Source organism: Mugil cephalus, chromosome 5 (genome assembly GCF_022458985.1).
Source record: "Mugil cephalus isolate CIBA_MC_2020 chromosome 5, CIBA_Mcephalus_1.1, whole genome shotgun sequence".
Lineage (NCBI taxonomy): Eukaryota > Metazoa > Chordata > Actinopteri > Mugiliformes > Mugilidae > Mugil > Mugil cephalus.
In genome coordinates, this window is record NC_061774.1 from 26,377,964 (window position 1) to 26,499,859 (window position 121,896).

The 121,896-nt window shown below is 44.1% G+C and overlaps 1 protein-coding gene and 1 long non-coding RNA gene across 2 annotated transcripts; one reads left to right on the top strand and one right to left on the bottom strand.

Moving 5' to 3' along the window:
• The first annotated feature begins 29,546 nt into the window (after positions 1-29,546).
• Positions 29,547-119,299, top strand: ppargc1b (peroxisome proliferator-activated receptor gamma, coactivator 1 beta). Its single transcript, XM_047585753.1, has 12 exons — positions 29,547-29,665; positions 90,128-90,313; positions 95,157-95,360; positions 102,987-103,103; positions 105,314-106,385; positions 106,678-106,723; positions 108,660-108,724; positions 109,450-110,137; positions 111,111-111,168; positions 111,482-111,600; positions 112,416-112,543; positions 113,083-119,299. The coding sequence occupies exons 1-12, from the start codon at positions 29,585-29,587 to the stop codon at positions 113,172-113,174; spliced, it is 2,856 nt and encodes a 951-aa protein (XP_047441709.1). The 5' UTR covers positions 29,547-29,584; the 3' UTR covers positions 113,175-119,299.
• On the bottom strand, positions 31,138-75,771 carry LOC125008482. Its single transcript, XR_007112895.1, has 2 exons — positions 75,577-75,771; positions 31,138-34,633 (listed from the first exon to the last, which is right to left on the bottom strand). It is a non-coding gene; the product is annotated as an uncharacterized LOC125008482 (long non-coding RNA).
• Positions 119,300-121,896: the final 2,597 nt, after the last annotated feature.

Consider the following 121,896-nt stretch of genomic DNA (forward strand, 5'->3'; position numbering starts at 1 on the left):
GATAAAACTTATTATTTTGTCATTTTATTAGTTAGTTTTGTATGAAAAATATGCTGTCATCGTATTTTTTGTGTTAGCTGGAACGCTAAAAATTATAAATAAAAAAAAAAATTCTATCTCTTCCAAACATATTGTGAAAAATAAATCAAACTTATTGTCTAACCAGAAACTGATTTCGTACCCGAGCACATCTGGTACCTACACCGGCTTTTTTGGATGTTTTTTTTCTTTGTTCCAGGTTCATACGCTAACGCAGCGGTTGTGTAGCACACAAACACGTGTTGTCCAGTTAAAGTCCTGTTAAATCGTACACATGCTGGAGAAATTTGATTTCCAATCACATTATCTTGGTGTCTGAGTCGGATAAGGAGAATTCAGATTTTAGATTAATGTTGGATTAAGGCAATAATTCGTTCTTCTCACATGCATGTAAATGTTCTGTGTGTTCCTACATTACATCGTATGACTGAAGTATCGAAAGTATCGATATTTTGATTTGAGATTTTAGAGCATGAAGACCTGGTATCAGAAGTATCGACTACTTTGAGAGAGGATGTAAAACATGTTCATTAATCCACAACTTAGATTTACATTTTTTATTTTTTTTATTTTCTGTTTTGTTGCAGTGGCTGCGTTTCCTATAAGCAAATGTGCCTCATTAGAGATAAAGCAGAGAGAGAGACGGCGGCGGCGGCGGTGAAAGGCGAGAGATCAAACACCCGTGGAGGAGAAAGGAGGAGGAAAAAGTGAGGAGTCAAAAGAAGGGCGGTGAAGGAGGGGAGCGGCGGAGGAGATAAGAGACAGAACAGAAAAGAGGGAGACTACAAAGGGGGGAGGAAGAAAGAGGCTGGGAGAGTGTGACAGAGAGCGGGAGGGAGAGAGAGAGGGATGAGGATGAAAAAGGGAAAATGGAGCAGAGCGTGGAAAAAGAAAGGAGCGAGGAAAGGGAAAAGGCCAGAGCGTGAACAGAGTTAGAGAGAGAGACCGAGTCATGTGATGGAGCAGCACGTGTCGGCCGGCGGTGTCTCCCTCCTTCCCCCCTTCCTCCCCCTTCCTCCCTCTTCCTCCTTCCACTCGGATACAAGAGGTCCTCTCAGCCAATCACAGCGCAGCCGATCTTACTCTCTCTCCTCTCTCTTTCTGTGCCAGACTTTCGCTGACACACTCTCTCTCTCTCTATCCTCCTCATCCAGCCCCTTTTCACCAACATCGGAATCAGAGTAAACTTTATTTAACTCCTACTTTCTGTCATTACCCTTTAAGGTGATGCTTCCAACTTTTCACGTTCCTTGTCCAACAAATAACGTCTACAGATCCTGCTCATCATTTTATCAGCAGTTTTCCCCAAATTCGGTCAGACGTATTATTTTATCTGTAGCGTAGCGACACAGCAACAGTCTGCACACTGGTTGATTGCAGGTTAAAGAGCTCTGCAGACTGTGTCCCTTGATTTAAAGTCTGTCATTTGCAATTTAAAACCAGTAAAGACACTTAAATGTTTTAAATGGATTTGTTCACAACTAAAACTCCTCCTGTGGGTGAAGTCATACAGTAGCTGGGACACAGAATAACAACATATTAACCCTTTAAGACGTAAACATCCACCTGTGCAAAGCTTGCAGCATATGAATTACCGTAACTCATCCATGCACAAAATTCAAAGGGTGCGTCCTCTGGAAAAAGAGCGACGTAAGACCGGGGAGCCCCAGGAAGAGAGAGTCGTCTGGAGGAATTTGTTGGTAAAAATGAAATTAGTTTCACCCTTGAGATGTACTGAAGGTCTTCCAGACAAAAGCACAACTTCCCAGTGTTCAGCCACACTTTGAATTTTGTGAGTTACGGTAATTCAAATACCGTGTACTTTAGGTTTTAAAGGGTTAAATAAAAATACCCCATTTCTGTACAGCTAATGTGATATGTAATCAATCATTTGAAAAGCATAAATAGAGTGACGATTGCATTTTTTATGTCTGTGTCTTCATCTTTGGTGTAATCAACGGAATATTTTTGTGTTTCAGACTTGACGTTTATTCCTCTGCAGGACATAGACGCCTACGCTGGTGTGAGACACTTAAATTTCAGTCTGGTTCACTAAAAAACACCACCCAAACACTAGTCGGCGCTGTACTGGGTCATTTTGTGTTTCCACTTCCTGTTTCACTTTCAACAGTGACTAAGGATGTGCATCGATAAGATTTTACTGATACTGATGCCATTATCGATTCTGCTCATCGATCTGATTCCTTATCAATTCGTCCTGTGAATTTTTGGTTTAGAAAAAGTTGACGTTTGTGGCTTAGAATTTTTCTTGAGTTTCTAATCAAGATGTAAGAGATCGTGCAACTAAACAAATAGGAAATTTGTCAGTGGATCCTCAGTAGCTCTGCTCTGCTGATACTTAGCGATAGCTGCACTCGTTGACCAGAGATTGTCGAACACATCTCACTCTCTGCATTTAATGTCGTGCGTCATCAACAAATGCTTCATCATGTTGGTGGTGTTGTTGCCCTGGCTTGAAATTACGGTGCAGCATTAGTTGCATCTCACAGTTCCTTCGGGTGGAGTGAAGCCACACTTTGTTCCAGCTGGAGCTGGTTCTCGATGCCCATCCTTAACAATGGCGACTGAAACTTTCACCAAAATTTCCTTCATTGTCCTACAAATGTTTGTATCTCTGAACTTCCTCAATAAAAATGTGTTTAATCTTTATTGATCTAATATAATCAAGTCAAAAATTGTCGACCAGTCACAGCTTTTATGTGTAGTTACATTTCAGGCTACAGCGTTAGGGTCTGCGTAGGGTCTGGGCTGTTGCCGTAGCTACGATGTTCAATTGATGCAGAAGCATAAATCGCCTATTAGTTGGACAGTTTACCACCAGATCCTGGAAACCGGCCCAAAGGCCCTAACATTCCTAACAACATTTTTAATTTGGGAATCACTCAGATCGGAATTTGTTATGCCTGGCAAAGCTCTGCGAGGCCACTCGAGCCCGTTTTGGTGGGTCGCACTCGGAGTTCAATCAGTTTACAACTAAATAGCTGGCACCGGTGGGACGAGCTGTTTAGTGTCGGAGTCTGTTGTGAGATGTTAATGACAAACGAAATAACTTTAAAAGACAAACAGTTAACAAGCGTTTAAGGCACGTGCCACTCAGTCCACGTCGTGTCATCAGTGGCTCGGCTGCACGAACACGTATCGGTTGAAACACGTAATTAAATCCAAATGGCGTTTTACCAGATTCATAACGAGAACAGAGTCTTCCTGCACCAGGCTTTTCCATAGGTCAAGTGATTAATCATAAAATTAAACATAAAGCACAGTTTCTTGAATTCGGACTGATTCTAATATAAATATTCTGAATTTGAATTTAATTTCAAACTTTATCATGCTCTAGAGCAGGGGTGTCAAACTCTTGTTAGTTCAGGGGTCACCTACAGAACAATATGATCTCAGGGGGGCCAGACCTTCAAATAATGACAACTTCAAACGTTTCCCTTTGTTTTAGCACAAAGAAGTAGACCATGAAAGTGTTTACATTTAATGAACTGCACTATTACAAAATCTTTTCTGATCAACCATGTTTCTTAAGAAAAAGAAGTGTAATTTCTGTATGTCTCAATGTTGTGTTATGTCCACAGCTCTCACTAAAATTGTGTGAAACGTAGGAAAAGTAGTTACTTTTATTGGAAAATATGCAGTTAATGTCTTCAATGTAATTTTTGCACTTTGCAAATTCATCACGTGGGCCAGATTGGACCCTCTGGCGGGCCACATGTTTGACACCTGTGGTGTAGAGCGTCAGCGGGGGGCTGGAGCCTGTAACAGCCATGACTGAGGCGAGAGGAGGGGGTAAACCCTCGACAGGTCACCAGTCCATCACCCACATAAGACGCCACCAATTAACCTAACGTGGACGTCTTAGGGCTGTGGGAGGAAGCAGGAGAGCTGTGCATTAGAGGCCTCAGCCAGCTGACCCGCTTAGTGCAAACCACTGCACCAGCGTCCAGCCAGGATCAACATCAACGACTGATATTTAAACCAGATAAACTAAATACTTCACAGACTCTGTTAATGTATATACAGTTAGTAATGCAGGGTTCTGCAATACAAATGATGCCTGAGTGTGTGGGGGTGTGAAGAACGCTGGAGGGATTATTGAGAGGATAAAGGAATAAGTTTTAGTTTGTGTACTTCGGGCTGACTCATAGGGCAGAAAAACAAATCAGACAACTAATGAGAATAAAAACCCACGCGACTTTATCACTAAACTAATTTAACTCGAGCGAAGTTCGCCGTGCGTGTTTTTTTGCAGCTGCCCCTCCCTTCTTTGGAAGCGTACGAGATGGTTCGGGTATTAATGTAAACATTCACTCACTTCCTGCCATCTCTCTATCCTCAGTCGCCCTTTAAACGCACACACACTTTTCTGTCTGTCTGTTTCCATCTGTCTGACGTTCAGCGCGTGGAGGGAGTTTAGACAAGGAGCTGGAGCAGCATCGCACACACGCACACACACACACACACACCAGGATGACTGGGTTAAATGCAATGCGGCTAATCCTCCGTGTCAGTGTGCGCCAGATGGAAGGAGGGAGCGATGGTGCCACAGCCAAACAAACGCAGGTATTTCTCATGGATGATCCTGGAAGCGTCAGATCCTCGGCACGAGTCTGAATATGAGTCTGTCTGCAGGAACATTTGTTTACGTTGGAGTCATCGAGCGGCCTGATCGATGCACACACACACATACGATTGATTCACTGCACATGGTGTCATGTGAACTTACACAACATTACGAGTGTGGGGGGGATCTGTGTGTGTGCGTGTGCAGGCTGACAGATGTGACTCTGCAGTCTAATCATGATGTTGAACGTAAACACTCTAATCCTCATCAGAGACCACGAGTCCTGCAGAGGGTTGAGCGACTTCTTATTTTCGTTTGTTCGTTTTAGTCAAATCCAAATTCACAAAACCTTATTCCACTTTTATTCACCAAAGACATCTTAAAAATACATTATGCACCGGTTCAGGCATAACATTATGACCACCTGCTTTACGTTTGTTGCCTCCGAAACATTTTGTGACTCATAAGCAGCTTTGTTAAATTTGCAAATTTCAAAAAGAGCAAGAACAAGCACTCACTCCTATAGATGAATTTAGGAGACTAATATGTACCAACAAATGTTTGCACTTTTAATTTAATTTATTTCAGATTTGATCGAGAAGTCTTGGTCTGATTCCATTGATTGAGAATAGTTGTTAAATAAAATAAAATAAAATAAAAAGCGCATGCTAGCCGCATGTAGTGGTGTAATTATGCGTCAGCTGTGAAGACGTCATGTTTACAGGCCTGTCAACGGCGCCGCCTGATTTACGCCACCGGGCTCAGAGTTAATCCATCTGCATAAAAACTGGAGCTGCAGGTCTGCAAACGGAGCCAAGGGTCACAATCTCCCTGCTGACACCTTCATGTATTTGCTCGTGTGTTTATTCCTCTGTCATTTGCAGCCGTGGAGCAATAACTGGAATCTGAACCCAGCGATCAATATTTTACTAATCGTGAACTGAAAGAGAGGAAATAATGAGTCTCCAACAAGAGACACATTTAACTTTAAGTTACCTTCACATTCGTTAATATGTGAATTGTAAATTAATGATGGTTTTATAACCGTGCACCCTGATATAAGCTCTTTGTTCTGGCTCTTTGTACATCTGGCTGTAACTTGCCCATCTGTTATTTGTGGATAATTTGCTGTTTACCAACCTACACGTACTTTACACATCTGTGACTCTGGCGGCGACGGCTTCTCTTAAAAATCCTCCGTCTCTGTGGAAGAATCTGTTTGTGTTTAGTCCGTGGTTCACTTCTAATTTATGAACAAATGTCCTGTGGTTGCCACTGTGCTTGAGAAAATAAAGAAAACGATGCACAATTGACCGTCAAGGCTGAAGGAAAAGAAATGTAATCCGTGCTTATATCAGCCGTAACATTATGACCACTGACGGGAGAAGAAAATAACATCTTGTGACAATTCAGTGTTCAGCTGGGAAACCTTTAGACCTGGCATTCATTGGTGTGGATGTTAGTTAGACATCATGACACCTCCATCCCATAGCAATGATCTGCAGAGGCCCCTCCCCTTAATCCATTGGACCTAAAGCCCCTCCCACTAACAACAGGACACCCTCAGAAGGTCCAGGTCCATTCTCTGATGAGTTACAACTGTTTTGGAGGCATAATGTTATGCCTGATCAGTGTAAGTCAGAAATTTTATCCCGACCATCTCATCTCTGCACTGACACTGGTGGACGAGGCTGCGAAAGCTTAAGACGCATAATTGGACGTCTGGTTTCCTCACAGAGATAATAAGGGTTCAGATTCTACTTTAGAAACATGTTCGTGACGAGACCAAGTCCCAGGTTAGACTTCAGTCTCCTGAATAACGGCTCTAAGGTGGGAGACATCGTCCTCATTTCTACAGCTCTGCTTTGAGTCCTGAACAAGCTGCCGAACTCAAGGTGAATCTGCACTAAATAGCAGCTCTTCTGATCTCCTCATTCAGATCCAACCCCCGGCATGTCGACTTATATTTAATGAACAGAAGTGACGCGTGTTTTTCTGCCATGAACATTAGAGAAAAAATGGAACCATCCGTCTCTGCAGACTAGTGCAAGAACAAAAAGAAGACATTAGTTGAGCTGATGTGCAAACGTGCTGCAAAACCAGTGCATCAAGTGAGATTATTGGATGAGAAAACGAGCGGATAAACAAAAATAGACGCAAGACTCAAAGTTAATCCCTCCACAGACAAAACGAGACTCGTCACTTAAACGGCTCATGCTATATTTAATGTAAATAAAGCTGTAAAGAGATGAAAAAGCATAAGCTGAGGACTGCTTCAAGGTTCTGGATCAAGTCTGGTTTTCTTTAAATCTCTCTCCGGGGCGGATTCAGATTCTCATGAACAGTTGACGCGGGAAAGAAGATTGAGAATATGGATTAACGTGAATGTTCTGGATATATATATATATATTTCATCTCGTTGACCTTTGTTTTCAGTAGGCAAGCGTCCAACGGTACGACCGACACATCTGGTCTAACGGGACAAACTTTGTCTATGAGCCACGAGGACCACGAGTGAAGGCTCGGGTTCAAATGGAACCAGTGGTCTGGATGACCAAGTGGAAAGACACACAAGCATTCCTGAGCCATGAGTCCTCTGGTTCCTCAAATCCCCGATGGAGGAAAGAATGTGCGTCAGTGAAAAGAAGAAGAGGTGCAGCGTTGTGAACACAGACACGATGTTTGGAGACGACCTACACGGTGTGGGCGGAGCCAAAGTCGGCGGCGTTGCCTGAAACCTTCTCCCTGATGCATCGTACGCTTATGTTTACTTGCTTCTCAATCAATACAACTGGAATCCCGTTTCCTGGCCATGTGATAGTCGACCAGGACGTCTGGTCTCTTCACTAAACGTCCAACAAGTCACATCCCTCGTACGTCTATTAATCAACAGTTCATTTCATGCAGGTTCCTTTATTTATGCAGAACTTTTCCAACATAGAAGCAACTCAATGAGCTTTTACATAATTTTGACCTTTGCAAACAAAAGATACGAGCCACATGAAGATCTGTGAAGATTCTGTTGGGTTGAAGGAGACCTTACATACATGCAGCACGATCAGCCACAACATTATGACCAACATTATGAACTGAATTCAGAAATAAATAAGTGACCATTTTGTGACAATTTAATATTCTGCTGGGAAACTTTCAGCCGTGGTATTTATCACACGTTCATACATTCATTACATCACATACATTCCAAGTGTATTTTATGCAGATATAGTGTATTTATCTGATATAATGCATGAAGTTATTAAAGTATTGGAACCAAATGGACAAATATCGGTAGATCTCTACTCACGCCTCTGGATTTATCTAGACATTTATCAAGTGGTCAATTTTAAGTTTAAATTATGTTCTAAGTCAAGTTCATAAGGTTTTTGTGTAGTTTTGGTTTTATTATCTTGTTTTCTTTTGTTCCTGAGCTGCATTGTTCCAAATGGGTCGTCCCATTGACAAATAAATCAGTTCAGAAGATGCTGTTTAAAATGGACCGAGGGCAAATATTTCTGCATTTTCACATTAAATTAGAAAGAATGAGCAAATAAAAAGAAAGAAAGAAAGAAAGAAAGAAAGAAAGAAAGAAAGAAAGAAAGAAAGAAAGAAAGAAAGAAAGAAAGAGGACAAAAGCAGACGGTCAGGTTGTGGGAATCACTCTTTCAGTTCCCTGGTCACAGACGAACACATTGTTCATGTGTGTCGGTGCATGACGAGTTCACTCCGAGGTCTGTTCACTTGAACTTGAATGACAGAGCACTCGTCTAAACAAGATGTGCAGAATCAGTGCGCCGAAGCTTTTTATTCATCGTGAAAGGACAATCTCTGGCTCTTATAAGGTCACCAGTGAGTATTTAGCTTCGATATTGCTGCAGACATACGGCTCAGGAGCCTTGGATCTGAATCCTTTAATCTAAATCCCCGGTTTGACTGTACGTTTGTTATTGACGTCAATATTTCAATCTCAACCATCGATGTAATATTAGCTTTGAGCTCTTCGATGCAAACACGTTGGACTTTAGGAAACAGCACTTCTCCTTCCTCCGGCTTGTGTTATTGATTCTTGTGCGACAGACGACTGGGAACGAACGGATGAAACGGTGCAAAAAGAGTCGGTTTGTTAAGGAAACCGCAAAGAAACCGAAACAGCTCTGCAGCTTCTAGTCACTTCTCCTCGAACTGAAAAAGGCCTCAGAGAGACGGAGTGAAATTGAGGACATTTGTAGATGTTTGCCTGCGAGAAAAGGAGGAAAATAAAGAAAATGTGGGTGACGTTAATGACGACGGCAGAGACAGAAGATGACAAATGACGGAGTTAGGGAGCTGAGGAAGAAATGTTCCCGTGGAGGGAGAGGGATGATAACGGAGGGTGAGACACATCCAGCAACAGAAAGGGTGAAGAGAAAGGTGGAAGTCAGAAAGGAGAAGCTGGAGGAGAAGAGGGTGTTCGAACTGAGAGGGAGGAGAGGAGTTTATAATGAGGACAGAGGAGGAGGAGGAGGAGGAGATTTGAAGTTAAGAGGAAGAGATGGAGAAAGGAGAAGAAAAGGGGGAGGAGGAGGAGGAACGAAGAAGTAGATGGAGGAGATGGAGGTTGATGGAGGAGGTGGTGAGACAGAGGGGAGGAGAGGAGCTGCTGAAATCGAAGAAGAGGAAGAGTCCGGATTGATTTTTCCTGTCGTCTCCTCATCAGTCTCCACCTCCCGAACACACACAGGTTCACGCTGTATTTCTGAGGACACACATTGATTCGAAGAACTCTGAACATTTCAACCACAGGACGCCGACAACCTTCTTCACTTCTAAAACCTTAACCGTCCCAAAACCAAACCTGAGTGTTAAAGAGCAGCTGCAAACACAAACCAGGCTGCTTTTAACCCCAGAACTCTACTGTTATAAACAGTAACTTCACCACCAACGCCCACAATATAAAATACTTCTCATCATAATATACTGAGACACAACAATACACGGTAAACTGAAGTACTTTTTGTTACTAGAAAACGCCTCATAAACAATAACATGTATTTCAGGGGTTCACGTAAAAAAAGGTAAAAAAGGCTCTAAAATCTGCAAATCTTTAAGAAATAGCTAAATAAAATCTATGTGAAACCGATCAGATCTGATTTCTTTTGATTGTACTTGTGGTTTGTGTGAACCTACTCTCTTTAAATGTCATATTTCATTCGCTCCTCTGTTCTGTTCTGTTGTGTTATTGTTTCTACTGGAGTGATTAATGGTGACAAACATGCACATAATCATTTAAAAGTTTCTGCATGCAGGGCTGTAATGAATGTATGTGATGGAAATTTGCCTTTTTCAAAGAAAAAAATACAATTTTAAAAGATAAATAAATAATTTAAAAGAAATGGATTCAGTCCACCTGTTCCTGGGACATGTGACTCTTGTCCTGCATCACTAACAACTGTGGGGGAGATTTTTGAGAGGGTGAAAATGACATGAGGTGTCTATAAAAATGAATTCCCTCGGGTAATTAGCACTAAATGATATTTATTCACGAGCATCCACTAAATAAGGCCATGCACATTCCTAGCCAACTAAAAACAGAATGAACAGACACTCTCACATTCTTTCTTTCCTTCAGCATTCACTTATTTTCATAATTCTTCTAAATATTGTGTATAAAGTGTGTTTTCCTGTTTCTATAGCATGTGTGTGGTGTTCTAGCTATCTAGCTAACTAGCTAGCCAGCTAGCTCTAGTATCAAACAATAAATGTAGATAGCTAGCAGTTGGTAAAGTAAATGTTTCACTCACTTGTTGCCGTGCCAGATTAACCACGCCTGTGACGGGATGGTAGATACACATGGTGTGTTGCCATAAAAATAACGTTCCAAGTTATTACGATTGTCTGACTTAACACGCAAATGTTGCCCACTGGGACACACAAGTGCACTTCTAGGCATGCATAAGATTAAAAAAGAAACGACTTCCTTCCTTCCTTCCTTCTTTAAATGTCTCTTTAAACTTGAAAGTGCATAAACACCAAACTGATGCAAAATCTTTGGTTGATTAGATTATTTTAAATTTTCCCCACAAATTGAAATTTCTTTAAATTGACATTAACACGAATTGTCCTGCAACAAATGCATTGCGTCTTGTGTATTTACAGTATTTTAATTCACAGTAATTGTTCACATTTTGCAGTACTACTACAATAGTACAACAGTTTAGTGTATTCTTTAAACTTCGCAGTACTTTCTGCAAACTTCATCAACTCAACGCCAGCGCTGAGACGACGGCACAATGCGCTATAGGAAATTGAATTATATTTGATTCAGTGTTGAGTTTCTGTTTGAGCATGCAAACACTAACCACCGAGTATTTTATGCACTCCTAAAATAACTTCTAGCCTAACTAGATAACACTGTTATGACTCAGCTCGATGGCTGCAATATAAAGCGGAGGCGAACGCCAGAGCTGCTGAAAAGAAACACAAAGAGGAATGAGGCCCGGCGAGCTCCTGCAGCCGAGGAGCGTCTCCTCCTCCTCCTCCTCCTCCTCCTCCTCTTTTTTTATCCTCCTCAGGTGTGGCTGTAATTAAGACCCAGACAGAGACACTTGTCCCGCCAGCGTCAGACCGAATACTTTCACATCTCAGTGAATTATGGATTCGTTTCGACTAAGTTTTCTCATGAGGAAACAATATTTGCACACTGAAGTCAGAAGGTTAGCTTGGAAATCACTGCGTTGGCTAGTTAACGAGTCTGGACCCCGACTGATAAAAATACTCTGCGTTACATTAGAGTTTGAAATACAAACAGAAAGGTGCAGTGCATCGTCTGGTCAGCTGCATTAATGATGTCTGGCAATCCTGCATGATTAATGTGTAAGGTCAAAATACACTGCAAAATGTTCCTGTGAAAATTACCCAGAATGCAACGCAAGCTGCAGTATTTCATTGACCGAAATACTGTTTCGTAAGACGCTTAAAAGAGAACACTACAATAACAAACATTCAAAACTCTCAGTTAAAATGAAAACACTATAAATATGCAACAAATAATCCAATAAAATGACCATAAATACTAAAAGTAAATATAAATCTAGAAATATAAATTGATGTCCGCATATCTAGAAGTTTCCCTGAGAGGGATGAGAGGAGTCCTGGGTGATGCATTTCTCTCTACGTCTGCATCTTTTAGATGCAGACGTCTTTATTATTATTATTATTTATTATTAGTATTTTATATTGTAGATAGATTTCCATCAGTGGCGACAGCTGCTAATAATCCTCTGTGCTGTTTTGATCATCTGCTCAGTGTTTATATAGAGACTTTTTCACCTGTCGCTGCTCAAAGCGCTTCACACACACTAGTGTCGAGCACTGGACTCTGATCTATGAGACTCTTCCTGGATATTTATATTGTTTCCTTCAGAGAATTAAAAGCCATCATCATTTTTGCACCGAGCTGTTCCTCGAGTTCAGACTGAAGAAAAGCTTTTAGTTTTTACTCCCTCTGCTTGGAATACGTTTCAATCTGAACTGAAAACGTCCGAACTTTCTCTCTGTTCTAAAAGACCAGAAACAACAGGAATCTTTTCTCACTCCTGCATTTTACCTCCTGAACAGTTTGCATTTCTGTTTTAATGTTTATTTCATGTTTGTTGTTATCTGTGTGTTATCTGTTGCCCCTCTTGGCCATGTCAGCCTTGTGAATGAGGTCTTGATCTCAATGGGTCTTTTTTTTTATCTGGTTAAATAAAAGTAAAATAAAAATAAAAATAAAACAAAGCATTGGAAGCAGCTTCGGTTTCTGCGTCTTGCTCGAGGACACTTCTGCATCTGGTCCATGGATCAAATCGCTAACGCTGTGGTTTGTGGACAATCAGGTCAACCAGCAAAGCCACAGCCGCTCAGGAGAAGTTTTTACAGTACTGCGCCGATCAGCCACAACATTAAAACCACCACTAGGAGAAGTACATGACAATGTATCTGGTGACTATTCAGTTTCTGCTGCAGATTCATTAATGTGGATGTTACTTAGACATGTAGCAACCACATCTCTGATGAGCCACAACTCACTCAGGGAGACCGACACAGTATTAGGACAATCACATCCTTAAAAATAAATGATAGGGTCAAGACTCCGTTTGGACCAAATCATTTAATTTCACTATTATCAGTCGTGGAAGTGAAGGCAACGTTCATGCTCCTCCATGAACCTCTGAGCTTTGCAACAACAACAACAACAACAACAACAACCGAAAAACAAAAACATGTCAAATGAAAACGGGAAAAAAAAAACTATAAAGGCAGGAAAAAGCAAACTTCGCACACGGTTCGGTCGCTGCAACAACTGTGTGTGAGTTTTCATTGATCTCTGGCTTTGACACGGCCCCGGGGGGTTGAATCGATGAACACATGACCCGTCTATGAAATAGGTCACGGTGCTGATTGATAACTACAAACAAGACACGACTTCCTACAATAAAACATCGATAGAGGATGTTGTGAGGCTCCGAACGCTGGAATGTCTCTGGTCACGTTTGTGAGATGTTACACGACGCGGGACGCGATCACGGCCTTTAATGAACGTTTGATTGATAATACTTCTGATCGATATCCCACTGGTTGTTTATAGAGGGAGGTAAACCCGCTGCCTGCACTGGGAAGCCGTGCCGTTCTTTGCAAAGTGCTCCTGTTGGTTATTTTTCTCATCTTTTACAGATACGAGATGAGTTTGAAGACATCAGCATTCTAGCTTGGAGTGAGCTTCCTCCGGTTTCGCAGGCGTTGACGGATCGCTGGACTCACGAACTGCAGCTGCGCTGGGAATAGAACGTTGTTTTTGGTGTAAATTCGATTCCATCATTATCACTGATGTTTAGTGCAAAAGCAACGAGATCCACTGGGAACGCGGAGAAGAAATGTGGTATGAAAGAGAAGGGAACATGAACGAAACGTTTAACGAGATGAGGAGGAAAGAGTTCGGGCCCTGCACGTAAATTATGTTTTATCTGAAGCTGCAAAAAAAGTCTTATTATGTGCTGTGTGTCCCCATTAAAATATGAATCAGTGTTTTCATTAACTACATTTCTAAAAAACGGAGGATGAGGATTCGACTGCACAGTGTTTCATTCCTGATGCACTAACATCTTTAAGGCCCGTGTGGAAAAAAGGGCTCATGCTCTTTGGCCATGAAGGATGCGTCTTAATAAAAAACGGCAGCTGTTCATGCAACACGTGCACATGGAAGAACGTGCGATGGAAACATCGGAGTCGTCGGACACAGGTTTCCTAAAGAGCAGCTCAGTGTCGTGTTTTGCATCTCGGCTGCATCTGAGAGGAAACAGGCGGCGGGCGAGCAGACACCTGTCGCACAAAGCCACCACGCCCTCACGCATAACTTCAGGCACTGACAGGGCTCTCAGGTCTCACGCATTTCAATACGTTCATCACATGCTGCCGCGCCACACATGACATTTCAAACATATGACAAACATAGACTTTGAGAGAGATTAGTGATCTATGAATAGATGAGGCGAACGAAGGCTGCTCTGCTTCCGTCAGCAGCCAATCAGAAAACGGTATTTGTCACCGCCAGGTGAAACAGGAGCGTCTTCACCACGCCTGCAAATGCACATGATGATTAGTTATAGTTGCTTATTACAGGAACTACGCAGGATATTTGCTTGAAATAATCTCACTCTTAAACTTGAGTGTCGTGAGCGTTGATATAGTTTAAACCTGAGATTTATGCAGAGCTGTAAACATGTTTATTTCTGCTGTAAAGATCTTTGGGGAGTGACTCACGTTTGGAACCAGCCTCAAGTGGCAGTTTGAGGAACTGCACTTTTTGGTGAACTCATTTCCGAGCCACGAAGGTTGTTTCTCGGGTAGGAAATCATTTAAGGTTGACATTATTAGGCCTGCAATAATAAATAAATAAATAAATAAATAAAAAGGGTTGCACATCATTACTGTTCCTGCTACCAGGACCCCACTGTATCATGACTGCAATTGTTACGCTTCTGGAAAACGTGGAGGAATAACCACAGAAGTGTTTTCATAATGTTGTTTCCTCGTTTAGAGCATTTCCTAGAATTGATTGTTTTTACAAAACTTATAAAACACATATGAAACAGGTTAACTGTGGTACGGTGCAAACCTTCTACTTGCAAAGAGTCACAATAAGCAGAATATAACTACAGCTCATGGCAAAAACAAAAGAAAAAATAGAACAATGCATCAATGTGACTCTGCCAAACAAACATAAAGTGTTGGCAAACCGTGCAGCGCGTTATAAGTCTTCACTTAAAGCCGTTCTGTAAAACCTTTGTTATACGTCCTTATAAAGTTACTGCAGTCAATGTGTAATGTGAACTATCAACACGTTACCTGGAAAACGCGGCGGAAGAATCACAGTCATCAAGTGATTGCACATCATTTCCTCAGTTACTAGAATGAGGAAAACAGCTCCAGCTAAGCTACAATAAAGGGAACAGTAATAAAGTAACAGATCAAGACTTTCTCAGTGATAAGATTTTAAACTTTTACTGTTGTTTTAACAGATCAGTGACGCCTTTAAATCCTTTTTAAACATATGCTTTATGTTTGTTTTTCTCTATTAACTCGTCACATATATTTTTAACTGAAGACACACACTCGTCTTTTAACCGCAGTCAAACAGACACTCAACAATTACAGTTTAAACAGTTTTTAGCACCGAATTCATTATTATTCTCTGTGATTCTCCGTTGCTGTTTTACTGTTAACTGAGAAAAGTCGTCCACAATTGGATTTTAAATTGTCAAAACTGGCTGACAGGATTTTTTTTTATTATAATCACACTCACTCTGACAGAAACTTTCCCTGATTTGTTCTGTAGTCACTTCTTCAGTGACGCTCGGCGCTGATGCATTCGCAGCATGTCGTCTTCCCCGCGATAAATAAGCCTCGGACGGGATGATTTCCCCCTTTTAATAAATGGATGCAACTGTCTTTCTCCCTTTAAGCTAATGACTTAGCACAAGGCTGCACGTCACACTGTTCATGTGTGATACCCTTGAAGCATGTGCAGTTACTGGTATTTACTGTTAAGTCAGCAGATATAAGTAAATGTCCCGGGGCTCGGTGAGCGTGTGTGGGTGTATTTATTCTCAGTTCCACATGTGAGGTGTTTTAATCTTTTACGTATGACTTTACGGAGCCTTGGGCGAAGAAGTGCGCTCATCCTCAGCCCGGGAATCACCTTTCATCAACCAATCAGAAAGAAGAGGAAGCATCACCCGCAGCCTCTTCCTCGCTGTGATTTAAGCTTCGGACACGACAGTTTCTCCAACGACGAGCACGTGGCCCGAAAAGGATGTTTTTTTTTATGAGCGAGAGCGGCCACATGCGTGAAGAGCTCGGGGCGGTGAGCGGCGGAGGTGAATTATGAACCGAAGGGACATAAACAAGGCGAGACAGCGAGCGAGTGGGAGTGGGTGGTGAGGATGGGACTGAAGGTCAGAGTGGTGTTTCTCTTTTTCGATGCTGCAGAGAGACGTCGTGAGCTGGGAAATATGAGCTCGTTTTAGTTTGCGATTTGCCACCGTTTGCTACTTTTCTTTCACTCACGCTGTGATGTTTTCCCCCCAGTCGTCTGGATTGTTAGCTCGGTGCAGCCGGACCCAGTTCTTATCAGAGTATGAGGCTGATAACACAACGTTCAGATGTGAATATGAGGCGTGTTTCAACCAACGCAGGAGAAATAATACCTCCTCTAACTAATCAGATCATTGTACGAAGCCAAACTCAACGGTTTTACTGACCAGACAGATCTTTGCAGGAGCATAATCAGTTCCCAACAGAGATATTTCAGATCAATGCACGTGAATCCCACCGTACTTTGATTTTATCCTGTTTGATGGGACATTTCTGTCTTTGAGTGATTCAAGACATTTTAAATCTGGTGCTACACAAAAACCTAATAATGCATCAAAGTCAGTATTTAGTCTATTATTGGTCGTATCCAAGACTGATAAAAAAAATCAAATCCTCAAACCACCCAACAAGTTTTATACAGATGATTAGTGTTTTTTTACAAATAACAACAGTGACATCAAGTAAACTGGCATTTAAATGTTTAAATGATTGAATGTTTTATGCAGAAAAAGGCAGCGTATATTGCTTATATGTGGAGTAATATAAAAACGTGGTATCTAGGGTCCGTCTACCAGAGGCCGGGGAGTTTAAGGCTCTGCTGCTTCACTGGTTCAGTATCTAAACTGTTCCTACACTGCAAAAAAGGCATTTCAAAAATGCAAAAAATCCTGGTATCAAAGAAATAGATAATATATTCTGTTCAGGGACAAGAATTTGTGCTTATTCAAGAATTTTTGTCAAGCAAAAATAGCTTAACCCATTGGCAGATCTGTTTTTCTTAATACAAGATGATTTGATTGAGAATCAGAATATTTGGCTTCTTTGTGGTGATGCTGTTTTTGCAGTGTAAGTCTGCCATGGTTCTCCTGCATCCTCAACCTCAGCCTTTTGAGCGATAGATGGATTGGATCATTATCTCCCTGTAGGACGAAGCCCTGACCAACTATACCAGACGATACTGATGCTGTTCTAAAACTTTTGACCAGTAGTTCATGTATTGATCATATAACAAAGGACAAACCAATACATGCATCTTATAGTAGCCACATACGTATTCAGCAGTGCTGCTAATCCAATCTAATCTATAATCAGAATGGAGGAAATGTCACATCAAATTGTTTGAGACCAAAACCCATACATTAATTCCTACATTGGTTCTATATAATGATGGACGAGCCCCCGTTACGTCATAAATTCCTGAAAAGTGGTTGGAGCTGAGGTGAGTGGGTGATATATATGGTGACATTTGGTCCTTAATGACTTTTTATTAGGAAAAAATCCAAAAAGTGTGAGACTTTCTTACAAAAATTGCACCACATGCACAAACGCAGCCAAAATAATGAGGAAGAATGTGTCCAAATTAGAGTCAGGATTAGAAAACCTTTACTTGTCCCACAATCGGGAAACTGCATAAATACAAAAGGGGAGAAAAATAACCATAAGGAGTGTAGATAAATAAATAAAAGTCTTCTGACTGTGATTTGCAGGCAGAAAATGTGGAAGTAGAAGCATAAAAATAAGCCAAACAGAAACATGGTGACTCAGACTGAACCAGCTTCTGATCAGTGCAGCTGAAACCGAGGAGGAGCTGGTGGATTTCAGAAGAGGGAAGAAACTGATATAGAGAAAATGAGCTCTGCAGGAAATAAAAGGGGCAACAATTCCAATCACTACTTTATCATGAGCTAAAAACAGACCAAACGTTAAGGTTTTTTATATGGATTCACCTCCGTACTCCACTTCTGTGCATCAGCAGCAGCAGCAGTCAGAAGAAACGTAAACCCTAATTGAGCCATAACTGATTCAGTGGCCGAGGATTCCCTGTATCCGTGGCCGGCCGCCTTAACACACCGTGTTATCGTGTTCTACATCTTCTTAGCACAGCATCCTTGCAATTCAATTACCTCTGAAAATTGCCTCTTTCCTGGCTGTGTGCAGCTCTCTGACGTCGGCCGTGTCCACTCGTGCGCCCCACGTATCTGCAGCAGCTACTGGAGGCAGCAGCTCTCACTCGTGTGCTGCAAATATTTACTAGTGGCAGCAGCTAAATGGGATTTTTTTTTTTGTATGAGAGACGACGGGTTATTTACACACACTGGAATTAGATTTCGACGTGTTTACACTATTGACCAAATAACTTTTGCATAAAAATTCACTGATGTCATAGTTTAATCTGCACATAAACAGTACAAAGGTGGGTTTTCATAGGTTTTTAACAGTAGGTCCGTGGATGTACTGCAGCAAATTTCCTCAAATACACATTAAAATGAATCCAACATATTTTGTAAAGGGATAAATGGAGGCAGAAGACGTTTGACCTGTCAATCCAAGCCTCCTGTACTCAGTAGGCCCCGCCCCTATCGCGGCTGAGCCAATCGCAAGGCCGCACATCAAAGTCTATTAAGTCCCCAGGTAAAATCCCAGAGACATGCAGTAATGTTAGCAGCAGAGAAGCTAACAGTGTAGCTCGCTCCCATCAGCCAACTACTGAGGCCAAAATGGATCGTTTAGAACAAAAAATACAAATATAAAAAACTAATCTGCGTATTATTTGAATAGCTTAATATTGAAAGCAGAATAATAATGATATTGTATATTTATAAACAGCACCAGGCCGAGTTTAACATAGAACACATACAGTAAGTAGGGGGTCCCTACTCAGTATTTCCACTCCAACTTAATTAATCAATGACCCAAAACCCAAAATGTCAAATCAAAGAAGCTGTTTCAGTTTTGTCTAAATTATACTACAAACTGCATCTAGACATCAGCTTCAGACAAACACATCAGACAAAGATCTGCAGAACCAACCAAGTTGTTTTCGTGGGTCATCTGAGAGTTGACAGATGCTTGAATTTTTCTATTATTTGAATATTTATTGGAATAATTGATCCAGTGTTGTTCCAACATGGCCTCAAACAAACAGTTTTGTGCTCATAAGTTTGCAGAAAGACAAACCAGGAAACAATGAAATCGAAAGTGGAGCTGAAGTGTTGTCGCTGGTATCTGCTGCTGCCCTGTTCTTTATGGACCCGTGTTGTAAATGTGCAAATAGGAACAGTATAACCCGCTCCCACATAACTCTGTCAGGTGCACACTACTAGGTTACATAATTATAATTCAGCTTTATCGCTCCGGGTTCGCACTGACGCCTCACAGCGGGAAAGGTTCTGGGTTTGAATCCATTGGCCAACTGTGGCGTTTCTGGGCGGAGTCTGCAGGTTCTTCCTGTGTCTGCATGGGTTCCCTTCCTTCCACCGTCCAAAGACATTAGCTCGTTAGGTTCATTGGTGATTCTAAATTGGCCGTAGGCGTGAGTGTGAATGGTGGACACCACCTCTCGCCCAATCACAGCTGTGATGGGGTTCAAACCCCCCCCCCCACGACCCTCCAGAGGACAAGCGGTTACAGCGAATGAACGAACGAATGAATATCGGTCCCTGGGTGACTGACGTTCACACTCTAAACGAACCAGGCTGAGATCAGCCTCTGTAACTACAGCTTGGTCCACTGGTTCCACTGATTGCTGAGTTCACACCAGCACCAAATAAACCGACCTGAGGTTATAAACTCTCCCGGTTTCAGACCAACGTCCTGTGTGTGGAAGCATTAATTCTGTCCATGGGATCAGACACTTTAAACCAACTAAACCCTGAGTTCTCCTTGAAGACGTCGCATCCAAATAGCTTCGTCATTGCCTTTGATTTTGCACATGTCCCCCTTTAATATGAGTCCTCACATATAACACATCAGGCTTAAAGCTGATTGTTGATCCATGTTGGCGCTGTTATCACCGTCCCTTCACTGCACCGAGTTGAACACAAACAGTGTGAAGTTGGGTCCAACTCTTAAAAACTAATTAGCGACCAGAGTTGTAGCGTTGTTGTAACTGAAAACCTAATGGAAGACAGCTGGTCCACACAGAACCGGCGCATCCTGCAGCACGTTCTGGGTTTGACGCCTTCTTCACAGCAGGTGTTTGGTCCTGGCTCGTCATCCATCAGTATCAGTAACCGCGGAGCCTCCTTCTCAGTTTATAATCAACCGTGACTGTGAAAGGGGGCGCGAACACAGACGAGGGGGGACGACGAACGCTCCGACATAAAAGCCGAAACATTAAGGGAGTTTTCAGTTCGCTGACACTTTATGATGGGTCACGACGTTAGCACATACCCTGATATAATCTACCTACAGCGTCTGTTCACATGCAGGCCTTTCATAAGCGTCTTACGCTGTGATGTAACACTCGACTTGGAACCGGGAGTCTGGCTTTGACTCCAGATCATCTCATAAATTACAACATAAATCATATCAAGGATAAACAAGAGGCCACATGAGAAGGCTGCAGGCTGCTGCCAGCAGGCAACGCTAAAGGCTCCTCCTCATATGCCGCAAATTATATCTGTGTCTGAAGGTAAAACTAAAATATATATATGTATGTATATGCATGAGCATATGGAGACGGACGTTACACTATAAACAGAGCCTGGTTTCAGTGTTTTGTCCACAAACACAAAAGGAGAAATTTATTTCCGGCCGTTTAACGTGCAGTAAATCCAACAAACCATAAGTTGCTCCTGCATGTGAAGCAAGTGTTCAGGATGTTTCCTGAAGTTTTCAGCGCGCGATAGTTTAATAACGTTTGCTTTCGACGATTCTTGCATTTGAATATATAGTAGTACTTTATTATTTTATCCTTAAAAGAGAAACACATTAGACCGTAACCTTTAGGCATTTTGAATCATTATGATATTTTTTTTCTCCCCTACATTTAAATGAATGAATGAGAAGTTTATTATTTTTCGAATATGTACATAAGAAAAATAAACGCTCATCAAGAAATAATAGGAAATGCAAACATATCAAAATTTAAATGGGACTATTATACGAGCACTCATGGTTGTAGCAAATAAAAAGGAAAACGCAAAAAATAAATATTCTAAGAAGTTGTAATGTTATTAACATACTCGAAATGGAGCGGGTGGAAGTAGAACGGCACTGGTACCTCGATCAGCCACAACATTAAGACCACTGACAGGAGAATCGACCCTGTAGCAATGATGATGACAACAACCATCCCCAGCAGGATGCAGCCCGACACAAGCACACACACAAAAAAAAACATGAAGAACAGCACAAGGTGTTGACCTGGCCTCCAAATTCACTAGATCCCAAACCGATCAAGTATCAGTGGGACGAACCACAGAGCCCCCCCCGCCCAGACACACATCTGTTTCCACATATCACATGACGCCATCGAAGGCTCACGTCCATTATCTGGGTCACAACCACAAGGGAGACCTACACAATGTTAGGAAGGTGGTCATAATGTTACGGCTGATCGGTGTATAAGATAAATGCTCATTCGTTAATAGTGTTTTATAAGTAAAGCAACTGTAGATTGGGTTAATGTGCACCACATCACAGCTCAGCCTGACTATATTTCAGATTTTAAATATATATGAAATAATATGAATATGAATATGAATAATAAGCAACTTAATATTGTTTAAATCCTCGAGAGAAAGTCAAAGTGCACGTGGTTGCATTTAAAACCGCAGGGTCACAGTAAAGTAACGCCTCGCTGCTTTCAAGACGTATGCGGCATAGATGTATTTATATGCACCAGAATCTGAGTGGACACTCACATGATCTGTCAACCCCCCTGTGTTAAGTAGTGCTAAGGTCAAGGACGGCCTGGCAGCACAGCAACAGAGGGAACAATCCCACCGGTGAGTAAGCCAGCGACCGAACAAGCTCAGAACACACTCCACAATATGATTAATTAATACCTATATCCCCCGGATTCACTCCACGCACTGATTTTTATCTTTTATTCCTTCGGCTCTTCGCTAGATTGGCCAACCGGCTAATGAAATTCCCTGGTCACATGTCACCGATCCCAGCTGCCTTAAATTAAACACTGCCATAAATCAGGAGGCTCTGCAGCCGGTAGTGCCCCTCTTCTTAAAGAATGAGCAAACGGCTTCATCGGTTTAAAACGTGGGCACAAAAATCACAAGGATCCGATTCATCTGAACGGAAGCGACACAAAAAGAGCCGCAGCTTCGCTTCCTATAGCTCGACTACACGGCTAAAGTCGCAAAGGTTTTCTTTACTATCAGTAATTTACAGGTTTTTACTGTGATTCATTAGCTCTTTATGGCAATATTTAAAACTGTAATTGTTACTCTGATGCACACAACACATATTTTATTGGCCTCTATCGCAGCTGAATGTCCCGCTCCACTGGCTCCCGGGGCGACGATGTTTATTGCACCTGGCAAGGCGGCTATTTGGCTACTGCTCTGTCGGCCTATTTTAAGTTTACAGCTATTTGAAATTCTTCATCTACTGTAGCCTATTGCTGAAGTGACAGAGTGGCAATGAGACAATGAAAAAAAAAAAAAAAAAAAAAGGTGAAATACATTGATCAGCCATAACATTATGACCACCAAAAGAGTTGTGACTCTCCAGAGAATGGAGAACGAACCTTCTGAGGGCGTCTGGCAAAACAATATGGTGACCACTGTTTGACCAATGTTAAACCACTGTCAGTGGTCATAATGTTATGGCTGATCAGTGTGCATCCCCCCCATTCAAAGTAAGTATTAATTAACTCGTCATTCAGAACACTTTTTGATATGATCACCTAGCGAGCAACTCGCTCTTCATCCATGTGGAGCTGACAGTTGGTTGCTAGGGGAGTTTTTAGGCTCTGGTTGCCTAGGTAACCCTCTTGTATATTTCCCATCCCAAGTATTTCCAAATGAAACAAGCAGAATATTAAAAATTTTGGTGGTAGGAACCAAAGTCGTGGATGGTGTTTCCTTGGCGAGGTCTGTCGTTGGCCTCAAAAATTTGCAATTAGTTCAACTTGTGACCGACCAACTTTGATTCCCAGAAAAGTTTCCTATCGTCTGTGAGTTTCCCTCACGTTTCATGGTCTCGTGTTGTAACACATGGTACGTTTCCATTGACCTCCGAGGGTGGAAGTCGGCTCTGGGAATCACGTCACACCTGAGTTACCTGCGTTCCAGTTACAGAAGTCTCAAAAAACAAGATGAAAGCGCCTTGTCTGAATATAACTTGGTGGAAACTTGGTGCAGTTTTTGGAGTTTTGAGGAAATTAAATTTTTTTTGAATCAACTCGTGAGTTTTTTTTTACTGGAATTATTTACAGTGATGAAATCTACAAGACCACACAAGGCAGAAATTTATAAAAATATTCCAGTTTTAATAATTCAATTTAAAAGTAGAAATAAATACATTACTAACCACAGTTTGTTTTGCACTGTTTTGGTTTTACCAGGCTGTTGTTTTTAGTCGTGTAGTTCCCATATAACACATGAAAAACTTAAATTACACTGTTAATAACATTTCAACGTATGTTTGTGGTAAAATAGTGTCTCTACGACTAATTTAATGCAACAAAAATGAATCAGAAGAGCTAATAAACAGAATATTACACACGAGGGAGACATCTTGGTAACTCAGCTCAGGGATATATGAGTAAAAAGTCCGACTTTGGGGAAAGTTCCAGTTGAAATTCTGACTTCCAAGAAAATGAATTTACATCATACTGGGAAATATTTGGACATGCAATAACATTTGACCTTTGACCTCTGTCCTTATTGTTGCATGACTCGTGTAGAAACGACTAAAAGTTGGAATTTATGACAAGAAAGTTTTGTTTCGGTTTCCTTTTGATTACAGCCCTGACTAATCCCTCACCTCAGTCATGGTTCACAACAGCACTAAGCTCTCTCTTCTAAACCTTACAGAGAAAAGAGAAACCCAACTTCCAATTTTAGCTTTATTTTCATCTCGTCTGCCTTAAACATGGATGGATTGAAGGAACCCTGCTGAGCATGACCACTAGTTGTGCTGTAGACCAGTGTCTCTCTAGTTTGCATTGAGTTAAAATAAATATACATAAATAAAAATAAAAGTGGCTTCAAAAGAAAAATATGGAAGCTCCTTGTTTCCCGTTTGCAGCGAGGAAAGTGAATCCATCTGTCTGCAGTGAGAACACTTTGTCAGCCGGTGTGACCTCCTGGCTGACTGACTGTATAGCTGACAGCCTGGCTGACTGACTGGCGAGCTGCCAGTCCAGATTAGAACGTACCATCGTGTTACCCTGTCCTAGATGGTTATATTTGGAACATCCTTCTTACATGGCTGGATTCTTCTCAGCCGCTCACTCACTCACTCACTCACTCACTCACTGACTGTCTGACTGTCTGAATGTCTGGACGTAAGATCCTGAAGTGAATCAAGAAAGTGGAAACATCCTTTTTATTTTTCCTGCCAGTCAATACAGAATCAGCTAAAATGATTTGGTAATGAATGACGATAAAAAGAAAAATCATTTTAACTGATTTCATAATGAGTCTTTGCACGTCCAGATAATCACATAATGACATGTTTACTGCACACATGGCTCTTTTGGCTGGTGGACGGGCCTAAGGATGGCAGTGTTGGTTCGCCATGTCTACAATTACTGGTCAGCCCGACATGAAAATGTCCATCTGAGGTCAACCTTCCCGTGGAGCTATTTCTGCTGATTAAACGTGGAATATTACTCCGACGTCCACTTCCGTGAAGTATAGGACTTTTCCCGTGAGACCACCTGACGCATACCAGCCCCGCTTAGCGACAGCCTGACCTTATGGATCGAGGCCCTTGTTTATGGGCCGCGCCCCGAGGACTAAACATTATTGAAATGTCAGCCCCGAAACGGTCCGGAGGCTGTTAAGACACACACATCCTCTCGGTTTACAGTGAAGAGACGCTTCGGATTGTTTTTTTTTGGGGTGTTTGTTTGTGGTGGTCCACTGCAGCTCACCGTGATATATACCGAGGCATTAACGCCGCCCGGGCGCCTGCAGCTCACAGCCTGTTTGTCATCTTGAGAGGAGCTTTCTTCCCCCGGTAAAGGGACATTTGTAGTGTGAGCCTCCTCGTTGCATTTCCTCGACAGCTTTGGTGTTTCTCCCTTTTTTTGTCTGTTAGTCTTTATTGCTTGCACAGATAGACGGCTAAATATAAAAAGAAGTTGTTTATGGAAGGATTCCTCTAAGGAGCTAGTAGCATAGCTTAGTTTAGAGGGTATATTTTGGTTTTCTTCTGTTAGGACGTTTTAAAAGGTTGTATTGTGGTATTCTACATCATTTTGCCTTCATCAATAGCCAGTCGTGATGCGTGACCTCTGACCTCCTAACTCTAGGTTAGGAGGTCAGAGCCGCCGCGCTGCTGTTGGTTTAGAAGTTGAAGGTGATGCTACGTTTGACCTCGCAGTATTTCTGGATCACAGGGTTTGGCCCGGGGCCTAGAATGTAATTATAAAATGCGGTAATGTAAGAAGAGGACATCAGTGGAACGCGTTGGAAAAGTTCGTTGGCATTTCTGCAATGTTGGCTCCTTCTTCTGAGGTCACCACCGACCAAACGCCTGAGCAGAAGTAGGCCCCCGCCGGTAAATTATGGTAATTGCTATTTTTAGCGGCTGTCACGACCCGTCTACGATGTAACTTAGACCGCGAGGGGGGGGAAAACGACGGTGTTACATTTGCGAGACAGTGGATTAAGTGGCGGGCGGATGCAGGCGGCAACACCGGAGTCACTCACGGTCCAGGGCCTCGGAAGTTCACTGTGGGTTATTGTGATTTGTTTTGCACTATCCACAACTAAAGCCGAGCAAAGGAGAGGAAAAAATCTTTACAGGATCTGTGCAAAATAACGTTTTAACGGTTTAATCCATATCGAATTAAATGATACGAGCTCTGCTTGATGATTGGTTGAATAGACAGTATTCATCACTGATCCACAACTTATTTTGGCTAAGACCAACTAAACTAATAATAGCATCAATACATTTTGATGCTTTGACTTTGATTGCCCCGAGCTCCACAGCTGAAAAGTGATGCCACAAACTGCAGTTCCTGATACGACCACTTGAGGCCTGGATCAGAAAAAAACAAGTCAACAACCACAGAGCTCCATGTCAAGTTATCCAACTTCATCATCCACGTTGATTATTGTTGTTCTTGTTTATGACTTGCGGTTGCTCAACAACTTAAAGATGATTCAGGTCATGTGCTGCCATACGCTGTAGCTGCAGTGCATTCTGGTCTATTTCCTGCTCCTGTGGTTGTAAAACATGATCTGTGGGCCTCCTCTAAGGTGGGTTTTAAACATGTCTTAGACTGATACAGCAAACCAGCGACGTTCAGACCACAACATCTCTCTGCAGAAAAACTGTCACCAGTACATCAGTGCATTACAACAGCTACAAGAGCATGTATCACTGATCAGCCACAACATTAAAACCACTGACAGGAGAACTAAATGACATTTGAAAACCATCTTGTGATAATTCAGGGTTCTGCTGGGAAACGTTTGGCCCTGGTGTTCATATGTGTGGCTGTTACAAAATCTCCTCAAAAGGCAGATATATAACATGTAAATGCACATACATTTCCTGTTTTCTTTTTTTTTTTTTTTTCTGTGTGTCTGGTTTTCTTGTGAAGACTTCCTCTTTTATTTTTACTCATAATTATGCAAAACACGCACACGTCAGCGGCTCATTTCTACTCGTCTCTTATACTTCTCCTCTCGAGTTTAACCCGACTTCAAAATGATGATTCTAGTCATTCACAACTTTGTATTTTTTCACCTTCATCTTGTCTCCAGTTAAGAAACATGATCAGACAATCTGTCGCAGGCTCCACAAAACTTAATCCACATTTATCTGTGTTATATTATAAGGTACAACAACAAATCAGCACAAAAAAAGGTCAATAATCGATTATTGCACAGGGAAATGAAATGAACACACAGCTTAAGATAAGTACTTACAGATCAATGTGAGCCAGATGCCACTCTCCAGACTTCCAGCAGACAGCTTTGAGACTGATTGCATTGTGTTTCTATGCTAAACAAATTTGTCTGCTCTGCAGCTTTTGACTAAAACAGGCCCTGATAAAGTGTTCTGATCTGTTAGATCTGTTTTATTATCTGCCCGTGCGACGCTATTGTCTCACACGGAATGAGTGGCTACAAAAGAAAACTACAAAAATAGGAAAGTGGAAAGTGCCTCAGGTAGCCCCCCCTTTTTTTTCTCCTGACCAACAACTAAATTTCACACACAGATAGAGAAGAAACCCGCTGTGCTGTGGCGCTAACATCTCGCTCTCTGCCCCCCAGCAGTTATCTTAATGCTTCAATTTCCATTCTGCTCTGTATCTGGAGCAGCTGTAGTTGTGGAAGCTCAACACTTAACGCCGTAAAAATCCTAAAGACGACGTTACGATAAAGTTTCAGATTGCATCATGTCCTGATTTTGGAGCGTGATGTAATGTAGCGCACAAAGTTTTCCAGAGTTCATTTTAACTCGATGTCACATTCAGGCATCATCGCCCGTTTTAAAAAGCGGTGACTGATGCCGACCTGAAGTTGGAGGCCTCGGGGATCTCATTCAGCGTTCGTGCTCTCGCTGACTGGATGACTCACTCGCATGACACTTATCAAACCTGTTAACTGTGTCTTGGCGAAAGTAATTTGCCGAGCAGCTCTGGTTTGAGCTGAGGCCTGTGCAGCTATGAAAAAATCTGAAAATCTTTATCAAATTATGACATGACTGCAAAAGAATGAGGCCCGTGTCTGACCCGCTCTGCTCAGACGCTTGTCACTAAAATGTGCTGCAGCCAAACGAAAGCACCAATTATCCTCCATGTGTTCGGTACTAGAATTCTGAATTACATGTTATTTGGTTTGAGGCTGATAGTTATAACACGGCTGTCGTAACACGACCATAACAGGAGTCCTCTGTACCGGCCTCACGGGAGCTGAAGTTTAGCAAAGCAGCGCTGAGCCCCAGGTGTGTTCTTTCATTAAGTCATAAATCAGTTTGATTGAAAGCAGATACAGAAATCATTTAGATAAAATGTTTCTGAGCGCGTTTGCTCCACGTGGGGTAAAAACCAGGAGGGTCAGAAACATGGAGGCAGAAAAAAACTACAACAGAAGATGAACCAAGCTGGAATCCACGTGGACGACAACGCTGGAGACATCTTGGTTCATCTTCTTCTGAGGAATCAATTCGGCGTCGTCAATAAGGTTGGTGAAAAAAATAAATCTTCTTCTTCTTCTATTTCCAGCAGATTCAGGGCTCCACAGCAGCATGTAAACACTTTATCTGCTGGTTTCTGTCTCTCGAGTGTTTGAAAAGATGAACGGATCCAGAATCCATCTTAGTTCATCTTCTTCTACTGAATGAATTCAGTGTGGTCAATAAAGAAGGTCTACTTCTTCTTCTTCTTCTTCTTCTTTTCCATTTCCAGCAGATTTGATGCACCTTCGGCAGCAGAGACACTTTGCCACTAAAGGTGTCTGGATGGTTTAGGGTATGTAAACACATCTGATCAGATCATTATATTTGTATCGGGGGCTGAGAATTAAGGTGTTAGTCCAAAACGTAGCCGGTGTAAAAACTAGAGGCGTGAAAACATTTCACTGGACTCTCAGACCGGCCTGCAGCCGCTGATCCAATCCACCGTCTGCGACTTCACCGGCGTCCGCTGACGCCGTCGACTCGTCTGACCCGGTGACTGACAGGAGTTGATTCTGCAGTTGCCTGGCAACGGCAACAAGAACGCTGCCACTTACTGTATTTCTCAAAACAAAAAGCATGAGCTGTGCAACTGGAGAGTTTCCATGTCTCTGAAAAAGGCTTGTCCGCTGCGATCAGGGCTTTTTTTTTTTTTTTCCTGAATAAAAACAGCCTCCAGAACCAGAGAAACTGTTTTACATTGTGTTAGCTTGTATGTGTTGGGCTTTGATAATAGGAACAAATGAAGATTTTATTTTAAATGCTACATGTAGAGTTAATCTCTTATAGATAAAAGAAACTAAACTCTGGAAATATATTTAAATTTTCTGGAAAGCTACTAAAATAACTGGCTGTGATTTATCGTCATTAAAATGTTAAATGGTTCCAAGTACACGTGGATATAAATAAATTAAAAAAAAATCATGCATCACCTGCTTGGCATATAATATCTGAAAGGTTATGATGACAGACACACACTAGGAAATTAGCTCTTGCATTGATGGTAACGTAATGCTCCTTTTACAGTGGGGGCTCCAGTGCATTGACCCCGGTGGCCCCCCGCGGACCACGCATGTGTCTAGTGTGTTACTGTGTCGCCGTGTGTGTGTGTGTGTGTGTGTGTGTGTCTGTGTGTGAGTAAACAGATGCGCCCCCTACAGGCAGCGTCCTCCCACTGCTCCGCCTCCGCCTCCTATACTCCGCTCTCTGGCTGCGCGGCTCCTCATTCACTAGAAGATGGCGGACTGCGCTCCACTATTAGATGAGGAACTCTCGTCCTTTGTCTTCAATTACCTGACAGAAAACTCCGGCAGCCAGGTAAGACCTCGGCCTCCGCGGACGCGCAGGACCTCGCGCTCTGCAGACCGGGGCGCCTTTCCGCACGTCGCCGGCCGTGACGCGCGCTGCGCCCCGGTTGATGCGAAGCCGCTTCGCCCGGCTTCTCAGCAGCATCTCCCCGGCGCGGTGCGAAGCCGGCGTCTCGGTCCGCATGCATGCATGCGTTGAGTCTCTCTGTGTGTGTGTGTGTGTTGCGCCTGAACCAGGTCTTGACGTCTGGGTTTTCACATGCGTTTCTCCGGAGGAAATGTCATCGGCTATCGGGAATTTTTTTTTTTTTATCACGAAAACCAATAAGTGTTTCTGCGCTGGCGGTGGAAGCGGAGGAGAGCGGCGGTGTGCCGCGGCTCGGGGAGGATTATTTGGTATGCAAGAGGGGCGCTCTGCAAACTTTTGACGCATTCTTGGAAGGGAAGTTTTTATTTCAGTGCCGGGGAGTTGGACACGTGGTGCGCCGTGAACGCATGGACTGAGGACTATCATGATATTACGACATTATGACACGAAATTACCTGACTACAGGAGCGGCTGGTTACATATATATATATATATATTTAAAAAAACGTGCTGCAGATGAAGTACTTGTGTGTCTCTTCGTGGCTGCTTTACGCATGTGCTTGGACGTTTTATTTTACGCATATATAAACATATATATACACGTTTCTCGCTCCGGATCGAAGCAAATCTTTAATAAAGCGTCCCCCCCTTTTTTTCGTGACAGCACTGCAATACATCAGTGCTGTGTAATGTCTTTTATCCACTCCGTTGTAAGCTGCTTGCCGGAGCAGCACCGCGGGCTTAGCCGGGGAATCTCTGGATCTCTGTGCTGGATTTCTGCAGGACGCTTCGAAGTTTTAGCAGCTCCCACCGATAGTCAAAATCAATTTATTAAGGGGAGACGTTGAGAACAATTGAGACGGCGATTATGAAAAATCGCGAGGAAAAAGTTGATGCGTTTCATTTATTTATTTATCTTTTTTGGTTTTCGTAACCGTTTGCGTAAGTGTCTGGCGACGGTTACAAAACCTCTCGTGGGCTGGCGGTGACAGCCTGGTAATACACGGTGTTGATGTTGAGGAAGGGGGGGTGGAGTGGATCGGAGGTGAGGGGGGGCTCGCAGGTTGTTGGAAGACCCCCCCCCACTCCCCCCACACGCGCATATACACACACTGGATCCTCAGGGAAGCGCCAAGACACCAAATCCCGTTCGGAAATCTTCGAATTTAAGGAATTCCTGCCCCACTGACCAAGACGCATCAGCCCAAAGATTGAATTCTCAATTTAAACCAATGGACATGATGTTTTATTGAATTCGGCATAAATTCAACACACCTATTAGTATGATATACAAACTTTTCTAACTGAATCCCTAAAGGAATAACCCACCAAAGCATCAGTCGCAGGTCGGTCGGTCGGGAGGGATGTTTACCACTTAAAGAAGTTGAGATGTGGTTTACAAAAAAAAAAAAAAAAAAAAAAGAGGAGTGACGCATTCAGCATGAAAACTATACTGAATGTTTCAGGATGAGGCTTTCATAAGGACAGGCTCCTGGTTTGTATAACGTGGCATGCGTGTGGCTGCACAAATACAAGGGAAGTAGAAATTAGCAGATTTCCCAACGGGATTTAGTGGTGGATAAAAAAATAAAAAAATAAATAAATAAATAAATTGCAAATTCTCAATCTCCCTGCTGTGTCTGCGGAGGCTAAGGATCATCAGCGTTCACCTCCAGCTCCACGGCTCGGTCTGTGTCGGTGGCACCGCCGCCTTCACTGCACCATGATTGTGATTGTTATTGCTGTGATTGCACGGTCATCAGAGGATGTGGCTGTTTGTGGAGGTGCTGTTGATGGTGGATGTGTGTGTGTGTGTGTGTGTTTGGTGGAGGGGGGGGGGCTGCTATCTGTCACAGCTGATTGGCGGCTTAAGCAGGTTAATTCAGTGTGTGGTGGGATCCAGGGAGTCTGAGGGCTATTTATAAGCTGCAGCAGAGGCATGCGAACGCACACAGTAGCTACACACTGTACACACATGCAGAACAGAGATGAACTGCATCATGTGACGCACCCCCCCCCCTCCCCTTCCCTTCCTTACCCAACAGAAAGATTTGATGAGGAAATAAACGTCGTCCTTATGTGATAATAAATTGCAGAAGATCTTAGGGAATGACGGCATGTGAGTCATTGCACAACCACAACACACGCTTTCACTCGACCTGCAGCCTCATTTGCATGCCTGTTGAGCCTCTTAAGGTGTCTCCGTGATGCATTGCATGACCGTGTTGTCACGGCGTTCAAACAGACATGTAATATTCCCACGGGGGGAGCCACTTATGCGCACACGTGGCTTCGGGCGGCCCCGCAAACGCCTCGCGACGTCGACGCGAAACGCCTCGAAACAAGGCGTCGAGGACGTTTTTTCCGAGACGGTGCCATAAAACGAGGGGTAATCACACCATGTGGCGTCGGCAGAGAGGTGGATGTGGAGACTCTGCATGCTCTCGTATGTTAAATAAAATAAAATAAACCGCAGCCTCTCTCCTCTGAGGCCCGACTGCTGCAAAGTCCTTGAGAAACACAGAACGGGGAAAGATAAAGTGCAACTTGAATGAGGAAAAAGGGAAAGAAAAAAAAGATTATATGTCTTTTAAATTCTTTCTACCTGTGTAGTCTGATAAGGTTATCTATTCTACAAACGTTAATATGTTAATATTTACTCAGGGTTATAAGGTGTGTGTGTGTGTGTGTGTGTGTGAGGCCCCTGCCGGCTGGTTATTGTAATACTACGCTATCCTCGTGACTGGAGTTACAGAACAGGGCCCTGCTGCAGTCATGTGAGTTGTAGTGGAGGGAGGGAGGGATGGAGGGGATGGAGGGAGGCGTTAACTGTGACGTAGGCTGGAGGGATGGCAGCCTTTCCTCCTCCCTCCTCCTCCCCCCCGACATGTGACTGCTTCTCTCTTTCTCACACGGGCTCTGCTGCTGCTGCCGCCGCTCACTCTCACACATGCACACAGTGCACAAGCTTCGCCGTATTTTCTCTCGCTTCCCTTTCCTGTCTCTTTCAAACACGTTTCTCGATCCGCCCGTCGTCTGTCTCATCTGCCTTTTATCACGTACTTAAGTGGTTTTTAACGGCCCCGGGGTTGGAATCTGTTGCAGCTACTCTTACGGCCGGCGTTGCTTCTTTTTTTTATTCTCGCTTCCCTGCGATTAGATCGAAATCCACGACACGAGACCATCGGTGTTTCGTTACTGTTTGAGGCTGTGTTACAAAATGCACCAGTCATTTTAAACATGTTCCCTCCCTTAAGCAGTGGCTCTAATGACCGTGTCAGCTCACATGTGGACTGAGCCGCCGGCTGGCGTTGGAAAAGTCCGATTCTCCGACCGTTGACCACGGGCTCACGTGATGCCAGTCTGTGCACTGTACTTTCAAAAGTCAAATAAGCAGTTTTTTCACGTCACCCACATGTCTGGCTTCGCAGCAGAGCGTGTGCACGCAGCTCCTTATATACTACTATCAAAACCAGATACGTGAAATTTAAGGAACAGCGTCGGGTTTCAGAACCCTGCAGAAAAACTGGCCTTCTCTACAGCCGCCGCTTTTTGTTGAGTTGTGGCTTTGGCTGCTTTGATGGCGCTGGCAGCGTGGACCTGAATTCAACCATACTTATGTTGCATCTAAAAAACCAACTGGATGAACAACAGTGCAGCTCTGGCCTCTCATTTCATGTAGCGCGGTTTACTTTTAGTCCTGACCATCTTGCATGTCGTTTTACGGTGCAGATAAAATGCGTGAAATTTACGCAGAATTCCAGGATATCACGTACAAACTCTGACAGTAGCACCATCCCGGAGTGGTTGACCTCCAGAATGGAAAACCTAAATCTCATATTGTGTCTTTTAAAAGTAACAGGAAGTTGTATCCCCTGGCTTTACGAGTGGACTTGTTAAAAAGTTGTATTAGATTGCCACTGGTCACTCCAAGTCCTTCACGCTGGTAATCATTGACCGGCTGCAGAGGGCCAGTCTGGGTCCTGTCAGGAGATTGACTCAGGGAAGATCAGGCCGACTTAACGTCAGTCGCCACATCCTGCTGTAACAGGACTCAACCAGCCACGGGGCAAATGCTAGTAAAATATTAGCTGTGGCTCATCTGGGCCCGCTCTGCTGCTCAGCTCAGCGTGGCTCTTAGGCAACTACAAAGAAAAAGTCACATGGAAATCTGAAACACACGTGTGGGGTTTGCAGTGAGAAATGGTGGAATGAAACACAGGAACATCAGAGAACAGCGAGGCAGAAATCTGTCGTTCACACAACGTGTCGCGCTTTGAGGTTTATTTAAAAACTTCTGGTTTGGAGGTCAAGCTTGTCGAGTAAATATAGTTGAACCAGTTTCTTGACAGGGGTCGTAAAAAGTTATTGCAGTGCACCGAGTTATTCTTCGCTGCTGTTCACTGTGAAAAATTTGGCGGTATCCAAAAAAAAGCAGCAAACGGCGGATGAACTGTCGGATGCTGGGGAACTTAACACCTTTTGTGAAGGTTTTTGTGAAGAACACTTTGTTCCCAGTGAGTTACTGCGTTCACGTCTGACTCCTCCGAGCCCCCGGGCAGCGTGTTACCGCCACACTAATCGAGATAAATCTCAGGACTTTAAGTGTTTAATATTTTGATTGCATCTCAGAAACAACGCCCACATCTAATAATAATAATAATGGAAAACTTAATAAAGATTAATCCGTGAGTGTGGCTGCTCTGTTGTGGCACCACGGAGCCTCCTCATACCTTCAGTCAGCGCTTCAGTCAGGGTGTGAATGTGTGGAGGAGTTACGTACCAGACAGTCGGCGCTCATCCCCGGCTATCGGTTCATCCTCTCCAGTTTCGGATCGGAAGTCACGCAGTCCCTCGCTTATCAGCTGGATTTGGCAAGATGGTTCAATTCTGCAGGGGGAAAAATAAATAAAAAATGCACTTTAAAGGATTTTTTTATTTTTTTTTATGCCATGAATTCTAAAAAAATATTTCTACTCTCGAGCAAACTGTGGTTACAGCAGCCAAAGCTACGTGTGAAAATCTGACTGGTGGAGGTTGAAGGTGATAGTATGATATGAATCATCTTCCCCCAACAAACAAGCCAAAAACAGTACATGAAGCACAAGGTGTTGTTTACCTGGCCTCCAAATTCACTACATCCCAAACTAATCTAACCAAGTGTCTCCTGAGAAGATCCATGTCCATTCTCTGATGAAGTTTTTTTTAGACGTTTAGACGTCAGGGACTTTAGGCTCATCGCTTCCTCGGAGTAGGCGAATAAATCGGATTTAAACCGGACGGTGACAGGGGAAGAGTGAAGGGTCCAGACAGCCAGGTAGGCAGATCGGTGTATAAATAACAAGGCTTTGAAGTTCCGCCCAGGAGTGATGGATACAGGTGTTATTGGCAGAGACCGGGATTTACACTGAGCCAGGGACAAACAGAAAAGACTCTCTTTGCCTACGTCTCATCTATCACCTTCTCTTTTCGCAGATTTAAGCTTTTTTTTTTTTTTTTTTTTATTCTTTCTCGCCTTCTTTTATAGGTTTTTGTTTACCGTTCTGTGCTTTTATCCCCCCCCCCCCCCACAATCCTCCGCCTGTATCCGTCACGCTCTTTCTTTTCTGCCCGTCTGAGTCGTGATGTGCAGTGCTGCAGTGCAATGTGTTTCGGCTTGCAGCCCTGCAGTGACTCACCTGTCCCTTCTGTCACTGTGTACTGGACACACACACACACACACACACACACACACACTTACTGGTGAGCTCTGTAAACAATGTCCTAAAATGCAAATATGAACTTTTCGTTTACATATTGGGAGAAAGACAGTTGACTTTATATTTCTTACTCGGCGAGTATCAACCTATAGACTGAACCAGGGCAAAGGTCAGAGTGTCAATAGAAAGAACAAAGTGTTCCCCCCAGAGCGTAATCCCAGCGAGTGAGACGGGAGGGACTGTTTTTTGGACTTATACCGACTACATTGTCGCTACGTTAGCGACACGTCTGCGTCAGATTTACAGCATCCATATTGCATCATTGCATTTTCTTTGTTTGTGAAGACGAACGGCGAAGCGTTAAATCGATGAAACGGACACGGGCTTCGCTCCGTTGCCGCCCCCGGGATTGACTCGCCACCGGCTAATGTTTCCCATCCCGGTGCCGTGGGAGAGGAGCCTGACGGTTACTGTGGTGCTGCACCGAGGTGCCAAGTGGCGCCGCGAGCGTCCTCCACTATGAATGTGTGGCTTCATCGTCCTCATCGCGCTTGTGTGCGTCAGCGTCGGGCTTGGGAATATGGCTGCTTCCTCCCAAATCCCTCCGAGGTTCATCAGGCATCCGGCTTAGATACTGACCCCCCCTTCCCCTCCCCCGTGAGGACTCTGAGAGTGTGTGTGCGTCTGTGAGCGAGGCTCATAAACCGCATGTGTGCATCCATGTTTCTGTGTGTGTCTGCCGTTAGCAGAGGCAGGTGAGGGGGTCTCTCAATAATTAATTATGTGGTGATTCGTCAGCTGTTCGCTCGGGGCCTGCTTGGCATCAACAGTCGTGCTCACGTTAGGGCGGCAGGACTCGGGATTAAATGAGGATTTTCTTGAACAAATTTCTGATTACGTTTCACCTTCCTTTAACAAAAGTCCATATAATTAATGGTAGTGCGCCATGATATCTATCAATTAGTGGTAGTCGATGCCTCACTGGGCCTGATCCTCAAGGGTTTTCCTTCCACTCTTGTTCTGGTGACTTTGGTCTGTAAAAGTTCTTGGGACAACTCGGATTATATTTCTACAGATGTTGGATGTTTCTTTATTTGTCTCGTTCTTATTCCTTGATTCTGACTCATGTCTCCTCCAAATCCAATCCCAATCCCGTAGAATCAAACTGGGATTTACGTGGCCCCTGAACGAAAATGACTTTTTTTTTTGCATGTGCATGACTTGTTTTAGTTTCTGTCCACTTCGTTCGCGTACTTTTTTTTTTTTTTTAATAATAATACAGCTTTATAATCCGTTTACGGATCCCAGTAGGTTTGCAAACCCGTAATTTGCTGCAGCAGATCTTCCTCTCTAATCAATCAATAGATGCTCCGATTGATTTCATTGAGATTTCATGGACATTTAATGGCGATTCATTTCGCGGTTTCACAATTACACACGGGAGAGATCCTGCTAAAGATATCCAGATTCATTAAGCGCTTTGCTCGCAGTTACGGAGCATTGCCACCGTGCGCCCATCCATCATGGTAATTTGTTCTTTTTCCTATTTCATGTGGCGTTATATATTTCCTATCTCTGCTGTTCAGAGCCCGCAAAGGTTCTGGGCAGAGCTCACCTTTGGCCTGGTTTTAATACGGGGGATAAACAGGGCTAGCGAAGGCTTCGCTGACCCGCATGGTTCGGGGCCCGGCCGCAGGCACTTCTTCATTAGATCGGCTTCCACCTGCAACACTGTGTCAGGCTACACCTGAGCCTGGTTTCTGCTTCTCTTTGGCCTATTTCATACAGCTTCTTCCCGGTCACACTATGTAATAAGAGTAATTTGGACTAATTATGATGCTTTAGTAGCACTAACCCTAACCCCACCTCTCGCAAAGAAACTCGCTGCTTTTGGCATCCTGGTATCGTGCATGTACTCTGCACATTTTTTTTTTAAACTGTTCTTCTTCCCTTGAGGTGAAACAGCACAGCAGCACTCATCCGTACCGAGCATCCAGCACGCACACCCCCTTTATAGCTTGTATTATAGCGAGAGGTACAAAGATACAGATACGGTTGGAGGAAGAAGAGGAGGAGATAAGGAAGGGGAATAAAATCCCAACAGCACGGAGACACTAGCGAGGAACGAGTCTCATTAGGTATTCATCCGCTGCCTTTTTTGCTGTCTTAATTTATATGAAAATCTATTCGGTTTGTCGCCGCGTTCCAGGTCGTCGCCGCCGCTCTCGCCGTGACTCAAGCCAGAGTGGGATGTGAAGATGTAAATTTCTCCTCCGTCTCATCCCTCTCCCCCTCCAGGCTGTGGTTTTAATACAGATTATGTACTTTATAGTCAGTGCTGTGATTCACCGTTATCGCCCTTTCATCGTCCCCCTTGTATTTTTTTCCCCCCTATCTTTACGGCGCATTCGGACCAGGATTTATCATTGTGGTTATTTATTGGTAAATCATCATTTACATACCACTTAACCTTTGGGGGCCCCGCTGTCAGCGACCGGGTTCACATCATCTTGATAAATGACTCTGCTGCTGTTTTGTTTTCAGAAATGCTCAGTTAAGGTAAAAAAGCTCATTGATTGGTCAGATAAGGACATTTTTAAGTGAAGATCTGTGCCATCAAATCTTCCATGGCTCCGGGTTATTTTAAATTTAGTTTTTTTGCCAGTGTGAAGTCTGCGTTGGACTTTTAGACAGAAAATGACATTTAGTAGACCCACGTTTGGTCGATTAACCAAGAAAATTATCATTGAATTACTCGACTTCCAAAAAAAAAAAAAGTGTTAATTGCGAAGCCTAATCTAGGAGAACATGCACTGAGACCGGCTCTGGTTCATTTGTGTGAATGTATCTTGCGGGAAAAAGCTCATGGGATCCTGAAACAAAGGCTCGTTTAAACAGGGACAACGTGGTTTCAGGTAATGTTACATTAGCATCAGAGAGCTGGTTAAGGTCTGGGCTTCACGATACGATACGTATCACGATACGATACGTATCACGATACTTGAGTCACGATACGATACGTATCACGATACGATACGCATCACGATACTTGAGTCAAGATACGATACATTATTGCGGTATTTTGCAATATTTTACATAGTTCACTGAGCAATTTTAAATGCAGCTTAAAATAAACTTGTCATTGGACAAATTAAGTCAAAAAACAACTAGAAAAAGTGTTGGTGGAGGCGCAGAAGTCAAAATTGACAAGAGAAATATCACGATATGTTGCCGTATGGATGTTTTTTCCCACCTCTAGTGCTTAAGAAAGACTTGGACCAACTGGGTCTTTACACAGTACATATATGTGTGATCCGTAAATGTGTTAATTTGGCCGTTCCCATGACTTTAACACCTTGTGTTTGCCCTGTTATCATCATTATTATCCCATGAATCGATCCAGTGTAAATACAGCCAATCAGGTGTCAGTCAGTGTGTTTCTTCTTCGGTGGGTTGTGTTAAATATATTCACTGCATGTACGGTGTCATGCAGGAGAAGCATGCTTACATCCCTCATCTAAATTCCTCCTCACATCTCTGGCTTCCTGCCCCCCCACCCCCCCCACCCTCTGCCATGTATGTTGACACATATGTGCAGATGTGTGCACACGAAACGCCACGCGTCCTTAGCTAACCTTTATTGGCCATTTGTATTCATCACAGGAGCCCTGCTGCTGTATTGATAGTGTCAACAAGAGGCTATTTGTCATTCTTGGTGCATGCACACCCGTGGTCGCCCGGTATCTTCGTACAACACCTGAGGGGGAGAGAGGGGGAGAGAGGGGGAGAGAGGGGGAGAGAGGGGGAGAGAGGGGGAGAGGGGGGGAGAGGGGGGGAGAGGGGGGGAGAGGGGGAATCCAGTCTCACCCGGAGGCTCAGGGGTTCGTTGCAGGTGGAGGCCCCGGCGGTGGCCGAGCGTAGCTGGTTGTCCTATTTCTTTAAAACCCTCTCCTCTGTTACGTGATTTATCGCGGAGGTGTGGAGGTGGGGGGGGGGTTTCAGCCATCAGGGAAATGTCTTATTTTAAAGCAGAAATGGAAAAGCGAGGTCTAAATCTGGGGAGATGAGAGGCAGACGAGATGAAAGGGATCCCGGTAATCACGGCGCAGAGAGGCTGATGTTAGTCATATCTCCGTGATCGGTACAAGAAGTGGCATTTGAAGTATTAAAGCGATAGTAAAATTGGATTGATTTGGGGGGAATGTGAGGTGTCGCGCCGTGCATAACAATGCCGGTTTGCAGCTGAGCGAAAGTTCATCAACTCTCGCCGACATTTGACTACCGACCGAAAAAGTGTGTTTGCTGAACATTTGTAATCCCTTTAAAGTTAGCTCCATATTCAGGTGTGAATGAAGTTTCAAAGAGGATCCATAACTGTAAAAAAAAAAAAAAAAAAGTAGGGCTTGTTAACTCTCTGCTACGCGATTGAAAAATGGGACTTTGACAGTTTCTGCCGTTGTTAAACTTGAGACTTTGATTTGGAGCGGCACCGTAATAAAACAGGGAAGACGTACGAGGGTCGGAGGCGTAAATGCTGCTGCGATATTGGTTTGGACTCCGTCGCTGCCCAAACAGCGCAGGTCTTCCTGTCTCTCTCCTTGACATCGGGCCAATGTTTTGGCTCGGGTGGGTGCCCCCCCACCCCCATACGATTTAACCGTCAGACAGATCGAGTTGTAAAGATGTCTGGGTCGTAGATGGGCAACTACCCAACTGTACAAACACATCCTCGCTCCTCTCCACAGTGACACTATAGCCTGCTCCACCGAGGAGGCGACACGGACATAAATACCAATATCCTGGTAGTTTGCCAACCGGAATATATAGACACACATATAGACCAGGGTCTTCCCTTCCAATAAGCCACCGGTCCGGGGGGGATTATTACATGTGATTATGACCGCTGCTCAACAAACATGGTCCTGTGGATTCTTGACAGGGTTATAAGCAGTTTGTGAACCCACTCATCTCAGGATTTAAGCCGGAGTTTCTGGCCTTTTCATGACCTGGTGAACTAAGTTTCACTAGAATGGTGATGGAGTCGATCCAAATCAGTTATTCAATGGTAGAAAACATCTACAACTGCTTTGTCCGACAGATGCAACGTGTTCCTCTTTTTGCTTTGCGTACACACTGTTTAATTGCATGATGGGCTGGTGTTACACGGACTATAAAGATAAACCAGAAATCCACCGACATCTCGTCCAATCTGTTGGTGAGATTATGGCTGAAGAACCGACGAACACTGGAGGTTGTAGTGTTACATATATACAGACGCCCTGATCCAATTATTTTTGAGTCCCGATTTGCTCCTAAATGAACAAAATCTCCTCCTCTGTAGATTCCTAAAGTCTTTCCTTCCTAAAGTCTTCTCCCAGAACCTACTCCAGAAATGTTCTGGTGCCATAAACTCCACAAGCGTCTACAGAATATTTTCTATTTATATTTTTCTCCAGGAAACTTTTCTACCACCTCACCAAACATCCACATTGAGCAGTTTACCAACCAGATAACCAGATTATTTGGTTTCTCATCTAGCAGCTTTGACACCAGCCAACAATCGCTATAACAGAAGAAGTCGTCTTTTCTTTTCCGCCGTCTTTATAACTGTATAAGTAGAAGAAGACGACGTTTTAGTGCTGCCAGGACGTGATTTCGGGTTCTCTAGAGATAGTTGTTGTGTACTCGCTGCTTGTACTAATTGTGTAACTGACATCAGCAGCAGAGTCGTAGTAAATAATAGTCTTCATGCGAGTCTTTGTTGGTTTTTAACAGTTGGACACACACACTGTTGACAGTCTCAACAGAACGACAGTTGGTTTATCGCTACAGTAACCTACACTGAGCTGATGGGGGGGGGGGGGTGAATGAGGGAGGGAGGGGGAGGAAAAGGGGGGAGATACACTTCATGTGTGTGAGACAGAGAGAGAGAGTTGAGTCTTGAAGGGCACTGGTGCAAATGAGAGAAAAGGTTAAAGGAAATTTCCATGGCATGTTGTAAGTGTGCACGGGGAGGACAAGAGGGCACCACACACACACACACACACACACACACACACACACACACACACACACACACATAAGCCAGCATGGCATATAACTGTGGCAACCAGGTGCCAGGGGAAAGGCAAGCACAGGCTGGTGCGAACATGCATGTCACACACCAACGTTTTGTCGAGCTGCAGTTATCTAGAAGCGCAGCCCTGCACGTCCGGCAAAAAACGTTATTTGATACGGTTCAGTGCGGCAACACACACACACACACACACACACACACACACACTTCCATTACTCCACTTTAAAAGCCATTTGTCGTTATTTTTAGCCGTTGTTGCCTCCTCAGATGAAAGGCACATTACCGTTGCGTGCGTGCGTGCGTTCGCGCCGCTGCCAGCGTTGTGCGTTATAAATAACTTTTTTTTTTTTTTTTTTTTTTTGACGTGGCCCTTGTTGCATCACTCGCGTCGGAAACTCGCGCGAGACCTCGGCCCCCGAATCGTAATTAGCGGTGAGGAAAAAAAAAAAAATCCACGCGTTGGGCCAAGATATCGCAGGCTTCACTCAGTCGCAACGAGAACTGTCGCCCACAGATTGTGTCTCCGGCCAACACACGTTATCAATTACAAGCCTCGGAGAAACTTAGTAACTGCGCACTAATGCACTAACTCATCAGAACTTAATAAATTGCCTCTCCGTCGGGGCTCGGGAATGTAATAAACCCCCGATATTGTGATATATTCTCCTGATAATGTGACGTAATTGCACGATAACTGGGAATGATAAACACGTTGGGGTGGAGCCGGCGCACGGTGACGGGCTCAGGAGGCTCAACCGGAGCTCAGCCATGGAAAGTTTAGAGGTGTGTGTCCTGTGTGTGTGTGTGTGAGTCATGCATGTTGGTCGAAACAGGCAAACAGGCTTCTACCTGCATGTAGCACAGGTAGGGAGTCCACTGGGACAGACAGGCGAAACACAATGGTGCAGGGAAACGCACAAACACACACTTAAGCCTCGTGCCGTGTGCGGCGTGTGAGAACATGTCATCGGTTCATAAAAGGCATCCTGCCCGGTAGCTTTCCACTGCCTCCTTCTCCTTCGTCTTCTTCTTCTTCCTCCCGTCTTTTGGCCCGTTCTTCTTCCTCCATGTTATATCTGACCAGGATTTTCTCTCCGTCTGTCTCTGTCTCTCTGCCGTTCGCTCATTGACCTACTTCCCAAAGGCTGCTCAGGCTTGCGTGACCACAGAGCTCAGCGCTGCGGCGGTGGCATGACACACGCTGCACATGCACGCAGTGATGCTTACACATCCATAATTCCTGCTGCTGCACATGCGTCAAAATCACGTCAGCACCATCATTATTTAATGAGCTAGTATTTTGCATTGAAATATACACAGATTTTCCAGTTTATTATGTATCTAAGTATCTAATATAACAGTTTAATCTGCATGAAATCTCTTGTGTTGCACTGACACGTTTCTATTATTTTGGCAACCTCATTTTTAAATAATTAAATCCTTCTAAATGATATCGTGCAGTTGAATCACCACCGTTCTGATGGCGCACCAGGTGTCCCTAATGAAGTGGCCAGTGTCCCTCACTGTCACTAAATATGAATGAACGCCGGACGACTCGGCCCAAACTGCAGCTCACCGGGAATAAAAGCTGATTTAATCCCCCCCCATGTCTTTCACTCCACTGTCTGGTGTTGGTGATTTATAGTTGCAGATAGATAGTCACAGCTACTGGTGTTATTAGCAAATTGGCAGGAAGACAGGTGCATGAATCACACGTGATGCTGTTGTGAGGCTGAGTCAGCTTCATGTGAGGTTATTTGCTTTTTCCCCTGATTAGTTTAGAGAAGTTTTTTTCTTGGTTTTCTGAAGAGCCCGTTATTCTGTCAAAAGCCACCTGGCATGTGTTGACGCCTCGGAGACACATTCCAGTAACACGCGTTCACTTCGCCATTAATTGCCTCAATCACAAAATTGAGACCCGTCCGTGGGGGGTGGCGGCGGGGGGGTGAGGGGGGGTTCAGGTTAACGAGGAAATGATTTCTAATCAGCTCTGACTCGTTGTTAGCGGGCGCACGTTGCCGCGTAGCCGCTGAATATCCGATCCCCCGTCAGCGGATTAGAAATGAGTGGCGTCTTGTTGATTGCACTCGGAAAATATTGACACACCCAATGTCGGAGTGCGTCGCTCCTTTCTTTCTCCTCACCGCAGCTTCGGCGTCCCCCGCCCCCCTCCGCTAGCTAAGGCAGGGGCGCTGTTGACACAAGGAATCTCGCTGGTGTGATGCAACACGTGTAATAAGCTAAATTCCTCCTGGGTGAGTGTGTGTTTGTTTAATGTGATCATGCATCTGCAGGCATGTCGTACATGCGTGTGAGAGCAGCTTCGGTTTTTATGTGTTTTTGAATGTGGGGAAGCGTTTGGGCGTGTGCATGTACGACGTGCACCTCCTCCTCCTCCTCCTCCTCCTCCTCCTCCGCTCGGCGCTAAGCGCTAATGGAGCATTGACAGTTAAAGTGTTGAGCGTCTGGACGGCGTTTTTTTATCAGACTGGATCAGCTGCTGCTGCTTTTATCGTCATCATCTCCGTTAAAGTCTTTCTCCTTTTTTTCTTTGTTTTTATGAGATGACTCTACGCGTTAAAGCCCCGGCTCGGCTCAGGTGTTTCAAATACAACCTTTGTTCCTGCACTAAAATAAGTGGAAGCATTTGATTTCTCCCCAGATTTCTATTCTCTCTTTTTTTCGTTGGAGCAAGACTGGATGTCATTTCGAATATTTTTGATTCACTGGGCTCGAAAAGAAGAACGAAAGTTTTTGAATGAATTTCCCGCAGGCATGAATCCGTTCGCCGTGTTTAACTAATAAAGATGCTTCTCGGAGGCATCAGTTTTGTCTCTGGGCTTTAATAAAGTATCGATTTGAGTTGAGACGAATCTATAAATGGTCAGCGCCACCTTTTGCTTCTCGACTGCAACACAAATTAAAAGTGTTTCATTTCCCCGTTTGTGAATACACAACCCACCCGAACCGAAACCCACGCCTCGACTTTTTTTTCCTCCCAAACTTGGGAAGTCTTTCTTTCTTCCGTCGGCGCCACCCACGCTTCCGGATCCGACTACAATCACTCGGCAGCCAGTAAGAAACGTCTGGCGCACACCAGTGATTAAGCCATCCATCAAACTCTGAGGAAAGCGAGGTGTCGGGTGATGAGAAAATCAGCGATAGAATATTTGTCAGAACAAGATTTGTAAATGCGAGCGGTTCCCTTTCTTTCTTTTTCTTTTTTTGCAAGTCACCGTGAAAACCTGCACGAACTGAACGCTGCGCCGTCTGCCAGCCACCGCAGGACAGCTGTGAACGCCTTTCAAGCCCCGGAGCTTCTTTTTTGTTTTCAGTCTGTCTCCTTCCACACACCTTTCTTTCCTGTTATTGCGAACCTTTCATCCTCTCCCAATGCTTCACGCTTTCCTCTCTGCTCAGCCGTGTTTTTTTTTTTTTTTTTTTGACCTCATTCCATCTTTACGCTTTTCATTTACTCCCCCCTCTCTTCTTCCTCTCCTGATTTCTCTGACGCCTGCCTTCTCTTTTCTAATGCTCCTCTTTACCTCCACTCAAATATCCCTCCATTGCCGCCATTTGTCAAATCAAATGTGAGCTTTAGTTTGACGGCTCTCGAGAAAAAAAAAACACTCGGCGGACGCACGAGGAGCTAAAGGCGGCGGCGACCGACGGCGGCCGGAGAGCCCATTGACACAAGAGAGGAAGGCAGCGAGTCTGGGAGGCTTCATGGTCTGATAGCTTATCGATTCCTCTGCAGGTGACTGCGAGAGGAAGGTGGTTCGGGAGACGGGGGAGGGGGGGGAGACAAAAGAGACGGACAGGTGAAAGAGGTAGCAAAGAGCGTCGTGATTTAGGCAGAGGACGCAACAACCTACTTCTGCCACAAGACACATTATTGAGAAAGAGAAATGGCGCTGACCTTTAGTCGGCCTGCTATCAGCTGCGTGTGGTCTGTTTGGAAATTGCCTTTCTAGGAACTGAGGACCGGCCGGCGGGGGGGGGGGGGGGGGGGGGGGGGGGACTCACTGTGTCAGATGAAAATCAAGAAACGGCCTCGAAAAGTCAGCGCGTTTTTTTTTTGTCACGAGTCGTGGTCACGTTTGTTTGACTCTGCGGCTTCAGAATGAAAAGGAAGGCAGGTGGACGTGGAGGTGTGAAAATGAGGGCGCACCGATCAGCCACAACATTATGACCACCGACAGGAGAAGTGAGTAACATTTATACCATCCGGTGACAATTCAGTCTTCTGCTGGGAAGATTTTGGGACCTGGTTTTAATTCATTCATGTGGATGATGCTCAGACATGTAGCCCCCATCTAGACCAGACCAGACACCCCCACCCCATAGTAATGACACTCCTTGATGGCAGCAACCATCCCCATTGGGATGCAGCCTGACACAGACACAAAAACACTTCAGGAACAACTAAAAAAAAAACGACACAAGGTGTTGACTTGGCCTCCAAACTCACTAGATCCCAACCTGATCAAGTATCTGTAGTCGGGGTGGTGAAAATATCAATATGGTCACTTTTTCTTCTGATAAAATACAGATTTTAAATGTCTTAATATCGATTTTAAAAGAAAAAGTCATGTTTTGGGCCGATCAGGAATGATTCCCGCACCTCCACCTCCACCACTTCCCCATAAATTAATTGGAAATGGATCATTTGGATTAATTTCTCTATTCAGAATATTACAAAACAACACAGTAGTCGCAGCTTGTTCCTCTTTATTGCACTTTTTTGGGGATTTGCACTCCTGTTTAGCCGACAAGTGTTTTGTTGTGCAGAGTTAAAGGTTGTGTAACTCCAGTTAGTCCACGAATGAAAAACCGAGCTAATCTGTAAGCCTTAGAAAAGCAGCGTTTCGGGTGGTGGTGGTGGTGGAGTAACCGTTTATGGCCGTGATTTCTGGTGTAGTTTTAACTGGGCTAATCAGTGGAGCCCCGGGACGCCCCTTATGTCCAATCTGAAAGGAAGCAGAGCGAAGAGGGAAGTCATGTCCTGCATAGCAACGCGCGTTTGCCTCGTGACATTGTCGCTCTCCAGCTGATCACAGGTAGGAAGGTAGGCAGGTGTTTGGGTTTGTTGTATCTGATCACGAGTTTTCACAGACTGAACGGTTCATCCCGCTTAGTCCACTTGTAATGGGACTAAAGAGGAGTCCTGTAAATCCTCGGTTGGTCCTCCATTGAAGTTCGGGGCACATGAATGAGCCTCGGTTGGTAACCCTGACTCACGCTGGTTGGAAGGCCCTGTTCGGCCCTGTTCGGCCCAGTTTGGCTCCGAGTCAGAACAATGGGAAACGCTGTTTTATACTCAGGTCAGAGTCGGGCCTGCCTCCCCTCTTTTGTGGCTTTTATGTGTGTTTGGGTGGTGTTACTGCCACATTGTGTAATAATGTAGTGGACCGCCTACTAGGACGACTGAATGATGTGTGTGTGTGTGCGTATATGTGTGTGTGCGCTCTGGTCCCATTAGAATGACAACCTGGGCCCGGTTCATTAGTCCCGTTGCCAGCAGCTGAATGAGGAGCCGAACACCTCGGAAACCAGGCAGAGAAAAAGCTTTCTGGACCTTTCTGTGTCTTTTTCGTCACGGCCACCAGCGCACCAGAGCACACCGCTAATACAGATTCTTAGCCGTCCTGATAAACCCACACTTTATTGTCTGCAGGGGTATGTGCTCACCTACCGACCCACCCACCACAGGTGCTCTTCAGATTCTGTTTTTAGCGCTTTCTGCCACCTGGTTGCAGTCGTTTTAGCATGCAGAGGTGTACAACAACAGAACACAGAGCTCCGAGGTGATGTAATACCTCTCAGGCAGCCATATTGGAGGCTGCCAGTTCTTAAACACAGGCGGGGGGATTGTGTCTGAACTTGTGCATCTCAATTTGAGCAGGAGTGAATTTGGGTTGGGAAATAATGAAGGACCGAGAAGAGGGTTTTTACTATTTAACCGTAGTCGCGTTTTCTAGCTTTCGGTTACAACATATCTGAACCTCTGCTGGGGGAAAAGTGAAGGTTGCGAGATATTTCACCAGCAGATGAAATGATGTTTGATTTGCTCACAGATTCCAAACATATAAAACACGTGGCAGCGGGTCTCCAAGTAGACGTTGCTTCATTTTAGGATGAAGAGGAAAATGTAGAGGCGGTTGTTTCTACACGGGGCAAAAAATGTGGTGAGAGGTTGCCACTGGTAACGAGGGGTAGCGCTAAAATGCAGCAGCAGACCGACCTTGACTGTAATATTAATGGGTGTCATGAGTATATTCTGCCAGAATTACATTTATTTAATCTCACATATTGCTGCTCCATTTGAGAATAATAAGCATCCTATGGAGATTCTGTAATTTGCTGCTAATATACCCCTGTTTTATTAGCGTTGTACGCTCGCTGGCCGCTTCATTAGGTACACTAGTGAAAGTAAAATGCATCGTAATGCAGCAGCGTTGCGCTAAATCCTCATTCATGATTGTTCAGTTGAAGTTATAACAGTAAAACAGCCTAAACAACTGGACTTGGACGGTTTCTTTAAGACGTTTTATCCAAGAACCGTCTTCAGTACTAAAAACAGATGGGGAGTTGGGGTTTAAATTGAATAATCTGTAGGTGTTGTGCACCTGAAACTCACTTGAGTACGAGTTAGGATCTAGTCATGTGAGAAAAACGTCCTCGAGAAACATCTACGAGTCCAGTTTCCCTTGTTTCAGCGTATTTTTGGGTAAAAAAAACACCCTGCAAACCAAAAAGCAAACCATTAGAAATGATTTCTGCTGAATACCAGAACCTCAACGGGAATGCATGCACCAGTGTGCACCGGTGTCCCTAATAAAGTGGCCGGGGGGCAGTGCACATCTGGCTGCAGCGTCGTAGCAACACTGTGATACTTGGTTTACTGTACGGGGGCTGTGTAGTAATCGCGGCGTCCGTGATTGACTGACTGGGCGCAAATCTGTCTCCTTTCCTCTCGTATGGAAATAAATGTCAAGCCTGCGGAGATGACTAACGCTTGCATAAGAACGTCCTACACACACACACACACACACAAACAAACACACAAACACACACACACTCGACGGCTCGTCAAACACCCACAAATTTGCAAATTTGCAGAGTGACAGGGAGAGCGTCCATAATTTGTCCACTTTTGTCAAAGTGTGTGTATCCTCAAGTGGGAGAGATTTAGAAGTGTGTTTGTGTTTGTGTGTGTGTATTAGTGTGTGTGTGTGAGAGAAACTGTACTTTATCTGTTGCTCACACACTCTGAATACAGGACGAACCCACACAAACACACTGCAACGGTGCATGAGTGTGTGTGCGCTGCAGATGGTGAAAATGAGGGCAGTATAGTAGTAGAACGAGGTGGCGGCGTGAAGGTCGCCCCGCCACTATAAACACGGCCTCGCACACACACACACGCACACACACACACACACACACACACACACCCACACACACACACAGACACACACACGCACAGACACACACCGACATACAAGGCCTCACATCAGCTACCTGTCCAACGCTGTGTGTTATTTACTGCGACATTTCCCGAGCTAACAGGCTACCTGCACTACCTACGTGTGTGTGTGTGTGTGTGTGTGTGTGTGTGTGTGTGCGAATGTGTGCGAATGTGTGAAGGCCAGTTCCAGTCTGCCAGGTGACAGATTTGCCGCAGACATGTCGACAGAGAGGACATTTACCGAGGCAGCTGCTACCTGAGAGGAAAAGTCTTTCCTTTTCTTTCCTTTTAAAGCCTCTTATTTTGAAATTGTACGATCAAATATTGTTTTTTAACGATTAATGAAAGATTGATTTAATGGATGAACGTTTCCGTTACCTTATAGATAGAAAACTGTTGCGGTTTGCAAATCAAACAGGTGACGCTGTGTGTTTAATATCCACCGTCGTGGACGGATGCTAGCGCACGTGTCTCCGCGTCCTCGTATATATTTGTGAGGCGGTGACTAAAGTGTGTGTTTTCGCAGCTACACGACGAGCAGATTGTTCACTCGATCATCGGATGAGCAGAGGAACGAGGTCTGATACTTGATCACGGCAGCAACTGATACGACAATTAGTGCCTCACGTATGGTTGTGTGTACATGTTAACATGCACCGTACACATGTGTGTTTCCATTATCATGTGACGTTATTTATTAGGAAATGTTTTGTAGTTTAGTAGTTAACGAAAAGATTAATCAACATTAGTGAACTCGGTAATGAATCGATAGATTAATCAGAAAAATAATGGAAATTAATCATTTTAAAACAATCATCTGTTGCAGCATTATTGATGAGGAGGAAGAGGAAGGAGGTCGACACTTGATCACTGCAGCAACTGATACAACAATTAGTTATGTTAACACGCAACGTACATGTGTGTGTTTCCGTGCCTCTGTCATGATATTTGCTACCACGTGTATCCATATGTCGTGCAGATCTTTCTTATCTTATTTATGAAGTGCATTCAAAAAATAATCGATACATTTGTCGATTAATCGACTTATCGGAAAAGAAAGTTGCGATTAATCGCTTGAAATAAAAGAATCATGTGTTGCTGCATTATTGATAAGTAAGAACTCTTTCAATGCATTTCCAAGATTTGCTGTTTTATTTCATCGCAAATCAAAAAAATTATGATCTTTGCACATTTTAGTTGCACAAATCTGCAAATCTGAACCATGTCTTTGTCTGTTCCTGGTCCTTATTCGTGACATTTTTTCGTGCAAACACTACAAAACACGAGTAGTGAAAACAACTGCAGGCTTTTTATGAGTTTCGAGTTAGCGTTGAGGACACTAGATAAAATAAAAGGAGCTCATTCAGTCACGTATTGTTTTTTTGGATTCTCGTTTGTGACGAGGCGTCGCGCGCGCCCCCATCAAAGAACGATCACGTAGCGTTAAAAGGATTAAATCTATTTACAGGTTTCACAGACACTTTTTATTTTGAGGAGCTGGCGGAGAAAAAGTGACATCAACACATGCATAACACAGATGAGTGTGTGTGTGTGTGGACAAATCAAGGCATAATAAAGGCAAAATAAAAGAGGACAAGGTGTCTGCGCGTGTGTGTGTGTGTGTTTTTGTGTGTTTTTGCAGACCACGCTGAACATAATGGCAAAATACTGATGTGTGTGTGTGTGTGTGAAAAAAGAGATGCAGGGAGGATGCAGATCTTTTGATGGGACAGCTGGGAAGTTCAAAGGCTGCGTAGCGGCTTCATGTCTGATGCTGAACACACACACACACACACACACACTGCTTTTTGTGCTCGGTGCAGCTGCAGTGACACACACACACACACCCTCCCACTTTGTTTCGTCAGCCTCCCAGAAGCAGGTTCACTTTCCACAGAGCTGCATTTAAAGATAAACCAGCAGAGGGTCAAAAGTTACAGTGCAAAGTCTGTGTCTTTGGTTCTGCGTCTTTCTTTTTCTACCTAATATGGCTCGGCCGCTCGCATGAGTCTCTCCGTCACGTGCGTCGTCCAGCGGCGAGGAAAGACACACACACACACACACACACACACACACACACAGACACACACACACACACACAGACACACACACTCGCTCTGTTCGGCTCCTCACACGCTGTGATTCCCGTTTGCTCCGGGGGGATTTTTTGCCGCTTTTTTGTTTTTTAAAAGTATTTGTTTGCAGCGTGTTAGCGGCGCTCGTGTGTGTAAAGATAACCGTGCTCTCCGGCAGCTTTTTGCGGCGCCGAAATCCATCAAATCCTCTCGGACTCTCGTGTTGATTCATCGATATTGCTGTTGACTCTCCGCTCTCCCTCCCTCCCTCCTCGAGGTTTCCCTCTTTCTTCCCCTTTTGTCTTTCCCTTCGTCTTATCTCCACCTGTCGACCTCTCTTTGTATTTCTTTCTCCTTCCTCTTCACTCACTTTCCCCCTTTTTCATTTCTCGCCGTTCTTCCTCCTCATTTTGTCTTCTACGTTTCCTCTTACTCTCCTCTCGTCTCACATCAGCATGTTTTTCCTGCATCTGTAGCTTGTTTTTTTCGCAGACACGGTACCATTTTTTAATCTTTCCTGACTCACTCTGCGTTTAGTTTTTTTGTTTGCACGTGTTCGCCTGTAATGTGCAAACGGTTTCATACTTTTAACCACCCAGTGCCGTATTTTTGGCTAAAAGTACCAGAGAAGCTTCACTTAATCACAGATTTTTGCTAATCTGTTTGGTTAAAAACTCATTTATTTGCATGTTCTGTGCAGAATCAGGAAACATTTCATAGTAAAACACAATGCGGGAGTTTTTACTACCTCATATTTGACCTGCAGGAGCTCATCTTTCCACGTTGAGATTCATTACAACTTATTTTTTTCTTGGGAAGAAAAGCATAATTTCTGTTCCGCTTCTTCAGACTTGTCACAAATTCAATTATTTTTTTTCCCCCCTTACGCTATATTTGGGAATTAAAAGTTTCCCCGAATTGATTTAGTGTTGCATGTTTTTTTTTTTTTAAATCCGTCTACACATAAAAGGATGTTTTATTTCTTTAATTTCCTCCATTACCGATTGCATTAAATTTCACATTAGCGTCTAATGAAGAAGAAGTAACTCATTTGAGATCAGAAAAACATGTCCTGCTGCTGAAATATCCCCAGGTTCTTTCATCGCTCGGTGTAATTTTAGAGGTTGAAACGTAGCGAAGGGTTTGACTGGAGCTTTTTCCGGAGCGTTGCGACTGGTTGTGCTGGACTAATTCTGTGTGTGTTAAGCCACTAAGCCCTGGTTATCTCCTCACATTTGGCTAAGCAGCCTAGTCTGCTAACGTCTGGACCTCTGCAGGCTGGACGTAGAAACACGGCTTGTCCCTTCATTCCTTCCTTCCTTCCCTCGTTATTGTAGCCGTAATACTTCTTATGCTATGCTAAGCTCAAACCATTTACATTTTATTCTATCTGATTAGATTTTATCTGAAACTGGAAAAGAAATAGGTTTAAAAGACTTCATGCTTGGACGCGACGTATAGGGTAGAGAAAAGTAAAGTTAAAATATATATATATAGAAAGGACGGAGGTGGATGGAGGATGTAGTGAGGGATGATGAAGCAGCCTCTCCGGTTTTAATTGAAAACTGAGAGAGTGTATAAAAAAAAAAAAAAAAAAAGACACAGAGAGAAAATGGCAAGTTTAACAAGAACTCCCCGTCTTTGTAATGAAACAACCCAAAATGTCAGCGAATTAGGGGAGAACGTTAAGGACACGGGAGCATGAGCTCGTCCTCTAATCGTGTCTCTGCCGAACATAACTTCCTTCTAAAATACTGCACATTCGTTTCATTTTATGCAACCGTGGACATGTCTCTGGTCCATACAGAGACAGAGACAGACAAACCACTCACACCTACAGCCAGTTTAGAACCAATGAAGTCTGCAACATGCACATGCAAACTCCAACCCAAGGTTTCGACTGATGGATTTGAACCGTCATCGGTCCTTCTCGTGAAAGTTCTGCCTCTGAGGCATCGTTGCTAACCACCATACGACTGTGCCGCCCGATGCTGCACGTGAAAAGGATGTAGTTTATTATTGCGTGTCTGTGTGTGTGTGTAGGGTGTCGGCGGTGATGCGGCATCCCTCACTCCTGCTCAAGGACGGAGCCGCTGATTGCACCGGTCACCCTCCAACGCCGCTGCTGCGCGTGGAGGCGGAGGCCGAGCACGTATGAGTGATCGCGCGTCCGCCGGACGGTGACGCCGCGAGTTTGTTATCCGCTGTCATGTCGGGATGAGGCCGCGCATGCGCCGAGCGTCCTTGTGCATGTGTTTCGTGCACGGAGGAGCGGTGACAGAGCAGCAGCCCAGCTGTGAGAGGCGACTGAAGTGTGCGGTGTTTTGCAGATAATACGCGAGCAGATTGCTCACTTGATCACCGGAGTGGAGGGAGGGAGGACGTCTTGATGCTCGATCACAGCGGCAACCGATACGACGATTACTGCCACACATATGGCTCTGTGTGTGTGTGCGCGTGCTGACGTGCACGTGGATGTTTCCGTCAAGTGTTGAGTTTGGTGTCGAGGGTTAGAAGTCTGCATCAAGGGAAAGAAGTATTTGTTTTGAGGGGTTTAAATTGCTTTTCTTTTGGGTTTATAAATGACAAAACATCTGTCTGACTCGGTCTATGTGATGTGATGTTATTTATTAGGAGACGTTTTGTATTTTAGCAGTTAACTAAAAGATTAATCGATAGATTAATCGATTAATCGGAAATAAGGTTTAGATTAATCTTTTGGAAAAAAAAGTTGCTGCATTATTGATAAGGAAAATTGACAAGAATCAAGCGTTAATCAAAATTAGTGCACTCAAAAAAATGAATTGATACATTAATTAATCGATTAATTTGAAAAATAATCGAAATTAATCGTCTAAAAATACGAAATGTTGCAGGATTATTGATGAGTAAGAAAAAGTAATGTGTAAATCTAGAAATCTGAAGTTATAATTGGCTGTTTTTGCTTATTTTACACATTTTATCGTGCAAACACTGTAAACGTTAGGCATTCATTAGGAAAAGTTCTGCGTTTTAGTGGTTAACAAAAAGATTAATCGAAAATATTCAATAGATTAATTTAAAAAATAATCGATTGATTTGTTGCAGCCGCATCGATTGGTGATAAACGCTTCACGTAGGTGTGTCCGTGCTCCCGTCACGCATTCGCGACCATATGAAGCCTCGCGTCGAGCTTCCTGCAGCCTGAGCATGTGCTCTTTACAGCTAGCGCTAACATTAGCCTGCGTCATGTGACCCTGTGACCTCCACACATCCTGGTGTCCTCATTACATCAGTCACTATATTGGGGGCGGGAGCGGGACCGGCAGTTGTTCTGGGAACAGCTGATAGTTATAGATTTTTATTTGGACGCGGTTCCTTTTTTGTTTTAAGGCCACTACTTTGTATGTAAGCAACATTTTAACCCTTAACCCTTTTTATTTGAGAGATTTCCGAAGGCTTCGAGTAAATTTATTTCTCCAGTTTTTCGGAGGCATGGATTTGTCACTTGAAATCTGTGTGGTCGTGGCCTCATTCAGTCAGACGAGCAGCTGGGTTCGTGCTGGTTTGAAAGTACCATCCTGTTGTCTACCACCTTCTTGTTATTTTCAGCACAGCTTATTTTCTTATTTTTCGTCGGCTCCGTACATAATATTTAAGAAGCGTCAGGCTTTGCAGAGTCATCCTTACCGTGAATTGTCGAGATTAAAATGACTCTTGTGTTACCCTGCTGATTTCTCAGCCGGAGCTTTTTACAACAAACCTTCTGTCACTTTTCGTTTGTACTCTTTCCCCCCTTTTTTTTTTTTTGTTCTGACTTTGTTGTTTGCTGCTTGTCTCCTGGTGGAAAATAAATAAACAAGTAAATAATCTTAATCTCAGCAGGGAGACCTTTTTTGAGAATTAAACCAAGAACAACGTGTTGGTTTTGCCCCTGATAAACACCTTTTAGCGGTTAGTTCTGCCGGATGTTCTGCTGAAATATCCGTCCCAGACATGTGCGTCCGGGCGGAGACGCCGCCTCGTTAAAGTGGCCGTGGACCTCGTTAAAGTGGCCGTGGACCTCGTATCGCGTGGTCTGACTGACGTGCCGTTTAGCCGGGCGCTTACTGACCAACTGCTTCACGCCCGAAGAACCGCATGATCGCCAACCGAGTGTTCTCGTGGACCCCACAGCTGTCGTATACGCTCCGCTTTCGTCAACTAGTCTGCATGGAGGACACGTTACAACAGGACAGAGGTCAACGCTGTGTACATGTTTGCGTGATCCAGCTTTTCCGTTTACAACACGTGCATCTGGGTCAGCAGTTAAAATGTTCCCTAAGCAGACGTGTTTATTCCTAGTTATGCTTTTTTTTTATTTTTCCCATTCTCTGCATTTCTGTGTGAGTTTCGTGACTTCCCCGTGCGCCCTTTCTTTTCGAATCTGTTTCGGATCTTCAGTGCGTTTGTGCGTTTGTTTTACTGTCCACCTGGACGGTCCCATCGGTGATGGATGGACCTTCGCTGCAGAGCACGTGGGTTTGCATCCGCCGTCACACGAACACACACACACACACACACACACACACACAAACTAGCGGTCTATTCATAGCTGCGTGTGTAAGTAAGTGCGCGTATCGGAGAGTTATTTTAGCCTCTTTCTGTTTTTGGCGTGGGAGTACTCGTGTGCGTAGATGATGCGCCTAAAAAAAGCCGTCGTTCACTTGCAGGTCTCACCAGAGAGAAAGTGTGTGTGTGTGTGTGTGTGTGTGTGTGTGTTAAGGGGTAAAGTGCTCGCGTGTTGAAACTTGAGCAAAGGTGCTTGAAGGAAAAATAAAAAGCGGGCAAACTGTTCCCTCCGTCGTTTGTCTTTTACTCAACTTGAACCCGACGCAGCCCCCGTTACCTTTACACCCAAAGTCTACATTGAGCAACCTCATGGTGAGGAGAGGCCCCGCGTCTCCGCTTGGCCAATCTACAACTCCTGACTTGTTCCCGAGCCAGAAAAAAAAAGAAAGGGGGTTTAAAGTTGAGTGTTTTTGCGCACGTCTTAAATGTTTTTTGTTGATTTCAGAATTGCAGCTCATTCCCGCTGCAGAGGAGCAGCGTCATTAAATCCGCCTCGGCTGAAATGGGATGTTAAAGGAGGATGTTGTCGTCGTTTTAGAGCAGCGGCGTCGTCTCATTCTCTCCGCATCTCGTTCTAACGTTTAGCCGAGAACATTACGCGGCGCGTTCCACATCTAAATGGATTTAATTTTGATTCTAGGTGAGACCTGAGGTGCAACAACCAGGCATCCATCACGTCTAGTGACGGGGGTTTGTGCGCTGACAGCACAGTCGATTTATCAGCTCAAGACGCGTATTAGAGAATGATATCAAATTTGTAATGAGCGTCGCTCTTTGTACGTGATGAAACGTTTTCCTACTGTGATGCTAAACTGTCGTCAAAGATGCAGATTTTTGTCGTTTTCGGTTTGAAAGACGCATCTTTTGCTGCATTTGCAATCCAGATTTAGGTTTGTACTGTCAGCCCACATTAGCGGTGTCACAGCACCGCACCGGGGCCGCTGCTGCAGGATAACCCTCCCGTCTATCTGGGCCAAGCGCAGCTCTCCGAGCCCTGGGGAAGAGAGACACTTTCTCAGCCACCGGGCCTCGGTTAAAAAAAAAAAAAATAGAGGCCGTAATGCACTTGGCTTAGATCTGAAATGACTGCATGTTTAGAAACGGAGCCCGCGTCACCGCCTCACCTCTGTCTAAGACGATCAGGTGCTTACTTCTGACGAGCCGATATAATCCGCCTGATGATTTCACACGTGGAGAAATAAATCAGGACGAGAGCAGCAGCGACGCATCCCCCAAAACTAGACCAAACGCGTGGTTTTGATTTTAGATCGTGCATGACCACGTATCCAGATAAAAACACGCCAACTATTAAAGTTCGTTCCCCCTTTTTTTTTTTTACTAATAACTATGAGATAAACAATCTATTCGTCTCTCGCTGAGGCGCTCTGTGGCTACAAATTAGAAAACAGTTTTGATTTGCTCCTCGGTTTTTTTAATTTATGACTTCCTCCTGTGGGCAGAGAGGAGAAAAGGGACCACACCTGACTCAGAATTTAATTAAGATGAATTTTATTAATCTGCTCGTGGATCGGTTGCCTCGTACGAACCGGCGCTTTGTGAACGACGGCCAATAAGGTGGAAAAACACACCTTGTTTTTTTTAATCTTTGCCCAAAAAAAACAAAAAAAAAACAGAATGATCTTAATCAATAGCATTGATTTCACGGTTTGGCCTTCAGAACCCGTGCTGGTGTGGATTACAAGCCGCCTCTGTGTAGATGTCAGGCCTATAAATAAAAGAAGCACGGAGGCGAGGTTACAAAGCTTCAAACTGAATCCGGTAATTCCCCGACATGTTCGGCCGTTCCTTCATTCTGCTGCATTATTTTTTACAGGAACAGGTACTGCAGGCAGCGCCGCAGAGAGCAGAGCAGAGAGAGAGGGGTAGGCAGGATCTGTACTATATTTATAGCCCTGCTGTTTCCATGCTAAGCTCTCACATGTTGTACTGCATAGCGGCATATGCTGCATCCCCCCCGCCACCACCGCGCCGTCCTTCAGCCGAGGAGCCCGGCGACCTTCGCGGCTGCTGCATGTCGGCGTGGACGTGGACGGCGGCGGCGGGAGAGGAGGAGGAGGAGGAGGCGAGAAAAGAGGGGATTGGTTAAAGGGGGGGAGGTAAAAGGAGCAGAGGGGGGAAAGAAACTTGACGGGAAGAAGAGGAGCAGAGAGAAACAATGATGATGGAGGAGAGATGAGGAGTTGGTTGAGAGGATGAGAAAGTTGAGGGATGGAGGGAGGGGGGAGGAAGATGGGAGGATGAGAGGAGGAGTGGGGCCAGAGGGAAGTGGACTCTTGACGCGGCGCTCGGTGCTTTTTACTTCTTTTTTTCCCTTCGGTGCTCGTGAAGGTTTGCCTCAGTGCGTTTGAATGCAAACCCAAGCTCGCTTTTTGTCAAGCAGCTGGCCTCAGAAACACTTTCTCCCTCCGTCTCCCCCCCTCTTTGTTTGTCCCTTTCACATGTTCAGTCCCCATGTGTGCGCCCACATGGGAGCGCGATCATGTGTGTGTGTTTGTGTGTTTGTGTGTGTGTGCGCGGTGGGTCACTCGAGGACGACGAGTCCTGCCAGCGTCTTCTTCGCGCTCGTCTTCTTCTTCTTCTTCTTCTCCTTTTCTGGCTGCGGCAGCAGAGACGATTCACAGATTTGAATGAGAGGGGAGATAATTAATAGTGTTTATGCATGTGTGTGCGTGTGTGTGTGTGTGTGTGTTTGTGTGTTCGTGTGTAGCGCTGACCGTCTCCAAGGAGATGCAGGAGGCGAGAGAAGCAGCCAGCATGAGTGTAGTAAACCCAAGAAATGTCACTGTATCTGTGTGTGTGTGTGTGTGTGTGATGAGGGGAGGAGGAGGTGGTGGTGTTAAAATCAACCCCTCACCTGCTTGTTTGTTGCCTAGCAACCCTGTGCAGGCGTCCAGCATGGAGAGATGCTTGGTCACAGGTATCCCAGGTGTGTTTTGGCCAAGACGAGCCAAACTGTGCGAACGGGAGGAATGTGTTGAATTGTTTCGTTTCATATTTCTGATCCATCCATCCTCTCTTCATTGGTTCCCTCCCTCCTCATGTCTCTTACTGAGGCTCTTTATTTCTTGCAGCTTTTATCCGTTTGAATTCAGTTTGCACTCTTGTTTCCTTCCTTCTGAAACAGTCTCTGGATCAGGGTCTTTTTGCCCCCGACTGGATATCGATCTTTTAATGTGCAATCTTAAATGCACTGAAGTTCCTCCCCCTGTAGCCTCCCAAAGTCTTTTCCTCGTCCTCTCCCAGCGTCGCCTGGATTGAGTCCAATAAATCTTTCAGTCTAAGTTAATGTAGTGTGGAGAGGGCAGCTCGTACCTCGTGTTCTCTACTTCAGAAATGTTCTGGTTCTCCAACGCTGCCGTAAACTCCCTAACCCTCTGGAAGACTCGTCTCCTTGGCACCGTCTCTGGCACCGGGAAACTTTTCTCTTCTTTTAAACGCAGCGTTCACTGATTGTTGTCGTTGTTGTTGTTGTTGTTGTTTGGGTGGATTCCATGGATTCACTTCGTTTTGTAGGTGTTGAATAAAGTTGGTAGTATTGGATGATCACCAAACACCCACATTGCCCAGTTGACAGAAGTTCTGTCCGATATTCCAGATTAAAGTTTTTCCACATGTTTAGCCACTAAAAACAGAAGAAGAAGACGTTTTTGTGTCTGCAGACCTAAAACAAAGAGCTGATCTTGTTGCGTGATCATGGTTGACGGCTGCATTGAGCAGTTGCGACTCCCTGTCACACCGTTTGAGAATTTAACGCATGGTCGGCTCATTCCAGGGTATTAGGACCATTTAAAATACAATTACATTGTTAATTTTTTTTTGTCCTGATCCTCTGCGTTACCGTTTCATCCCCTCTGCCGCTGTAACGCTGTGAATCTCCCCACCGCAGGATCAGTGGAGGATTATCTGATCTTATCTCGAAACTGTGCAGACTTTATCAGCACAAAAGGATTCTGTGAATCGATCAAACGTTCTGGACAAAGCTGACTTTGTAACCAGGCTAATAAGACGTTTTCACAATCAAAAAGGTGACTTTTCATTTCACCACAAGTTTGGTCGACTTTAATAGACTTTATTTATCCCAGTGGGATAATTGGGGATTTTAATGGATGTTTGCAGGGTGAAAGTTTGTTGGGTTTGTAAGATCTGAAGAGTTTGAGGTCTAGGGTTGTAAAATGTAAAAAGAGCCTGGTTAAACACTGGATTATTGTGTTTGTGAAGGTTCCCAGTCAGTCAGGTCATAGTATATCTCAAACAAGGGCTTAATATGCAAACACAGATCTGTTGTAATCCCCTACAAAGGTTTCACCATTAATGCAAACCCCAACTCTCCACCAAGAACTGAAGATTAGGATGAAACATTGTTAGTTTCAGGTTGTTGTTTTTTTTTGACATGCATGATTATCTGATTTTCTGTCAATGGCACCAATAGGTAATTTGAGCTGCAGAATAAGAAGCTGATGAGATTTGACCAGACTCTCCCTCTATCACATGTCAGCGCTGACCTGCTGGGTGTGAATGCTTACTTTCTCTGACACGATCTCATGTTGATGCAGTGAAAACAGATTTGGAAGATAGTTGCTCTGGCTTTAAAGAAATCCAGCACAGTTTAGCTTTACACAAGCAGCCGTACCATTACTTTTCTTTTCCCACTCGGATGATTTCTCGTGATTAGCCAAACAAGGACATTAAAGGATGTAAAAGTACAATAGCATAAATTTGCTCTGCCGCTTTACCAGTTAATGGATTGTTTCCTGCTTCCCGATAATGAAGGCAGATTAGCAATCAGACAATTGACATTTCTGCTTTAGCTGTCAGAAATGCCATAATTAACAGTGTGTACAGGGTGAGTGTGTATGTGTGTGCATGGCGGGAGTTTGTGTTGGCGTCCGGCCACTGGTGGGAATTACAGGTTATTTGTCAGAATGAAGCTGTTAGTTCAGTAGAGGAGTGTGTGAAGCGGCTCAGTCGGAGTTAGACTTTTGGTTTTTTAATTATGTCTATAGAGTGTGTGTGTGTTGCATAATAATGATGCACATTTTAACATTTATTTTAGTTACTGCAGGTCTTTACTTGGACGCAGAAATGTAACATATGTATAATTATAGTTGGTAGATAGTTGGGTAGCCTTTCAACCAATCAGAGCCACTTTGTTATCAACCAGTTCAACTCCAGCAACTGGGACATCGCCTCATGAACCCATTGTCTGGAGTTGCCAAAAAGTGGGTGGCAGTAATGTTTATCCATCATTTAAAAGAGGAAATGTGAAGAGCTGCTATTAGCTGGGAGGCTAAGAAGCTAGAAAGAGCTGCAGACCGTATTGAACTGGCTTCATATTTGCTTTAGTTTGCTCATTTTTGTCGAGCCAATCAGAGCAATGACAAACTCTTTCTCGTGCGAGTTAAATACGTTAAATTTTGGCCAACTAGCGCCAGTGGTGCTGCAGATGCTACGGTGGACACCGGGTAAACAGCCTCATGGTCTTAAGCTCCAGCGTGAGGTTGACAGATTTTAAATCTTAAAACCACCCGGACGCCCGGGTTTGAACCTCTTGTCCCTGAGATGAAGTTACACCGTCGGGCGTCAGTATCGCCAACCTTGGAGCGACGTGGTTGATTATCTGTCAGTGTCGTTAAACGGTGCGTAGGCCTAATTCACACAGTCACCCGTGCACGGCCTCGTGCCAGTTCATATAATCCGTGAAGAGTTACTAACTGTCTCTCAGCCCCTCCCCCCCCACACACACACACTCATACACTCATACACCCCCAAAAAGCTTTTTTCGCCTCTTTTTCCGAGGTCTGCCTAAAGCTGCAAATCTCCCACCTCACCCAAACAATGTCAACGTCTCGCTTTAATCCCTCCGTATTGACTGGTAGGAGCGTTCTCGCGTATCCAGGAAAAAACATGGTGCAGTGCGTAGAGGTGACTCCGGAGCAGCAGGTTTGCTCATTACAACCCTCTTTAGCATTGATTCGTTTCTAGTTTTTTCCTTCCTTGTAATTTGGAATAACCCAAATTTGCAGCTATTTTTTGAATAACTCTTCCACATTTCTATGTTTGCTCTTAAACTGAGGGGCATCGAGACCGTTACATCACAGGTTCGATCTCCTTTATGTCCATGACTGAGGTGCAAACACTTAAACACTGCAGTGCATGGCTGCCCACTGCTTCTCGGTTTATTCACTCGGATGAGTTAAATGCAGAAATGTAATTGCTTGTGTGCACGTGCATATATGCATGGGAAATACTACTGATTCGATTTTTATTTAACATCATTCCTAGCGAGGAGACTTATGGACGCGGCTCTACTCTACTGGACCTGTTTATAAGTAAAGCCCTTAGAAGGCGCGCGGCCAAAATCAGGCTAAAGATTAGTCCTGTTTAGGCCGGGGTAGTGCCCTTCAAGCTGAAACCATGGCTGGTAAGTAAGCCTTGTTTAGCCTTGTGGACACAACCAGTCTGCAGATTATACAGTACGCGCTGGATAATGGGTCCGTTAAAAAAAACAAAGACAAATAAGAACAAAAAAAAAAAACGCACCACGTGACCCTCTTCATCTTCAGCTGGGACTTCGAGTCGACCAGTCGCTGCGCGCGAACCGAGAGCAACGTTGCGGAGGAGATGTCGGAAAAAAAAGTTGCTGGTGTGCGGTTGCCTTGTGAGCAGATGGCTCGGCCGTCTGTCTCCATATTAGCAAGATACTGATGAGATGAGTCAGTTACACACACACACACACACACACACACACACACACACACACACACACACACACACTTCCCCCCCTGTCGTGTCTATGGGTGTGTGTATTCTCCCAAGTTCATGTATGAGCTGTGTGTTAGAGTGAAGTCTCCTTGTGTTGTGAGGATGTGTCTACCTGTGTGTGTGTGTGTGTGTGTGTGTGTGTTGCAGTCTCCTCTGTTGTGCTTCCTCTGAGACAGCAGGGAACATCGCTGACTCACACGATCCACCGTGACACACACAAACACACACACACACACATGTGTATGTGGCTGTTTTTAAAAGACCTTCCTCAGCTCTCTAACCCATGACCCTTATAAAAATCCTTTATCAGGTATTTTTCTATAATATATCGTCAATATTTCACAACGATACAACCGGTGTTTGATTCTGATGATGATGATATTATGATGTAGAGAGTTTGCCGTGAGTGGACAGAGCACATCCTTCCTCCTTAAGGTTCAGTTCCCGTCCTTTAATCTTTAAAATAACCTGATAGTAACCGGCCAAAATAAAATGTCCCGACTCTGATGGTTTCAGACTGGTCCTCAGAAAGACAGCTGTACAGGAACACACACACACACACACACACACACACACACACACACACACACATGCAGTAATAAGAACGGCAGAAACAAGAAAGGTGCTGGGTTTTTGCAATAACTTTCTCTGATAGAAAATCTAAACTGTCTCTGATTGAAAGCTGTGTTTTTTTTGTTGAACACCGGGTCCAAAAAAAACAATCAAACTCTCAGGAGAAAAACATCAGTGTGTGTGTGTGTTATATATATATATATATATATATGCACTGAGGGGACCAGCATTACTAAAAAAAAACAGGCACACACATTTATTGGCGAGTCGGGACTGTATTCAATCCACGGGGCCTCTGATGGACAGACCTCTGCTTTCAGAAGACGTGTGATACAAAATAAAAACCGTGATGGATGAAAAAAGAAAAGAAAGAAAGAAAGAAAGAAAGAAAGAAAGAAGGATTTTAAGCCACGACAGTTGAATCGTAAATTCAACGCACAGTGGAAGGAGCGATGGGCGTTTGATTTGAACTCCGGGGACGATCGTGGGTTTCGTGGATGAGACTTAAGACAATTTGGTTTGTTTCCCATTAGTCATTCTCTATTTGTGCGACGTTTAAGAGGAAGTTTTGCCGACGCTGCTGGAAAAGATTGGAAGTTAAGTAACTTTTGTAACTATTATTAATCTTCTGATCATCCTTTCTGAAGACTCTTAAAGAGTTAAGGCTGTTTCCTCAGAAACGAACGCACCTTTCTTCCTGTTTTCTGCTATGAGGTAAAAGAACAAACACACCGTGAAAGACTCACGGTATTTTGTAGCCAAGACTCTGTCGTCTGCATTTACTTGAACGATATTCTTCAAACGGAGTAAAATCCTTCTGATCAGAGGCGCAAAGTACTAAGAAAATAGAAGTAAAGATTCAACAGAAGAAGATGTTTCCATGTTTTCAGCTTTGCTTCCTGCATGGATTCAGCCTTTGCTCATCTTTCTATCACTTTAGATCAAATGTTTACGTGGTTATTAAACAGATTATCAAAGGTTCCCACCACTTTTCTCTATCTGATTGAAAACTCACGTGGATACATTTGGCGTTTCATTGTTACAACAGTACACAAAGCATGAAAATAACTAAAGACAACTTGTGAAGATGCTCTGTATTAATGTAGATGTTGCCTTAAAAAGATCACAGAACCAGACTAATAGCTCCTCTGTAGCATCCTCAGCTAAACCCCCCCTCCCTTCAGTCAGTCTGACAGTGCACAAAGTTGTCGTGCTTAGGCAGCTTCCCCTGGAAGTAAATCTGAAAGATGTAAGTGTAGCAGAGCCAGAGGTGAGGTGTGTATTCGCTGCAGACTGCCTGTGATGCTTTATGGTCCCGCTGGTTGTATTAGGGGGTCTAGACTCCACTCGTTGTGTCCCATTAAAATACTATCAGTGTTCCTTCCACCGCTGTATATTTACTGCAAAACTGATTATACAGCTCTATACGGCTGCCAGGAATTTGAAAACAGGGTTATTGTTAGTGTGTGTGTTAGTGTGTGTGTGTGTATAAGAGGAATAAGCTGTCAAAATGAACAGGGCTACTTTTAAGGCCATTAACATCAGTGGAAATAAGCAGAACACACACACACACACACACAGAAACACACAGTGCTGAGTCGCTACAGTGGGAATTTGAGATGTGTGTTTGGGGCAGTGGGGCTGATAAGCCTTTTTATTGCCTATTTATTAGAACTTTATACAACGCCAGAGAGACGTGGAGATGGTTTGGGGCTGGGGAGGAGATGATCGCTTTGATGAGCCTGATTCCTGCAAGCGAAGCACCAAACAATGAGCATCATCCTCGCAGCATTTTAAAAGATTAGCCGATCATTCTGGGTTTTTTATAAATGCGCAGTTTAACCTCATTATCAGCTCCCGGCTCGACGGTGTGGGGGAAACCTTTTTTTTTTTTTTTTTTTGATTTGTGGACTTTTAATTAAAAGCAAATGAACGGCTTTTAATGGTTTTTCACACTTTTAAGTTCTCACATTTAAAAAAAAAAAGCCACCGGGATCAACTCGGCACAAACTTATCTTAAGATGACGCTCGCATTGGAGAAAGGACGGGGGATGAGAAGTGGCTTTTTAACATCCAGACGATGACACTGCAGCTTCTAAACTGATCTACTTTTAGGTCATTTCTTCGTTTAATGGGACTGTTCATCGTTGCACATGCACCTGATGCCTGAACTCTTGATTATCAAAGATTCCCGAGCATGTTTGGCTGCAGAGGAGGCGCGATGGTGAACGGGGCTTCGCTTCCCGGGGACACATGAGGATGTGAGAACGCCCCCTTTGATGTTTCTTTAGCTGGCGGTCGGACACTCGATCACAGCCGGGGGTCGGCTCTGATCGCAGTTATTCTCAGGTCGGGTGGTGCTCACAGGAGCGCCAGGGGTACGGGGGCCGAATTCAAGGACAGGTGTGGTTCAGATGACCAGGCTGCCTGTCGGAGGAGACGTCTCAGAACTAGAAAATGTGTCCGGAAACATCCTTCCAGACACAGAGCTTCGTGAATCGCATAAACGGTGCAGAGTAAATCCCAGGATGCTTTTGTTTAGCTAAAAGCTGTTGGATTATGATGTTAACCGTAAGCAGATTCTGGTTGTACGATGTCTCTAAATGTGCAGGATCAGCTGCTTCGTCTTCGGCTGCCGTCGCGGTTGCGTGACATCTGTGCTAGTTTTAGCCGTAAAACCGTCTCTTCTGGGAAAAGCGGTGTGTGTGTGTGGATGCATCTCCTGGAATTACATGTGTGCAGATGTATGCATGCGTTCACGCTGGAGTTTTAGTGTCATAAAACGTATCTGTCTTTTTGGAAGTGTGTGTTTTGTGTTTAGCTGTAAGCTCTTTTTTTTTTTTTTTCGGTTTTGCTGCGGGGCACGTCAGCTGTCGGTGACGAACCCGTGACCTTTCTGCTGTTGAACAGACAAAACTGTAGCGTCAGAATTAATGGGAGTCAATGGAAGACGAGCAGCGCAAAGCCTGAGGCCTAGAGTATTTGTGTGTGTGTATTTGTGGAAATGTGTGTGTACTCTGCAGTATTTGTCGTAGACGTCGGGGCCAAATGTTTGCAGAATACGAACGTCGTGGAGTTAAAACCTGTTAAGACTCGAGAGACTTTGCGGAGGAACACGGAGCTGAGGCTGCAGGATGTTCCTCGCCGGATCTCTAACAACGAGTACGTCTGCGAGCACGTGGATGTGGGTCACCATGGCGACGCTTACTCGCGTTCAGGGAGCGCCCCACAGTCGATGCATGTGTGTGTGTGTGTTTTCTTAGCCTGCGCGTTGCTTAACCACTCAGCTTAGTTTGTGTGTGTGCGCAAGTCATTTGTTCGATTTGTTCACACCATTTCAGCTACTTGAAGAGGTATTTTTAACTTTGCATGAGTTTACATGAGCAGTCACACTGTGGTTTACACTCTTATTCAGGACCTACATGATGCATTCACTGACCCTAACCTCCTCTGTAACCTTTACCCTGAATCCACGTTTTAACTGCAGTAGTTGTGGGACCCAGAAATGTTTACCAGCGTCGTCTTCGTCTCAATGCACGGCCCCATCACACACACACACACACAGCGTGGTGTTGTTTTGTGCGTAGTGGGGCCCCTCTGCAGAATACCACGTTGTGGGGCCATGTTGTCCTTGGTTTTTAGGGTAAAGGACCTTTCAGTCAGGTTAGACTTAGGCAGCTCGGCTGAGATGCTAAAGGGTAAGCAGCCAGGGAATGCACGCCCGTGGAAAGTCCTTTTCAAAGATAGAAACACGACTTGGTGTGTATGTGCGTGCGTGTGCGTGTTCGCGGGCTATGCAGAGAGACCTGTGTGTATTATTGAAACCAAATATTGTGCGTCTGTTGGAAACGTGTGCCTGCGCAGCCCCGGGAACAGCTGTTTCTCACCGTGTCACCACGACCACTGCAACACACTTACAGACCCCGGCCGTCCCGTGGAAAGGTCAGAGCTCCACCCCCTCCGGGCCGCTCTAGAGTTACAAAACAAACCCACCCCCCCTTCGGCCCACCCTCCAGACTCCCGACATTTCTCACTGCCCCGAGGAGGAGGAGGTGGAGGTGTTCGTTAGGGTGCAGTGTCACCCCCAAAAACTTGACACGCTCCATCCGTCAGGCTGCTTCTTTAGAAGGTATTATGACAGCGGATTAAAGGAGTGTGAAAAAGCTGTAATGATCTTTAGTTTTTAGGAAGGAAGCGTCGGCCGAAGATGTTTAGATGAGATTCAAAAGTCTCTCGTTGCATTAGAGCATTTCCCCCCGAGGAGGGACGAGAAGAAGAAGGGGGGAGACGACGGGGAGAGAAAGAGGTGACGACTACGGCTGCAGAAATAACTTCCATATTTAGACTCGGAGGAAGAGCGACGGTCACGAGAGAGAGCAGATCATGTGAGAGACAGATTAAGAAAAAGAGCATCGTTGGCTATAAGGCTCTTATGCAGTTTAGTGCCGGTGCAAAGCGTTGACCGTCTTCTTTCACAGCTTTAGAGTAAAAAAAAAAAAAAAGAAGCAGCTTGTTCCGAATACTAAGCATTAACGCATTAAGGGGCCTGCGATGGAGTGGAAGAAAATTAATTGAAAGGCAATGAAGAAAAGACTCCGTTCTCTAACCCTTCCTCTCTTTGTCTTTGTCTCTCCTCTGCTTCTCTCGTATTGATGTTTGTAAAAGAAAACCTGTCAGATAACCGGCCTCTATGTTTAGAGCTGAGATATATAGACACTCCTCTCCAACCTCTCTCTCTCTCTCATTAGCTGCAAACAGACCTTTCAACCGCGTGTCATGATCTTCATTCAGACGAGTTCAAAAGATCCCGAGAAACCAGTCGATAGGAGGAAGCTGGTGCATCAATGTTGACCCGTTTTTGTAAAGTCGGGTTACGGCAAATTTTTTGCCTTCGGTTCTTTGGTTCATAAACTCACTGGTCTGTTTCTCTGGCATCGGGAATCGCATCATTTTAAGTAAAGATGCCAGTTTCTCGGACCTTTAAGTGAAAAACACTCTTATAAAAATGGCTGTTAGGGATGTGATGAAGAGTTTTGGATCTATGAAAAATCTCAGCAGCTGCAACTTGAGAGGAGAGTTAAAGGATTTATTATTAGTGTGAAGGGAAACACTAGTTACTTGGCGTATTCCCCTTTTTTTTTTGTTTTTGGTCGCAAATCAAGTTAGTACTCAATAACGATCTCCTACTTCCACTTCCACGTGCACCGTTTACAAATCGCTCTCTGTCTGACTTCATTTACCACAGTTACGAACACACAAGTTTAGTCACGTGACGTCGAGGAAACAGAATGTACGTGCTCAGCGTTTTTTGACGACATCACAGTCGGTTCCTTGTCTTTTTTTTGTCTATGTCCAGGCCTCGACTTTGACCCGTAATCAGATGCGTGAGTCATATAGCGACTGAATATTAAAGGCGGCTCATGTCGACCATTTTTTTTAGACCGTAGTTGATGAAGGAGATTTTTTTTCGTGCCTTCCAGGCAGCCATTAGAATAAAAAGCCAACACGCAGAGACTTAAAAGTTAATCCATCACACCCAGCAACGCGTCCTCTGTTGTTTTTGTCAAAGATCGTTCAGGTGCTTTTCAAGAAAGTCGGCTTCGCGTGACTTATTTTCGGCCAAGTCTGTTCTTTTCTTTTCTTTCCTTCCCTCCGATGCAGCGCTTCAGTGTTTTCCTCCACTGTCAGTCGCTCTCCTTGCACCATTAAGGAGTCGTGACTGGATGGATGGAGGGATGGATGGAGGGATGGAGAGGGAGGGGTCGGGGAGAAAGAAAGAGAGAGATGCTCGGCTTCACGTTCCTGCTCTGCAGCGCAGGGTAGTAAAAAAAAAAAAAAAAAAAAACTGGAGAGGAGGAATAAAGGGAGGATGAGAGAAAGTGGAGGGAGGCTAGAGAGCACAGGGAGGAAGGAGTGACGGGGGAGGAGTTGGGAGGATGGGAGGAGGGTAAGTTTGCAGACATGGCGAGCGCTGCATGAGAATGAGAGAAAACACACACACACACACACACACACACACACACACACACACACACACACACACACACACACACGGCCGTGATGCATCTGCTAGATGAGCCATTAGATCAGGTGACCGAGGTCTGGTCCGTTACCTTTACTTCTCCTCTTCCCTCCTCCCCCTCCTGCTTCCTCTAATTTTATTACCTTCCTCCACGGCTTCACTCTCTTTTTCTTTATTTCTGCTCTTTTCTCTCCTTTTTTTTTTTTTTGTCGCGCTCTTTGTCGTCCCTTCATTCTTCTTCGTCCCTTTGCCTTCGTTCGGTAATGAAACCGGTCACAGTTCGCACTAATAGAGTGACTGCGATAGAGAAAGCCCATAAATCAGCCTTTCTCTCTCTATCTATGTGTGTGTGTGTGTGTGTGTGTGTGTGTGTGTGTGGCCATTTACATTCATCAGTGTGATAAAAGTGGTCATTCTGCCCGGATACAGTACCTGGATCACACACACACCGTGCAGAGACCGCGACCCAAGGACGAAAAAAAAACTAAGTTTAAACCCGCACGTTTGTCTCGACCTCACGACGAAGCTGTGTGTGTGTGTGTGTGTGTGTGTTTAAGAACAGGTGTGTGTTATCCAAGCTGCTGTAACATTAGACACCTACTGTCATTGTCCCTGTGTAAAGGATACCAAAGTGCTGACTGACCCCCCCCACCCCCCTCCTCTCCTTTATAGACTGCATGTGCATGTCCAGGGTATATTTCTGACGTCCTGGGAAAATGCATCTGCTGAGCACTGTGTGTCCCGTGCAGGTGTGTGCACGTCCTATCTTTTTTGCTTGTGTGCACGACAGCTGCCAGCCCGGTTTAGTGTCGGGGGCTAACTGTTGCTTTCTTTATGCACGCGTTCTTATTTTTTTATCATTTTATGCATCAGTAAAGCATTTGATAATAAGGACACGTGTCATTCACATGTTCCCAGGGACCGAGGTGACGTCTGCATGTGGCCCCAACTTATTCAAGGAAACAGGAATGAGTTTGGATTGTAGCTGATAATTGACGGGATCGATTACTTTAAAAGAAAAAGATGTTGCAGAGGCTTATGGGAAACGCAGTTTTAATTTCATCGGCCGTTTGCGTGCGATAAGACTTTCCAATCATCTCCGCGGTCTCTTTTGATTACGCCCGTTTACACAAAGGTGTCATAATTAATTTGGCTCCGATAAACCGACGGGAGATGCTGCGCGTTGCTAATAACGCCTCTAACCTCAACCCGCACGCCCCCCCCCCCCCCCCCCCTAAAAAAAATAACCTCCAATCCCACGGCTCGCACCCCGAGTTGTTCTTATCTGAGCGTTTCTTAGAAATCTCACGACCTTGAGTGTCGGTGTTTTGTGTGTTTGTGTGCGTGTTGAGGGGAGCGATAAGCTTTTTCTATTAGTCACAGCCAGCCAGGCCCACCTTACTGTAGGGGAACACGTTCTGTTAGAACTGTAGCATTTACTCACTGGATCACTAACGGTGTCGACTTGTGTGGCCGGTGTGTGTTCCTTTCATTTTTGTGTGTGTGTGTGTGCAGACTTTGTAAGTGCTCCTCAGCTACTGGAAAAGGTTTTAATTCTGTGTGTCTACACATTACCGCTCTGTAATGAGAAGGTTTTCTTTTTGCCCGGTGACCAATCTTCATGATGCAGCTTCACACAATCAGTCGCCATTTGTCTCACACACACACACACACACACACACACACACACACACACACACACACACACACACACACACACACACACACACACACAGACGCGCAGGTTTGTTTATGTTTTTGTCGGGGAGCAAACAGGATGTGATTAGGCATGTAATTAGCTGCGAGCGCTCAGGTTTTCATCAGGTTTATGCTTCTGTTCAGGCTGTTAGTGAGATGCTTCAGCCCGATGGCAGAGAGAGAAGAGCACGCATGCAATGCAACGATGATCATGTGCAGGTTTGCATCCAGTCTGATCCATTTTGACCTTACTAGGGACCGTCTGGATGGAAGATTATTCAGGCCGAGGGCTGATTGATTAACAGATTGACAAGTGGGTGAAAAGTCTGGAAAAGTAGTTTTTATTTTCATTTCAATGAAAGAAGACGCTGTGCAGAAGGAGAAAACCCCCTTTCAGCTGGAAAGAACCTTAAGCTCATAAGAGTCGAGGCGTCTGCTTGAGGCCGGAGAAAACAGAAAGAGTATAGGAGGAACCAGATGATGCATCCATCCCATTAAGGCGTATGTGCATCATCAAGGCCTGATAGAAACGCAAGTACAAGATGCAGCTGGTGCATGTTGCATAAAAGGTTGATAATGAATAAAAAAAGACTGGCTTTTAGTGAGCGCTCATAAAGCTGCTGTTATACGGATAAACAAGTATGGAGGGGGAGGGGGGGGCATTAAACTGTCTGATGGGACACGTTCTATTACAGGTGAGTTAGCTGCTAGCGCTATAATGATTATGAATTCAGAGAGGAAGCATAACTATAAGCAAAGTTCTTCTTTTTTTTGTTTTTTTGTAGCCCGAGTGGAACATTTTCTGCTTTTGAACTCCTCAACTCTTTTTATAGTGTCTCTTTTAATCTAGTACAATAACTAGTGTTTGGCACGATTTCAATAGCAGCCTGATGAATGATGCTCGAGCTGCCGTATATACAGCAAAGTAGTGTTTTCATACATACTCATACCTAGAGGAAAGCAGATAGTCTTAAGTTTTGAACAGATTTAATTCATTCAGCACCCACTAAGTACATAGTTTTGATCTGGGGCACCACTTTAGTCTCGTTAAGGAGAAGAAGGAAGGTGAAAGGATTCCCCCGCCAACCCTTCATCTTCCTCCGCTTCCTCTGCAGAAGCTCCACCTTTCTTCAGGTCATTCGTTTGCTCTTTAGGAAAACGACGATTTAAGCAGCGCCGCTCGTATTTTACGATGTTTCTTCGGGATTTTTAGTCCACGGTGAGTAGCTTAAGTTCGAGGGGGGGGGTTGCGCACAATTGGGTCGTTCCACACACAGAGACATTATCTAATATGACTCTTGGTAATTGATTAAGGGCCACTGCTGCTAGTGACTCAGTGGTATCATATTACGAGGCCGCAGGATCGTATTTCCCTCCCGATGTCCTTGCTTCGTGCCGGCCTCCTCCTCCTCCTCCTCCTCCTCCTGCAGCTCTGCTCCCCTGATGCTCTATAGAGCCTCAGCTGTCCTTTAGTCAGAATCTGCGTTCTGCAGCATCCTTTTTATTTTGCAGACAGCGTTGTCGGAAAGCAGGAAGGACGGCGAAACCGCAGCAGACATCACGGCTAGTCAACGGAGTCAGGGTGGCGGAGGAGACGTGGGATGAGAATCCAAAAGCAGGCTGCGTTCGGGCCGGAGGTTTCTCTCCGAGTGTGTTTATAGAAAAGTACAAAATTCGATTTTTATTTGCAATTTAATTAAGTTTACATTGAACCGCTGCAATACTTTTAATCAGTGCGCCGTTCCCGCTGATTAAAAGAAACTAAAAGATATTGTCAGATTAAAAAAAATAAAGCTTTTTTTTTTTTTTTTTAATTAGATCTGATTGGCTGAGGTGAGGGTCAGAATTTGCCTGACGGCGCTGAGTTTAAATGAAAGTGAAGTAATCTGATTGGCCGGCCTGTCCCCGGCTGAATTGAGGTCAGGTGAACCGACGGGTTCGGAGTTTCAAATTGAACGCGGCATGACGCCATCGCCCGGGTTCGGCGAGTTGTAATCGGGGTCAGGGGAAGGTGCCAGGACGGGCTGAGTCGTTTTTACGTGCAGGAAACGGCCGGAATAGTTTTTACTGGAATAATATTTTTGGTGTAAACAGCTTTTGCTTATAGAATTTTGCACATTTTCTTTCGTGCACCATGTTTTTCAAGGTGCTTGGCTGGTGTTTGAGTGTCTTAGACTGACTCAACTAATTTGAGACCAGGACAATGAGCGTCTGTTGTTCTTCGTGTCCCTGGACACAGGTTTAGCCCTTTAGCGCTACTACGTGATGGATAAGAGTCCAAACATCTGTAGTGGCCTAAGGGTTTCTCAGGGCTGTAGGTGTGCGTGTCAACATGATACTCCTGTGACTCCTGAGTTGCTACGAAATTAGCATCCTCCTGCACTTCACACCCACGCGAGCACACATTCGTACCATCATTAACCCCCCCTGCTAACCTCCGACCTGACCTCCGTGATAAGGTTCGCTCTGATTTTCTCGAATCCTGTTAAGAGCTTTACAAACTCTACGTGGCTGAAAAGATAGATTACCATCCAGGAGGAGGGAGCGGAGGGATTGATGGGCTAGGGAATGATTGAGGTGGAGGCGAGGGGTTTTTTAGCCATTATGGATTATTGGAGAGCGATCACTTACAGATTACTGGAAGGTGCAATTAGCCAATATTTAGTGTCGAGTGACGTGAAATCCATTTTCATGGAAAGACCAAAAAAAAAAATGAAGAGAATCTGGGATTTTGTCCAAGGGAAGGGAATAATTTGCAGTAGGTAATGAATGTCATGCCTCCAGATCGTTTCGGAAGCATGTGACGGGAGGAATAGAAGGAGAAAGATGGAGGACGGAGGGAGGAAAATGAAGAGCGAGATGTTGTGCAGGTTGATGGGTATTCCTATTCGTTCGCCGCCTAATGAGTTCCTTAGTGTGAGCGATTGGGAGGTTTGACCTTGATGCCTCGTGCGCCTGAAACAAGCGGAGATGCTGTTCGTATGTGGGACTCGCATGCATCAGCGCTGCATTAACACAAAGACAAGATGGAGCGCGGTCTTTACGGCATTAATTCTAACATGAGAAAGGAGGCAGTTAATGACGGACGTCAGCGGTGACAATAAAGATGAATGGAATGCAGCAAAGCAGGAAGGCAGACAGGTAAATGTGCAGCGCTATCAAACTGTAGATAAAAGTATAGAGGTGAGGTAGAACTGAGGGATAAAAGAGACTCAAATAATAGAAGGAATAAAAAAAGATGTGGATAAAATGGTTGAAAGGAAGAGTTGCAGGGACGTGGAGCTCAAAGTGAAACATCAGTTGAGTGTGTGCAGTTTTGGACAGTCAGCCAATGCAGCGTGCTAGTTAGCTGGGAACAGCTCCACAGCTAATTGCTAACGAAGCTATCGAGGATGCCATCAGATACACCGATCTCAGCGTGATGGATTTAGTCCCGAGGCTGTAAGAGGAAAAGGCTCCATTTTCAGGCCCTGAACAAGAGGTGCTTCCATTTTTGCTTTCGGTCGATTTGTCAGCAACAATAAAATAAAAGAAACTGGTTTTTAAGGATGACAAAACCCATTCTGTTTAGTTGTAGCTGGAAATAGATCATTGGTGGGTTGTAGTGTTGATTCACACACACTTTGTGAATCTCATGGGATTCATGAAGATACTGACTGACTGTCGCCATCTTGGTACCAACTCCTCCTACCTCCAGGTGAATTAAAATATTGGCGAAGAAGGTAAAGTGTGAGTGGGATCCATGCATTGGTCGGGTATGAAGCAATTAGTTATCGAGACAGAAACCATGTTTGCACCAGGCTGTAAACATGTTCATGTCTGTAGATGTGGACACTTTAAGATCGGTTGGTTTGACAGTTATTAATGGTTTCAAAATACCAAGTATGCATTCCTGTGGATAAGCTTTTCCATTTCCACCTTAAAGTGAAACTGCTTAAAGGAATTAGAGTCATTTTGCCCACTTTCCAGCTTTGAGACCTTGTTTTAACTCTGTCCACAAATAGATGTGCAGACGGGTTTATGTGCGATAATGTAACGCACGCCAGACACAGGATGTCTAATAAAAGCACGTCTACGACAATGCTGCGTGAAAACACCGACCGTTGAAGATTCCCTCAAAGAGGCGTCTAATGTATTGATGGATACAACGCAGGGGTTCGGTGCTCGGGCGAAGGCCGAGGTTGAGTGCCGCGGAATTAGATACCGGGACGACTGGACACCTGAGACTGGAACGTCGTAGACGCCGAGGGTTAAAAAACCTGTCCGGTGGCAATTTAATCAGCTGAGGTCTCTCACAGGGAATTTGGAAAGTGCTTAAAGAGATTGCGGGACCACATGTTGGGGGAGTGATGTGGGAAAGGACACAGAGGACACGGCGACGGAGGATGGATGCTCATACTAACTCTCAAATAATTTCTCTGAATCACAAGTTGATTGAACGTTCCTATCATCGGTCGGCATCTACAGGACATAAAATTGTTTTCTAATTATAGATTAGGATAATTAATCCTCTAATATGAATAAACTATAATCACAGTCCCCCTTCAGCCTCTTACCTTGTTTATTACGTTTTTCACTTTTACGTTTGACCCTCTCCTAGAGCTCCACCTGGAAGTGAAACCAACTCAATCCTCTTAAACTCTCTTCTTTTTTCCTTTTCCATTCAACACCCATTTATTCTATTTTATCTCTTTCTATTCCACTCATGCCGAAGCTTCGCCCTGAATCAGCGTAGCTGGCAGAGGCCTCCGCGCCGTCTTAGCTTCCACCGACGCTCTTTATTTCTGAGCTCTGAATCGGCTTTTCCCCCGACTCTCCGATCCCATTACCCCGCACGCCCAGTTACCTGCAGAGTCGAGACGGCAGCAGCTCCCGGCTCCCGTCCGCCTTGTTTTCCGTCCCTCAGTCATCGTTCTTCACGTAGCCGGCACCTCAGACTTTTCTCTCCGGGTCTTTTTTTTTGGGTTGTGGATGTCCACGGCTTTGACCTCGATGCTGCTGTCGGCGCAGGTTTGCATCTCGAAAAGGAAACTGTGTTACCGGTCCCACTAGAATAAGCAGAATAAGCAGAATTTTAAAAAATATTTTAATGTACTTGGGGGCATTGCCAACACTGTACATGTGTGTTATTTTCATTGACATCTTGAAGCCAAAGATACATGCCAAGCTCTGCAGTTTTTACTGTCAACGATGCATTGAGCAATAAAATAGTTTGTGGTAACCCTTAGTCACCCATGACTTATTGCACAAGTCAACGATGTGGCTATCATCTATGTTGAGTTTAGTACAGTGAGTTAAAAGAGAAAATCTGGACGTTTCTTCAGGAATAACAAATCTCCAGATCTGTGAACTACTTGAAAAAGGGGAATAAACCAAGCAAGTGAAAAATATGTATTTAGTATTAAACTTGTGGCATTCAGTTTCATTTATTACGACCATTTTTTTTGCATATAAGAACTTTCTCAGTATCTTTCTACGTCTGCCCTTCATCCAGCTCGGCATCTGCCACCCTCCCTCCCTCCTTCCCTCCCCACTCGGGTTTCACAGAACCTCGCTCGCTCCTGATTGGCTGTGGCTTTATCCGTCAGCTCGTGGAACAGGCCCGATTTAGCCTTGACTGCTAATCTGACGACAATTAAGCGGGGGCGCTTAGTGACGAGGTGAGGACGGCGTGGAGTGGGCGCCGTCCCGGGGGGGAGGGGAGTCAGGAAGCGAGGTTACTGCTGCGTTGTGTATCCGACAGAAGGAATCGATCGGGCGGGGGCAGAGGTAGACGTAATTCACTCCGAGGCCCTGGCTGCATTCAGCGGACGGGACGACTGATAACATGAGCAAATGTTCTTTGCCTGCAAACAGCAGAGTCGGTTTAATCAGTCCGCTCAATCAACTAAAGACTGTTTGGCTTAATGTGCGTATTTCTATCCCTCCCATCATTAGCCTCTTACATTCAGGGGGAAAAAAAGGCTGAAGGGTTCACCTGGGCTTCCAGATTTAGCCTCCGGCGCCTCCAGCGCTTCTACCTAATCGAGGGATGGATGGAGGGATGGCGAGGGTGGAGGCGGGGGTGGAGGCAGATTAGGTTGCAGAGTTACAGAGGTTGGCTGGAGGTGAGATCAGTGTAACGGATCTCCCAGCAGGAAGAGCGAGGCGTAGACAGGCTGGATCCCATGCCGCCAGTAACCCGAAGAAAGCTCCAATTAAGAACGGAAAAGTGGCGCTGTGGATAACTCCTTTTAATTTGACGCCATCGCTGCGAATTTTATGTGAATGTAATTTGGTGATATCGCTGTATCACTTGTAATCTGAGGAGCTTTTACTTGTCTGGCGCGAAAAAGCAAAACAAAAGAAGACACTGTTCTGTCTGATGATATGTCCTGTTATAAAAATCACTCCCAAGTTAATCTTAAAGTTGAACAAAAGTAAAATTCTGTCACTGAAGTTGTGGTTAACCTGGATCTTCTCCTTTTGGGTCCAAAACTTTCCTATTACCCAACCTTGTTGTTGTTCAAGCCCTTTGAGCGTTTCACCTTTTTAAAGGCGCCGCCATCAGATTGTCCCACAGGAACAAGGGTGAGAAAATGAGTATTTGATTGAACTCTTGAGTGTTTTTGAGTGGGAGACTGGAAGCGGCATCGGCGGCACTCAATAACACTTGTTGTATTGACTGAATGGCCAGAAATCATTTGGATTGCGAGAGCATCCGTGTGTGTCCGGCAGAGATATGAAGGAAGTGAAAGAAACATGTTTCTTAGACGGAGAGAGAGGAACCGAGTCTTTTGATTGTGTGTGAGAAAATAAAAAAATGGATGATGAAGGAAACCGCACGGAGTCAAAATGTGAGAGGCTGAGGTTGAATACTTCCCTGCATCTTAACGCCACAGATCTGTCTCATTTCATTACTGGAACCCTCCAGCTGGCCACTTTCCCAAATTTCAAGTAACTGACAGTAATGAAAGAGGTCAGAGGTCTCAGTGCACCAGAGACGACACAAAATGTGAATCAATTTGGAAAGAAATACTTAATGAATATCACAAATGCTGAACCGGGTTTTTTTTTTCTTTGTAATCCTTTACATAAATCTAGCTGTTATAAAAGTGGACAAACACTCCTTCCAGCTCTTCTGCACAGTAGACTTGGATTTGAAACCCATAAGTGGGCTCGAAATTTCCACTGGAGACCAGTGAGATGATAATTGTCACCAAGTCAACAGTCTAAAATCATCTCTCTTGGCAGGACGTGTTCATTCTGGTAGCTCTGGTGTAGTGCAGCCTAAGAGCCAGACCAACGTCCCCGGTCTACGAATCTTTTGGTGCTGGAAACTTGGTCTGGTTTGTCTCCATTGGGCGGTAGAGAAGCAGTGACGTGACCGTCTGTGCAGCGTGGAATTCAATTTGTTTTCTACCGTTGGGGAAACAAGGCGTTTAGTCCACTGTTGCATTTGGTGTAAAAAAGATACTGACAGTGGAATAACTTAAAAGCAACGTTAACAGTGTTGGAGGACAGAGGTCCAGACGTACGGAGGTGACCAGGAAACCAAACTTCGAATTCCACTCCATTTGAATTGCGTTTGTACAACCATCCAGAGGCGTCTGAAGCCCTAAGGTGCCGGCTACAGTTAATTAAGTCAACTCCTCCTCTGTCCATCACCACACCACATAAATCTTGCCCAAAAAGATTTCATTGGCCCAGCAGATCTTTGCAGGAGCATAATTAGTTCCCAACGGAGCGACTCCTCAAGAAGAAATTTGTAGGTCGGGACGTTCCTCGGGCTTCTCTGCTGCCTCAGCAGAGGCCACAGTGCGTATTGTAATCAATCTTTTATGGCGGGACCCGCGCACGACGACGCACACAAATATATCAAAACATGCAAACATACAGTCGCACGCTTGCAAAAGCTATAACGATTCGAAAAGGCACAAAAAGCTTTAAGAACAGTGCTAACACACGACGACACACACTGACCCTGTGACTTACTAACTGACTGACTGGCCGCTCGCCCGCAGGTGATTCACCGAATTACAGGAAATTACCTGAAATAAACTTAAAAAAAGAAAATTAAGTGGAAGGTTTGTTTAGGGTTTAGTTAATTTAACATGGCCGTCTTTCTCTTCAAACCGTTCAAACTCATTCAAACATCCCGTCTTACTACTGAGGCATGTAATAAGGGACACTGGCTGCCAATTTAGCCTTTCATCCATTCATTGCAGCTGGTTTACGCATGTGTGTGTGTGTGTGTGTGTGTGGCTCACGTAAATCACTTTATCTGTCATGTGGTAGCAACTTTGCAAGAGGTCAAGGCCACGCACCCGGCCGTGTGCTGCCACCAGAGCTCGCCTGATTACACTTGATTGATTCCACAATAATCCCCATTCACTTGCATCATCAAGCTTTAAAGTGTGTGTGTGTGGTGGGGGAGGTGGGGGAGGTGGGGAGGGGGAGGTCATCTGCGTCTGGCAGCTCCTCAAGTCAGCGACGGCCTGTGGAAGAACTGGTCATGAGACCAGAGCCGGGAGCTAAATATAGAGGCACTCGGGGATCGTTGTCTGCATGTGCGCGTCCGAATGAACCTCTGAACTTTGCAGAGACTCCTGGACGATAATCTGGATAGTGTCACATTCTTTCCGTTTATTATTTTTATTTTTTTTTTCCCCCTCCCTCTCATTCATCTTTTATTCCCACTGATAAAAAGGAGGAAGTCTCTCCTTCCCTTCTCGGCCTCGTTCTTCCTGCGAGCCTCAAACGGACGGACCGACCGATGGCCTGGTTCGTCAGAAACAACGTTTCATTTAAAAGAATCTTTTCTTTTTTACTTTTATGTCTGGAGTGGATTATAATAAGACAAAGTACACCTGACACATCTTAATCAGACACAAAACACTCAAGGAGGCTGGTGCGCTTTAAATTTGATCACTGCAGCGGCATTTCAGCCCTAATATCAATGCGCTTGTTGCAGGATGTGCACGGTTAAATCTCTGGAGGAACTAGACGATGCATTAGCTTCTCAAGTTCCGATTTTCTCCATTATAAGTATTATAATTTTTTTTTTTTGGAGAAGTTCAAACTCAGAGTAAGGAAACACTCTTTGCACTGGGCTGCTTCTGCATTGAATACATGTTGAATTTGTGAATGTAAAGTAAAAATCGCTGCTGGAGGGAAATAAATAAATAAATAAATGATGTTGGCACTCACTCAAGCTTCTCTGGATAAATAAAGATTAAACGGCACGAGATAATGATTCCCATTGATCTGCATCCTAATTTAGCTTCCGTCTTTACCCTTGTGAGTTTCCCATTGTCTGACTTTGCGCCTCGATAATCAAACGGCACATAATTGGCTTTTTGTGGCCCTTATTAAAGTGGAGTGGTGGAGGGCGGTGGCGGATCCAGGCGGGGGCACCTTTTTTTTTTTTGTTTGCCCGTAATTAAGTGCATCCCTTCGGTCGTTGGAGGCCGCGTGGAGGAGAAAATGAGCGGGCACGTTTAAATTGCACATCTTTCCCTTCTCATTACCTGGCGGCAAATTGCTCGCGAGTTGCACGCGACTCATTTGTGTCACAGTTGAAGCTCTGTCGGCCCCCGAAGAAAGAAAGAGGCCATTCAGGACGTCAGAAAAGTACATTTACAGGGTCCTGACGTGATGCATGGAGCATAAAAGAAATCAGATTTAAGGAGTTAAAGGTGGAATGTTTGAACATGTTTGAGTTTTTATTAATCAGTGCACAGAATGAGATTCTTTTCCAAGGTTTTTCTGTAGATATCTGTGGAAAGTAATTAGTGCTTAAGATGTCGACCAAATCGAGATCGAGGCTCTTCGGTTTTCCCTCTTAATGTAAAGTCTATTAATCCAGTCTCAATTTCTCAGCGCATGATGTTCAGAGGCTCGTTTGTGAAGGTCGTGAGGCTATAAGTTTGATCCTTAGTATCTGAGGTGTCATTTTTCTTTTTAAAAAAGCGTTTCCCGTCAAAGTGACCTACAATAAAGTGGGAGTTCAGGGAGCGGCACGTTTAGTCGGAGTCCCCGGCCCCGTGTCTGCCGCCCTATGTCTTCCCATGTCACTTCAATGTGCGAAGCTGGATGATGATTGCGACTCTCCATCCGGCCGCTCTCATCACCATTTTTCAGCTATATGAGCCACGGCCTGTCACTTAACCTTCACGCGTGCCCCCTCCCCATTTACCGCATTATGGCGGAGACGTTTTCAGGAATGGGAGGTGTAAATTCTTGCAGATTAAGTATAAAAAAAAGAAATAAAATCTAAGACAAACCCTTCGTTTCATCAGTTCCCTTCAGCCAGATGTTCATTCAGAGTTTGGGAAATATTCTGAAATTGCATTTACGACTATTTATTCAAGCATGTACCAATCACAGTGTAGATAATACTGTTAGTTTTTTCATCATCGTGCCCAAACATTTCATTCGTGTCTTGTCACTACTCATGGATGGAAAAAGAGACAAACTTCTTGTATTGAATCCAAGTGCAGGATAAGTTCAGTCGTTCTGCAATAAGTGACTTGTGCAACATCTCTCACTGTACTCGCAGTCTCAAATTTGGTAACCCAAAACCTCTTTATCTATTCTGAGCCGGTGCTGCCGAAAGCCCATCAGGGGGTCAAAGCAAATTATTCATGTGACCCACCAGCAGATGCACTGACTAACCGGAGAAAATTATCCTCCGCATCCAGAGGGGAAAGCGGCTGCGTGCTCTTTCTTTTTCCGCCGCCCTCCCGCGATCTGTAGCCCGGAGTCGGGAGAGAGCTTGACCTTGTACGGTGCTGGTGCCTGTGTCTCATCGAGTGTTTGCGCCTAAAGGGAGCTTAGGACCGTCCAGAACGCCAGCGAGAGGACCCACCGGCACATGACTGGGCTTGTGACTGACCTTACGTAACGTCACAAAAAAAAAAAGGGCCTTGCTGTCTGTCCGGCTGCCAGGAAAGCAGCAGCCGGGGCTTTGATTTCCTCATCTGTGGATCGATAAAGTGCCACATTATGATCAGAACGGTTGGATTTTTTTACCATGGGATTTTTGTTGTTCTAATTCAACCATAATTTAAATGTGTTTCTTGCACATATTTAGTTTTTTGTCAGATGGCTCCACCAAACATAGGTGTTAAATCTTTAGAAAGAGTTATTTGCAGTTTGTGAAATATGTTAGTTTCCTGCAGGCTATAAAGGTCAAGGTTAGCTTACAGCATGGGTTTGGGGCTAGCGTGCTAAGCTAACTAGCTTGCATGAATGTGGTGTGTTTTTTCAGCTTCTAAATTTTCTTTCTTAACTCAGCTAACGAGATAATTTCAGGCTCCCAGGTGAAAAACCCGTCTAACTATAAATGCAAAGAAGACGTGAGGCTTTAAGTCGTCAAACCCAGGAGATAACCCTCGAAGAATGCGCTCCGCGTGAGTTTAAAGATAGAAGTGAAGGATGCAGGCTAGCGCATCCACACGCTAGAGCATCGCCGCTCCCAGAGTCGCTCGCTGGCCCTTTCCACTCGCTCATTTTTAGCCCAGATAGCTCTCTCCCACGTGCAGGCGCGCTATAAATAGCGCAGGTTTAATGCGCGATTGTCCCGGCAGGGCCTTTTTTTTTTTTTTTTTTTTTTATGACTGAACGGGCCACTAGCTTTTCACTGTTGTTACTAAGGCCGAGATTAACCACAAATGGAAGTCACCATGCTTGATTTATTTATTTATTTTTTTTACACCTCCCTCCACACTATTGCGAAAAGCCTTTTGTGTTGGATATTACACAGGTTCATAGATTTCAGAAGGTCAGGACAAGGTTCTGGATTTCAAATTTCTCTGCCATCCACCTCTGCCCCACGGTAGATTTTTTTTCATTTTCTTTTTCATTTCCATTAATTCTGTTTCAGGATGTGTTTAGGAACCGTTTCATGCATTTAGAAGTAGCTCATACTTTCTGTTTTCCTCTGCCTATAATTCCCTTTAAACTCGGAATGAACTTCTTGCTGTTTCCTCTGAAGTCGGCCCCTTCAATAACTTCAAAGGTGTCTGTACTCCATATTAATTTCATGGCCATTTCCTTAATCTGCCCATTCTAATGTCCTATTTAAGCCATAATAGATTTAGACAGAGACACAGTGTTGTTTTCATTCCAGAGATGCCATTGTGTTTCGCCGCTGCCAAAGAGAAGGAAGAATAGACTTTCCACTCCTCTTTGTTTTCCTTTCAGCAAGTATAATGCACTTATTTATTTTTTTCCCCCCAGAGAAGGATGACTGAGCACTGTGGCGTTATTCAGCATAAAAAGCTCTGATTTATATTCATATATATTCATATCCTAGACTTTTTGGGTTTCAGAGACTTTTTATTTTTATTTTATTTTATTTTTTTTTGCTTAAGGCCACCTCAGTAGGAAGTCAGAGGAAGTTTCTTTTTTAGCTCAGTGCTCTCGGATTATTATTTTTTTATGCCTATATGCAAATGTAGGTGCAGTGTAGATTTGCTGCTCTCACCTCTGGGCTGTTTCAGTGTCTAACAGGGATAATCGTGTTATGAACTGTGTTCATGCAAAGCGTTGCTTCACAGAAAGATGACTGTGTTGGTCTTTGTTTTGTGCATGTAAAGGACGACTGTAGACTATGTAGCTTGCAAAGAGTCTTCTGAAGAACTCAGTCTTGAGTGCGTGTGGATGTGGGACTTTACATGTGGACTACATCATTGCAGGTGCTGTTATACCCGAACCCTACTGCCCATAGTAGACATTTACACAAATGCACAGCAGAAAATTTGATGAGTCATGATCGTGACTTCCTGTTGGATTGTTTGCATGTGAATTCATGCCATACATGGTGAATGTTGGGAAACGTGCAGCGTTCATTGGGTTAAAGTTTTTTAAACACTGATGGAAAGAACATTGCTGCTCTTAAGTTGACTATTTCCAACTATACTGTTCTTCAAAAGATTTATTTTGCAGGTTAAAATTTTATCAACACAAAATGTGAGCTCCCTCCACAACATTGCTTACAAGTTTAAGCATTAATATGAATGACCCAAAGTCTTGAGGGGTTTTCTGCATACTTTAATTTTGTTGGTATACTTCAGTACGTTCACTTAAAACAAAAACTAAACCACTGAAATGTTTAATGGCTTGTAACAGAATCCATTTACACTGTTGCCTTGATATATTGTTGAAGGATTTGAGCTAAAAGTTGTGTAGCGAGCTAATGTAGCAAATGTAAATGCATAACGTTAAAAAATGAGATATCAACGTTTTCCTCATGCATGTAATTAAACTCTTAAAGAAACCTCGATACAACACGTCAAACCTCTCGACTCTTTACGAAGTGTTCAGCGCCACAAGAGGGCGCCATTCATGTGTAGTTTACGCGAGAACACGTTAAACACGAGGGCACTCGAAGGCAGCAGCGATCGGAAAATGGTGCATTTGAAGTCACTCAAGGCCTTAAATTGTTTTCCGAATAAGCTTGTGGATTTAATAAAGAACAGTCGGCTTGACTTCAGTTACAATTGATTTCGCCAGTGAGCCATGGAAACGGGGGAACTGAGAATCTAAAAGAAAACACATTAAAAGAGACACAGAAATCACTTCACAGTATAAAAAAAACAGCTTTTACTGCTTTTTCAATAAGTGAATAAACGCAAACGACTCAGAGTGGAGATTTGGATTAACAGACCGTGAGCTTTTGGAAAACATTTTAAAGCGACTAAGCAGGCTTCTGTGGACAGTTTATAAAGTTTTTTTTTTCTAAGAGCCTGGCATTGAGATTGCATCTGCGTCTATGTTGATCTATTTAAAAAAAAGGACGTCGGAGGAGGTCAGAGGTCGCGTCGCTCACACGTAGCGGCATTAACCGGTGAAACTGAAACGGTCTCTGAGTCATGTTGCGAAGCCGCCTGGGGCTCATCACTGTTCCTTCGTTTGCCGAACGCGTGACGCCTTCTTCTTCTTCTTCTTCTTCTGCTGCTGCAGCAGCAACGGGGGTGTTGAGATGCGCGTCACGTGTGCAGTGTCATCACCGGTCGTCTTACTGCGCGGTTTTATGTATTCGCTTTACGTTCTCTGGTCCGTCTTGCAGCCGTGCATGTGTTTGTGTGTGACGGAGAACAGGACCCACCAGCAGAGCCTCATATAAGGCAAAGGAACCGCTGCTTCGGGATGTCACGTGACATATGTGGTGTTATCCTCCGCCTGTTTTCTAATGCAACATGTACGTCCGTCCGTGCGTTCGCGAGCGTGCACGCGCCTCATGCCCAAGGATGTTCCTATTGATTGACGGCGGAGAGAAGGAGGGAACGACGGTGGAGGGAGAAAGAGGGCGAGAGTGGAAACAAAGAAATCAATCTGCCTGTCCTCTGAGTTTATAAGGAGAGGAAAGAGAGAGAGAGAGAGAGGGATGGAAGGATGGAAGGAGGAGGGGAAAATGAAGAGACCACGGTGAGAAACGAGTGAGAGAGGGGGGTGGAAGGGAAAGAAAGAAATAACAAAACTGAAGGGCACAGGAGAAGCGAAGGGAAGAGGGGAGGCTGCAGGAGATGAGAGGCTGGATGGATAAAATATAGAAAAGCAGGGGGAGAAAAAAAAAAAGAAGTAGAGAAGAAAGATGAGGGACGTATTAAGTTACCGAGGGCGAAAAGCTGGAAGCCGTGGTGGAGGAAAGGGAAGAAGGATGAGATTTTAGGGGGGGAGAGGAGCAGGAGGAGGACAACATGCGGCAGGAAAGGAAAGGACAGGTGAAGGAAACAGAAGACGGTTCCAGGGAGGGGAAAGTGAAGGAGGGAGGGAAGGAAGGAAGGAAGGGAGAGTGAGATGAAAGAGAGCGATGAGCCGAGCAGCAAACGAGTGGTGGTGGAGGGGGGGATGAGTCAGACCCACGTGAGGAGGATACGAGCTGCATGCTAACTAACACACACATATATAGAGGGAGGTGAAAACACACACCTGCATCAGCAACTACAGAGAGAGAAAGCAATGGGAGGGTCTTATAGAGGGCATCCTCTCCTCTTTCGCCCCCCCCCCCCTCCTCCTCCCCTCCTCTCCTGCTTCTCTAGCAAGTCACGACTGCCCCCCCCCTCCTCTCCACCCCCCCCCTTTCCTTCACTCTTCTGACCTACATCACTCTTTTTTTCCTGCCTATTTTTCCACACTTTACAGCCTTCATCCTTATCCCTTCTTCTCTTTATGTCTCCATCCATCTATCATCCATCCTCTTTTTTTTTTTTTTTCCCTCCACTCCTCTCGGCTGATTGGCTCTTTGATCGCGTCCTCGGTGGTTCGCTGTGTCTGTTAATTATCAAACCATAAATGATATCAGTGCGTGCTACCCATCCATTCCTTGACCTAAATAAACATTCCTCACACAAACCAGATAAACGCACATGAAAACACACACACACACACACACTTTAAGTCGACGCGGGGAGTTGTACTCGCAGTTGTATGAGGCTGTAGATCAAAGCGCTACTAGCAGCAATAAGAAATACATCATAATATCGCAGTGATTAAAAAACTACAGCTGCGTGTTTTGTTTTTTTTTTCTCTGTATAAAAGGAAGTAGAACGTGTGGTTGTGCAGAGCAGCTCCACACACATAACTAGTATTTATGAAGTATTGTAGGACTGTGCATGAAGTAAATAGCCCGTGCATTCAGAATTATCACGGATTTCAATTATGTTGCAATAAGAGAAAATGACAAATTGCTCTCTCACATCAGTTAAAAAAAAAAGTTTAGCATGAAGTCAAACACACAGCGAACCCAAAATAATGAGAAGATAACTGCAGGAAGGGGAAAAAGAGATTGATGATTATGCATCGCTTTGTAGAAGCGGAGGTAATTAATTATTGCAGCCTATTGTTAATTCATCATGAATGTCTACTGCTTGTTGATTACCGGTAGTTTTTGGGTAACATAAACACTGTTAATTGCTTGTAAGAGAAGTGTTTGGGATGATTACTCATCATATACAAGGAGGGAAGAAGATAGAGCACCACAATCACAGTTTCAAGATTAAAAATATGCCTGGTAACCGTTAACCCGTTCATTATAAGACACCGGACAAGTGTTTTACTTTAGTGAATATCAGGATTAATGAATTTAACACATATGGTTTCATGGTACCTAAAAAAGCCTGAGACTTGACCTGACAATGTTGCCTTGATCTTCTCTGATTGGCTGAATTGCACAGGGGCACAATTTAAAATGTGCTGAAGTTACCATATATGGTTCTTCGCCCCATAAAGGGTCTTTTAAGTGAAAGAACTCTTCAAAGAGATCATACAATTACAGCTCAAAGCTAAATTTGAGCCTGGTTAGCTTTTAGAAGCAGCTAACCAGGCTCAAACTACATGCTACTAATGGCTAACTAGGTTCAAACTAGCTGCTACTCATTGCTGACAGCTAGCTAGGCTTAAAGTACCCGCTAGTAATGGCTAACTAGGATCAAACTAGTTGTTACTACTCAGATTGTCTTCAACTAACAGCGTAAAGCTAGTTGGGCTACAAAAAGGTAAAAGCTAGCTAAACTACCTGCTGTTCACAGCCAGCTAGGCTCAGACTCCCTTATAGTGTACTTATACTTACCACTGACAGCTAGCTAGACTCAAACATCCCTCTTACTACCAGCTAAAAGCAAGTTAGGTTCAAAGTAGCTGTTACAATCGCTGGCTAGGATTAAACGTCCTGCTACTAATGGCCAACAGTCAGCTAAGGTCAGACTCACGGTTAGCTAGGCTCAGACTACCTGCCACTTTTAAACCATCTGCTGCGAAAGGTTAGCTTGGCTCAAAGCTAGTTGTTTGGTGTTAGCTGCTGATACAGGTCTTTCTCTTGGACGGCTGTGACTCAACTTTACATAAATAGAACTGAAATTGAAAATATTGGTCATGTTAACATGACGAGACTTAAAATATCACAAAAGACTGTCATGACTGACTGAACGTTAAAAATAAAGTGCAGTCATTTCATTTAGGCTTTGAGCTTCAGACCAGCCATGCGAACTGCTAGCAGGCGCAGCAGATCTGTCAGTTGAAAAGTCATGAAAATGAAATATGGTGGTTAGTCAGTGAAGGTAAACCGTCTCCTTTAATTAATAATGTAATACCACAGTTGGTTAGTTAATGTATTATTCATGAAACAGCTTGTTAATTTGTTATGTTCTTTTAAACTGAGGGACTTTGGCATTTATTTAATCAGCTCACTGTGAAAGTGTTGCCCCTCAACAACCTTCGTCGGTTGCAAACATGTGACTTTACAGAAACTTTATCTCAGTTCTTCATCTATTCTCCCTGCACAACAAGTGGCTTCTTGTCTGGACAGAATGGCGCAAAGGATTCAGTGACAAAGTTGAAAAGAAATGCAGCCTTTTCAGTCCGTTTGAAACGGGACTCTGAGGAAAGCTGATAGTAACTGTAAACCACCTGTTTGATTCAGTTTGAAGACGGTTTAACTGGTCGGTCCTGTCTGTTTACCAAGTCAGAAGAATAGATTGGGAAGTGTCTATATGTGGGTGTTAAACTGAATACGAGAAACACTAGTCATACTGAAATATGACACTCAACTCTAAACAAACAAGTACACATGTGCTGACACATTCATCATCTCCAAGTACACTAAACTTAAATTTCGCCGAATGCACCCTCCTCCTTTCACCTCCTCACACTCTTTCCTTCTTCCTCCAAAGTTTCCTCCTTCGTTCTCCTCCCCAGGAGACCACAGTCATTTCCCTTCACAGTGAGTCACGTACACACTCGCAAACTTCCTGCTCTTCCTCTTTTGCAGTTCTCACAGTGACGTGGCTCTGCGTTTTCTTTGTGTACCTCAGACATGTGTTGTGACTGCAGGCCACATGGCAACTGTACTTCTAGCTGGAACATGGTGTTAAAACGTCTTGAGGCTATTATAGGAATTTGCATGCAAGTTTCCACGTGTCCTTGAGAGGATTTTAGGCATCCCGTGGAAGTTTAATAGATTCTTATCAAGGCATGGGGTGTCTTGGGGGTATCTAAAGGAGGCTCATGTGTTAATTGAGATGTGATATAAGTGTCTTGGGGAGTCACGAGGGGGGCTTCCGTTATTTGGGGGTCCTTAACAGATATTTTAGAGCAGAGACGAGTCGTTTTTGAGGAGGCTATAAGAAAAATCGCCAGGTGTTGAAGAGGTTTCAGTTTCAGAAGTTTCATCAGTGTTTGTAAAGAAGTTATGAGAAAACTCTTGTCTGTTTTAGTCATCTGAAGAGGTTTAAGGGTTCCTGAGTTCTCTCTTTAGGGGTTTACAAGCTCTGGAAGTTCTTAAAAAGAGATCATGAGGTGACTTTCAGAGATCAAAATTGTGCCCAATGAGTTCTTGATCGTACATAGTGTTCATAAAGAGGTCTTAAGAATCTTTCTCTGGCTTTACAAGGTTTTGGAAGCTATGGTAGCTCTTGTAACGTATTGTAGATGTTATTGAGAAGAGTTGAATGTTCTCTTTGATGTTAAAAGCATCACTGGAAGGGTTTCAGGAGCTCTCGATGTTCTCGGAAAGGTCACAGAAGTTCATGAGATGTTTGATGACCTTTAGAGAGCCAAAGCTAGTCCAAGGTTTAAATAAGTTTAGAGTCCACAAATTGAAAAAGTGAAGCTTATTTCATGGATTAATGTCCCCCCTGCCAACGAAGGGGATCAAATCACCTGAATACCTCTTGGGTCACAGTTCACTTTGTTGTGAGCCACTGGGAAATGTGCAGGATAAACACACTTCCACAGTGACTGCTGGTCTGTGTGACACATTTCCAGTCTAATGCCGCATTGTGACTGGGCAGATGCCTCTATTGGTTTCTGTATTGCACCTCCTCTAACATGGAAGTCTCATTATCTGTAATGAGTAGCTGTTGAGAGATGAAGGGCTGGTGATGAGAGCTCCTTGTGACTCTGACAGTGAACAGTGTAATAATACGCAGTATATGCCAAATGACACAGGCTTTTATCCAAAGTACCTCAAAGTGCTTCAACTGCGTACATATTGTGGAACGGGTGGGCTATTGGGAACTAAACCCCTAATTTTAACAATGGTGCCGCTGATGAACTTCACAAAAAAATGCCAACCTTGGCAGTTTTAACAAGGGAACAGAATTATTTCCCATGTTCGCTGGCTTGTATTTCGTAGAGGAAAAAGCAGCGATTCCTTTGTCTTTGCATAAAAGAGCAAAGTGGCAGACACCAGGGATGCATTCAGATTTGTTCGTTTCTCACTGAGGATCTATCCAGCTGTGATCAGCACCTCCGGCATTTCTTTTTTTTTTTTTTTTTTTTTTTTTTTGGGCTCACATTTTACAACGTGACTGATGCACTTTTTTGGTATCTCAAAAGAGCAAACCGCTTGGGAATTTTGCTTTTATCTCCATGTTTAACTAACCTGACCTTTCCTTGTCTTTTTCCATCTTCAGTATGGGGAGGAGGAGGTGTGTTCGGACCGCTTGGACACTGACTTCCCGGACATCGACCTCTCCCAGCTGGACGGCAGCGACTTCGACAGCGTCAACTGCCTCAGCGAGCTGCAGTGGTGCAACGATCATCCGGCGGATGTGTCGCCGGCCTCCATCCACTATAGCACAGCAGATGAGCTCTTCGAGGTGAGGCTTCATCGCCAACACACAGCTCAGTTACACCCACAAACCGCATCATCAAGATGCATCAAAATGGACCCCAGGAAGACATAGCTCGTCACTTAGCAGCTAATGGTAGCAGCTAATGGGGATCCTTTTAAAACAATAAACAATGCATCAGAAATTTTATCTTTTTGTTCAAAATACCTGTCCTTCTTTTCATGGTCCAGCTAAAGTACAGTAAGGTGTACACAGCCATGCAGTTGTACTCAGCATTTCTGTTCCTCAACTTGGGTCAAGGTTGTGATTGAGCTCAAGAGGACTTGTTTCGCATTTTCTAATAAAACGTTCTTAGTAGAAATGCCCTCTTGGTGGACCTTGAACATTCTGCAAGAGGTGCAGATATGAAGAAGTAGATGTCAGGGCAGAACCTTAGAAATCCTTCGTGGAACAGTTACTGCCTTTGTCCAAAAATCAATGAACAAAGAGGCCATGCTCCTTGCTTTGACTCTTTTTTTGACTACTTTAGATATTTTTGGCAATACAGGAGAACACAAGGTGCCGGGGCAATGTCACGCTGTACAACTCCTTGTTTCATGTACAAACATGTTTGTGTGATTGGTTGAAATCTTTTTCTTTTTACTTTTTTTTTTTATACTATTTTTAATCACTGTCTTGTGTCTGATTTGCACGGTCTTGGTAAAGAAAAAAAAAGAAAACACTCCTACAGTGTTTTATCACGGGGTATTAACGTGGATTTAAAGTCTATACCGAAGCCAAAGGAGGGCTTATTTTTTGGGCACGGCTGCTATTGTGTGTAGTAAATTGGTAAGAGTGTATTATTTTGATTTCATCTTTTGTAGAAGTTGTCTGTGCGTGGCTGTGATCTTACACAGAACTTGGCTGTGAAAGACCTCCTCACAACAGCCAAAGCTTCCTTTGCAGTTGACATGTGCTAAAGCCCAACTCTTCACCCGATCCTTGCGCTGAAATTTGGGCATGCGGCGTATATCAGAGCGCACTGCCAAGAAACAAACCTCAGATACGCTGTGTGTAACACGATCATAGAAGCAGTCCTTCCTTTTAGGCCCAGTGCATCCAGGGGGCACAAACAAAAGCTTCACGACTCCTGTATCCAGTGCCCTTCCTGGATGAATTCAGGGAATACCCTTCTTACTTTTCCTATATCTGAAAGTCATCCCTAGATCATTGATTGTCTATAGGTTTCCATCCGCACTGAGGTCTTGTGGTCCCATTACAGAGGCTAAATTGAGTGCATCTCGAGAACGAAAAGACAACAGGGAGATAAAGTAGCATTCGGGTCCATATCATTGGCTATGTAATGCAACTCTGCCTGTGGAAATTGCTCTGATACTGTGACTTGCCGCAGAGTATTGGTTAAAGAGACATGCAGAGCATGATGGGAATGCAGGTGAAGTAAACACCGACTGTCTCTGTCTGCACTCTCTGCGTCTCTCGGTTTTTATCTGTGCTTCGATTCCCATTAGCCGACTTAAGTGACTGTCTTCCTGCTGCTGACACGAAACAAAACTTTATGACGCAGTTAGCGTCTCAGGGCCGACTCTGAGAACTACATTAACAGTTGTAAATATATTTGTATTGATGACATAATGTTTGTAAGAAGAACCGGATGTTTCATTACCAAGACCTGCTACTGACGAGATATATACTTGAAACCCTTTATCTAATTTCCTACTGTAACTATTTGACCTTATTGCTGCTTTCTTTGCTGAATCTTTGTGTAGATGTTCTTGATCTGGCTTTTTTCTTCTTTTATTTTCACCTTTTATCTTTTGCTCATCTCTCATTTTTACATGTTCTGACGTGGTTTCTTTTGTTCTTGAACTATGTCCTCTTCTTGAACTCTTTCTTTTGTTCCTCGTCCTCAAAACCTCTTTAATCCATCATTTATGCTGTAGATGGTATGCATGTTTTCTTTTTTTTCATAAGGTAGAGCTCATACAGAGAAAAACATCTTTTGCTCAGCACCTCTGCCGCCTAAGGACCCCATTCTTCCCCTCTGCTATGTTACATTTTAGCCGATATTGTATTGATCAGACTAATTCAGCAGTGCCGGCGGTCAGACAGCGTTTGATCCTGCACGGGTAATGAATAGAGTGATGAGCAGATGGACGAAAGCCCCCCGTAAGTCTGTCTCTCTGTCCGTCAATACAACACTTATTTACGCTGGAGTATCGGAATCTAATCCCATGTTGGAGGGTATTGATTGTGTTTGTGTGGTAGGACTTCGCCGTACGCTGCAGAGAGCGTTGAAAAGGAGAAAGGAATCAAATGAGAAAGTTTAATTCTACGTGATTATAGTTACCCCTTCGTGGCCTAAGTCACTGTGACGTCATGGCGTTAGCTGGAGGCAAAACAGAGGGAAGCTTGAGGCGAACACTGTCACCGTCAACCATGAAAATGTCGCCTTGTTGACGACTTCATATCAGATTAGTTTTAAATGTAATGCATCATCAGTTTCAGACTAAATTGTAACTGAAATTACGTAAATTAAGTTAATCATTATTTGGAGGATTCTTGCTACAGGTTAATGCTAATGCTAACCACTAGCTAACTCAACATTAGTTGTGTGTTTCAGGGGTGTCTAAGCTGAAGTTGCATTTGCTACGTTACTCTCCACAGTGGTTCCACTTAATTCTGGTAATATCTTTGTTGGAGAGGTTTCACTTGATAAAGACAGACCAGACTTTGTCCCCCGTGTGTCCTCCTTTGGTCAAATCGTCCATCCAGTGAGTGAGAGTGTAGGGTTTAGTGAATATAAGTCAACTTTTTAAAATAACACTCAGGGTCTCAGAGAGTGAGTATATTAGTATATTCTGTAAAATATCTGTTTTCCTCGTCCATTTGTGCCAAAACAGTCAATTAAAAATATGCTAACCAGTGTTTGCGATGTTTTGCCTCCGGTTAAGCCCCGCCCCTCAAAAAATGTGACATTGTTTCCAAACTGTGACGGGGGTTCTATATTAATAGATTGAAGAAATGTCAACTAAACAAAATTTCTTACAAATTATTTAAAACTCTACTTTGCAGCATCTGGTGAAGAGAAAGCGCAGCCGCGAGCTTCGAAAGACAGAGAATAAATTTAATAATAAATCGTTTGGCAGCCGGGGACAGATAGGGCTGCGTGATAAAAGAGAGAGACAGATGAATGGAGCTCAGTGGCTTCCCGTAGGCCAGGCCTGCTATCACCTCTCCACCAGACTCTTGCTCTCAGCAAGATGGCAGCTCCGTAACAGTAAACAAACCCAAAAAAAGGGCTGAAGTTACAGATGAACGAACCATTTGTAGGGAAAAAACCGAACCGGTTGTCAACCGAGTCACATTAATCATAATGAAGACAATGCAAGCTGGTCAGTTTCTAATAAAAGTCCTGCTTCAGCAAAAACTGTGGGTTTTTTTAATGAGGTTAAAGGTGACGTCATGTTGTGTTTAAAATAAAATCCAACAAAGGATGAGCAAGAAGGGACTTAAGATAGCGGCCGATCGGGGTGTCAATGGAGGAGGATGAAAGAGGAGAGGGGGATGGATTTAAGGACTGATTCAGCAGTGACACAGAGCTGAGCTTCTGTCTGCAGAGGACAATAATATCCAGGCGTAAATGCAGTTTACATACTGTTTATAAATCAGGCCAAGGATAGTGGTTTTTTCCAACTGTCTTTGTGACTCATGACTGAAATAATGACTGTATATCATGTGTGACTGCTGGATGGAATCCGATATGAGAGCACTGACAAAAAAAAAAAAGCCATATTCTCTATGTTTAGAAAGTTAGGGTTACAGCTTCTTCTTCTACTAATTTGTACAAAAAAACTAACCTTGTTTCATATTAAGTTTAAGACTTAAGCCTAAAAGTAAAGGCTACCGAACATGCCTGAGATTTCTTGGAGTCGTTTCACCACTCAACCAAGTGGTTTCTTCAGTTCTAAGTGGCTGGAGGGTGAGATTAGGACTTGTACAGCTCGGGTAGGCTCCGGCACTCCAGAGGACGAGTGGTTACAGAACATGAATGAATGAATGAATGTTTCACCAACCTTTTCCTGCCTTTCCCCCATAAGATATACACTTTATTTCAATCATTTCAGTGGTTAACAGTTGGAAAAACCACAATCCTTGCACTGATTTATATACAGTGTATAAACGACATTTGCGCCTGGAAATTATCGTCCTCTGCAGACAGAAGCAAAGCTCCGTGTCACTGCTTCAGAAAATCTCACAGATTTAAGTGGTGAAATGTTGGGATGTTCACCGAATGGTCTCCTGCTTTTAAGGCACGGTTAATGATTGTGTTCTCAAGTAAAACTTGAGAAAATTTTATCTCTTAAGACTAAAATGTTGCTGCAGAGAATTCTGACAAAATGGACTAATAATTGACCCAGAACCAACATTTAAAGAAAGATTGACCATAGTCCAGATATTTGGAGGAGTTTGTTTACCAGATATCATCACCGTATTTTGGGAAATGTAGGAAGTCGCTGTTGTTTCTAGCTGTTTGGACTGGTCACACCTGAACGCACATCCTCCCATTATGTAGTAATCAGCTTCCTAATGGGTATACCAGCGTTCATATCTCAATACCGTCCCCTTAGAGGCGTTCTGGATGTTGCACGTGGGTTTTCCCTGCCTTCGCATCTGGCCAGTCGCCGCATGAAGTACCTCTGCTTGTCAGATTTATAGATATTAAGATCTTCCTGGATGCAAAACCTCCCACCAAGATGCTGGAAAGGTGCAGGTGGAAGGGTTTCAGATGCTGTTTGACGGTTTAAAGGATGCCTATGTGTCGCTTGTGTTTCTAATTCTAAAAACTCTTTGTGTTTTGGGCTCCCCCCAGATAGAAGAGGAGAACGCGGCTCTGCTCGCCGCTCTGACCGACAGCCTCGATGGCATGGTGGACTCCGAGGTGGGCGGGCTCTCCGTTTTCCCCGCCCTGGGGGAGGAGGAGCCCAGCCAAGAAGAGGAAGAGGAGGACGGCCTCCCCATCAGCGCTGAAGACTTCAGCCAGTCGCTGGGGGCCGAGACAGAGGACCCATCTCTAGTAAGGACTCCTTATTTACCTGTGCTGCTGGACATTTGTGATTGAGATAACATTAAGTGGCGGGATGCTCACTCCTCCATCACATATCACAACACTTACCTCTTTAAAGAAAGAGGTCGACACATTCACCTCACGTACTCTCACGTTGCTTTTCTTTCGTCAGAATCAAAAAGCCTTTCGCAGCTCAAAAAACTGTCGCCTTTTCAAGGGGGATCCTTTAATGCGCGCTTCAAACGCCGTCCACCCCTCCTCACCCCTCCTCACCCCTGTGACGCCGCGCCTCTCCTTTCCCATGCTCTCCCCCCCCTCCCTCTTTCTCCGCGGTGTCTTAATCTGCGTCTTCTAACCTTGACGTCGCCCTCGTTGGCCCGTGAGGTTCAAAGTCTGCCTTCGACTGCGGGAAAGTAGAGCGCCGAGGCACAAAGTAACCTTTCATCCACTTCCATGTCGATAGGGTGTGTGTGTGTGTGTGTGTTTCTAAGGACCACATGTCATTACAAGGATAGAAAAAGAAAAAGTTTGTAAATCTTCAAAGATGATGGTAACTAGGATGGTGTTTCGTTGTTTTTTTTTTGGTTTTGCAGGAATTAGAAGATGATTAAAAGTTTCCTCATTCTACTTTTATATATTTGTGTATTTAAGGATCTAGTAATCCAAACGTGTGTGGTCTTCCAAGTAAAGACACGTGTTTGCTGGTTTTTCGCCCCCCACCCCCTTTTTCACGCAGTGCTGCTGGATGCCTCTCTCTCTGTGGGCCCCTCCATCGTTCCCCCTTCTAGGAACAAACCTTGTTTTTCTGTCCTCACTCCCCCCACCTTCCTCCGTTTATAACCTCCTTCCTGCACCTGAACCCCCCCCCCCCCCATCTCAAAAAAACAACATTAAACCTCCATCACCAACAAATTGTCATATCCCTTCACACTGAAAATCGTGCCCCACTTTCCCCTCCACTGCTGTCACAGGAATGCAGCCCTTGCACCGGAGCTCAGGAGCTTAATTGAAGCAGGAAGCTATTTCACCGCAATAAACGACTTATGATTACCGCTGTAATGTAGCCTTATTGCACTTGTCGAGATAAATCTGGCCCACTTCCTTAATTTGACTAAAAAATCCTAAAAAACACTGGAGCCGCTGCTCTTTTCTCCGGCGGCGGCCCTACAAAGATGCTTTTGTTTGCGGGTCGTGACTCGTGCCAGATAGCCGAGTACCTACAGCGTAAACACTCGCCGCTCTGCCGTCTCTTTCGCAATCACAGAGCTGTGGAACAAGCCGCCGTCCGTCCGTCCGTTGAGATTCGCTAAGCTTTACAATAAGGCTGGACGCTTAGCAACAACTTGAGGCAGCGGCACTCACACACACAGTTAATAAACTTTTTAGACGACTACAATATGTTCTGACAATGAAAAAGATATGAAGAACTGGAGGCATATGTGCTGGAGTTTGGGGAGGATCTGCATGTTTCATGCCTCTAATCCCAAATGTAACAGATTTATATGGCGTCGGCAACAAGTCAAATCCTCTCTAGACGCTTCACAGAACCCAGAGGCCTGAAATCTCTTTTACCAGGAAGAAACCTTGATCAGAACCCAGCTCCTACATTTATATAGGAGCCATGATCCATGGGTAGAGATGGGATGAAGATATGGCTGATCTATGTTAAAACTAATACTTAAATGGTTGTACAGACTGCTCAGAAGGTTATTTATAGGAATAAACATGAGCTCAGGGGCTTAGAACTGAAGTACTTTTATTCTACATGTCAACACTTTTTTTAAATTTCTTCTAATTGATTGTTTTGGATCAGTAAAGATGGAACACATCGAGGTAAAGGTTAACCGAGGAGGTTCAGAGATACAAACATTTGTAACGACTCGTCTTCGGCCAAATTCCCGTCGCCATTGTTGAATGTGAAGCAGGAAGTGGAAAGAAAAATGAAACCAACCAGTGCCGACTGGTGTTTGTTAGACACTGAGCCAGAACGATGAGCACACAAGTATAAATGAGTCGCATCTGCGCAGGCTGCTAGAGTGCTGTTAGTTTATTTAAAGGTAAAACTGCATTAGAAGCTGGAATATACAAGGTCTGTGGTAATGTTTTACTGTAGCAGATGGTCCTGAGCAACGTCAAATCAGGCAAATCAGAATACCATCATTTTAATTTTGATTTTGAGTCGATCTGTCGTTGCCTCTGATTGGTTTTAAGACCATCCAGTTGCATGCAGAGGTTTTTTTTTTAATCTTATTGGTTGAAACGTGCCCTATAATAAAATACAAATTCAGAAAGTTAATTCAATTGAGAGTGACTACGCCAGGATACAAACTGATACCATTTGTGAGTATTAAGGGTCCAGCTGTGTTTTTCATGTTCAATATTCACTAAGAGAACTTTCATGAAGACAGAGATCATCTCGTGGCTGTTTGGGTTTAACCTTAATCAGCTTTATGCAGCTGTGTTTACTACGAACAAACAGGACAAACGGTGAAAATGCACAACTAATGCAACTTCCTTTGCTGCCTCTATTTTGTCTTCCAGGTATATATCTGACTGACCTTGGTTCCGATTAAATCGGACCCACTTTTAGCTTTGTTTTCTCTGACTACAATGGTTTTAATGAACCCAAGACTTTTTACTGTAAGACTGCTCCGCCACAGTTATTGGACTGGCACCAGAGAGACAAAATGACCAGCAGACCGAGCATTCCTTCCAAATTGGTGGAAATGATAATGACTTCAACGACCTTAGATGGTTTAATACGGCTATCAGGGCAGTTTGGAAGTCAAGGAAGCTAAAAAAAAAAATATTCCATGCCCCGCAGCAACTAAGCATCAGCGTTGTGTGGTTTCCAGTGCCGTTGGCGTAGTAACGCCACACAAGACGCCGTGAAATACCATGAAGGTATTGTTTAGTCCAAAACAACAGGTTGGCGATAATGCGAGGTCACAACGCTTCACGCCAGCGTCACTCGCTGTTGTGGTGCCAAACACTGTGGCCCACCTCACATGACTGCCCTGCCCTTGTTTATCCTTGAAGACGCCTTCAGGTCGAAACGACGGCACAGAACAGGCCGGTTAATCAGTCACGTCTCACTTTCCACTTCAACACGAGCAAAAAAAAAAAAAAAAAAAAAAAAATACGACTCTGAGGGTCAAAGAAGAAGCTGGAGGTCAGCTGGAAATTCACGGTGACTTTTATTGCAAATCGTGCACTTTCTGCACAGTGATTTTAATTCCTTGTGAAGGGATTAAAAAATGTGCAGGAAGCCGGCGTGAATAAGAAGCGGTCTGACACTTTAAATAGCAGATTGGGGAGTAATGGTGTGGAGTCCGCAGACAGATGGGTGCTGCATTTCCTTTAAACGTCACAGCGCAAATTGCTCCTCGAGCTGGATCACGTTTTTTTTTTTTTAATGGCAGAGCTCTGTTTCAGGCACGAAATTTTAAAAAGTTGTCTTTTCCATGTTCATGCATACAAAAGAAATTTAATAACCATCATTTTTCCAGCCTTTTTTATTAATGCAGACACATCACTCTTTAAACGTTTCCCTCCATGAGTTACTTTGTGCCACAGCTAAGCTAAAAAAAAAAGTCCCAGACCCTCTCAGCACTGGCCAGATAACGCACTTTTCCAAAAACATTCTGTGCACACAAATCACCCTTTTTCCTGTCAACCCACCATCAAGTCATTTCCCCTGGGCATCATTTTGGTAGCACCTGCAGGCAGCAAGTCTGGAACTAGCAAGTGGAGGCTGCTTAAGGCAGTTTTGTGCATCTGAACCGGGATGCAGTCGGTAATATTGCTGAACTGTACTGGGAAGAAGACTTGTTTTAAATAGCTCTGCATGCAGCTGACGGTGGAGATGTAATTAAAATGTTTTGTAACGTTGCTGTTTCCATTTCATGATACAGTAACAGCTTAATATATTGCTCCATTAGGACCATTTTTTAGCAGATTTCCTGCGTTCACACTAAAGCCTACTCAGTATAAATAGCCTACAAAAGTACTTATATATATATATTTAATTGATACAAGAAAGAAACCAAGAAAAAATGAATCTTAGGTGGAAGATTGTGTGGAAAGTCAAAATAATTCTGTTTCAGTCATAAAACTGACTCATTTTTAAGTTTTATGCTCATATTCCCGGATTTTTTTTTTTTTTTTTTTAAACTAAATGATTCACTTGTCTGCAGTGTCCTTTAAATCCAGGCCCCGCTGAGAGAAAGCAGAATATTTCACTTTGCCGTCGTTTTTTTTTTTAAATCATATCATCCGGCGTCCTGGCTCTGTTTCCATTCCGTACACTATCGGTGGCAAAAATAGCAACCTGACATTCACGTCCACTCACACAGAAAAGCCTCGGTGTAATAACGTTATGCTCTTTACTCGACTGAAGCTGCCAGATGTGTGTGTGTGTGTGTGTGTGTGTGTGTGTGTGTGTGTGTGTGTGTCCATTATTTCCATCAGTTGAGTGGTTTAGTGTTGCATGACTGCTGTCACTCATGTGCTCAGGCCTGAGTGTGGTGGTGCCCTCTACTGGTGAGAGGTGACACTGCAGGTTACTTGCTCCGTCTCTCATTCTTGTTACAGTTTCATTAGATTAGATGTGCTCATTTTATTAGGAGCTCATCAAAAGCACAGTTTAAATTCAGAAATCCAGATGTTTATGATGCATGAGCACAGGTAGAGGATCTATACGTATATACTTAATGTCGGAAACGTGAATCCAGTTAGGTTATTAAATATATCTGTTACGCGGCTAAAAATACATCTGAATGCATTTCTTCCAAAATAAACTCTATATTTGAATTTGTGATGATGCTGGTAGAAAGCGTTGTCCAAAACATTGCTCTGAAATCTGTCAGAGGTGTGAAGGGCATGACTGGAACGAAAATAAGGACTGTGGAGAGCTCAAAACAGTGAGTTATGTGGGTGATCGGGTCAGGAAACAGTCGGTGGGCAGGCAGAATTTGCATCTTGAAATAAAATAACGCAAAATAAACATCAAATAAATAACGAAAAAAGACAATAGGATTAGTGAAGTTAAAAAAAATAAATAAATAAATGGAAAATGTCAAATTATAATATTTCTCTGGCTTGAAAAACATTTTGTGAATTTACGAAAACATCAAACGATCCACTCGTTTATTTCCTGCTACCTATATTTAACCCCAGACTAGACCGAGGCACTTACATCGGTCACACGCTGTAATTACGACTAATGAAAAATCTGGCAAAAGATAAAAACAGTTAAAAAGCAGTTATTATGAAGCTAAACCATTTTTTCTCTCCTAAAGCAGCTTTCACATCTACATGTAAGCCAGGAAGAACAGTCGTCTTTAATGCCGACGGTTTTATGAGCTGACGTAGGAAACGGAGGCTTAAACATCCAATGCCATTGTGACATAGAGGATTTCCCCTTTATCTCTTCCTGTGCACATGCACTAGATATCGGAGATGCACTTAAACGGACTGAAAACAGTTGCACCTCCGTGCATCAGGTTTCAAACACGTATATAAAACACTGTGCTGGCCTGTGTTCCTCTTCCTGATTTGCACTAGTCCTTCGTGCCTGTGTGCGTCCCCACTGCAGAACAAGGCCTCCATTGATGGAGCCGGTGCAGCGCTGGAAGGCGTCCAGAGCAGAGTAGAGCGTAGTAGAGTGAGGAAGAGTAGATCGTTTGAGGGGGGCCCGGACGCCGACGGAGGGTTTTCAGTGTTGCGCACAGACACAAACCTTCAGTCTCCTCTTCACTATCATCAGAAACCATCAATGGGCCTCTCAGCGGAGCATCATCACACACAGTCTCTGAGCCAAGTTGGCTCGGCCACACAGGGCCGCGGTGGCCCCATTAGCCGCCGATCGGCCTGTCCTGTCGTTTGACCCAGATAGTATTCTCTGGTTACCGCCAGCTCTGTTGGGTGGTAATGTTGGACACGCTGAGCCGTTGCAGCGTTGTGGGGGCGATAACACATAGTTGACCTCCAGATTAGTGATAAACAATCAGCTGTTTTTTTTTTTTTGTTTTTTTTTTCCCCGCACGGGTTCCTCCCACTTTAAAGCCTCATTAATTTGATTTATAGTGATTCTTCCTGCTTATTTTCTCATGAAGCTGCACAATATGAAAAACGTAAAAGCCTATGAAATGGTTTAAAGTGCCCTTCTCAGATATACATCCATCAGCCATAACATTATGACCTGATATTGTGTAGCGTCCCTCTTGTTGTGACTCCTAAAGAGTTTTGTGTGTGTGTGTCTATGTCCTGTTGGGGATGAGGTGTCTGATGTGAATTCATAATGTTGTGGCTGATCAGTGTATGCAGCTCCTCATATAAACTCGAGGTGTGTCAGCAGGTCTATTGTGTATTTATGTGGATAAAATAAAGTTAAATTGGATTTAACTGTGTTTAATAGTTACGTGGCCACTGAGCTTGCATGCTAACGTGTGTTAGCCTTCTGTTTTCAGTTTGGTGGGTGTTAGCTGTTCAGGCAGTGTGGTAAACTTAAACCTAAGGTCTAGGAAAGACTACACTACCCACAAACCACTGCTGTTTTTCCTGCACAAATCCAAGATGTAGCATGTTGGGGCTTCGGTTTCCAGGCATTAAATTAAACTTGCAGCAGCCAAATCACATTTACATGTAACTTTGTTCATCCTCAGAAGGGATTATTTACAGTCAGGCGATCACATCCACTGCCTCCCAGGAGATCAGGACCTCCAATATGGCCGCCAGAGGGTGTAGCGTGTCGTAAACGAGGTGAATCCCCTATATGCCGGGGACCTTTCCGATCCTCGCTCCCGTCACATCTGTATTTTCCACGTCGTCTTCTGCAGCAAATGCTGCGCAGCTTAGAGGGGGATTTTCTCCCTAAGCTGATTTATATCAGCTGATAGCCCTGTCATGAAGCTAGGCACCGGGATGAATGGATGAATAGACAGATGAAAAATAAAAAGCAATGAAAGGATAATATGAGAACGAGGAGCCGCCGTGTTAATATCCATGTGGAAGGTAACACCCAGGGGAGCGTTCAGGGGAGGGTTGCTTTGTTTTGTGATTTCCGCTCTGACTTCCTGTTTGATCTATGGAACAAGAGGATGGACGGAGTTGATGTGAAAGTATAGAAGATGGAGTGTGAAAGGTCACAAGGATGGAAGGGTGATAATAAACATTTATGGATGGAAAGAAGGCTGAAATATGGCGCGGGGACGAGAGGGTGGGATGGAGAGAAGAGATGTTGCAAAAACCAAACAAGAAATTACAAAGATGGATGGAGACATGTGACCTGCACGGGGGTGGTAGTGGTGGTGACAGGAGAAGTCTGTAGATGGTGGAGGAGGAGGAGGCGCAGTCATGTTCTCTTATTACGGCGGGAAAATGGCCAAAGCTCTTTAATGGGAAACGTGAATGTGCCATGTAGCTGTCAGCTTTCCTGACATGATAAATGTACAGTATCACGACCTCTTCTGCACATTATTCCCTTGTACAAACATCCGTCTACAGGACATTAACATAGCTCCCATCTACAGCCGCTGCCTTCACGTCAAGAGAATAAAATCAGTGAAATAAATTTGTACGAGTCTGAACTTTGCAAACCGTTTGCTTCATTCATCTCTTTTTCTTCACCTGCAGCTGAAGAAGTTGCTGCTGACTCCCCCCAACGTGCCCACGGGCATCGACATGCACAAGGACGGCCATCGCTACAGCAGCAGAAGTCTGAACCTACGGCCAGTCAGACCTCTCGCCAAGGTGAGCCGCCAATTACAGAACGAGAATCGGTGACGGGACAATGTGATTTCAGCCATTTGATTGCTCTCTGTTTATTTGCCCCTGCAGCAGAATTACAGACTGTGCGTTAGGCCAAGTCTCTTTTTCTGTGACACACACCTCTGTATTCACCGGTAACCGCTTCGTTCCCTGTGTCTCCTGAAAGCTGGCGAGATAACAAAATTGGATTTTTCCAATCACTTCCTTTCAGGGGGGTGAGTTAAGGTAGAAGTAATTCACTGTTGTCTGCAGGGCCTGCAGTCTGCATCTCTGCCACTGATGCTGAAGTCTTTTAAACCTAGATTTGCATGATAGGATGTGTCATATACACCAAATACATACTGCTTTTTAATTTTAAAACCAAATAGTTGACGCAAATAAGGATCGTTTTATTTCCACCACAAGTCTGCTATCACATGCATCTGTCTTTGGACAGAAACAAGTGAGCACAAGACACTTTAAATGTTACTTGAACTAAAGGGGTTTCACTGGGAAATTAGTAAAGAATTAATGTGCTGTTCTTGGTTCACCGTTTTTGTACATTAGTCCAGACTTGACAAGCCCAACACTCTAGAGTCGGTTGCTTTCATGTTAACGTGGTTTCCATTCCTAGAACGAAGGGAAATGAAGGGATATTGCAATCTACAACCCCAGTACTGCATGCAACTAAACCCTGGACAGCTGCCGTTGGAACCAACACTGTAAATGAGCAAAGCCAGTGTGAATGCCCGAGTCCTGTGGTATTCACAACCTGGTGACTGGTACATTTTCAAAGAGGTTTGAGAAGGAGTCGGATGGTAATTTAATAAGTTCTAATTTAGGCGTGCAACCTTTCTCTTCTTAATTTTATCATCTCTTGGTTAGGTCTGCGTATTTTCTGCGTTGCTCATTATAGTGGTGTTCCCACTACTTAGGGATGAATCAGCCACTTTAACACCAAGCATTTAGTGTGCACAGCTTTCCACGTCGTAACCACAAGCTCGCAACTTCCAATTTGATGGCAGCGAAAACTTCTATTGTCACATGTCAACATGCCAACGTCTTCAACATCTTCAGAGATCTAGTGCATCAACCTGCTCTAAACAGCATCAGACTGTCTTTCAAAGCATCAACTCCCGTGCAATTGCACCTACAGATGAATTTTCCACTAAAAAGAAAGAATGATAAAAAATAAAGAGCTGTCAAAGGCTTCAGTACAAGACCAGTTCACCAGTACAACAGCTGAACCCAGCAGCAACAACATCAACACTCTCGCCTGTGCCCCCGGCAGCAGTCCATCTCCTTTTTATTTTCCAACCGATGGATATTTCATGTTAGAATAAAACCTCTTTGAGCCTTCGAGCTCGCAGAGACCTTCAGCTGCTGCTCGTGACAGATGTGCTGTCGACGAAGAGAGGACATTTACAATGGCCGCCGCTGTATGACTTAGCAGTAATTGGATAGCTGCTAGCATTGTGCTTCGAGTGGACGTTGATTGCACCACTGGTCATTTTTCTTGTACAAGCATGAAGCCCCGGTTGAGCCTTCACACGGAACTTCAGCTCATCCTCAAGCGGGGAGGATGCAGAAATACCCACAGGAAGCTGCGTGGGGATGAGCCGGGACTGCATTCAACACACACCCTCCCAACGTCGCCGTCGCTGGCAGTGTTAGTGTGTGTGTGTTTGAGAGCTTTGGTTTCAGAGTAGCGTGGCTTTACTGTGGCAGATGGCGGGAGTATTGACTGACAGGGCAAGAGGGCAACAGTGAATCATAGTCTCTCTGTATGAGTAATATGGAATCAGCCATTTCGTTGCAGCTGCACAGTGAATCATCCCTCACGAATTTGGAAGCAGAATTTACGGCCGTGTGCTCCGCGGTCCCGTATACGGGGGCAGGAAATTGAAGATACGCCCTTTGCGCTCATGGGTGTGTTTTTGTTGCCTGGTGGTTCATCCGTCTTTTCCAGGGAACTACGGACAGCTTAATGAAATATTTTCAGCGCAATAAAAAGAGAAATGGTGATTTAAGCGTCAGGTTTCAGGGTCGGTTCCTTTAGAATCAAAGACCGCAGGCTCGTCTGTGAGCTCGGCGTTTTTTTATTGACGTCCACTGACAGAATGACGATGCAGGAGTAACTTGTAGTTACTAGTCTGTGAATTTAAACCAGTCCCCATGTCCTGGTATTCACGTTTGATTGTCTCCTCCCTCAGAGTGACCTCCCTCAGGAGCGGAAGCCCCGAGCGGTGCGTCCGGCGGGCCGTTTGTGCACCGAGCTGCATCGCCACCTCACCACCGCCCAGGACGTGGAGGAGACCCCGGCTCCCGACACGGAGGAGGACGAAGAGGAGGAAGAGGACGAGGACAGCGAGTCGGAGGAGGACGAAGAGGATGACGGCGAGGAGGAGGAGGAGGAGGAGGAGGAGTCTTCCAGCAGCAGCGAGGTGGAGGGTGCAGCAGCTGTGTCTGTTGTGCCCGTCGAGCCGCCCAAACCTCAGTTCAGCTCGGAGAAGGAACTGCACTCGGTGGTGGAGCTGATCACGTACATGCACACCTACTGCCTGCCCACGCGCAAGCAGCAGGGCTGGGAGCGCAAGGACCGCGACTTCCAGAGGCCCCGGGTCAGACCCGAGGCCTCCCGGCCTGCCACCACAAACTCTCACAGCAGAGTTGTCCTGGTGACCACTCCTGGGACTAGTGGGGGCTTGACTGGACCAGGCAGCAGCGCCCCTAAGAGGCTCCCCTTTGCAAGGCGGAGGGAGATGAAGGCCAACTCCCTCCTCCGCGAGCTCCTGCAGCAGAGCAGCTCCTTCGATGTGAGCAAGCCTTACAGACTGCACAGCCCACCCTACTCCCACTGTCAAAGCCCCAGCAGAGGAGGAGGAGTTCACGCTCCTTCTGCTCCCGCTAAATCATCCCCGGTCCAATCCCCCAGCACTACCAACGCTAAACCAGAGCTTCGTAAAGACTCCCCTGAGAGGAGAAGTGACTCCTCCGAGCCACCTCAGAGCCTGGAGGAGACCACGGAGAACGGCGGCTCTTTTTCAGTCCGGCGCTCAAGGCGACTGGCCTCCTTCCCCAGCCGCTTCGCCAAGAGGCTGCGGCCTACGCGGCCGAGGGAAGGCGAGGGCAGGGACAAGGAGGAGAAGGAGGAGGGACGGGCAGCGGTCAAACTCCTGCCCACCCAGGCAGGAGCAGGAACCACGACCGAGATGCAGCCGGAACAACTAACATCTAGCAACGGCAGCTCCGCTTCAACTGAGCCGACCAAACCCTGCTGCCACGGTGGGACAAACAGGAAACACAAATATTAACACTTGCAATCAATATGTTACGTAATAGACCCACATAGAATGGTTTTGTCATGAATTAAGCTAACACCCTACATGTGAGTGTGACTCTTAAGTGCGAGTGCACTTACTAAGATCACAGGATGTGGGAAAAAATATCAAAATTTAGACGTGTTCGGTGGCGGCGTGAATTTAGCCGTGTGAACATGCTAGCATGGCCCTCACTGCTGAGGAGAGTGGTGACATCTTCTGAGTGTAATGTAAATGGCTGTTTGTTCTGATTGCAGAGAAGCGAGCCTGCCTCTGTCTGCCTCTCAACCCAAAGTCCACAGGGTGAGTACGTCTGGCCAAAGTACCTGCGCTGGTTTCGTCACGCGGTTGTGGCTCAGTAAAAATTAATTTTTCATGCTGCAGTAGCAGCGCAAGTAAGAAGCATTTGCTCATGAATTCCAGGTGTTCAGAAGACAGCGATGCATTTAGGAAAGAAAATATCTGCGAGTTTCTAACCAGCTGCTGAACTGAAAATACACCAAGTGAATTATTTCTTCTGAAAATGCAGCAGTTGACTTTAAAGCCAACTGCTTCTTAAAACTTCGTTAAATAGCACATAATGGTCATTAACATCCATTTTTATCTTGTAGCTTTCTTGATTCTTTACATCAGTGTGTTGTTTTGATGCAGAGGGTGCAATGTTTCACGACTGAGCTCCTCGTGCAGGTAGAGCGTCCTCCCTTAATGCCTGATGTATATTCAGGGGAGGCCTCCTGTTCCACGCCACTGCAGAGACGCGTTCTAGATTACGCCGGTTGCTTATTTATGAGTGCGGAGCGAGATTCCATTAAGGAGCAGGGGGATTGTTTTCCAGCCGTACTAATCCACTCCCCGTAAACATGCAAATTACTGCGTTAATCACCTTTGCTGTAAATTGTGGGGAAAAAAAAAAAAAATCTTTAGTCGTTAATTGATCTGATCCTGTATTTGTTTTATTGCCTCGGTTATATAATGTAATGCCTCATAATCTGACATAATTATTGTTAGATTTTTTAGGAGATGGGAAGTTAAAACCAGTAGAGTGACACTTAAACACCAAAGTCAAACATAACACGTTTACGTTTGGGCTTCCAGGAGTCAGCTAATGAGTTATTAGGGAGGAAGAATCGTCCATAAAACTATTTTTAATGTATAGCAGCGTGCGTGCTTTGCAGGCATGTACGACCTCATAAAACATTACTGTATAGAGGGTATGGTTGACGTCACTGCTGCCTGAGGTCACGCACACCGAGTGGCAAAAACATGTATCAGTTAATACAGTGAAACCGAAAAATGTGGATTATCAGATCAAATTAAGGACAATTGGACTCGACAATGATCCATACGAACTAGTATGGATTTAGAAAAGTGGATTAGCCCCAGTTTCAGTTAGTTTTAGCTCATTTCAGTTATGATAAATGTAGATAAATAAAAGATGCTAATTCTAAGAGGTTTACTGAGAAGTAATACGTGCATACCCTCTAAACTTGTAACAAAATGAACCACGTCCAAATTGAGCTTTTTTCTTTCTTTCTTTCTTTCTTTTTTTTTTAATTCCGGGATCCCTAATGAATCTGGGAGCCCTGGGTGGCTTCGCGCAGATTTTAATCTGTGCCAGACAGAGTGCCCACACTGCTCTTACTTTTCCAAATTAACCTCCCCACCCATCCCTAGCCCCAAACCCTGGAACTTCTCCAGCTCCGTCCAGTCACAACAGCCAAATTGGTCTTCCTGTACGAACCCCTGGCGCCCGTCCACCGCCTAAACAAATCTAAAGCGCTCACCCCCCTAAAAAGAAAAAAAGTATTTTGTGTGAAGGGTTTTTGCTTTTTTAGATTTTATTCTCCTGTCCTCTGCGGAGGGAAAGTAATATCCCGCCTGAAGCCAATCCACTAGGCACAGCTCCTGCCTTTCATGGCAACTGGAGAAACAGAAACAGACAGCCAGAAATAGCAGAGGAAGAATAGAGGCAGAGGACGGCGCAGTACATATGGCTGTTGTGATAAGAAACGAGGAGCGCTGAGAAATGCCAGTAGCATTTACACAGAGAAACATAATTCAGATTCAGCCGACGTCAGCTGAAACCTTTTTTATTTTAGGGGGTGAGGAGAAAAAAATTGGGAGCCTTTTAAGGCTGTTATTGGATTCATGTTGTCTGAAACCTGTAATATATTCCAACATGACACAGCGGTATTTAATTTGTCTCTTCCTCTGCTTTGATTTGCCTCTTCGCCACCAGAGAGTCCCAGTACAGCACCAAGCCTTTTGAGCAGACGCTCAGCGTGGACCTGTGTGGAACGGCAGGTAAACACATCTCAAGTTGTTTGTTTCGGAGGTATATTGATGTCAACTGCTCTTACAGCTCTGAAGATAAACCATCAGGGACAAAGATAGTGGGACCAAATCTTTTGAATGTTTGAATTGGATGGAACGAGGAAGGATTGCTTCTAGCGCTGCAGATGCTGAACGCTTCTTAAGGGAATCGTTTTAAGAAGTATACGCTTAATCTTACAGAGAGTTAGATGAGAATCTCAATGTGGCTCAGAGCTTGAAGATTATATTTAAAGCTGGAGCCAGCTGTGAGTTAGCTTAGCACAAAGAAGGGTGGGAAGGGAGGAAGCCTTCGGCATCACTTGTCTGGGAAGGTTCTCAGTCATTCAGGTCATGATGTATCCAAAAGAAGCGTTAAAGAACTGGACTTGCAGAGCGTGTTGAAGATGTTTTGCTTGTGTGGCTGCTAAACCAAAAACTCAACCTGGGAGAGTCAGGAGGGATCCACCTACACCTGAAGGGTAAAAGGTGTCTCCTTTTTAGCCAGAGATGCAACAACAAATGTCAAATTGGAAAATGAGGTGGACTGAGACGTACACTGATCAGCCACAACATTAAAACCACTGGCAGGAGAAGGAAATAACATTTAAACCATCTTCAGACAATTCAGTGTCTGACTGACAGTGTAAAGGTCATGTTTAGGGTTGGTGCAGATCTTTCTTTGTATCCTCACGTTGTTCATCTCTCGTCCCACTCAGGTCTCACTCCTCCCACTACCCCACCTCACAAATCTGTGGAGGATGAGCTCTTCAAGCCGACGGAGGGAGGAAAAGGTGGCGGGGGAGTCGGTGTCGGTGGCGGCAGCAGCAGCAGCGGCGACGGTGGAGGAGGAGGAGGAGGCGGCGGCGAGTCCGTCCACCCGGCTTCAAACGCCACCGGCGCCACAAAGGGCTCGTCCTGGCTGAGCCGCGCCCACCACCAGCGGAAGCTGCCCGAGCAGACGGAGCTGTACGCCCAGCTGCGCCGCATGGGCCAGGCGGGCGACAGCGACACCCACCGCAGCTTCGGCGACCACGACTACTGCGCGCTGAGCCTCGGCGAGAGCCGCAAGCGCAGCGCCGCCATCCTCGGCGCCATGCTGCAGGCGCAGGGGGGGAGCGATTCGGTCGGCGCCCAAGCGGCCAAAGCGGCGGCTGACGATCAGGGGTTGGACGAAAAGGGCGAGGACGGCGAGGAGAGGCTGGTGGTGTCGGAAGTGGAAGACCAGGATCATCAGCAGCAGACGACCGTGGTGATGATGTCGTCGTCGCCTCCATCAGACTGCCAGTCGGCAGCTGCCACGCCGCCGACCTCCGAGGAGGAGGCGGAGCGCTCGGCGGCGTCTCGCTCACCCTCACCCGTCCTCCACCTGTGTCCCGACTCCCCCTCCAGCAAGACGGACTCCAGGTGAGACACGATTAGTGCGAGAGGAAATGGAGACGTGTGGGAAAACTGGGTCAAGGATATTAGATCCATGCTCAAATATAGAAAAAAGAAAGTGTCTGAGGCATTTGTGCCATAAGAAAATTTGAAAATCCTTATTCATGAACCACATATTATTCACTATACAGTACAAGCACACATAGCACAAAAAGCTAAGTATGCTACCATACCAATACAGGTAATGAATGTCTAAAAGTGCAGTGTTTCCTTAAATGAGAACAGACACAAAAGGAGGAAATGCCTCAGTCCAAACAGTGTGGAAATATCTTTAAATGTTCGACATCAGCGTTACATGACTTAATCCTGGGGACAAAGGTGAACAAATGAAAGAAGATCAGGTTCTGTATCCCCTACAGGAGGCTACACAAACTCCAGACACACCCTGCTCACATCGACATTCAAAGCAGCAGCTTAGGAACAAACATGCGTTCTTTCTGTGCCGCCTTCTGTAGCACGGTGGCGGTTTGAGCAAACACCCACCACATGAATTTAATTTGAATGTTAATTCAGTGAATGGATTGTGCTGCAGAGCGGCAGTTGATCGTGTAAAAAGTAGAATGAGGTTTCATTACAGAAAGAGTGTGCTACTAAGGTCAGGATTCACGTTTCCATTTTTTATTTTTTTTTTGCCTTTTAAGGGCGTCAAGTTGAATTTGTAGCCGTAACCGTAAAAGCACTCAACCATCGCTGAGTTCTGAGGCAGCACCGTTTGACTGGTCTGTCTTACACAGAATAAGGTCAGCGGTCACATTATTTCAGTACATGGTCGGCAGTGAGAAACGATGGGAAAGAAAGAGAAAGAGACAAAGAGCAGAGCGACGCTTTACTTCAGTCGGTGGGAGGAAGACTTATATTTCTTTCTTTATTTATTTGCATGTCTGACATTTCACCTTGTGTCCATCCTTATCTCCTCTCTCTGTCTGTTTTCTTCCTTCAGTGAGAACTCGGAGATCTGTCCTGACGACATGCAGAGGAACAAAGCCAAGTCTGACGAGGTACACAGCCGTCTCCTGCACCCTCAAATTCTGATTAAATTAGAGAAACTTTTTAAAAGCAAAGTTCATCTCAAACCCCCTGATCTCGCCAGTGGCCCCTGACTACAGAACAGATACTTTATTCAGCGAATAGTTCAGAGGCAGGATGCAAACTGATGCTTCAGATCCAACCACGGCCGTAACAGGCTGCATGTAAATAAACGCAGGAGCCACCTGAAGTGGCTTCGCTCTCAGCCTTCCTGCTTCACTTCCCCACGTCTGTCTGTATCGCCTTGTATTGTCCTGACTGTTGCCATGGTTTCCTTGTTGCCAGGACAACTGCCAGGTGTTTTACATCCACAACCTGCCGAGCAGCGTGACCCAGAACATGCTGCGGAAACGCTTCCAGGTTTTCGGCAAAGCGGAGGACTGCAAAGTCATCATCTGCAACGAGTGAGTGTCCTGATCTGGATTCTTTGTTCTGAAGTTTTTTTTTTTTTGACGATGCAGCAAACCTGGTTTTTGTCCTACGACCTGCAGTCTGAGACTACGCAGAAAATGCTGACTTTAATGGAGAATGGTCAGAGTGTTGAAATTAAACGAGGACAAGAAAAGATGGTGTTGATACGTGATTCAAGTCTTTCTCCGAAGTCTTGAGCAGGACTGAATATCAACTGTGAGATTATTTTGGAACAGACACCTGGTACAAACTGTAGCAAACACACCAAAAGAACAAAAAACTAAAACCTTTATTTTGTTATTATTGTCCTTGACTGAGGCACTGACCTCAGAGCTGTAGTCCGTCCCTATACTTTGCCTTGCACTGGGCCGCTACCCCTGACCAGAGGATAAATCTCTCCACGGGGACTAATTAAGTATGACTTTAATAAAGTTGAATTTAATAAGGGTGCCCTCCCTTTGCTGCAGACAAACCCAAACATTTAGAATGTGAGGCGGATTCTGATGCCGATGCTCTCGACTAATTTTTGCCCTCTCACGTCTCTTTCGACGTCAGGGGATTGTCTGTGTGCGTTCATTACTCCAGCTGGTTCAGTCCAGTTGTTATTTCAAGTCAAACATTACGAACTTATGTGACTGATTTAATGTTTTTCATCTCTAATGATCCTATTTCTAACACGAGCTAAAGAAAAGCCACTTGAATCTTCCAAGAAAAACTCAAATAACAATCACCGATGCCTTTTTTTTTTTGACCGTTTCACCTTTTCTAAAGTGTCAGTGACCTAACGTGTCTGTCTGTCTGGCTTCAGGGAGCGCTGTGGTGTGATAAAGATCCGTCAGGCGGGGGTTCAAAGACACTGGAGAGAACGGGAGACTGTTTTCCAGAACGGACCTGCAGGCCTGAGGAGGCTGTCAAGGAAACGCTACATAGACCTTGGTAATGAACACACACAAACACACACACACATTGACAGACAGTGGTGCAGGCGGCTCTATGCAACGATCCCTAGCGTCTTTTTCCTGATGTCAATTTGCTCTGAGCCTGTTATACAACCTGCATTAAACCCCATGATGATAATAATAATAATAATGATAAAAGGCAGTTTTAAAAGGAAATAGGGGAAATCATTTGCCAGTGTTGCAGCATATGAAAAAAAAAACAAATGAAAAACTTAAATTAGCATTTCATCATATGTATGTGGGAAAACTAGTGTCTGTACGACTGATTTAATGCAACAAAAACTAATCAGAAGAGCTAATAAATGGGATATTACAGGAGCTTCTAACTACTGTTTACACACGGGGCGGCCATCTTGGAAGCTCATCCACTATCTGAGTAGAAAATCTGACTTCAGGGGGCGTTCCAGTTGAACATTCTCACTCCGAAGTCGGACATACCGACTTCTGAGTACAAATAAGTTCTGTTTTGACAAAGTTTGACGAAGATCTTGTTTTTTTTTCTCCCCCCAATTTTAGATGAGGCCGGTCCGGGACCCGTCAAGAGCAAGTACGATGCACTGGACTTTGACACTCTGCTGAAGGAGGCCCAGAAGTCCCTGCACCGCTGACAGTACGGCGCTACTGCCTTAGTAACCTGCAGCAACATCCCTCCGACAACACGGCTCTGCCCTGAGACGGGCCTCTCAGTACCTCCATGCAAGGCAACCTCGAAAAATGTTTACATTTTTACCATTGGAATAAAGTAACAATAAGGACCTTGGGTTTTTTTTTTTTTTTTTGTTTTTGTTTTGTTTTTGTTTTGTTTTATTTTTTTAAGTTTCTTTCACCGGAGGATACTGCTTAAAAAACGAGGAAGCCATTGGGAGTCCGGAGGGGTTCAAGAGACAATGGAGGAAAACAGGACTTTAAACAGCAATGGTACAACAACTACAAACGATAATGATAGAGTTCTCCACTGAACAACAGTAACAACAACGCTGCTTCCTGTCTGTGTCGGTGACGTCATCGCCCTGCCTTGGAAGAGCGGGCGTGAGAGACCTGTAGCAAAATCCTTGCTAACCCTTGCGTTGCGTTGGTCGTCGTGGTGTGTGTTCCTGCGTGTGCGTGTTCTTTGTTCCGTTTGTTTTGTAAAAAAGAAAGGAGGAAAAAAAAAAAACAGACTCAAGTCTTTTTCCGGTCACGATTGGTGAACCTGCAAGCTGTTGTTCACTGTTGCGGTCGTATAACCAGGAAATAAAACAACAAAAAAAAAGCAAAAAAAAACAAACAAACATAAAAAAACTGAATCTTGCTTTGTTTTAGCGAAAATTGTGGGTGTTAAAAATTTTAAAAATCTATTGTGTGTGTGTAATGGACAAAGAATATAACAACAACAAATGAAAAAAAAAACACAATTAACGTAATCATTTGATGACTGATAAAGTTTACAAAGCTAAAATGAAGAAAAAACTTTTTTCTTTTTCTTTTTTGTAATTGTAGTGCTTCCTTGATTTGATCTATGCACTGTAAGGAGGTAAAATGTCTTTGCTGCCCTCCACTTTTTCCCTCTTAACTCTTTATCTCTGCCATGCTGACTATTTTTGGCTTTTCGGCTACTGGCTGCTGCAGGCTGCGTTTGATAGGTGCGTCATACGTCAAGACCCCGTACAAGATTTGGGAAAAAAAATAATGAGATCGACATTGTTTACAAACATTATGAGCTAAGACAAGAAAAGGGTTAATGGAGAAGCACTTAATTTGAATGTTGCATGTATGAATTTGCTTGGAAACAAGCTGCAGCCAACATCCCCTACAAAAGAAAGTAGCTAAAATTCCTTTGGTGCCAGGGATAGTAGCTACTCGAGAGTTAAACGGGAGTCAGGGTAAAAATTAAATTGGATTAAAATCAGGGCTGAATTATCACTGGTACCAAAACTACTGGTTAACCACCAGTGCTGGACTATCCAATAAAGCATTTGTGCACAGTTGCCCAATGCTTTTCCATCACTTTCTTTCTTGGTTAAGTAACATCGATGCCAGGAGTTCTTGTGGTGGCAAATTCCTTCCCAGATAAATCCACAATTAGAGCTGTTGACAAATGTTAAGAGGATTTTTTTTTCCCACATCTAAAGAGTCTTCACGTATCTTTCGAATGACAATGATGGTGACAATGACCTAATGCCTCGTCCGCCCCTTCCCCTCAACCCTTCTTCTTCCCGAATGCCACAGCCAATGCAACAGTTACTGTTTACATTCGGACTGCAGCAAGCAGGGCTAAAAATGGGGAAATAAAGATGGTAGCCACTGGCGTATATTAACATCATACTGGGTATGATATTCGCACTTTGTCCAAACCATTCCAGTTCAGTCTTCTTTCACTATTGAGTTCAGTCGTTACAAAGAACTTAAAAATCTATTTGGATTGTCTACAAATCTATTTTGTTTTTTTCCTGATGTAGGGTTATAGCCTCACGTTAGGTTTTTTTTAGTAAAGTAAAGACGACAATTATTTTCTCCCCATAATCCACCCATGAAAACACGGCCACAGCTAGAAGTAGAAGAGTCTGTTGGTTTGAAACGGAATGTATTTAAGAATCTGAATGTAATCATCGGGTTTTCCCCATTTCTGCTTGCCCAAAGATTGTGGAGCTTTTCTGGTGCTTTAAAAAAGTAGACTCGCTTAGTCGTCCCGTTGACTTCAATGAGATCGGTCCTGGGTAGCGCCCCCTCCATGACATTCCTGAGGCAGCCAGTAGCACGACGCCGCGATAATAACAAAAAAAAAAAAAAAAAAAAGGGAGAGAGCCTCCAAGCCTGCCAATCTGGTTGGCGCCAAAGCGCCGCCGGTAACACAGCCAGGGAACAAGCAAGGGATCGGCAAAAAGTCACTGAAAGAGCAATCGAGAACCTGACTTCTCGTCTGGGGAGGTACTGTATCAGAAAAGCATCTCTACCTCACATCTATCCATCCCTGCTCCCTCCTGTCTTTGTATTTCCTTGTTCTACTGGATGCTCTCCCCCTGGTCTTTTATAAAAGTCTTTTGTTGTTAGCTGACGGGCAGTTTTTGGGTGAAATGCGTTTGGTTTTATTTTCTACTAAAAGACTCCCTCTATCGCTAAAGCCCCTTGTGGCAGGAATAATCTCTCTAACTCTTTTCCTTCGCTTGCCTCATTAACGGTTTTTAGCGTGTCCGTTTCTTGGAGTCTCGACCGTGTGTCCTCGTGTAACTGAATGTCTCGTCTTTGTCTCGTGTTCCAGTTGGACACTGCTGACGCTTGCGGGTCGGCGAGGGTAGAGGTTGAGTAGAGGTTTGGTTGGTCGGGCGGTCGGTCCTTGGGGGTGACCTCGGCCACCGGGTGATCTAGTCATGATGATGGCGCTCATGATTTAGTCAAGGGCACAGCCATTCCTCACAGTTCCTCCCAGTCTCCTCGCCTACGAATCTCATAAAAAACGCAACCGGACTTTTTTTTTTTTTCTCCTCTATCTCCAACTTTCGAACTCTCTGTGGGGCCTCGTTTACAGGTTTAACCCCTGAAACCCTAACGAATCCCTCCCTCCTGCTTTTTAACGGATAACCCCTCCTCTATCCTCCTCCTCCTCCTCCTTTATCTAATCAGCTCCTTGGTAACACACACACACACAAAAAATTGAATGTTTACATCACTTGATTCTACTTTATTAGGAACGCACACTAAGTACAAAGGCGCCTTATTCAGTGTTTTAAAATAACAGCGAGCTAAGTGGGCCTGGCTCACTGATGTCCAAAACTAACAGAAATCTATTTAGTGCTATACATACTGATTGAGAAACAATGTGTCGTATTTAAATTATAAAAAAATAATAATGATAATAACTTGATGAAAATGACTTAAAAGTGTAAAAAAATTGAAAACTAATTGCAAACAACTGAATGAGTATTTGTGCTTAGTATGTATACTACTAAAAAGTGAGAGAATGTGCTGGTTTACATATTGAAAAAGAAAATATAATATATGAGTATATAATGTGTATATAGCACTATGCCTCATTGTAAACATAAAATGTATTGTGTGTTGTTTTTTTGTTTTTTTTGTTTTTTTTTGTTTTTTAAAGGTGGCGGGTCACATTTGATTGCTAATCAGACAGGAGACGTTTCAGTTTTATTCTCATGAGTTAATGTTTGTTCGGTGCAGGGAGGAAATGAAGGGAAAGAATAAAAAAAATGACTTCACACAAAGTCCAACACTGTAGAAAAGACAAAAAAAAAAAAAAAAAATCCAAGTATCCCTTTAGACTATCAACACTAGACCGTTTGGTTCCTTTGCTGTTTATAAAATGACAACTATTGATTTTTTTATTTTAAATTTCTTTGTTGTTTTCCTTTTTTTCTTAAGAAGCAATTTGAGATGCAATACATAATAATCTTATCATTAAGACAGCCTTTCTGAAAAACTGAGGTAATAATGTACAGTGAATTGTTGGTTTGGGTGTTGAACTATAACGTGGGCAATCTTTGAGCTGCAGATTCAATAGCTACTGCTCCTGTGCGTAGACTGCCGTTAAAGACAAAAAAAAACCTCCTAAAAAACAAACAAACAGGAAGAATGTGGTCAGTTGCGTCGTGAACACGTATACAAAACAAGTCGTACTAATATAATACTCTTGCACAACATCCCAAGTAGTGAAATACCTTCACCAGATTTTAGTTTTTCCTTCTCTTTGAAAGCTGTTGTAACTTTTTTTTTTCTTATTGCCACATTTTGATGGTGCACAGGTTTTTTTTTTGGGGTTTTTTTATTTTCAGATCGTTCCACGCCTGCGATGCGGCAACAGCCAATAACCTAATAATACACGTGTGACAGGTAGAGGAATGTGGGAGGAAGGAAAAAAGAAAGAGGACAAAAAGAAAGTCGTCGCTGGTTTGACCCCGTTTTTCAATGTCAGTTCAGACGAGCTGAGGCCATCGCTGCAGAAATCCCAGTTCCGGTGGCGAGTCTAGTTTTAAAAATGTATTTTTTTCTTGCCAACGACCAAAAACAACGCTTCTAAACAAGCGTTTCAAGAGAAGCATACGCGGTTTCTGCAAAGCTCATTCTGGAGGAAACCTTTAAACCTGCAGCTAGGATTTCTACGGCGGCGGCCGCTGTGCCCGTCTGGGCGCCTCCACGATTCAAGAGGCGAAACGACATCGAAGACCCCATTTATTCAACATGGCAAGCCTTAAAAATCAGTTGTGGGGGAGGGGGGGAAACGAAGCAACCACTAGCTTTTATTATTACCGTTTCAACTCCTCTCCTTTCCAATTCAATGTGGTTTATTATTAAATAATTACTGACGTAATTAAAACTTTTTTCAATAGCCATATTATAAAAAAAGTATATACATATATATATGAATATATATTTGTGTGTTTGTGTAGATATCTAGATGATTATATACTTTCTTATAGAAAACTTTGATGTTGATCATTCTCCTTAGTGTTTTGAGAACACGTTGACACATTTCAGCATAAATGACGTTGTCCAGTTGGTCTAGGTCCTAGGTCAGTGGACAATGAATCCAAATAATATTAAAAAAAAATAAAAAAAAAGTTTAAAAAAAAAATAAAACTTCCAAAGGGAATTACCCTCGTCAGAATGCAATACGTTTCTTTCCACTCTTCATTTCAGAAAAATGGAAAATGGCAAGAAAACCATTAAACTTGATAGGCAAGTTGACCAAAAAAAAAAAAAAACAACAAAAAACAAAAGAAAGATGCTTCTTCAACAGAGCGCGGCTCGCGACGACTCCTCGTTTGATTCAGTTTTTATAGATTTCATGTTTCCGACGCCATGGCCCGCTTTAAAAACAAAAAAAAACAACTACGACTCTTATTTGTTTTTATGTCATTTACTTGTTCCTTTAAGAACAACAAAAAAACAAAACAAAACAAAAAAATAAAAACAAGCAATGTATCTGTCAGCTAGCTACGCCATCAGAATTAGCCCCTAGGAGTGCTTGCAATACCTGCCCGGCTCCGGCCTCAGATTCCACTTCCGTGTTTGACCCGTGTCACGATTCAACATAAACAGTTTGTACAATGCACAGAAAACTAATGGGTAATCTGTTAAACTTGATGGCAACAGTGATGTCAAATAGGCACTTAAGTAGGGACTGTAAACTGTCGAAATCTGCTAAATGTGAGTGGGTGAAAATATTTTGACATAAAAGGGCATATACATTGTTTTTGTCGTTTCTCATTTACCATCGATTTTGTCTATTTACATCTAATGACTATCAAATTCACATAAAATGACGTAAACGATTTTCTTCTTTTTTTAACTTTAGTTTTTGGTAAAACAAACAAAAAAAAAGGTAAATAATGCTAGCGAGATTTTATATTTTTACATATGTTGGTTTTATTTTGCGTTTCTTCTTTTTTTATTTATACGCCACTTAGTTTGGATGTCTTTAAATGGTGTTTTTTTTTTCTTTCTCTCTTTTGTGTGATTTCATATGTCTTGAGAATGTGGAGACAAAAGGCATTTCAGTATTTTTGAATTGTTAAAATCTAGTTTCATAGAAGCGGAAGTATCTGATGTTATAAATTATATTTTAATTCATGTAAATAGTTTAAAACAGAAGACTATGGCTTCCTTTTAAACTGAATACATTTCTCTTCAGAGATTGTTTACATTATGAAACTGTAGAGATGTTCTCCTCATATACTGTATAAAGTACATATATTCATTGATTTGCCTCCAAAAAATAAAATCCTAATGAACAACATTAGTTCTGTGTTTGTGCTGATTTTTGAACAAATAAAGACTAAATGAAGGAACAGGAGGTTATTAGGTAGAATATATAATATATATGGTTTATCTTTGTGTATAAGGTTATGACTTTATAGGATCATGAAAATAATTAAGACTGTTTGTATGCAGTTGGGTGTTGACATGTTAACACAAGGCTGCATTTGTTAAGAGGTTAAGCTTCAGAGGCTGCTCTGCTATCTGCACACACACACTAATGGACCCCCCCTCCCTTTCTAGTCGTCCCCTGGTTAAACAGCTCCCTATTAACAGGCCGCTGGCAATTTTCCGCTTGGCTAGACTGTGATTCACATGTCAGCGGCTGCACTGAGGATGTCTGTGCGCGCTATACCAGCTACCGATGCTCTCTGGTGTCATGTCAATCCCACACCAGGAACATTTAGAATTCTCTAAAAGACCCAAGGCTGTGAGGAGAGAGGAAAATTTACATGCGACAGGCTGAATCATAGTTATATATATATCCCAGCTGCTTCGGTAGGGAAGAGGGTAAGTTTATAGACCAACATTTATTCCATAATGTCCGTTTTCTTTGTCGTATTGGACACTCGGTCTGACAGTACTTTCATACCATTTCGCACCGTCAGGACAGGTGAGACAGGTGAGACAGCCTTCACAGCGTCCACTCTGCTGATTTTCCCCCAAGTTCGGCTTCCACCCAAGAAAATATGGTTAAAATAAAATCCTGTCCTAGTTCTGTTATCACAAGTGGCAGCTCATTCATAGGGAGCGCTAGGGTGTCACCCCACCAAACTTACAGGAAAAACAATAAACATAAATTACCAGATAAAAAATAATTATGGCACCTTTTCACTCATACAATGTGTATTGTAGTGTGTTCTTCAATTTTTAGCTCGCATGTGACTTAATGCTGGTCTCTGAGGTTGCTTTCACACCAGAGCTGTTTGGTCCGCTTTAAACAGACCATAGTTTGTTTCCTCAGATAGTCCGCCTTGTCCGAGTAGGTGTTGTTGGGTTTTAAGGGGTTAAGAAAGGCCTTGGGCCTGTGTATGACACTTAGAGAAACAAGAGGATGTTACTTCCGTTATCTCACCATATAAGAAGTTGTTTTTCGCTTTGATGCAGCTTGCTCACAGACTAGAATATATCACACCCCAATATTTCATACGCTGGAAACCAGATAAAGCTAATTGGCTACACATAGACACTCACTGACACATGAGAGGCAGAGCTCCTCACTTCTGTATGGACAGAGTCTAGGTAGAACAAGGTCACTGTGTCTGCTTAAATAAGGGCTTCGTTTTTTTCTACCCTTAGATAGACTGAAGACTCAGTGCTGAATCAATACCCATTCTCTCTGTACCAAATAAATAACTGAAATGTGAGAAATTGAGTGATTTGTGCATAGATGGACTATCCTTTCCAAAAGGTATAAAGATCCTGGGCTGAAGAAGAGGAAAATATCCTTCTTTGACAGTGTGAAAGCTCAACCGAACTCTGGTCCGCTTGGAAACATGGGTCTCGCTTCACTTTCCAGTGAACTCTTGTGCGGTTCGTAGGGACCGAATGCAGGAAGTAATGCAATAAACAGATGCCCAGTGTTTAACTTGTAAATCATAAGGTGCCAGAATGCAAAGTACATATGACAGCTAAGGGATGACGAGATGGGCACAGAAAACGTGCTGAAAACAACATGAAAATGCCCACTTGCGACACTGTGGGACTTACAAGCCTCAATTTCTAATAATATCCATGGTATAAATGTTAATTTACAATTATTTTAGGCCATACTCCGCACAGCAGAAGGCAAATGCCCACATCACCACAGGTGGGACTTACGGTGTGACTTCAAGTCACCACTTACGACTTTGTGTCCTTCCAGGCAAGTTACCACTTAACAACTGGGAACGGGGAGCGAGATGTAAACAAACATGGCGGAACATATGCTGCTCGAAGTATAACCGTTATTATTGCACCTCATCCAGAAAACAGTTCATCTCCTCATCTAAATAAAACTATTTTCGAATGGAAAGCTGATTTCAGTACAGATAAAATGATGATCATATAAACGTGCCGGAAAACTGTACTTTTACATCGTTTTATCCACCATAATCAACTGTTTAACGGCTGAAACTGATGCTAACGGCTGACGCTAACGTTAGCTTAGCTATTTCTTAACGGAGACATATTTTGGCATCGTTTCAAAACACACAACAGGTTGTAGTGCAAAATAATATGTTGGATATTATGATTGTAACGTGTGAAACGTCCTAAAGTCTATTTATCATCGTGTATTATACGAAGAAACACCTCTTCCACACGGGTCGCCATTTTGTTTATGAGGTCACCAGCCGTAAGTGGAAGTCCATCAATTTAGTACCAGTTCACAGGTGGGAAGAGCTATTAATAAATCACACATATCTTCCATTATTATTATTATTCAAAGATTGGCACGGCGGCCTATTAATAGACAGTTTGCTCACCATATTTAGTTGTCCGAAACATCCCACATCACGAGCATCTCCAGATTCCAGTTCCCGCCTCTTGCCCCGGCTGTTGTACCGGGCTAGCTGATGCTAAGGTACCCGCTTGTTGCTC

Excerpts from the sequence above, each read along its gene's own strand:
- ppargc1b (XM_047585753.1), top strand. The coding sequence starts at position 29,585 with ATGGCGGACTGCGCTCCACTATTAGATGAGGAACTCTCGTCCTTTGTC. Across the intron at positions 108,725-109,449 it reads GGACCTGTGTGGAACGGCAG|GTCTCACTCCTCCCACTACC; the intron begins GTAAACACATCT and ends CGTCCCACTCAG. Across the intron at positions 111,601-112,415 it reads AAAGTCATCATCTGCAACGA|GGAGCGCTGTGGTGTGATAA; the intron begins GTGAGTGTCCTG and ends GTCTGGCTTCAG.